Here is a 144,179-nt window from a genome sequence, read left to right as displayed (position 1 = left end):
CAGGAAAAGCTCATCAAGTCCCTTATATTTGGTGACCAGGTAGGAGAAGGCAGTTCATCCAGGTTCTTCCGTCAGCAGGATAATTCCCGGCCAGCATTTCCCCACAGTAATCCCCCCCACTGAAAAAAAACAGAAGCCCCAAAAAAAATGCTGTGTGTGTGCGCGCCAAGCGAGGCATTCGTAAGGACACCACATACCATTGTGAGGCGTGTCCCACAAATCCCGGCCTGTGCATGAAACAATGTTTCAAAATATATCATACCTCCTTGGATTTTTAATTTATTTATTCTTTATTCACCTTTTCTGTCTCCCATATTGGCCATGACCAATTATTCTTTTTTTTACTGACCAGCCCCATTTAAAAGTTGATCATTTAAAATTTTGTAAAAAACCACCTAAAACAAAACGAAAAATTCTCACTATACCAAGGACCCGAGGGAGTGTCGGTCTCATCCAGGTTGCAAATCTGGGTGAGAGGAATAAATCCAGATAAGATTGGTTGTCTCAGCAAATCTTTTTTTGCTGAGGCCTTTGATTTATTTTTTGGGCTGGATTTTATGGAATGGTGGGTAGGTTGGTAGTGGGACCTGCAATTCCCTCTCCCTCCATCGCGGGTTTTCCAGGTTGTCCTCCTTATTTACTAAAATTAAAGTATTTCTTATTATACCCCTAGATGAATATCTAGAGGGTTGTCACTTCACAATTTAAAAATTCTCACTATAGACCTGTACCACTATAGACCTGTACCACTATAGACCTGTACCAACATCTGGTCATCAAACACCATCCAGATACCAAACACGCAGCAGGACTATAAAATCACTGGCACGTTCTCCTGTACATCCTCCAATGTAGTGTACATGATCCTGTGTACAAGGTGCATCAATAAAGGAATCTACATTGGAGAAACAATACAAAAACTACAAACCAGGATGAATCTTCACAGACATACAATAAAACAGGAGGTGGATACACCCGTGGGAAAACACTTCTCTGGACCTGATCACAGTTTGGCAGATTTAAAGGTACTCATTCTGAAGGGTCATTTTAAAAACAACAGAGAAAGAAAAATTTGGGAATTCAAGATGATGATAAAATTCCAGTCATTGACACAAGGCCTCAATCTAACACCAGGATTTATGAGCCACTACATGGACACACTGTCAAGTCCCCCATCAGACTGACTCCAGATGCCTTAACTCCTAAGTCATCACCCCTATAACCTCAGTTTTATTGCCCCGGCTTATCTTAATGATATATCACTTCATGAACTAATTGTCTTTGTGTAACATCTAAATGTGCTTTTTTTCTAAGTCATTCATTTGTAAACTGCCTGAAGAAGGAGCTTTCTGCGCTCTGAAAGCCGCATATAGAACTTTTATGGTTAGCCAATAAAGGTATCATACCTTCTATACTTTTGTCTTTTTTGACACAAAAGTATTTAACATTTCACTATACCCCTAGATGAATACCTTGAAAGGTGTTACATTACAATCTAAATCTTCTCACTATACCACTAGATGAATTCTTTGAGGGGTTTAGTTTCCTAAATGGGCTCACTTTTCTGGGTTTCTAATGTTTTGACACCCCAGAGCCTCTGTTTTCATGACACAGGGCAATAAATGCCATCGTAGTAGGCCTCAGATGTTGCATGGTGCTCTTTACCTTCTGAGCCCCACCATGTGCTCAAACTGCAGTTTATCTCCACAAATGGGGTATTGCCGTATTCAGGAGAAGTTGCGTAACAAACTGTGGGTGCTGTTTCTCCTTTAACCCCTTGTGAAAGTTATGAATTTGGGGCTAAAGCAACATTTTCTTTGAAAAAAATCTACATTTTATTATTTTACTGCCCAGTGTATGAAACACCTGTGGGGTCAAACTGCTCACTACACCACTTGAAAAATTCCTTTGAAGGGTGTAGTTTCCCAAATGGAGTCACTTTTGGGGGGTTTCTGCTGCACTGGTACCTTTACAAATGCGACATGGTGCAGAGAAATCAATCCGGCACTCCAAAAGCTAAATGGCGTGCCTTCCCTTCCGAGTCCTGCCGCTTGCCCAAACAGACGTTTATGACCACATGTTGGGTATTTCCGTACTCTGGAGAAGTTGCTTTACAAATGTTGGGGTGCTTTTCCTCATTTATTTTTTGAAAAATTGTAAAATCTTGAGGTAAAGCTACATCTTATTGGAAAATAATGTAATTTTTCATTTTCACTGCTCAATTCTAATAAAATCTATGAAACACCTGTGGGGTCAAAATGCTCACTACACCCCTAAATTTTATTCCTCAAATGGAGTCACTTTTGTGGGGTTTCCTTTTGTTTCGGCACCACAAGACCCCTTCTAACCTGACATGGTGCCTGAAATATAATTTAAGAAAAGGAAGGCCCAAAAATGCACTAGGTGCTCCTTTGATTCTGGGGCTTTTGTTTCAGTCCAGTAGCGCACTAGGGCCACATGTGGGATATTTCTAAAAACTTCAGAATCGGCAATAAATATTCAGTTGTGTTTCTCTGGTAAAAACCTTAAGTATTACAGGAAAAATGGATTAACCGGTTAAGGACTAGGCTGTTTTACAGCTAAATGACCAGAGCAAATTTGACAATTTTGCTATGCGCTTCTTTAGATGACTATAACTCTGAAGGTGAATAAAGTTCATCTTTGAATTTTACACTCTTTTTAAAGGACAGATAGGGCTTTGTTTTAGTGGCATTTGTCAGTATATATCATTTTTATTTTTTTCTCTAAAGTGGGCAAAATTGGAAAAAAATTCAAGAATTTAGCAATTGCGTCAGTTTATGATAGCATTTTTCACACACGGTATGGACCACGGACAAAATTCATCTCCTTTCACATTCTTCCACTTCTCCCGTGCATGGGGATACCAAATATGTGTGCCTTATTCACTGTGCGGGCATGTGCCAGGGCTTGGCATAAAAGGAGGCTTTTTGGCCTTTTCGGTCCAGGAATTCTGCATTTGATTTTATAGCCGCATACTGTTTTCTGGGGGGCCTAATGCTGCTGAAAGATTAGAATCACCCCATAAATGACTTCATTCACACAAGTAGACCCCACAAGGTTTCCTTCAAGGGGTTTATCATATTTTTAGACAGTCCAGTTTTCTTCTGAAAGTTTCTTGAATAAGATGGAACAAAATAAAATCAGCACTTTTTTTTATCAAATGCGTTAGTTTATAGCAGCATTTTTCACACACGGTATAGACCACGGACAAAATTAATCTCCTTTCACATTCTGCCACTTCTCCTGTGCACGGGGATACCAAATATGTGGGCCTTATTATCACATAGAGATGTAGGAGGGCGGACGATAGAAGAAGCTTATTTCACAAATCGCTTTTTTTCAAAGCTGGTTTTACAAAACTCAACAGAGTTTCTATAACACTTCCAAAATATCTGCTCTTGAAGCAGAAATCCCAAAATATTCATCTAGGGGTATAATGGGAATTTATTTTTTGGGGTTTTCTAAAATAAGAAATTGCAGGTTTATGCAAATGGAGCTCTCCAGCAGATGAACTTTAGAAAACATGCAAACATGACATCCACCCCCCACCCATTCCCTCCCTCACCCTTGGAGTAAAATCAGGGAAAAATAAAAACGTAATGTAGGGCAAATATATTTTCAACGAATTAACTAAAATCTAATAATTCAGAACTGTGTGGTATTTTTTAAAACATGGCTCAATGCACAGGCCTGGTTGCGAGGGACATGAGGGACAGAAATATCGGGAATCTTTGCGGTGCCCGTCTTTTCTGCAGACGCGGCACTTTTTCTGGGGGTTGCTTCTGGTTGGTGTTGGGGGAATCCGACTGATGAAGTGTCTTTCAGTCAGTCGCGTGACATCCTCAGACTGGATGGCCACCTGTAACAAATAAATGGCCACTTTTTTGTACCAGGTTTTAGTTTTGCGTTTTACTAAATAGGGCTGTAAAACCTGGTCGCTTAAATCCACCCCCCATGTACTTGTTATATTCGGACACGCTCACTGGTTTGTGCTTGTCCGATGTTGCCCCTCTTTCCCTCACTGCCACTGTTCCTGCGGTATGTATTGTGCTTAGTACATACACATCTTTGCGATCCCTGAACTTGACCGCCAGCAATTCTTCAGATGCATAAGCACAGGAGTCCCCCTTTACCATGCGCTTCCCCACTAATTGCTGTCGAGAACCAATTCTGTTTTTGCGCATGGTACCACATGCCCCAGTCCTTGCAGCATGCAAATGCCTAAACAGGGGCACACTGGAATAAAAATTATCACAGTACAGGTGGTACCCCTTGTGAAGCAGAGGCTGCATTATCTCCCACACAATCTTACTGCTGGTGGAAAGATCAGGGGGGCATCCAGGAACATTTATTGAGCGGTCCTGCCCTTCATAAATCCTGAAGGCGGTGGTATATCCTGACCCGCTTTCACACAATTTATAAAGCTTAACGCCATATCTTGCCCTTTTGGAAGGTAGATATTGGCGAAAGCTAAGTCTGCCATGAAAGTTGAGGAGGGATTCGTCCACACTTACATTCTGCTCAGCGGTGTAGAGTTGCAGAAATAAATTATTCAGGGAATTTATTAGCGGTCTTATTTTGAACAACCGATCCCGGTTTGCATCGGTACTTGGGGGGGGCCTGTGCGTTGTCATTGAAGAGGAGGAACCTCATTATTGTCTCATAACGAGACCTGGGCATTACCGCAGAATATACTGGGGTGGCTTGGGCGGGTCTTGTTGACCAGTAAGACCTAATGGAGGGCTTTTTGACAATACCCATATTTAGGGTGAGCCCCAAATTTTTTTTTAATTCCTGCAAATTGGTGGGCGTCCAATCTCTGGCATGGGTGGATGAAGGTTTCTGCCTTATATATTGAGTGGCATATAAATTTGTTTTGTGGACAATCTGATTTAGGATGTCGTCCGTTATAAATAAATGGAAGTAATCCATTTGGACAAAATTTGTATTGTCCACGGTTATGCCAGGAGTGGCAGTAAATCCGTGGATTCTAGGCCCAAAAGATGGGGCAGGTGCCCATACAAGAGCCTGGACTGGAGGGACCAGGCTGTCCCGTGCTACAGCGCTACTTGGCCCTGCGCTTTCATGTTCTGCAGTTTCAGCTGCATCAGGGACAACGTCCCCTGAAGATGAACCTGAAGTGACGCTGTCATCGTCACTACCCAAAACAGGTTCCATCTCGGACGCCATCTCTGATGCGGTCTCCGACTCAGACCACAGCATGGCGTATGCTTCCTCGGCGCTAAACAACTTCCTCGCCATAATGTAACTAACACTAACTAAACACATTTTTTTGTTATTTTTATAAAACACACAAACTAACTGGTATATATATCTACACTACCGCTAACAAAAAAAAATAAACCGCTATTGCTATATATATTATATATATGTGGATATATATATAATTATATACTCCCTACCTGCCTATTCTAATAGAATGAAAGAAAGAAAGGTAGATAGATAGAAAAAAAGATAGATGGATAGATAGATTGTATAGATAGATAGAAATCTATGTATACAGAGAATGTTTTATGAGTGTAACTGTATTTTTTTTCACTGTATTCTTCTGGCAGCAATTCTCACGAGTCTCTTCTTCTCCTCACACTGAAACAATGTTTGAGGAGAAGAAAAGAGGCAGGAGATTTACTGCCAGAAAAGTCAAAATAAAACAAATGTGGTCGCTGTGATAGGTTTTCACAGCGACCACATGTTCAGGGACCATCAGATTGGTCCCTGATACTCTGCCCAGTGCCCAGAGCTGTTGGTAACAGCGTGGGCACAGGGCTGTGTGCACGCGATCGCATGCACACTGTTTTCTATGCAGAAATGCATGTGATCGCTGTGATTGGTTGTCACAGCGATCACATGTTCAGGGGCCAAAAGATTGGCCCCTGACATTCTGCCCAGTGCCCATGGCTGTTAGCAACAGCCAGGGCATAGAGCTGTGTGCACGCGATCGCGCGTGCACAGTCTCTGAAGTGCCGCCGTAATTAGTCTATATGGCGGACTTCAGAGACCCTCACCGCTGGCCGTATAAATACGGCCAGCGGTCGGGAACCTGTTAAAATGGAATTTCTGCAAAAAAAAAAAAAAATGAAATTTGCAAATTTCCCTTCCACTTTGCTTTAATTCCTGTGAAATGCATAAAGGGTTAAGAAACTTTCTAAATGATGTTTTGAATACTTTAAGGGGTGCAGTTTTTAAAATGGGTGATGTATGGGGACTTTCTAATATATAAGGCCCTCAAAGCCACTTCAAAACTGAACTGGTCCCTAAAAAAAAATAGGCTTTTGAAATTTTCTTGAAAATTTGAGAAATTGCTGCTAAACTTATAAGCCTTGTAACGTCCTAAAAAAATAAAAGGATGTTCAAAAAACGATGCCAATCTAAAGTAGACATATGGGGAATGTTAGCTAGTGACTATTCTGTGTGGTATTACTATCTGTTTTACAAGCAGATACATTTGAATTTAGAAAATGCTAATTTTTTGCAAATTTTCTCTAAATTTTGGTGTTTTTCACACACAAATATTGAATTTATCGACCACATTTTTTCACTAACTTAAAGTCCAATGTGTCACGAGAAAACAATCTCAGAATCGCTTGGATAGGTAAAAGCATTCCCAAGTTATTACCACATATAGTAACACACGTCAGATTTAAAAAATGAGGCTGTGTCATTTGGTCCAAAAGTGGCTTGTTAAAGGGGTTAAAGTACTTGTTAAAGGGGTTATCCTGTGAAAGAAAATTGTTGGTGTATCCTCAGGATAGACCAACAATATCTGATTGGATAAAGACAAAGAACACGCACGGGTATGTATATGGCAAAATGTCTATAGACACCCAGAATATATACTAAAACGTATAAATTTATTAACAAAAAATACTCCACAAACACGATAAAAACATTTAAAAAAACAGATGGCTGCTATAACTGGTTCAACTTGGAGATACTGCCCTGATAAGCAGCCCAATACTAACTCTCCCAGAAAAGAACCTACCTCAAATAACCCTCACGTAATGATGACAAAGATATGGACACAGAAAAAAAGAATATTGCATCAGACCATGTGAATAAATGAGTCCTGAAGGCGTAGTGAAGTGTCCAAACAGAGGGGTTATGGAGGTATAAAGCGCCCCACGCGTATCGCCACAATGTGGCTTCCTCAGGGTACTATAACAATATCTGATTAGTGAGCACCCCCGCCAATCAACTGTTTGGAGGGGCCACGACGCTTCCGGCTCACGTTGCTTCCCCATTATACTGTAAAGCACCGACTCATTCATAGCAGCGGTTCACAGTATTATGCTCCTCCCATTCACCTAGACGGGAGGAATCTGTCATACCGTGATCTGCTGCTAAAACTGTGTTGGCTTTTTACGGTATAGAGCAGCATGAGTGATGAAGGCAAAGCAGTGCTCGCCAGGGAGCCGCGGCCTCTTCAAACAGATGATTGGCACGAGTAGGTACACCCCCGGTCAGATATTGATGGTCTATCCTGAGGAAAGGTCATCAATTTTCTTTCACCGGATAACTCCTTTAACACGACCTCTTTAAAGGGTATGTCCACCTTTGCAACCAAAATTTTTAGTGCTGCATCTAAAATTTAAAAAAACATACATACTCTTTTTAAAGGGGTTGGCCAGTCATAAGAAATTGATATCCTCAGGATAGGCCATCAATATCTGATCGGTGGGTGTCCGACTACAGGCACCCCCCACCGATCAGCTGTTTTGAAGGGGCCGCGGCGCTTATATGATGGCTGCTTCCCCTTCATTCCCTACTCTGAATAGTTTTTTGGCCGGAGTGTCCGCTGCGGAAATTCTACACGGGAAAAAATAAATGGATACTTACCATGGCGACACGTCCTGCAGCCCTGGGATGACGTTTCATCCCATGTGACCGCTGCATCCTGTGATTGGCTGCAGCAGTCACATGGGATGAAACGCCATCCCAGGAGGCCGGCCTGGCTGAAGAAAAACAGAATTCTGGGTAAGTATAAGATATTTTTTTCTGATCTGCGTTTAAAAAAAAAAAAAAAAAAAAAATGTCCCTGGCATAATTGCTGCTTTTCTGCCACAAGAAAATTCGACAGCTGCGGATTTTACCACCCAGTTGAATTTAATTGGGAAAACCCGCAACAAATAAGCAGGGTTTACGCAAATGCAATTGACCCGCACCGCAGGTCATTTTCTGAGTGTTTTTTCCGTTTACTATTTGCGCAGCGTGTGGATGAGATTTATTTAAATCCAATCCACTTTGCTGCTACTGTATTATGCTGCGGAAAATCCTAAGTATTTATATTACGTGTGAACTTACCATAATCCTCTGAACCGCCGCTACAAGTATGTCGGCGATTCACAGTATAAGCAGTGACCGTAATTAATGGGAAGCAGACGGCTTCTTTAAAAACGCTGATCGGCAGGGGGTCAGGTAAGATATTGAGGGTAGTCCATCAATTTTTTATGACTGGATAACCACTCTAAGGCTGAGTTCACACGGGGCGGATACGTTGCGTAAAAGCACACCGCGTATTTGCCCTGTGGGCCACAGGGAATTCCGGGCGAAAAACCACACCAAGCCTGCTAGCATGACGTTTCTTCTCAGAGACCGATGCAGCCTGTGATTGGCCGCGGCAGTTGTCATATGAAGTAAAACGTCATCCCAGAGCGGACTCTCCTAAACCCTGTTTTACCGCTCTGTGTTGCGGCTAAAGCGCGTGATTTCCGACCATGAAGAAAAAAAACAGCGTAGCTCGCTGAGCTATGCTGTTTTCGTAACTCCCATAGTAGTGAATGGCAGTTATGGAAGCAGCATAGCATGCGAGCTACGCTGTTTCCTATCATGGTCAGGAATCGCACGAGTCAGCCGGACCACAGAGAAAGGTGAGGGTCCCAGATGTGGGGCCCGCATCTATCTGGCATTTATGGCATATCCTGTGTGTATGTCATAATTGTCACTGATGGGGAAAACCCCTTTAAGGAGGCATTCTCTAAGGCCCCATGCACACGACCGTGCCCGCAATCGCGGCCCGCGATTGCGGGCACGGCCGGCCGCTGACTGACAGCCGCATTTTCGGGCCGTGCTCCCATACAAAGTATGGGAGCACGGCCCGCAAAATGCGAAAGAACGGACATGTTCCATAATTCCTGGAACATTTCCACGGCACTGACACCCTTCCGTAGTGCTACGGAAAGGTGTCAGTGTTCAATGAAAGTGAATGGCTCCTTTTTTGCGGACCGCAATTGCGGTCCGCAAAAACGGAGGTTTTTTGCTGTCGTGTGCATGGGGCCTTAGATAGAAGAAGTGGCATGTAATGTAGGCTTGTAGACCACGTGACCATGACCGGGCTGCAGGTCTACTGTAACATGACAGACAATGATACAAAACCTTCCTGTTTGTGAATTAGGAAGTAAGAGAGATCTGCAGCACTAACTCTCTGTGCTTTGAATGGAAATGCTCCACATAGGGACTGTACACGAGGATCTAAGAGCACTGAAGTTTTTTTTTTTTTCTTATTCAAAAATTTTTATTGAGTTTTAGAACACAAAATTACAAAACATATGGGAGAGAAGGCCTCCACCCATAACTAAAAGAACAAACAAGGTCAGTGGACCAAAGCAAAAACATACAGAAAAAAAAGGGAAAAATCAATAATGTGCATCACATCTTGACATGAAACAGAATTATCAGTGTACAACAGTAGCATGAATAATCATAAAGGCATAATCATCAAAAGGTACAATGAGATCACTTAACTCAAACAGAGAAGGAGAGGCACTTAGCCCTAGTCAGGGGGAAAGAAAGTACAGAAAAAGGCCCCACGAGAGGGAAGGATAGGGGGGAGGGGAGAGGACAGGAGGGATCCTGGACTCCAGTTCCAGCGTATTATGAGTAAAAAATCAGCAGCGAGCAAGAGCCGTAGTATGTTTCACAGGGGCATAGGCCGACTCAGGCTACAACCGTGAGGTAGGAAGGCGAAGAAAGAAACACTATCCAAGGAGACCATGTAGACGTGTATTTTACCACAGCTGCCGGGGAGTGAGCCACCAAGTGTTCCATTCGCTGTATCAAGGCAACTTCCCGAAACCACTCATCTAATGTTGGGGGCATTGCCGTTTTCCACCTGCGCGGGATCACTGACTTTGCCGCCTGAAGCAGATGTCTAGTTAGGGAGCTTTTATAAATGTGTAATGGCATCGGGAACATGAATAAGAGAGCTGCCTCCGGAGAGTTGGGGACAGAGACTCCAGTAACCTCCAATATCAATTTAAGTACCGCATCCCAAAAACTCCTCAACAAGGGGCAACTCCACCAAACATGAGACATGGAACCTCCCACAGCACCACAGCGCCAACAATTATCAGGCACAGACGGATACCATTTATGAAGCACAGCCGGGACCCGATACCATCTAGAGACAATTTTATAACTAGTTTCCTGGGCCCTAACGGCTATAGAGGCTTTTTGTGAGAGGGAGAAACACCGCTTCCATTGTGTATCAGTAAATGTAGTATGTAATTCTCTCTCCCAGGCCCCGCAGAAGGAGGGGAGTTGTTGGGAACGCAGCGAAAGGAGTAATTTATATATTGTGGATATGGTATGTGTAGGGGGCTGGGAGGAGACACATAGGCGCTCAAAGTCCGTCAACGACCTGTGAAGATGTGCGCGTCGGTTTACCACTCCATAAAAATGTTTTAACTGGGCATACTCATATATATGGCGAGTGAGGGGCACGGCATCGGGGCAGATGGAGGTTAGAGGGAGAAGAGAGGAAGCGGAGAGGACCTGGGCAAAATACATGGGGTTGGTGGACTGCCTGCCTAGGAAGGAGCGACCAGCCTTACCAGCAGGAAAGGCTGGATTATCTGTGATAGGAGTTAAAGGACCCAGGGGGTCTACAAGCGTACTTCCAGGCCCTAAGGACCTCAACGCCCTGAGAGTATGGTAAACAACAAAGGAGGCTTGAGTCGGTCTATTCCCGGGCAGGATCCACGGCAGGGATGATAGGGTACTGGGACATAGTTGTTGAGCTAAACGAACCCATAGTTTTGATTCACGGTTATGAAAGAAATCTAAAACCCGTGCGTGATTTGATGCCAAATAGTAGAGCCGACAATCCGGCAGACCAACCCCACCCGTACCCCTGGAACGAGTCAGAAGAGCCCGGCTCAGACGTGGGCGACCAGTCGGCCAAATGAAGGAGCCGAAGCATCGCTGAAGCCGCAACCAATAGGAAGATGGGATAGAGATGGGGATCGTCTGCAGGAGATAAAGCAAGCGGGGGAGGAGGGACATCTTAATAATATTGATACGGCCAAACCAGGAAAACTCAGTCTTATGCCAGGAATTAAGGTCAGTACGAAACTTGGCCAGTAGGGGGATAAAATTATTTGTAAACAATTGTGTAAGGTCCCCACTTATACGGGCACCCAAATATGTAATACCTCTAGAGGGCCATGAAAAGGGGAAATTACTTTGGAGAAGCGACACTAATGGGCCCGGGAGAGAAACATTTAGCGCCTCAGACTTAGAGAAATTGATTTTGAAATTAGACCATGTTCCAAAACGAGACAGCTCGGACATCAGTGAAGGGAGAGAGACATGAGGGTCTGTGAGATAGACCAATAGGTCATCAGCGAATGCCGAGCACTTGTATTCCTTCCCTCCAATGTTAATACCCTTAATATCTGAGTTGTTCCGAATGGAGGCCATGAGATGTTCCATAACCAGGACATACAACAGGGGGGATAGGGGACAGCCCTGTCGTGTGCCATTGTAAATAGGGAAAGGTGCCGAAAGGGAGCCATTTATTTTTATTTGGGCCGAGGGTGTACGATACAATGCCATAATTTTTGCCAAAAAAGATGGTCCTATTCCCACATGTCGAAGGGTTTGGTAAAGGGCAGACCACGATATTCTGTCGAACGCCTTTTCAGCATCCAGGGACAGGATCATGAGCGGGATTCGGTTAGCCTGGGCGTGGTGAATGATATCAAAAGTTTTAAGGGTGTTGTCACGGGCCTCCCGACCAGGCACAAACCCCACCTGATCCGGGTGAATTAGATCTGGCAGGTATTTATTCAGTCTATTGGCGAGCAATTTGGCGTAAATTTTTAAGTCTACATTGAGCAGGGAGATGGGACGATAACTGGAGCAGAGTTGAGGGTCTTTACCCGGCTTAGGGATAACCGCGACATGAGCCAAGGTGGAGCTAGGGGGAAACAGGACCTCCGGGGAAATAGAGTTGAAAGCTGACAACAGAAGCGGTAGCAACCGGTCCGCCAACACCTTATAAAACTTGACAGTGTAACCATCCGGGCCAGGACTCTTTCCCCCAGGAAGATCAGATATAACCATGAGGAGCTCCGCGGGAGTGAAGTCCGTATCAAGTTCCTCAGCCATCTCCCCAGACAACGGTGTGAAGGGAGATGAGAAAGAGTCCCGTCCCGGCGGATGGGAGGGGGCGGGGGTGGGAGGGTTAAGGTTGTAAAGCTCAGAGAAAAAGCTATGGAAGCACTCCGCTATCTCTGGGGTCGTGTGAACAACTTGGCCAGAAGGGGCCTTAGTATTTGGGATGTGTGACTGGGCAATTCTGGTTTTTAAAGCTCTGGCCAACATACGTCCGCTCTTGTTGCCAAACTCGTAGAATTTACTGCGACAGACTTGAAGAGCGCGCTGCTGGGCAGAGTCCAACAGCCGTCTGGCGTCCTGTCGGGCAATCTGTAACTCACGTAAAATCGGGAGAGACAGCGCACGTTTGTGAGCCAGTTCAAGAGCACTAATTTTTTGGAGAGCAATTTTAAGGGAGTGGGCCCTTTCCCTCTTAAGGCGCGCCCCGTGTTTTATGAGGACCCCCCTGAGAACACATTTAAGAGCTTCCCAACGAACCAAGGGGGATGTGTCGTCCTGGGCATGATCAATAGTGAAATTTTCCACCGTTTGAAGCAAATCAGCATGGCACACCCCATCCAGGAGCAGGGACTCATTCAGTCTCCAAGTCCAGGGGCCTTTAGTGATGAAGGGGAGATGTAAGGTACAATATACCGGGGCATGGTCAGACCACAGGATACTGCCAATGGACGTAGATGCCACCCAGGGGAGAGCATGTTGCTGAAGGAAAATGTAATCCAGGCGACTGTAGGTGCCATGCGGATGGGAGTAAAAACTATAATCCTTATCCGTGGGGTGTTGAATGCGCCATGCATCACACAGTTGAAGCTGTAGGAGAGCACGCCTCACCCGCCTAATAGCACCGTATGCAACACTAGAGCGACCAGTAGAATTATCCACCGTCGGATCTAGAGTAAGGTTAAGGTCTCCGCACAGCACCACAGTCCCTCGGACCACTGGAAGGGCGGTTTCTATTAGTTGAAGAATGAAGGGCACCTGACCCTGGTTAGGGGCATAAGCGTTAATCACCGTAAATTCCCTCCCACCAATATTAAGCACTAAGATGAGGTATCTCGCATCGGGATCCGCAACAAGATTGACAACCTGATGGGGGAGAGACTTGTGGAGGGCTATGGCAACTCCACACGATCTGGAAAGGGGATTATTACTGAAATGCCACGTAGTGTAGTGTTTGTGCCTGATAGTAGGGGTATGTCCCTCCTTAAAGTGTGTTTCCTGGAAGCATGCGATGTGTACCTTACGTTTGTGTAGATGGTGTAAAATTTGCGCCCGCTTTTCAGGAACATTCAGCCCCTTCACGTTGAAGGAGGCAATATTAAGGTCAGCCATGGATGCATACTAAACGACTCGCTGAGGAATTCCGGCTAACGCACGAAGGATCGGAGTCCAGGATCGCCAGGAGGGAAGTAGAGGAGGGAAACAAGCTAGGAGTAAAGAACAGAGCATTAGAAAAAAACACAGACATAAAATCAAACAGAAAAGGCAGTAGAAAAACAACTGCCGCACAAGCTAATCGCACTATTGCGGAAGACCGAAAATTCGGTCCAAAACCTACAGGGGGAAGGTGACAACTACGCATAAGAGTTATCCGCACTCCCTAGCGTACAATAATATAGGTATTAACAGCTTTAACATCATTTGCACACTTTAAATAATAAGAGAGGAAGACATTGGAAGGCATCTGAAGGTAACGGTAAAAAAGCAACAAGCAATCTTGAAAACAGACAGCAGCAAGTAAATAAAAGGAGGAATTCCAAGAACGGCCGTCCGGGTCATCACGCCGAACGGGCGGTCTCCATGGGTGGAATAGGGTCATGTTCTTGTCGGCGTCTAGATCGTCTCCGGGGTCCACGCGGAGGGCGTCCCTCCACCACCGCTAGGGGCCCAGAGATTGGGCGTCTCCCCCGTGATCCCCCGCCAGCAGAGGATAACAACGAGGGCCACTCCGGTAATGCAACATGAGGAAGATTCAAGTCCCGCAAGAAACCAGGCAGGTCGGTCGGGGATCGCACAGTGTAGGTACGGCCCTCCTGTCGGACCATCAGGGCAAACGGGAAGCCCCACCTGTAGATGATGTCCCGGCTTCGGAGTACCTCCAGCAGGGGTTTGAGAGCAGCTCTTTGCGCCAGCGTATGTCGAGATAAATCCGGTAAAATACGTAACTGCGTGCCTTGATGGAGAATGATGGGTTGCCGTCTGATTTTTTGGAGGATAGAGTCCTTGATTGCGTAGAAATGTATTCGGCAAATGACATCCCTCGGCCGAGGATCGTCAATACTTACAGGGCGGAGAGCTCTATGTGCCCGGTCGATCTCTATATGGGTATTCGGCGGACGGCCTAGTAAAGTATTGAAGATGGTGGATAGAGTCGAAAACAGATCAGACGCAGGAACAGATTCGGGCAATCCTCGAACACGTAGGTTGTTCCTCCTATTACGGTTTTCAATATCATCAAGATGCTGCTGCAAGGTGAACAACTGAGCTGAGTGCTGCTGGATAGTGGATTGGATATCTGCAATAGTGGCACTTTCAGCAACCCGATCCTGCGTAAGAGTGTCCACCCTCGTAGAAAGTGAGGAAAGTTCCGCACGAAACTGTGTAAACTCCAGCTTGCATTCTTCCACGATCTGTCTGGCAAAGGAAGTCATATCAGCCCTAGTAGGCAACAATTGAACAAGCTGGCGGATATCTGAGAGAGTCGCCGGCCGATTTTCACACATAGATCCAGACAACGGGTCGGTAAAACTTAATCCACTACTGGCTGGCGTGTCCACTTCAGGAGACGGGAGTGGATGCAATTGAGGACCTTGGCCACTTGCAGGTAGTGCAGGCATAGTCCCGGGGTGCTGGGGAGATCCCATAAGCAGGGTCGAGGTTAATATCATTGGGGCATTGGGGTATCCGTGCCGTGCGGAGCTGGAGGGCCGAGAGGGAGAGGTTCCCACCAGCCCCGGATCCCTGGATGGAAGGGGGAGAGTTGGGGCTATCCGTCCCATGGGGTGTGAGGTGACCTGGATGATGGGAGGCTCAGGGCCTCGGTACTCACTGTGCCTCCTCGCTAACTCCTCCAACTGCAGAACTGCAGGCAGGGCAGATGCGGTGTCTCTCACTCCAGGGGCTGGTAGTAGGCCGCAGTCGGATCCCGGAAGAAGAGGGCCCGCAGGCCATGAAAGCAGAGACGATGGAGGATGGCAGCCATCTTGAGAGGCCACATGTTCTTGTGACCGGGGAACGGCATCCGCCGCTACAGTGGTCTCCGAAGTCTCCCAGCAAGACCGGGGATCCAATGCCTCTGGGTCCTGTGCTGGCACGCTCTCTATCGGAGCAGCTGAAGGGAGGGCCGTGCTCTCCAGAGCAGGCCTGCATCCGCCAGCCTCGTGGTCCCGGCGGCCATCTTGGGAAGCTGGAGGCGTTGTCGCACGGGCCGCACGATCCATCGCAGCCCGGGAAGGAGACAGAGGATCGGTGAACTCCAGGGTCTGCACCTCAGAGGGTGAGTGGATATGTCCTGCCGTCATCTCCGGGCCCTGGTCCGTTGGAGATGGAGAGGTCGGGCGGCCATTTTGACCTCCAGCCTCGGCCCGCGCCGCAGCCCGCAGCTGCATCTGGGGCTGTCGCCCAAAATAATCCCCGATATCGCGCTGGGGCGATGAGGGACATGTAGGGGCTGCTGCCCTTGCTTTTTTAGAATTTTTCCCCATATCTGGGAGTGGATGTAAGCCAATTTAGTAGCGCTAGTTGAGGAGCTGGAGAGAGCACGTCTTCACTCTCCCATAGCTGGCCACGCCCCCCCCACTGAAGTTTTTTTACTGGATGTATCCTTTGAGTTTAAATAAACTCCATCTGTAAATTTTACCACAACCTTTAGTCATGGGATAGCAACTTTCTTGAGTTTTTCTAGATTTTCTGATGTCTTTTGACTAGTTATTATTTGATTAATATTTCACCTTCATTTTGCAGAAAAATTCCCATAGAAACCAACCATCAAAGCTTTGTCAGTGGCTTTGTCGGGTCTCTTATGCTATTCTGCCTGAGGGTAGCATATGATAGATGGGGGGAGATGCCGAACTAAGGCATATATCGTTTTTAATCTTAAAGAGAAACTGTTATTTTATAAAACTTTTGACATGTCAGAAATTTTGATCGGTAGGGTCTGGGAGCTGAGACCCGCACCGATCGCTGAAACGGAGGGGCAGAAGTGCTCAGCTGAGCACATCGCCCTTTCGTCTGTAATGGTAGAACTCCGGCTCCGCTCTTCTCAGAGTGGATGGGTTAGCGGAAGACTGGCTCATAGAAGTCTACGAGACGGTTTTCAGCTCACTCAGTTTCCAAAAAGAGCCGTTCTAACATTACAGCCAAAGGGGCACTGCACTCGGCTGAGCGTCTCTGCCACTTAGTTTTAACAACTGTGGGGGTCTTAGTAACCGGACCCCCACCGATCAAAACTTTTGGCGTGTCATTATGACATGAAAGTTACTTGTTAAGTAATGCAATGTAATTACAATATATTATAACCTTTCTTTGTTTTAGAGATCTTATAAGGAGCCATGTCCTCAGTGTTCAGAAATTAACTGGGGGATCAGTGATGAAGGCCAATACTACTGCAGAAGCTGCCACACTGTCATAGAGGTAAATCAATCAAACACCTGTTTATTTTTTCAGCGGAAATCTTCTAATGACCCAACCTTGGTCTAGTTGCGTTTACGTAATGTTTTCCCATTAGGTATGGGCAAAGCGACAATCTTGAGGCCGGTCACACTGTGTTAAAGTCGGCTAAAAAGTCATATGATAAGTTGTTCCAGGGCAACTTACAACATTGCTGCTTGTCAATATGGGTGTCATTAAAGCCATAAAAGATGCGATCACCCAGCACAAAATCTCCAGAGCTGTAAATCTGCCTGGTAATGCCGTATTAGAAGTCGTATCACTTAGGCTTCATTCACATCTGCGTCGGGCTTCCGTCCATGGGTTCCATCAGACCTTTCCGTCAGTGGAACCTACGAACGGAAGCCAAACGAAAACCATAGCTTCTGTTAGCATTGCTATTGATTTCAATGGTAATGCTTCCGTTGCAAATGGTTTTCGTTTGTCTCCGTTCCCTAAGGTTTCAGCTTTTTTGGAAATCAATAGCGCAGTCGACTGTGCTATTTATTCCGCCCAAAAAACTGAACCCTCACGGAATTGAGACAAACTGAAGCATTACCATTGAAATCAATAGTAATGCTAATGGAAGCTATTGTTTTCGTTTGGTTTCCGTTCATGGGTTCCCCTGACGGAAAGGTCTGACTGAACCGATGGACGGAACCCCGACGAAGATGTGAACGAAGCCTTAAAAGGGTTCTCCAGCTTCTGACAACTGATGACCTATCCTCCGGATAGGTCATCAGTACATGTTCTGGGGGGCGCCCGACACTCGTGCCCCGCGCAGATCAGCTGGTCCGGTGCCTCCGTGCACCGGACGTATAAGCCGGAAGCAGTTCGCTCCAGCCACGGAATAGCGGCCGAGCTGCAGTACTACAGCTCTGCTCCTATTCAATGCTATGTACGGAGCCAAACTGCTTCCGGGCTCTGTACATAGCATTATGTGCCACAACATCCGGTGCCTGCAGGCCACCGGAACGGCTTATCGGTGCGGGGTCCAGGTGTCAAACCTGCACCGATGACCTACCGGTGGATAGGTCATCAGTTGTCAGAAGGTTGACAACCCCTGTAATTACTAGGCAGAAAAACCTTCAAGAATTAAGAGACCACCCCTATGGGAATGTTATGGCTGCACAGGTATGGCAATTTGTCGCAAAGCTTTTCCTGCAATAGATCTGAAACATTGGACTTTTAACCCCATCACGACATCCGCCGTATATATACAGCGCATGCCAGGTGGGGGAATATGTAGTGGGCCTCCGGCAGGGCTTCATAGCAGAGGTCAGTATCACGATATGCTGCAATACATTACGATCGCTGGTTCAAGTGCCCTAGGGAGATATGTGAAAAAAGTAAAAAACAATAAAATAACGTTTTTGTTTTTTTTAAATCTAAAATAAAATTAAGGGCTCAAATAAAAACCTTTTCCCAGTTTCCCTGAAGCACAATGTAAAAAAAAATTACAAAATTAACATAACTAGTATCGACACGTCCGTAAATGTCTGAACTATTACAATATATCATTATTTAGTCTGCACGGTGAACGCCATAAAAAAATTAAACCCGCCAGAAGCACTGTTTTTTGGTCACTTCACCTCCCACAAAAAAATTTAATAAAAAGTCTCATGTTCCCCAAAATGGTACCCACAGAAACTACAGCTCCCCGTGCAAAAAGTAAGCCCTCACACCGCTCAATCGAGAGAAAAATAAAAAAGTTATGGCTCTCAGAATATGTAGACAAAACTCAAATTATATTTTTAACAATCAGTTTTTTCCTTGTAAAACATAAAAAAAAACGTTCTAAATTTGGTATCGCTATAATCGAATTGACCCGTAGAATAGAGTTAACATGCCGTTTTAAGCGCACGGTGAATGCCGTCAAAACAAAACCCTTCAAAACATTGAGAAATCGCTGTTTTTTTCCTATTCCACACCACAAATATATTTTTTCCAGTTTCCCATTACATTATATGGTACAATAAATAGTGCCGTGAAAACCTACAGCTCGTCCCGCAAAAATCAAGCCCTCCTACGGCAATTTTGATGGAAAAATAAAAAAGTGATGGCTTTTGAAAGGTGGGGAGGAAAAAGCGAAAGTGAAAATCCGAAAAATGGCTGCGGCGGGAAAGTGTTAAAACAAGGGTTTATTTTTACTTTTGACCTGATTTTTGCCACACATTTTAGAGGCAAATTAATTTTGGCTCCCATTCAAACTGATTGACTTCACCTGAAATACATGGGTATTTGAGGTACTCCAGAGCTGGATCCGTACTTTGCAGTGTCTCTTCTTTCTGGCTAATATGGACATCATAGAGGGGTCCACTCAGGACCCATCACTGTGACCTCTATATACCCTAATAAATCATTGGAAAAAAATCCTTTTTGGTTCACCTCTGTGTTTTATTGGGAAACTCTACACCTAAAGGATTGCAGTTTCATAGTTGTCCAAACCAAGGTCTAGAGTGCCCGGTATACTGATAAAGTGGGGCTCTGCAGCGTTGTACTGATTTCACTATATTTGTTTTTTGTAATTGTTGCAGAAAACCAAAGAGGTTGCAGAAGCCGACATTTTCTACCAAAATGCAAAAGTCCAGTCGGTATCCAGGGGATTAAGGAAACCGAAACATGGTAAGAGCTGTGTCGAGCGTGACTTTGTTCAATACCCACACATTAGATTTATAACTGGAGGAACTGTCTTAGTGTATTATGTCAATGCTGCGATCCCTGAATGCTTGGCCACATACATTTACTGCCGGAAAATAAAACACTATTGCACAGTTACACACAGGACTGTACTGCATAGATTAGAAGTGTCATTTGCATTCACTTTACGATTTACAGAACTTCTTGAGTGCCACCTGTTGGTCATTACTGTTACAGTTCGTACACCACGGGCAACACTATATAGCCTAACCTTTGTTTATAAACTATAGAAATATACAGATCTGTGTGTCTGCACATTATATGTCTAAGGCTTCATCCACATCTGCGTCAGGGTTCCGTTGGAGCTTTCCGTCAGAACGGGATCCTGACTGTAACAAACGGAAACCATAGGTTTCCGTTTGCATCACCATCAATTTCAATGGTGACGGATCCGGTGCCAATGGTTTCCGTTTGTCTCATTTGTGCAAGGGTTCCGTCGTTTTGACGGAATCAGTAGCGTAGTCGACTACGCTATTCATTCCGTCAAAACGACGGCACCCTTGGACAACGGAGACAAACGGAAACCATTGCTATCGGATCCATCACTATTGAAAACAATGGTGATGGAATCGAAAACCTATGGTTTCCGTTTGTGTCGCAGATGTGAACGAAGCCTAAAATTCAAAGTTTAGTCATTTTAAACCCTTCGCTCTTTAGCCACTTTTGACCTTCCTGACCGAGCCTCATTTTTCAAATCTGACATGTTTCACTTTATGTGGTAATAACTCCGGAATGCTTTCACCTATCCAAGCGATTCTGAGATTGTTTTCTCGTGACACATTGGACTTTAAGTTACTGGCAAAATTTGCTCGATATGTTCAGTATTTAATTGTGAAAAACACCAAAATTTAGCAAAAAATTGCAAAAATTGGCATTTTTCTCAATTTAAATGTATCTGCTTGTAAGACAGGCAGTTATAACACACAAAATTGTTGCTAATTAACATCCCCCATATGTCTACTTTAGATTGCCATTGTTTTTTGAACATCCTTTTATTTTTCTATGACATCACAAGGCTTAGAACTTTAGCAGCAATTTCTCACATTTTCAAGAAAATTTAAAAAGGCTATTTTTATAGGGGCCAGTTCAGTTGTGAAGTGGCTTTGAGGGCCTTATATATTAGAAACCCCCAAAAAGTCACCCAATTTTAAAAACGTCACCCCTCAAAGTATTCAAAACAGCATTTAGAAAATGTCTTAACCCTTTACACATTTCACAGGAATTAAAGCAAAGTAGAGGTGAAATTTACAAATTTCATATTTTTTTTGCAGAAATAAATTTTTAATACAATTTTTTTTTTTTATAACACAATATTTGTTCCCCAGATTCTGCAGTTTTAGGAAATATCTCACATGTGGCCGTAGCGTGCTACTGGAATGAAGCACCGGCCTCAGAAGCAAAGGAGCACCTAGTGGATTTTGGGGCCTTATTTTTGTTAGAATAAATTTTAGGCACCATGTCAGGTTTGAAGGGCTCTTGCGGTGCCAAAACAGTCAAAATCCCCCAAAAGTGACCCCATCTGGGAAACTACACACCTCAAGGAAATTATCTAGGGGTGTAGTGAGTATTTTGACCGCACAGGTTTTTTACAGAAATTATTGGAAATAGGCCGTGAAAATAAAAATCTACATTTTTTCAAAGAAAATGTAGGTTTAGCTTATTTTTTCTCATTTCCACAAGAACTGAAGGAGAAAAAGCACCACAAAATTTGTAAAGCAATTTCTCCCGAGTAAAACAATGCCCCACATGTGGTAATAAACGGCTTTTTGGAGACACGGCGTGGCTTAGAAGGAAATGAGCGCTATTTGGCTTTTGGAGATCACATTGAGCAGGAATGGTTTGCGGAGGCCATGTCACATTTGCAAAGCCCCTGAGGAGAAAAAACAATGAAAACGCCCAAAAAGTGACACCATTTAGGAAACTACACCTCTTGAGGAATTCATCTAGGGGTGTAGTGAGCATTTTGACCCCACAGAGATGTTTCATAGAATTTATTAGAATTGGGCAGTGAAAATAAAAACAATCCTTTTTCTTCAATAAGACATAGCTTTAGCGCAAATTTTTTCATTTTCGCAACAAATAAAGGAAAAAAAAAGAACCCAACATTTGTAAAGCAATTTCTCCCGAGTACGGCAATACCCCATATGTTGTCATAAACTGCTGTTTGGGCACACGGCAGGGCTCAGAAGGGAAGGACCGCCATTTGGAGTGCAGATGTTGCTGGATTGGTTTCTGGGCGCCTGTGGGCCCAAAACGGTGGAAACCCCCCAGAAGTGACCCAATTTTGGAAACTACACCCCTCAATGCATTTACCTAGTGGTGTAGTAAGCATTTTAACCCTGCAGGTGTTTTGTAGAAATTAGTGTGAACTCGATGTTGCAGAGTGAAAATGGTATTTTTTCCATAGATATGCCAATATGTGGTGCCCAGCTTGTGCCACCATAACAAGACAGCTCTCTAATTATTACGCTGGGTTTCCTGGTTTTAGAAACCCCCTACATGGGGCACTTATCTTTTGCCTGGACATTCGACCAGGCTCAGGAGTGAGAGAGTACCATGTCAAATTGAGGCCTAATTTGGCGATTTACAAAGTATTTGTTCACAACTGCAGAGGCTCAGATGTGAAATAATAAAAAGAAACCCCTGAGAAGTGACCCCATTTGGAAACTACACCCCTCAAGGCATTTGTTAAGGGGTGTAGTGAGCATTTCACCCCACAAGTCTTTTCCATAAATGAATGCACTGCGGATGGTGCAAATTAAAAATGTATATTTTTCCCTAGATATTCCATTTCAGTGGCAAATATGTGGTGCCCAGCTTATGCCACTGGAGACACACCCCAAAAATTGCTAAAAGGGTTCCCCCGGGTATGACAGTGCCATATATGTGGAAGGAAACTGCTGTTTGGGGACGCTGTAGGGTTCAGATGGGAGGAAACGCCATTTGGCTTTTGGAGAGCGGATTTTGCTTGGTAGTAGATTTGTTTGAGTATTACTGGTGTTTCCGTTTATAATGTGGCGGTACATGTAAGCCGGGCGGAGTATATAAGGGGCATAGTCAGGTGGTATAATAATGGGGTAAAAAAAAAACAATAAAATGATCCATAGATGTGTGTTACGCTGTGCTCAATCCTTTCTGCACAGGCCGGTGTCGCACTGATAAATGGTGTCATTTCTTATCCCCCTTTTGGTTCACACTCCGCGCCTTTGCAGTTTGGGGAATTTTGCTGGGAAGTGTTGTCCTGGTATAATACGGGCACCGTCTCTTCCAGCGGATATGTTTGGGCCCTCCCTTTCCTGGTTCCCTAATTTTAGGTCCTTGATAAATCGCCTCTTGAAACAGAAGAAATGTTCCCCTCGGGCACAACTGCATATTTTTTATTTCCTGACTTATTGGAGCCATAACTAATTTTATTTTTTCATAGATGTAGTGGTATGAGGGCTGTTTTTTGCGGGACGAGCTGTAGTTATTATTGGTACCATTTTGGGGTACATGCGACTTTTTGATCACCTTTTATCCTATTTTTTGGGAGGTCAGGTAAACAAAAAAAAATGCAATTCTGGCATAGTTTTATTTCGGTTTTTTTATACAGCGTTCACCATACGTTATAAACTACATGTTAACTTTATTCTGCGGGTCAGTACGATTCTGGCGATACCTAATTTATAGCACTTTTTTATGTTTTACAACTTTTTGCACAATAAATCTACTTTTGTAAAAATAATGTATTTTTTTCTGTCGCCAAGTTGTGAGAACCGTAACTTTTTTATTTTTTTTGTCGACGGAGTTGTATGAGGGCTTGTTTTTTGCGAGACAAGCTATAGTTTTTATAGGTACCATTTTTGGATACATGCGACTTTTTGATCACTTTTTATTCCTATATTTATAGAGCAAAGTGACCAAAAAACAAACTCTGAACTCTTTTTTTACTGTTTTTTTTTACGCTGTTCACCGCGTGCAATAAATAATATAATATTTTGATACCTCAGGTCGTTACGGTCGCGGCGACACCAAATACGTATGATTTATATTTTTTTTCAATAATAAAGGACTTGATAAGAGTAAAAGGGGGATTGTGTTTTATTTTATTACTTGAAACTTTTTTTTTTTTCTTTATCAAAGATTTTTATTTTGAAAATATAACAATACATAAACATTTCACGGTTTGTGCAAAAAATAGAAATTTGCACGCAGTGCAATACATTTCAATGAAATATCATAGTATAACAACAGTATGCATATATATACATGTATAAGAACAACAGTAGAAGGTAGCCTCCCACCTATCAGAATTGAGTGATAAGAGAGATATAACGGCAATAACTACCATGTTCGCATCAAATCAGTGCAATAGTCAGGGAGACCGCCCCCCCAGTAAAGTGAGAAGTGACACATATAAGAGCACTTTTGAATATATGGACACACAACACATAACACCAGACAACAAAGGGACACATACAGACAAAGCGCCTCAGGTAGGTAATATGATTTGTTCAGAACATTCCATCCAGCCAGAGAGGTAGATCAGCACCATCCCGGAATCCAGACCACACCATCCAAGTTTGGACGAAGAGCCCTGATTTGCCCCTATCAGCGGACAGCAACTCCTCCATACTCATAATCCCGTTCACCTCCGTTACCCATTCCGCCAGGGACGGTACAGTATGCGACTTCCAGTGACGAGGTATCACCGTTCTCGCTGCGGTCAAGAAATGTCGAAAGATCCCCTTTTTGAGGTGTGGGAGTGATCCAGGAACCATAGAAAGCAAGCCTATGGAAGCCGAGGTCGGAACCTCAGTATGGAAAAGCTTGTTGCCTAGATCAAAAATCTTTCCCCAAAAGGGATGTAGCATGGGACAGTCCCACCAAATATGCAACATAGTTCCAGGAGCCCCCCCACACCTCCAACAATCAGCAGACACATCAGGGTATAGCCTATGTAACAAGGTCGGACAACGGTACCACCTGGTAAGTATTTTGTAATTCTTTTCCTGGGCAAAAACAAGACATCGGTAACTTATGGGCTAAAAAGAAAGCGGTACCCCACTCCTCTTCAGAGTGTCTAACCCCCATTTCCTCGTCCCATGCGGCAGTGAAGGATAATTGAGAAAAAGAAAATTTTGGCAGAAGGATCCCATGTAGGTGGGACAACACATGAGAAGGGGCTGTGGGCAAGGACAAGTAGAGTTCCAGAGGAGTCTTATCCTGTAGTAATACCAGACAGTCACCCATGGAAGAGAGATAGGACCGCAACTGCAAATAGGACCACCAAATTGGCCGCCTCCCCGGGCAGGCAGCAGATACATCAGTCATTGGCAACATGGCACCGTCTGGAGTAAGGGTCTCAGACAAACATCCACCATTTCCTCTCTCCCAACAGAGGAATGTATCAACACCCTCCGCCGGAGGGAAAGAAGGATTATCAAATAGAGGAGTCAAGGAACCCGGGCGATGAACAAGGCCCGTAGTACCCAGGATCCGTTCCCATACCATGAGAAACTGACGTGTGAGGAAAGGTAGAGAGAGGGCTTGTCTCTGAAGGACTGACAGCCACGGCAGAGAGGATAATGTAAGAGGAGATATAGCCTTTTCAATGCGCACCCATTGCTTACCTGTTTCCGAACGGAACCAATTCACTACTCTCATAATTATCGCTGCTTGATGGTATAGTTTAAAGTCTGGGAGACCCGCGCCCCCGTCTACTTTTGGCCGGCTAAGGACAGCAAACCGGATACGAGGCTTAGAGGAGCCCCACACAAACTTGTTTATGGCCCTATGTAAAACCTGGAAAAAACTGGATGGTACGGCAATAGGGACGGTCTGGAAGATATATAGAAATTTGGGCAAGATATCCATTTTAACCGCATTGATACACCCAAACCACGACATGCGGTTCCCGCCGTATTCCGCCAAGTCCTTCATGGTACGCTGTAGAATGGGCGTATAATTCAGAGCATACAAATCCGACTGTTGTGTGGGGACATGTACCCCTAGGTATTTTAAAGATGTAGGTTGCCACCTGAACGGAAAAACCTGAGCGAGATGGGCAGCTAGAGGGTGATCCAAAGAGATATTCAAGGCCTCCGATTTAGAGTAATTGACTTTAAAGTTACTTAAATGACCAAAGCGCTCAAACTCCTCCGTCAAAGATGGCAAAGAAATCATGAATAATCCCGTAATTCACCCAGAATTTTGCCTATTGTAGTACATAAAAGTCAGGGCAGTGTATTTCTGGGATGTAAATCTAGCGTACAGGAAGTGTCTGATGGTTTTTATCAATGAGTCTTCTCTCTCATTGTGTGTTGTATCAAGCTGAATGTAACAATAGTCCGTATACAATGTTATTAAGAATCTGTTCCATATATTTCCATTAATCTGCGTTCTTCCTTTGTATAGAGTGGGGCTGGGAGTGGTATATCTGTGAAGGTTTTCAGTACATTCTGCTCAAGCAAGCTGAAGCGCTAGAAGCTTTGGGAGTCAGTCCTGACATTAAGGTAATTCTGAGACTTCAGTAGTGTTTTTCTAGTATATGTCCCTTGTATAGAAACCATAAAAGTTCAGACCAACAGCACTCCGTTTAAATCCAAGATGGGTGTACGTCTCCTTAGAACCTGATATCAACAGAACAAAGATTTAGAACAGCACTCTTAACCCCTTAACGCCGAAGGACGGACATATCTGTCCTCTGCAGCTGCTAGTTCGCGCAGGAGGACGGATATATGCGTCCTGTGATGGCGCGGGTACTGTCACTGTACCCACGCGATCAGCGGCAGGAGCACGGCTGTTATACACAGCCTGGCTCCTGCCGCAACTGCCGGAATCGAAGTGTGCTCCGATTCCGGCAGTTTAACCCATTATATGCTGCTGTCAAAAGCGACAGCAAAAACTAATGTGTTTGACAGAGGGAGTGAGCTCCCTCTGTCACCCCATCTGCGCCCCCGCAAGGAAATAGCGGGTCGCCGTCGGGTTTCCATGGCAGCCGGGGGCCTAACAAAGACCCCCAGGTCTGTCTTCAGCATTTGCCTGTTAGGCGATGCCGGAGGCATGACCTAATAGATTGCCTGTCGGTTTTACACTGACAGGCAATAATGCTTTGATATACTAAGTATACCAAAGCATTATATATGCGATCAGCAGATCGCATAGTGAAGTCCCCTAGTGGGACTAAAAAAAAAAAAGTAAAGCAGTTAAATAAAGTTGTGAAAAAAAGTGTCAAAACAAATAACACATACACATATATGGTATCCCCACGATCGTACTAACTTGAACAATAAAATGAACACGTTAATTAAACCGCCAGATGAACGGCGTCCAAAAAAACCACAAAAAACAACGGCAAATTTCTCTCTTTTCTTCCATTCCCCCTATTAAAAATTAAATAAAAGTTAATCTATAAGTGCTATGTACCCCAAAATAGTACTAATGAAAACTACACCTCGGCCTGCAAAAATCAAGCTCACATACGACCACATTGACGGAAAAATAAAAAAATTACGTCTCTTGGAATGCGGCGATGCAAAAACAAGTATTTTTTTCTAAAAGGGTTTTTATTGTGCAAACGTAGGAAAAACATATAAAACCTTTACATATTTGGTATCCCCGTAATCGTGCCGACCCATAGAATAAAGGTAACATTTTATTTACGCTGCATAGCAAACGCCGTAAATTTCTAACGCGAAAATCAATGCTGGAATAGCTGCTTATTTTCAATTCTCTCCTAAAATAAAGTTAATAAAAGTTAATCGATATATAAGCATCTACAAATGGTGCAAATACAAAATAACAACTCGTCCCGCAAAAAACAAGCCCTTCCACGGCTATGTCGACGGAATAAAAAAAAAGTTACGACTCATGGAATGCGACCGTCAAAAAACAAAACAAAATCCTTGGTCATTAATGTGCAAAATGGCCCGGTCATTAAGGGGTTAAGGATAAAGATGAAAACAAGCTGCATGGGTGAATAAACGCCCTGTTTTCATCTTTATCCCTTGGAGTGCTGTCTTAAACGGTAACTAAACTTGGTGGGTGTCCGAGCACTGAGATCCTCGCCCATCACTAAAACGAAGCATCAGGAGCACTCTGGTGAGCGATGTGCCGCTTAGTGTCTGATCGGCTTTCTTCGGAGCAGAGTACGGGCTCAATAGAAAACCTGAGTCCATACACTGCTTGCTCGGCTTCCTGAGAAGCTGATAAGAAATGAAGCGACACAGGGCTCACCTGAGCTTCTGTCACTTTATTTTAGTGATCTGTGGGAGTCTCAGTGCTCAGACCCCCACCGATCAAAACTTCTGACATGCTACTATGACATGTGAAAAGTTTTTTTTTCAAGGTTTAGTTACCTGTTATTTAGTTTATAGCAAGCTTTCACCCTAGTGTGTGTGTGTGTGTGTGTGTGTATACAGATATATATACACACACACACACACACACACACACACACACACACACACACACACACACACATATATATAAAATCATAGCAGCTAGTCTCCACCCCAATTTGCTATGGAGCCTGCTGAGGGGCAAACTGCTGAGAACTGCAGCCACGAGTCAAATAATGGTCAGGAATAGTGTTATTACTCATGTACATACACGTGGCGGCTGATTCCGAAAATTAAAAAAGAAAAAAAGAACAATATAATGATAATGTTTTCAGGACAGAGCATTTATTTGATGTTATTTGTGTACAACAGGATAATGTTATGTGTAATCTGTGGAGGCGATACCTTCAGAAGACCAAACAGGCTTACTGCAGAAGACCCGTGAGTCGGACGATGCAGTTGGTACGTGCAGAGTTGAAACTTTGACGGAATATATCCATGGGTTATTGTGCCAACCTATTAATAATCTTGTTTGGTTTTTTTTGTACCATAGGGTACTGACAGCAGCGTGGCCTCCTCAGAACTGGACGAAGAGTCTCAGATTTTTAGTACAGGTGTCACATCTGAATCTGATATGGAACAACTTTCTGAAAGCAGCATTGGTCGTCCTTCCTCAGTAGTACGCACCGAGACTTCAGGTACATTTTCTAATTCTTACAGACAGGTCTGGACTGATAGTCCCAGTTGCTTGTCCACATTGATTAAGGCTATAGTCCAAGCTGTGCATACAGTCCATCAGTTGGGATGGACTATAAGGCTATGTTCACACGTTTAACAAAAAACAGCTGAAAATACAGAGTTGTTTTCAAGGGGAAACGGCTCTTGATTTTCAGCCGTTTTTTAAGCAACTTGCGTTTTTCACAGTCGTTTTTGGAGCTGTTTTGAAAAACCGCTCCAAAAATGGCTCAAGAAGTGACATGCAGTTCTTTTTACGAGACGATTTTTTACACGGCCATGAAATCAATGGGCAGATGTTTGGAGGCGTTTAGCCCCCACATCTTTACCCGTTTTTCGTGGCGTTTACGGCCCGAAAAACGGCTGAAAATAGGCCGTGTGAACATACCCTAAGGCTATAAGACTGTTTCTGCTGTGGATTTCGCAGAAAATCTGTGACTAAATCAATATGTGTTAAATGTGGATTTTGGTGTGGGTTTTCCCCTGTGCATTTCGCCCTAGGATCAAAATGTCACCAGTTAATATAAGATCTTCGGTCGTCCTCTTCTGACGTCAAAAATACTGTTTTTAGTCATTTCTTAGTTCTGTCATTTCTAGGAAAGTTGGGTGACAACAATATGTCCACCATTACGACAGTTGTTACCCTTTAACATACTCCTGAGCGCCAAGTCTACTTTACGCAAATCTTATGCATTGACACATCCCAACTCCAACATTGCCACATAACTAGATTTGCCAATGAGGAGTCTAGAAACACTGGGTGACGACCCCTAAAGAAACTGTGATAGGAGCATTTTGATAGCCACCCAGTCTCAGAAACTAATAGTAAGAACGCTTAAAATAAAAAAAAAATATATCTATCCCAAACTTTAACTGCTTTAACCACTGGAACTTTTTGCCTATATTACTTGTCATTAAAGGGGTATTCCAGCGTAAAATATTTATTACCTGTCCATTTGGATTGGTGATAATTGTTAGGTCAATGGGTTCTACTACTGATTGCAAGAACATGGGACTCCAGTGCCCTCTCACCCTCATGATCGCGGTGATAAGGCGTTTGTATAGCGCGGTGGTGATACAGGCTTGCCAGTCCATACAACTCTAATGGGGTTACGCAAACAGTCAGGGCTCTCCTCTTCACAGCTGTAGTGTGGGTGGAGCGGGGACTATAGTCCCCCCGTTTTAATGATGTGTTGGACCCCTACCCATCTAATGTTTATCAGCTATTCAGTGGATAAGTGATACAAGTTTTCTGCTGTAATACCCATTTAAGTTTCCTCTTACATTCAATGTATACATATTGTGTACGTTTTATCTGTAGTAGACCCCGCCTGATTTTAACACTAGTTTATTTGTATTTCAATCGGTCTTCAGATGCAGAAAGTTCAATTTCTGTCATGTCAGGGTCTGTAGATGGAGATGTGTACAGAAAAAATAAATCCCGGGAGATAATATTGTCCATGCCGATGACCCTGGCGTTCTGCTTCCTCTCGTTACTATGGGTTAGGGCGCCGATTACACTGTCTGACTTATTAAGGTAAGAGGCAAACCTGATTCATCATCAGTTCATTTTATTTTCTCGTTTACACATGCCCCAAAATATTTCACTATTGGCTTTGTTATCCTACTCTACACGTCACACCAACCACCAATACAGTTCTTCCAGTTTTTAATTAATATATTTTCCTTTGAACTTTCTACACATGCTCATCTTCTGTCTATCTCAGATGTAGAATGGTTGTAGGTTAAACTAAGCTGATATGGGCAGCAAAATCCGCAACAAAAAGTGGTGGTAATTACTTTATTTTACCACCCAACTTCTTTTGTAAAGCTGACTCATTTTTTATATATTATTATTTCTAGAAGATCAATCTAAATCCATAATAAATAGGTGGGTAACCGTTTTTCTAATTGATAGGATAGATTTTGCCTGTGTTTGCATTACTTGTCATGTTGTCAAGCCTAAAGACTTTATTCGATGTTTAGGGGTGCCCAGCAGAACAATGACGTCTATGCTGCCGGGCCAACCTGCCCATCCACGGCTGACTTAGTCTTGTACCTGTCTGACAGCCCCGAGCAGCTCCTTACAAAGACGCTGTCAAAGACACAGGAGCCTGTTCATTTTCTTACACATGGAGCAGCCTCTTGACAGCCTGCCTTCATGGAAGGATCTGCAGGCACACAGTCAGACAGTACAAGAGTGACATGTTGAGCATAGGTGATATTCTGTATCCGCAGCATGGAGATCTCTCTCAGCAATGTCTGTCCCCTAAGGCCCTGTTCACACAGTAGAAAAATCGGTCTCAAAATTCATTCAGGAATTTCGGGGCAGATTTTGACCTATCTGCAAATCCTTGCAGCGTTTTTTTGCCCACGGCCGTTGAGTGCCGCGGGTGAAAAGTGCTTTCTCTGCCTCCCATTGATTTTAATGGGAGGTTTGAGGCGGAACCGCGGCAAGAAAGAGCATGCCGCTTTTTTTTATCACGAGCGGCTAAAAGTCGCCGCAGAAAAACATGCTTCCGCCTCCTATTGAAATCAGAGGGAGGCGGTTTCGGACGTTTTTTTGCCACTGATTCAGACTCTGTTTCCGCGTCAAAATCTGCATTAAAAAAAAACTAAACTCAAAAGAGTTGCTGGTTGGAGGGAGCCCTAATCTGGCAAATAAATAGACAGCTTTGTATGTGTCCCTATCCGTGATCTGGTGTACAATAGCTACTATACATGGGAGAGTGCTTGGATTATTTTGTGGAATTAATTTTTCTAATTAAATGCATTATATCAAATTATAAAATGAAAAAAAAAAAATGCATTTTTAGGTTTTATTTTTCCCTTTTTATTTTTTCTCCATTTTCATTTAAATAAAATTATACTGGTTCTGCTTTGGTACAACATTAAAACCCAATCTGTGCCACAAAAAATAAAAATATTTGCCCAAAGTACAAAAAAAAAATTCACCCCTTTTTAGATTGTGTTATTCCAAAAATGGGAAATTTTGCTGTGGAAATACCATAAAGGGGAAATTAAGAAAGTCATAGTTTCTCTTGAAATCAGTGGGCTGTAATGAAAATGCTCGGCCCTCCAGAGACGCTCTTTGTAATTTCTCTCCACTTTGGTTAATTGATGAAGGACCACCCCCCCCCCCCTTTTCCTATTTACTTCGGATGTCTTAACAGAATATTTGAAGAAAGAAAAATGAATATATTATTTTTTCTAAACCAAATAATCCATTGAAGATGAGCGCAAACCATCGCCGTAGCTCCTTGTACATACATTCATGAGGCAGTAGTATTACAGCCAGAATGATTTCATTGTGGATTAAGATTTTACTGTTCATTTGTCAGGTTGGTTTTCTACCGTCACATCCCATACTACAGTCCAGAACAGTACTTTCCAGAGAAAACGAGGATGTATGGACCAGATATCCATATCTTTGAAGTTCTGGTATGTATTGTATAACTTTCATTTCTTGTATAGGCTTTTGTCTGATGATTATGACTCTAAAAATCCATTGATATGATGTTGGTATAACTGTACAATTTTGAGCTCAGCCCACTACATTCGAGAGCTTATGCTCCCTCCAGATTAAAAAGCAATGTGCACGTTTGAAAGCATTTTCTTATTTCAATTGATCTAAAATAAAAAATTAAGCAAATTTGCCGATCGTATTGATTACAGATCTCCTACCGTTTAGTGTCTACAGCTCTTATTCAGACCCATGTGTCACTATGTAAACCAACTACAAACATGTCCTGTGTGTAGTCTGATGTGGGACTCCTATGTCACTCCACTCCCTTATGTGTGGTATATGTCGTTTATAATCTTTTTGTACTTTATAGGACAAGGTAGTCCGCTGCGCTTTCCTATATAGTTGAATGCTGCAAAAAACGTTTGGCGCGTGATGGTTTTTTTTTTTCCCCTTACAATGGTTGGCTATGGGCAACGTATGCTACTACAGTGAAACCTCTTTGAGCCAATCACCCAAAATTGTACAGAAAAATAATCCTTTATGGGGGTGGTCCTCTCAAAGAAATAAGTACTTTTGAAGGCAGGTTAAAGTGTGTAATGCAGTCAACAAACATGTACAGCACACAAATAAATAGCCCTCTCGTTCTTAGTCCCCAGAATAGCTCCCCCTTTCCTTCCTAGTCCTGAGCATGGACCCCATCATGGCCCCCTTCTAAATCTTGTTCCCGAGCATGGGGTCCCCCTCTTAGTCCCCAGCTTGGCCAGCCCCCTCTCATTCTTGTACAGTACGCCAGCACGGCTCCCTTCTCATCTCACTAAGGCTCCTCTTATTCTTGGACCCCAGTCAGGATCCTCTCTCCATATCCCCCTCCCTGCTAACCTTGACACCCCAGTGGCAGTCTGCAGGCACCCTTGCTCAGCAATCCTGTGGGCTGTTCAGTTCAGCATGACGTATGTTACGCGCTTCATTCCCATGACACCCCGTGGTGCTGGAAATGCTCCTCCTCCTTCTGTCTCTGCCCCAATAATAGGGCGTGATGCTGGCAGCTTCTCTCCCCTTATGTGCCAAGCAAGTGTCCTGCTCTCTCCGGTCCAGTGATGCGGCGCGCATCCGCATCTAGATAAATGTAAGTCCATAATGTGCTCTCCTCAAAGGTGTTCGTTCTATAGACTTCTCAAAGGGGCAGCTTCCATAGACTATAATGGTGGGGAAAATCCCTCACAGAAATATTCGGTCTGGATGGGGAGAGGTCTCAAAGGGGTGGTCTTCTGGGGAGGTTTCACTCCGTATGACATACAGTTGCATACATCTGGGCTTTACCTTCGACACATACAATACGATATGAACGGAGCCTAAAATGTACCACATGGATTCACCATCGTGAGTACTATATTTCTAGTATAACAGGAAACACAATACTTGATAAAGATATTATTACTGTAAATATTTGCTACATTGTTGCTGTCAGCGACTGTTTTGTGGCTTTTGACATTTTGTAACCAAACTTTGATTACTTTGTGTAGATCCATGTTGAATTTTTGTCTTCTATGTGAGTGACTAGCGCTTTATGGAATGTTCTGCTCTTTTGTTTTATGGCTATTTTTTTTTTTTGTCTTTATTCACTGCGCCCACTCGTGTTCCTCAGTAGAATGCAAATGTCAAATGTAAGATCTAGACAACTGTGACAGGTGCAAAATAAACAGAAAATAACGATCTGTACTTTATTATTTATGTTGCTTTTATTGCACCAACATATTCCACAGCGCTGTACAAAAGTTATCAACATTCACTGTCCCCAATGGGGCTCTCAATCAAAATCCTATATTTGTATGTTTTTTCGGAGTGTGGGAGAAAACCGTAGTACCTGGAGGAAACCAATGCAGACAGACCATACAAGCTTCATGTAGATGTTTCTCTTTAGCGTCTGTGTTAAATGATGGGTCCCGTTGCGTTCTGTCGTGGTGTCCATTGCATTGATGGGAAAAATAGCACTGCATGTAGCGCTATTTTTCCCAACATAGATGACGAAATCTGCCTCAGAGGCTCTGAACGTCCGAGTTGCACCCATGCGGCTCCCGTTTTCACGATCCCCATGGACTTGAGTCTATCGAGGGATCCGTGAGAACGGAATAAAATAGGGCATGTTCTATTTTTCAACTGACCCTTCACACGGTCCATTGAAACAACGGCCGTGTGAACAGCCCCATTGAAATACGTGTCCATGTGACAGCCGTTGTTTTAACAGCCATCTTACGGATGTATACTGCGGTCGTCTGAATTCGTTTGGGTTGTGGAGTCAATAAACGGCCTACTTAGACGCAGAGGGGTGATTAGATGAGCCACTGCTCACCTTCTCACTCCGGTAAAGAAATTTTTTTTTTACTACTTAATGTTCAGGGCATTTCAGGCCAGGAGATTATAATGTAAATAGTTCCTATGAGCCATTTATAGAATAATCTTTAGTTGAAACTTGCTAAGCTCTATTACAGCATGCCTTACACTGGCCTTAATTTTGAGCTAATGCAGGACTTGGGGAGGAAAGTGTTTAAAGGTTATGTACACCTTTTGGAGACTTTGAAAAAAAAAAAAAAAAAGTGCATCAGTGTGTTTGGTGCAATTTTTTGAGATACAGCTGCTTTATATCCTGTATACAGAGCAGCTGTATCTTGCACTTAGGACTGGGCAATTTTGGAAAAAATCTAGATTCTATTTTTTTGCAACACTTTGGGCGATTTTTCGATTTGAATCGTGTTTTTTTTTTTGTTTAACAGTAATACCAAGAGATAATTTAATACATTTTCTTTATATAAATAACTTTAACATATATTGCTATAACTATTGTACGTAACTTCACAATTTTTAACCTCTGCAAATACTTTTTTTTTTTTTATATCATAAATACAATTGAAAAAATGTCTATCTGATTGATTATAACTTCTGTGTTCCCCGGCAGGGAACAGGTTAACAGAATCTATAATCAGTGATGCACTGCGTGCACCAACATCCCTCTCTGCCCGTCACCCCCTCAGCCGGTCTCCGACATTGCAGGTGAGAGCGGTGTAAATTGCAATAGGGCCAGGCAGATAGTGCCGAGCGGGCACTCTGAGGTGAGATTACATCAGAGGCCCCAGGCACACAAACGTTCTTTTGCGGCCGCAATTCCCTCGAAAATACACAGGAGAATTGCGGCCCCATTCATTCCAGGAGCCTGGACCGCAGAAAGAACGGACATGTCTTATTACGGCCGTGTTCTGCGGTCCAGGCTCATTGGAAATAATGGACGCGGCCATCTGCACGGCCCGCGATTTGCGGGCGGCTTGCGGGTGACACTCCGCGGCCGTCCGTCTGAAAATCACGGCCGTGCACATGGCTACGGTCGTGTGCATGAGGCCTTAGTGTCTGAAGTCTGAGCAGGACCCTGTGCAGTACCGGCCCCACGATGGGGTGTTAAATAAATTATATTAAGGATGGAACCGTGATTGGACCTTGAAAAATAATCCGTGTGTCCGCTGGATTTCCCAGCCCAACCACGGTACATTTGAACGGGACTCCTGGCATCATAGACATTTCGGCGACAGCCACACGACCGTGAAAAAAAATGGCCATTAAAAACTGATCATTTGTCCGTTTTTATTTCCATTTTGCATCCGTGTCTCCAAATTCTCATCCATTTCCAGTCCGTCTGTCCCTTTTTAATGGCCATTTGTCATCCATTTGCCATGCCCAAAAAAATAAAAAATGGATTTCATTTGTCAGGTTTTTAACCCCCTGAAAACACCACAGTGGCCATGTAGATAGTGCCGCAATGTCCCTGTAGATAGTGCCCACATATAGTGACATAGTGCTCACATATAGTGCAACAGTGCCCATGTAGATTGTGCCACGGTGCCCACATATTACCACAGTGCCCACATCTAATGCCAGTGCCATCCCCTAGCAGATGGCACCCCACCCTCCCAGTAGATCGCAGCACCTCCTTCCTTGTAGAGCGCAACCCGCCCTTCTAGATTGCGCCGCTGTAGCTGCCACTAGGAGCTGAATCGCTGGCCAGAGGTTGCCGACGCTTTGGCCGAGGATTCAGATCCTAGTGGGAGTTACTGTGGTGCGATTCACAAGGCGGAGGCGAGTGGTGGGATATGCAAGGGGGGGTGCTATCTACAGCGGGGCGGTGTGGCTATATATACCAGGAGTCTCTGCTTCCCCATGTAACTGCTTTTCCGTACTGTATAACTTTGTTAAGTACAGAACAGCAGTTCCATGGGGAAGCAGAGACAGGACGGGGCGGACCAGGCAGTGACGGGGCGGAGCTTCCCCATGCAGCACGGCGCCGCTACAGAATCGACTCCACGATTCTGTTAAACAACAGAATCGTGAGAGCCCTTGAGGGCGAATTAATCAAATTAATTTGATGAATCGCAGAGCCCTACTTGTGCTTAATCCTGTATCCGTCAGGTCAGCGGGACTGATGGGTTTAGTCAGTGGCGGATTAAGTAGGCCCTGGGCTGTTACCCATAGTTGGGCCCCCCTTCTCCACTGCCGCCCTGTAAGTATTGTTAACACTTCCTTTTTGTCCAGACATTAACAAATGTTTGTTACTACTCCCCTTGTCAAAAGGCTGTGTCCCCACATACTGACAGTCTCCAACCATCGCTGACCGTATCGCACCGTGTAGGGACACATTCTCCTGACCAGGGGAATAGTAACACTTATTTGTCTCAGTCCTGGACTGCACAAAGACTCTGTGAAATACAAGGATTTCCTATAATAAACATGTCAGTAGAGATGACAGATTGTCTATAAATCTAGTGACTCACAGGTGACGACGTCGTTTTTTTCCTCTTTTCTTCTCCATCCAGTCCAGACTTCATGACGACTTTTCCCGGCCATGACCCATTTCTGCAGAATTTGCCACTCAGATGTCTTTGGCTCCTCACTTTTCCAACATTTCCACACCTATAAACAAAGATAATATTATCATGGTGCCAAACACTGTGCCCCTAAATATAATAGCACCAAACACTTTGCCCCTGAATAAAATAGTACAAACACTGTGCCCCTAAATATTATAGCACCATAGACTGCGCCCCTGAATATAATTGTCAAACACTGTAGATAGCACCACACACAGCCCCCTGTAAATAGTGCTACACAGTCCTCCCCTTCTGTAAATAGCATCACATAGCCCTCCCCCTCTTGTATATAGTGCTACACAGCAATCCCCCTTAGATATAGTGATACACAGCGCTCCCTTCTATATAGTGCTATACAACAATCCCCCCTTGTATATTGTGCTACACAGCGTTTCCCCCCTTGGACCTGCAGCTCTTGTAATTGCTCAGTAAATTGTCCCCCGTAGCTGCCCCCACAGTATAATGCCGTTCATAGCTGCCTCTACACAGTATAATGCCCCCATAGCTGCGACACAGTATAATGTCTCCATAGCTGCAACACAGTATAATGTCCCCACAGCTGCGACACAGTATAATGTCTGCATAGCTGCGACACAGTATAATGTCCCCATAGCTGCGACACAGTATAATGCCTCCACAGCTGCGACACAGTATAATGCCCCCATAGCTGCGACACAGTATAATGCCCTCGTAGCTGCGACACAGTATAATGCCTCCATAGCTGCGACACAGTATAATGCCTCCATAGCTGCGACACAGTATAATGCCTCCATAGCTGCGACACAGTATAATGCCTCCATAGCTGCGACACAGTATAATGCCTCCATAGCTGCGACACAGTATAATGCCTCCATAGCTGCGACACAGTATAATGCCTCCATTGCTGCGACACAGAATAATGCCTCCATAGCTGCGACACAGTATAATGCCTCCATAGCTGCGACACAGTATAATGCCCCCATAGATGCGACACAGTATAATGCCCCATAGATGTGACACCGTATAATGCCCCATAGATGTGACACCGTATAATGCCCCATAGATGTGACAGTATAATGCCCCATAGCTGTGACACAGTATATTGCCTCCATAGCTGCTACACAGTATAATGCCTCCATAGCTGCTACACAGTATAATGCCTCCATAGCTGCTACACAGTATAATGCCTCCATAGCTGCGACACAGTATAATGCCTCCATAGCTGCTACACAGTATAATACCTCCATAGCTGCTACACAGTATAATGCCTCCATAGCTGCTACACAGTATAATGCCTCCATAGCTGCTACACAGTATAATGCCTCCATAGCTGCGACACAGTATAATGCCTCCATAGCTGCGACACAGTATAATGCCTCCATAGCTGCGACACAGTATAATGTCCCCATAGCTGCGACACAGTATAATGTCCCCATAGCTGCGACACAGTATAATGCCCCATAGATGTGAGTGACACCGTATAATGCCTCCATATGTACGTACCTAATAAATAAAAAAAAAACATAATTACTTGCCTATCCCTGTTCCCACGACGGTGGGGGATGCTTCTCCTCCTCTGCACTGTGCTGTGAGTGACTCCGTGCAGACAGGCGCGATGACGTCACTACATCGCGCCTGCCTGCCTGCACTGAGCCGCTCACAGCAGAGTGAATGCGGACGCAGATTCAGTTGGAAGCGGGCAGCGCGGCAGCTAGCAGCGCTGCATAGTTTTTTTTAAGGTTGTGTGCGGGGGCGATGGGCCCCCTGGCAGCCTCGGGCCCCGGGCGGCCGCCCGAAACGCCCATATTATAATCCGCCATTGGGTTTGGTTACAGCCTGTCACTGGATCCACCTGTTGTCAGTCACATCTAAATTATGATCTTAGATGTGATCGGTAACAGCTTGATCCTGCATGTCAGCGGGTCCTGCGTGTCGGACACTGAACTCGTCAGTGCCTCTGACCTGACGGATACAGGTTTAAGCACTAGATACAGCTACTCTGTATGCAGGATACAAAGCAGCTGTATCTCAAAAAGTAAAAATTATTTTTAATAAAAAGTATTTAGAAAGTTGCAGCAAACACACACATTGTGTACATAGCATTCAAAACCTGATTTTTGGTCTCTTCAATTCTGGTGATTTTTATTAAGATTTGTTCATGTAGACATATGCATAAGTGATATGTATGAACTCTTCACATATTGAACTATTTTTAGAATGTGTGGTGCATCTAATTTTCTGCTTTGGTCACACTTATAAATTTGTATGCATTTTCTATGAAAATTGCAATTTGACCCAAATTGCATGACGGTGGCTGTGTGTATAATGTGCTGAGCAGCGTTTTGACAATATGCCAGGTGTCTACTTTCAGAAATATATGGGTATGGGGGTTTAGTGTGATATTTTAGATTTTATTTTTACATGTTAAAAGTGTTGTCCTGGCCACCAGAGGTGCAAAATGAATAGCTGAATAGCTTTTATGCTTCACCCCGAGGACCCTACAAAGATAAACTGTGGATAGGACCAATATCTGAATGTCTCTTGTTGCAGAGTTTTCTATCTTTGCTGTTTGTAGTTAATGTGTATAATTAATTTGTTTTATTACCTTAGATACGCCTATTTTGGTTATTAGTCGTTCTTTACGTTCTGCACAACAAGCAAACTGCTTTTGACCCATAAACCTTTCTTATTTAAAGCGCCACAAGCCTAGTCCTGTAGGCTGCCTTACATGTCCTGTCTTCTAACATGAAGCACACTTTTCATCTTCTCTGTAGTACCACTTCTATACACACCCTCAGACTGGGAGATGGACTTTTAACTTCACCCCGGTCCCTTTGGAGATTATTCGGCTTTAAATTAAACCTTGTGCTTTTATCCACACGTGTCTTATGTGTCTTTATTACTTAGGGGAAGCAAGTGGTTCAAGCAAACCCAGGGTGGCGGCACCTTTTAGTTATGATGCATAGTGGCCTCTGATGACAACCATTACATGAAACACTCAGATTTTGATTACGGGCCGGTGTATGCTGACATTGTGGCATTAGGGCAAGTAAATTAATTTCGTTCTCATATTTCTGGCCTGGTATTCGCTGCAGGAGCTTTAGTGACATAGGCCCTCATTGAAATTTGTGGGCATCTCCTGAATTTATTTACTTATTATGAGCCTTGTGGTCTTCTAGCCCCAGAGTTGTAAGGAAAGATTGAAAGGGGGCAGTGGAAATTTAAATGCATACCACTGAGAGACCAAGCAAAGGAAATAGGACTAAGTAGAGACCCCCCTTGTCCAGACCTAAATGCTGGTAAAAAAAGTTTGTCTTGGAGTTGGGCTGCATTCCAATTTTTGCCATGGAGCCCAATGGTTCATTGCATCCCTGGGCCCCCACTTAGTTAATAAACAGGAGTCAAGGACTAAACCTTCAAAGCTAAAAATTTGCCCATGGTTGCTGCCCAAAAAAATACCTTTGGAAGAAAACTTGTTTTTCTGAAGCTTCACTATAGCCAAGCAGCACGATCTAGTTAGTTGGATCCCTGCCATTAACCCCTTAGATGCCGCGATCGAGGCATCTTAGTTGTTTGTAGCAATCAGCATCGATCGTATTTGATCGGGAAGATGCCGATCGTTACTATGGATACCGTCGGACTAACAATGGCCTCCTTGTCTGCCACGTAATATAGCCTATTCGGCCCCATCCAGAGATGGAACCTAATAGGCTTGCTGTCAGTGAATGATTGACAGCTCTAATGCATTGCACTATTACAGTAAAGATCAGAGATGCAGGCCCTCAAGTCCTCTAGTGGGACAAAAAAAAAAGCGGAAAAATTTGAATAAAAGTGTAAGGCTGGATTCACACGAGCATGTTCGGTCCGTAAAGGACAGAACGTATTTCGGCCACAAGTCACGGACCGAACACCGTGCAGGGAGCCGGGCTCCTAGCGTCGTACATAACTATGATGCTAGGAGTCCCTGCCTCTCCGTGGAACTACTGTCCCGTACTGAAAACCTGATTACAGTACGGGACAGTTGCGAGGCAGGGACTCCTAGCATCATACATAACTATGATGCTAGGAGCCCGGCTCCCTGCAGTGTGTTCGGTCCGGGACTTGCAGCCTAAATACGTTCCGTCCTTTACGGACCGAACCTGCTCGTGTGAATCCAGCCTTAAAATAAAAGCTTCAAGTTAATAAAAACAAACGCTGCCTTTTCTCCTATAGTAAGCCTTTTATTATAGGAAAAAAATGAAACCGTTAAAAAAAGTACACGTATCTGGTATCGCTGCGTCCGTAACGACCCAAACTATTCTGTTATTTTTCCCGCACGGCGAACGCCGCAAAAAATAGCGATTTCTGGCATTTATTTTTTATCACCACCCCTCCCAAAACATGGAATAGAAAGTGATCAAAATGTTGCATGTGCCCATCCACGGCTGACTTAGTCTTGTACCTGTCTGACAGCCCCGAGCAGCTCCTTACAAAGACGCTGTCAAAGACACAGGAGCCTGTTCATTTTCTTACACATGGAGCAGCCTCTTGACAGCCTGCCTTCATGGAAGGATCTGCAGGCACACAGTCAGACAGTACAAGAGTGACATGTTGAGCATAGGTGATATTCTGTATCCGCAGCATGGAGATCTCTCTCAGCAATGTCTGTCCCCTAAGGCCCTGTTCACACAGTAGAAAAATCGGTCTCAAAATTCATTCAGGAATTTCGGGGCAGATTTTGACCTATCTGCAAATCCTTGCAGCGTTTTTTTGCCCACGGCCGTTGAGTGCCGCGGGTGAAAAGTGCTTTCTCTGCCTCCCATTGATTTTAATGGGAGGTTTGAGGCGGAACCGCGGCAAGAAAGAGCATGCCGCTTTTTTTTATCACGAGCGGCTAAAAGTCGCCGCAGAAAAACATGCTTCCGCCTCCTATTGAAATCAGAGGGAGGCGGTTTCGGACGTTTTTTTGCCACTGATTCAGACTCTGTTTCCGCGTCAAAATCTGCATTAAAAAAAAACTAAACTCAAAAGAGTTGCTGGTTGGAGGGAGCCCTAATCTGGCAAATAAATAGACAGCTTTGTATGTGTCCCTATCCGTGATCTGGTGTACAATAGCTACTATACATGGGAGAGTGCTTGGATTATTTTGTGGAATTAATTTTTCTAATTAAATGCATTATATCAAATTATAAAATGAAAAAAAAAAAATGCATTTTTAGGTTTTATTTTTCCCTTTTTATTTTTTCTCCATTTTCATTTAAATAAAATTATACTGGTTCTGCTTTGGTACAACATTAAAACCCAATCTGTGCCACAAAAAATAAAAATATTTGCCCAAAGTACAAAAAAAAAATTCACCCCTTTTTAGATTGTGTTATTCCAAAAATGGGAAATTTTGCTGTGGAAATACCATAAAGGGGAAATTAAGAAAGTCATAGTTTCTCTTGAAATCAGTGGGCTGTAATGAAAATGCTCGGCCCTCCAGAGACGCTCTTTGTAATTTCTCTCCACTTTGGTTAATTGATGAAGGACCACCCCCCCCCCCCTTTTCCTATTTACTTCGGATGTCTTAACAGAATATTTGAAGAAAGAAAAATGAATATATTATTTTTTCTAAACCAAATAATCCATTGAAGATGAGCGCAAACCATCGCCGTAGCTCCTTGTACATACATTCATGAGGCAGTAGTATTACAGCCAGAATGATTTCATTGTGGATTAAGATTTTACTGTTCATTTGTCAGGTTGGTTTTCTACCGTCACATCCCATACTACAGTCCAGAACAGTACTTTCCAGAGAAAACGAGGATGTATGGACCAGATATCCATATCTTTGAAGTTCTGGTATGTATTGTATAACTTTCATTTCTTGTATAGGCTTTTGTCTGATGATTATGACTCTAAAAATCCATTGATATGATGTTGGTATAACTGTACAATTTTGAGCTCAGCCCACTACATTCGAGAGCTTATGCTCCCTCCAGATTAAAAAGCAATGTGCACGTTTGAAAGCATTTTCTTATTTCAATTGATCTAAAATAAAAAATTAAGCAAATTTGCCGATCGTATTGATTACAGATCTCCTACCGTTTAGTGTCTACAGCTCTTATTCAGACCCATGTGTCACTATGTAAACCAACTACAAACATGTCCTGTGTGTAGTCTGATGTGGGACTCCTATGTCACTCCACTCCCTTATGTGTGGTATATGTCGTTTATAATCTTTTTGTACTTTATAGGACAAGGTAGTCCGCTGCGCTTTCCTATATAGTTGAATGCTGCAAAAAACGTTTGGCGCGTGATGGTTTTTTTTTTTCCCCTTACAATGGTTGGCTATGGGCAACGTATGCTACTACAGTGAAACCTCTTTGAGCCAATCACCCAAAATTGTACAGAAAAATAATCCTTTATGGGGGTGGTCCTCTCAAAGAAATAAGTACTTTTGAAGGCAGGTTAAAGTGTGTAATGCAGTCAACAAACATGTACAGCACACAAATAAATAGCCCTCTCGTTCTTAGTCCCCAGAATAGCTCCCCCTTTCCTTCCTAGTCCTGAGCATGGACCCCATCATGGCCCCCTTCTAAATCTTGTTCCCGAGCATGGGGTCCCCCTCTTAGTCCCCAGCTTGGCCAGCCCCCTCTCATTCTTGTACAGTACGCCAGCACGGCTCCCTTCTCATCTCACTAAGGCTCCTCTTATTCTTGGACCCCAGTCAGGATCCTCTCTCCATATCCCCCTCCCTGCTAACCTTGACACCCCAGTGGCAGTCTGCAGGCACCCTTGCTCAGCAATCCTGTGGGCTGTTCAGTTCAGCATGACGTATGTTACGCGCTTCATTCCCATGACACCCCGTGGTGCTGGAAATGCTCCTCCTCCTTCTGTCTCTGCCCCAATAATAGGGCGTGATGCTGGCAGCTTCTCTCCCCTTATGTGCCAAGCAAGTGTCCTGCTCTCTCCGGTCCAGTGATGCGGCGCGCATCCGCATCTAGATAAATGTAAGTCCATAATGTGCTCTCCTCAAAGGTGTTCGTTCTATAGACTTCTCAAAGGGGCAGCTTCCATAGACTATAATGGTGGGGAAAATCCCTCACAGAAATATTCGGTCTGGATGGGGAGAGGTCTCAAAGGGGTGGTCTTCTGGGGAGGTTTCACTCCGTATGACATACAGTTGCATACATCTGGGCTTTACCTTCGACACATACAATACGATATGAACGGAGCCTAAAATGTACCACATGGATTCACCATCGTGAGTACTATATTTCTAGTATAACAGGAAACACAATACTTGATAAAGATATTATTACTGTAAATATTTGCTACATTGTTGCTGTCAGCGACTGTTTTGTGGCTTTTGACATTTTGTAACCAAACTTTGATTACTTTGTGTAGATCCATGTTGAATTTTTGTCTTCTATGTGAGTGACTAGCGCTTTATGGAATGTTCTGCTCTTTTGTTTTATGGCTATTTTTTTTTTTTGTCTTTATTCACTGCGCCCACTCGTGTTCCTCAGTAGAATGCAAATGTCAAATGTAAGATCTAGACAACTGTGACAGGTGCAAAATAAACAGAAAATAACGATCTGTACTTTATTATTTATGTTGCTTTTATTGCACCAACATATTCCACAGCGCTGTACAAAAGTTATCAACATTCACTGTCCCCAATGGGGCTCTCAATCAAAATCCTATATTTGTATGTTTTTTCGGAGTGTGGGAGAAAACCGTAGTACCTGGAGGAAACCAATGCAGACAGACCATACAAGCTTCATGTAGATGTTTCTCTTTAGCGTCTGTGTTAAATGATGGGTCCCGTTGCGTTCTGTCGTGGTGTCCATTGCATTGATGGGAAAAATAGCACTGCATGTAGCGCTATTTTTCCCAACATAGATGACGAAATCTGCCTCAGAGGCTCTGAACGTCCGAGTTGCACCCATGCGGCTCCCGTTTTCACGATCCCCATGGACTTGAGTCTATCGAGGGATCCGTGAGAACGGAATAAAATAGGGCATGTTCTATTTTTCAACTGACCCTTCACACGGTCCATTGAAACAACGGCCGTGTGAACAGCCCCATTGAAATACGTGTCCATGTGACAGCCGTTGTTTTAACAGCCATCTTACGGATGTATACTGCGGTCGTCTGAATTCGTTTGGGTTGTGGAGTCAATAAACGGCCTACTTAGACGCAGAGGGGTGATTAGATGAGCCACTGCTCACCTTCTCACTCCGGTAAAGAAATTTTTTTTTTACTACTTAATGTTCAGGGCATTTCAGGCCAGGAGATTATAATGTAAATAGTTCCTATGAGCCATTTATAGAATAATCTTTAGTTGAAACTTGCTAAGCTCTATTACAGCATGCCTTACACTGGCCTTAATTTTGAGCTAATGCAGGACTTGGGGAGGAAAGTGTTTAAAGGTTATGTACACCTTTTGGAGACTTTGAAAAAAAAAAAAAAAAAGTGCATCAGTGTGTTTGGTGCAATTTTTTGAGATACAGCTGCTTTATATCCTGTATACAGAGCAGCTGTATCTTGCACTTAGGACTGGGCAATTTTGGAAAAAATCTAGATTCTATTTTTTTGCAACACTTTGGGCGATTTTTCGATTTGAATCGTGTTTTTTTTTTTGTTTAACAGTAATACCAAGAGATAATTTAATACATTTTCTTTATATAAATAACTTTAACATATATTGCTATAACTATTGTACGTAACTTCACAATTTTTAACCTCTGCAAATACTTTTTTTTTTTTTATATCATAAATACAATTGAAAAAATGTCTATCTGATTGATTATAACTTCTGTGTTCCCCGGCAGGGAACAGGTTAACAGAATCTATAATCAGTGATGCACTGCGTGCACCAACATCCCTCTCTGCCCGTCACCCCCTCAGCCGGTCTCCGACATTGCAGGTGAGAGCGGTGTAAATTGCAATAGGGCCAGGCAGATAGTGCCGAGCGGGCACTCTGAGGTGAGATTACATCAGAGGCCCCAGGCACACAAACGTTCTTTTGCGGCCGCAATTCCCTCGAAAATACACAGGAGAATTGCGGCCCCATTCATTCCAGGAGCCTGGACCGCAGAAAGAACGGACATGTCTTATTACGGCCGTGTTCTGCGGTCCAGGCTCATTGGAAATAATGGACGCGGCCATCTGCACGGCCCGCGATTTGCGGGCGGCTTGCGGGTGACACTCCGCGGCCGTCCGTCTGAAAATCACGGCCGTGCACATGGCTACGGTCGTGTGCATGAGGCCTTAGTGTCTGAAGTCTGAGCAGGACCCTGTGCAGTACCGGCCCCACGATGGGGTGTTAAATAAATTATATTAAGGATGGAACCGTGATTGGACCTTGAAAAATAATCCGTGTGTCCGCTGGATTTCCCAGCCCAACCACGGTACATTTGAACGGGACTCCTGGCATCATAGACATTTCGGCGACAGCCACACGACCGTGAAAAAAAATGGCCATTAAAAACTGATCATTTGTCCGTTTTTATTTCCATTTTGCATCCGTGTCTCCAAATTCTCATCCATTTCCAGTCCGTCTGTCCCTTTTTAATGGCCATTTGTCATCCATTTGCCATGCCCAAAAAAATAAAAAATGGATTTCATTTGTCAGGTTTTTAACCCCCTGAAAACACCACAGTGGCCATGTAGATAGTGCCGCAATGTCCCTGTAGATAGTGCCCACATATAGTGACATAGTGCTCACATATAGTGCAACAGTGCCCATGTAGATTGTGCCACGGTGCCCACATATTACCACAGTGCCCACATCTAATGCCAGTGCCATCCCCTAGCAGATGGCACCCCACCCTCCCAGTAGATCGCAGCACCTCCTTCCTTGTAGAGCGCAACCCGCCCTTCTAGATTGCGCCGCTGTAGCTGCCACTAGGAGCTGAATCGCTGGCCAGAGGTTGCCGACGCTTTGGCCGAGGATTCAGATCCTAGTGGGAGTTACTGTGGTGCGATTCACAAGGCGGAGGCGAGTGGTGGGATATGCAAGGGGGGGTGCTATCTACAGCGGGGCGGTGTGGCTATATATACCAGGAGTCTCTGCTTCCCCATGTAACTGCTTTTCCGTACTGTATAACTTTGTTAAGTACAGAACAGCAGTTCCATGGGGAAGCAGAGACAGGACGGGGCGGACCAGGCAGTGACGGGGCGGAGCTTCCCCATGCAGCACGGCGCCGCTACAGAATCGACTCCACGATTCTGTTAAACAACAGAATCGTGAGAGCCCTTGAGGGCGAATTAATCAAATTAATTTGATGAATCGCAGAGCCCTACTTGTGCTTAATCCTGTATCCGTCAGGTCAGCGGGACTGATGGGTTTAGTCAGTGGCGGATTAAGTAGGCCCTGGGCTGTTACCCATAGTTGGGCCCCCCTTCTCCACTGCCGCCCTGTAAGTATTGTTAACACTTCCTTTTTGTCCAGACATTAACAAATGTTTGTTACTACTCCCCTTGTCAAAAGGCTGTGTCCCCACATACTGACAGTCTCCAACCATCGCTGACCGTATCGCACCGTGTAGGGACACATTCTCCTGACCAGGGGAATAGTAACACTTATTTGTCTCAGTCCTGGACTGCACAAAGACTCTGTGAAATACAAGGATTTCCTATAATAAACATGTCAGTAGAGATGACAGATTGTCTATAAATCTAGTGACTCACAGGTGACGACGTCGTTTTTTTCCTCTTTTCTTCTCCATCCAGTCCAGACTTCATGACGACTTTTCCCGGCCATGACCCATTTCTGCAGAATTTGCCACTCAGATGTCTTTGGCTCCTCACTTTTCCAACATTTCCACACCTATAAACAAAGATAATATTATCATGGTGCCAAACACTGTGCCCCTAAATATAATAGCACCAAACACTTTGCCCCTGAATAAAATAGTACAAACACTGTGCCCCTAAATATTATAGCACCATAGACTGCGCCCCTGAATATAATTGTCAAACACTGTAGATAGCACCACACACAGCCCCCTGTAAATAGTGCTACACAGTCCTCCCCTTCTGTAAATAGCATCACATAGCCCTCCCCCTCTTGTATATAGTGCTACACAGCAATCCCCCTTAGATATAGTGATACACAGCGCTCCCTTCTATATAGTGCTATACAACAATCCCCCCTTGTATATTGTGCTACACAGCGTTTCCCCCCTTGGACCTGCAGCTCTTGTAATTGCTCAGTAAATTGTCCCCCGTAGCTGCCCCCACAGTATAATGCCGTTCATAGCTGCCTCTACACAGTATAATGCCCCCATAGCTGCGACACAGTATAATGTCTCCATAGCTGCAACACAGTATAATGTCCCCACAGCTGCGACACAGTATAATGTCTGCATAGCTGCGACACAGTATAATGTCCCCATAGCTGCGACACAGTATAATGCCTCCACAGCTGCGACACAGTATAATGCCCCCATAGCTGCGACACAGTATAATGCCCTCGTAGCTGCGACACAGTATAATGCCTCCATAGCTGCGACACAGTATAATGCCTCCATAGCTGCGACACAGTATAATGCCTCCATAGCTGCGACACAGTATAATGCCTCCATAGCTGCGACACAGTATAATGCCTCCATAGCTGCGACACAGTATAATGCCTCCATAGCTGCGACACAGTATAATGCCTCCATTGCTGCGACACAGAATAATGCCTCCATAGCTGCGACACAGTATAATGCCTCCATAGCTGCGACACAGTATAATGCCCCCATAGATGCGACACAGTATAATGCCCCATAGATGTGACACCGTATAATGCCCCATAGATGTGACACCGTATAATGCCCCATAGATGTGACAGTATAATGCCCCATAGCTGTGACACAGTATATTGCCTCCATAGCTGCTACACAGTATAATGCCTCCATAGCTGCTACACAGTATAATGCCTCCATAGCTGCTACACAGTATAATGCCTCCATAGCTGCGACACAGTATAATGCCTCCATAGCTGCTACACAGTATAATACCTCCATAGCTGCTACACAGTATAATGCCTCCATAGCTGCTACACAGTATAATGCCTCCATAGCTGCTACACAGTATAATGCCTCCATAGCTGCGACACAGTATAATGCCTCCATAGCTGCGACACAGTATAATGCCTCCATAGCTGCGACACAGTATAATGTCCCCATAGCTGCGACACAGTATAATGTCCCCATAGCTGCGACACAGTATAATGCCCCATAGATGTGAGTGACACCGTATAATGCCTCCATATGTACGTACCTAATAAATAAAAAAAAAACATAATTACTTGCCTATCCCTGTTCCCACGACGGTGGGGGATGCTTCTCCTCCTCTGCACTGTGCTGTGAGTGACTCCGTGCAGACAGGCGCGATGACGTCACTACATCGCGCCTGCCTGCCTGCACTGAGCCGCTCACAGCAGAGTGAATGCGGACGCAGATTCAGTTGGAAGCGGGCAGCGCGGCAGCTAGCAGCGCTGCATAGTTTTTTTTAAGGTTGTGTGCGGGGGCGATGGGCCCCCTGGCAGCCTCGGGCCCCGGGCGGCCGCCCGAAACGCCCATATTATAATCCGCCATTGGGTTTGGTTACAGCCTGTCACTGGATCCACCTGTTGTCAGTCACATCTAAATTATGATCTTAGATGTGATCGGTAACAGCTTGATCCTGCATGTCAGCGGGTCCTGCGTGTCGGACACTGAACTCGTCAGTGCCTCTGACCTGACGGATACAGGTTTAAGCACTAGATACAGCTACTCTGTATGCAGGATACAAAGCAGCTGTATCTCAAAAAGTAAAAATTATTTTTAATAAAAAGTATTTAGAAAGTTGCAGCAAACACACACATTGTGTACATAGCATTCAAAACCTGATTTTTGGTCTCTTCAATTCTGGTGATTTTTATTAAGATTTGTTCATGTAGACATATGCATAAGTGATATGTATGAACTCTTCACATATTGAACTATTTTTAGAATGTGTGGTGCATCTAATTTTCTGCTTTGGTCACACTTATAAATTTGTATGCATTTTCTATGAAAATTGCAATTTGACCCAAATTGCATGACGGTGGCTGTGTGTATAATGTGCTGAGCAGCGTTTTGACAATATGCCAGGTGTCTACTTTCAGAAATATATGGGTATGGGGGTTTAGTGTGATATTTTAGATTTTATTTTTACATGTTAAAAGTGTTGTCCTGGCCACCAGAGGTGCAAAATGAATAGCTGAATAGCTTTTATGCTTCACCCCGAGGACCCTACAAAGATAAACTGTGGATAGGACCAATATCTGAATGTCTCTTGTTGCAGAGTTTTCTATCTTTGCTGTTTGTAGTTAATGTGTATAATTAATTTGTTTTATTACCTTAGATACGCCTATTTTGGTTATTAGTCGTTCTTTACGTTCTGCACAACAAGCAAACTGCTTTTGACCCATAAACCTTTCTTATTTAAAGCGCCACAAGCCTAGTCCTGTAGGCTGCCTTACATGTCCTGTCTTCTAACATGAAGCACACTTTTCATCTTCTCTGTAGTACCACTTCTATACACACCCTCAGACTGGGAGATGGACTTTTAACTTCACCCCGGTCCCTTTGGAGATTATTCGGCTTTAAATTAAACCTTGTGCTTTTATCCACACGTGTCTTATGTGTCTTTATTACTTAGGGGAAGCAAGTGGTTCAAGCAAACCCAGGGTGGCGGCACCTTTTAGTTATGATGCATAGTGGCCTCTGATGACAACCATTACATGAAACACTCAGATTTTGATTACGGGCCGGTGTATGCTGACATTGTGGCATTAGGGCAAGTAAATTAATTTCGTTCTCATATTTCTGGCCTGGTATTCGCTGCAGGAGCTTTAGTGACATAGGCCCTCATTGAAATTTGTGGGCATCTCCTGAATTTATTTACTTATTATGAGCCTTGTGGTCTTCTAGCCCCAGAGTTGTAAGGAAAGATTGAAAGGGGGCAGTGGAAATTTAAATGCATACCACTGAGAGACCAAGCAAAGGAAATAGGACTAAGTAGAGACCCCCCTTGTCCAGACCTAAATGCTGGTAAAAAAAGTTTGTCTTGGAGTTGGGCTGCATTCCAATTTTTGCCATGGAGCCCAATGGTTCATTGCATCCCTGGGCCCCCACTTAGTTAATAAACAGGAGTCAAGGACTAAACCTTCAAAGCTAAAAATTTGCCCATGGTTGCTGCCCAAAAAAATACCTTTGGAAGAAAACTTGTTTTTCTGAAGCTTCACTATAGCCAAGCAGCACGATCTAGTTAGTTGGATCCCTGCCATTAACCCCTTAGATGCCGCGATCGAGGCATCTTAGTTGTTTGTAGCAATCAGCATCGATCGTATTTGATCGGGAAGATGCCGATCGTTACTATGGATACCGTCGGACTAACAATGGCCTCCTTGTCTGCCACGTAATATAGCCTATTCGGCCCCATCCAGAGATGGAACCTAATAGGCTTGCTGTCAGTGAATGATTGACAGCTCTAATGCATTGCACTATTACAGTAAAGATCAGAGATGCAGGCCCTCAAGTCCTCTAGTGGGACAAAAAAAAAAGCGGAAAAATTTGAATAAAAGTGTAAGGCTGGATTCACACGAGCATGTTCGGTCCGTAAAGGACAGAACGTATTTCGGCCACAAGTCACGGACCGAACACCGTGCAGGGAGCCGGGCTCCTAGCGTCGTACATAACTATGATGCTAGGAGTCCCTGCCTCTCCGTGGAACTACTGTCCCGTACTGAAAACCTGATTACAGTACGGGACAGTTGCGAGGCAGGGACTCCTAGCATCATACATAACTATGATGCTAGGAGCCCGGCTCCCTGCAGTGTGTTCGGTCCGGGACTTGCAGCCTAAATACGTTCCGTCCTTTACGGACCGAACCTGCTCGTGTGAATCCAGCCTTAAAATAAAAGCTTCAAGTTAATAAAAACAAACGCTGCCTTTTCTCCTATAGTAAGCCTTTTATTATAGGAAAAAAATGAAACCGTTAAAAAAAGTACACGTATCTGGTATCGCTGCGTCCGTAACGACCCAAACTATTCTGTTATTTTTCCCGCACGGCGAACGCCGCAAAAAATAGCGATTTCTGGCATTTATTTTTTATCACCACCCCTCCCAAAACATGGAATAGAAAGTGATCAAAATGTTGCATGTGCCCCAAAACAGTACCAATAAAAACTACAACCGGTCATGTAAAAAACAAGCCCTTACACAGCTTTTTTGACTGAAAAATAAAAAAGTTATGGCTCTCAGAATGTGGTGGACACAAAAAATTAATAAAAAAAAAAAGTGATTTTATTGTGCAGACGCTGCAAAACTTAAAAAAACTATACATTTGGTATTGCCGTAATCGTATCAACCCGCAAAATAAAGTAAAATTGTCATTTATAGCCTACGGTTGACACTGTAAAAAAGAAAACATTGTCAGAATTGCTGGTTTTTGGTCACCCCGCTTGCTAAAAAATGGAATAAAAGGTGATAAAAAAATTGCATGTACCCCAAAATGGTACCAATGAAAAGTACAGATTGTCCCGCAACAAATAATCCCTCGCACGGCTCTGGTGGATAAAAAAATAACAAAGTTCTGGCTCTCAGAATATGGCGATGCAAAATGTGCAGAGCGTTCCAAAAGCGGATAAGATTGGGCGCCATTTATCAGTGCGACACCGGCCACATATCTGCGGATTATTATTCATTTACTGCATTATTATGCCCTGATGTACCCCGCCCAGCCTACATATGCCCCCACATTATAAACTGAAATACCAGCAGAATCCAAAACAGAATCTGTGCTACAAAAGCCAAATGGCGCTCCCTCCCTTCTGAGCTCTACAGTGTGCCCAAACAGCAGTTTACTTCCACATATATGGCATCGCCATACCCGGGAGAACCCGGTTAACATTTTATTAGGTATTTGTCTTCGGTGGCACAAACTGGGCACAACATATTGTGCACTAAAATGGCATATCAGTGGAAAATTGCAATTTCCGCTTTGCACCATCTGCTGCAAATTAATTTCTAATGAAGACACCTGTGGAGTCAAAATGCTCACTACACCCATTAAAAAGCCTTAAGGGGTGTAGTTTCCAGAATAGGGGGTCACTACTTGGAGGTTTGTTTTACTATTTGACCTCAGAGCCCTGCAATTGTGGGCCAATGCTGTGAAAATGACCAAAATAGAACTCAAATGTGCATCTGTTCTTCACTTCTGAGCCCTGTCATATGTCCAGGCAAATGATAAATGCCCTGAGGGGTATAGTTTCAAAATGGGGTCACTACTTCGGGGACTTCCACTGTACTCTGGTACCTCAGGGTTTTGCAAATGCAACATGGCCCCCAAAAACCAAGCCAGCAAAACCTGCATGACAAATAGTGCTCCTGTCTTTCTGAGCCCTGCCGTGTGTCCAAACAGCAGTTTATGACCACGTGTGGCAGGGGCGTAGCTAGGGGGGGGGCAAGCGGGGCATGTGCCCCGGGCGCAGTTCAGAGGGGGGCACCAGCGCCCCCTCCTCCTGCACTATAATTGTACCTGTGTCGCAAGGACACAGGTACAATTAGAAGCAATGAATGACCGGGCACGTTCCGTGCCCGGCCATTCAGCGCCTTTCCATGAATGAAGCGACTGGTACCTTTTGTACCAGTGATGCTTCCATCGATGAAAGGCGCTGACTGACTGACAGGGAAAGTCATCCTGCCCAGCCAATCAGCGCCTTTCATAGACGCTGTGTTCAACCCCCTGGAGACCTGCGCAGAAGAGAGCAGGTCTCCATGGCTGCCGGATGGCGTGGAAGCGGGAATAAGGTGAGTTTGAAATATTTTTGTTTTTTTTAATTGTAATAGGCGTGTGGCTGTATCTGCGGGGGGCACTTTGTCTACACGGGGGACTTTATCTACGGGGGGTGTCTATCTACAGGGGGACTATATCTACAGGGCTGGGCTATATACAGGGGGACTATATCTACAGGGCTGGGCTATATATAGGGGGACTATATCTGCTGGGCTATATACAGGGGGACTATATCTACAGGGGGACTATATCTACAGGGGGGCTATATACAGGGGGACTATATCTGCTGGGCTATATACAGGGGGACTATATCTACAGGGGGCTATATACAGGGGGACTATATCTACAGGGTGGCTATATACAGGGGGACTATATCTACAGGGGTCTATATACAGGGGGACTATATCTACAGGGGGGCTATATACAGGGGGACTATATCTACAGGGGGACTATATCTACAGGGGGGCTATATACAGGGGGACTATCTACAGGGGACTATATCTACAGGGGGGCTATATACTGGAGTGGGCTGTCTATAGAGCACCATATACAGGGGTGGGCTATATAGTATATAGCCCCCTGTAGATATAGCCCACCCCTGTATATGGTGCTCCATAGATAGCCCACCCCAGTATATAGCCCTCCTGTAGATATAGTCGCCCTGTAGATATAGCCCAGCCCTGTAGATCTAGCCCCCTGTAGATATATTCCCCCTATGTATAGCCCACCCCTGTAGATATAGCCCAGCCCTGTAGATATAGCCCCCCTGTGTATAGCCCAGCCCTGTAGATATGGTCCCCCTGTAGATATAGCCCACCCCTGTATATAGTCCCCCTGTAGATATAGCCCACCCCTGTATATAGTATCCCACAAATAGCTCCCCCTATAGTGCTCCACAGAAAGCCCACCCCTGTATATAGCCCCCTTGTACATATAGTCCACCCCTGTATATAGTGCTCCACAGATAGCCCACCCTTGTATATAGTATATACAGGGGTGGGCTATCTAGTGGAGCACTATATACAGGGGTGGACTATATGTACAGGGGGGCTACATACATGGTTGGGCTATCTGTAGAGCTCTATATACAGGGGTGGGCTATATCTACAGGGGGCTATATACAGGGGTGGGCTATCTGTAGAGCACTATAGGGGGAGTTATTTGTGGGACACTATATACAGGGGTGGTCTATATGGGGGCACTATCTACAGGGGCTCTATGGCGGGCACTATCTACAGGGGGCTCTATGGCAGGCACTATCTACAGGGGGCACAGTGTGCGTGTGTGTGTATGTGTGGGACATGGTGTATGGTGCTATTATAATTAGAGGTGCAGTGTATGGCGCTATTATATTTAGGGGCGTAGTGTGTGGTATAATGATAACTTTATATTTATTTATAGGTGCAGAAATGTTGGAAAAGTGAGAAGCTGAAGACATGTGAGCGGCAAACTGCAGAAATGGACCGGGAGAAGTCATCATAGAGGTCTGGACCGGATGGAGTAAAAGAACTAGAATCGGAGACTTCACCGGTGAGTCACTTAATGTAAATGTTTATTCTGCCTCTAATCAGCACTGTAGTCACTGTATGATCTGCAGCGAGATGATGGGTGGTGTGATTATGATATGATTTATTTTTTGTGAAACGGCATCTCCCAGCATATCCTTATCATTGTTCGGGCCATGCTGGGAGCTGTAGTTTTACGCCGTACACACCTATACGGCAGGGGTTGCACTAAATTGAGCTGTATTTGTGCTGGGGCTGTATATATGTACCGAGCTTGGTTCTGGTGTTGTGTATAGAACCATATTGCTTGTGAAATGTACTAATAATTTTATGCTCGCGTTACATAAAAAGAAATGACACATCGATTGGTAGAGAAAACAAACACGGCGAGGGGGAAGGAGATGTTGGGGTGGGGGCGCCAAACTGAATCTTTGCCCCGGGTGCTGGAGAACCTAGCTACGCCTCTGCGTGTGGGGTATCTCCGTAATCGGGAGAAATTGGTTTTCAAATGTAGGGTTGCTTTTTCTCCTTTATTCCTTGTAAAAATTTACAATTTTCCACGTTTTGTCAGGAAAAAAAAAACAATCAATTTCACAGCATAAATTCAGCAAAAAGATTGTAGGATCCAAACCCTCACTATACCCCTTGATAAATTCCTTCAGGGATGTAGTTTCCCAAATGGGGTCACTTTTGGGGGATTTCCACTGATTTGGTCAGACAGGGTTTTTGGAAATGCAACCTGGCACCCAAAAACCATTCCAGCAAAAGCTGCATGCCAAGTAGCTCTCCTGCCTTTCTGAGCCGTGACGTATATCCAGCCAGCACTTTATGACCATGTGTGGGATATTACTGTACTCGGGAGAGATTGGCTTACAAATATTGGTGTGCTTTTTCTCTTTTTAACCCTTGAAGAAATAAAATATATCAACATTTTAGTGGAAGAAATGTTGATATTCAATTTCACGGCCTGATTCCACAAAAAACCTTTTGGGGTATAAATGCTCACTATACCCCTCGATAAATTCCTTGAGGGCTTTAGTTTCCCAAATGAGGTCACTTTTGGGGGTTTCCATGGTTTTGGACCCTCAGGGACTTTGCAAATGCGACATGGCACCCAAAAACCATTCCAGCAAAACTTGAGCTCCGAAAGCCAAATGGCGCTTTTTCCCTTCTGAGCCCTGCCGTGTGTCCAAACAATTTATTACCACATGTTGGTTATTGCTATAATTGGGAGAAATTGCTTTTCAAATGCGCTTTTTCTCCTTTTTTCCATTGGAAAATTTCCACTTTTTGCCCGAAAAAAAAGAATTTGCAATTTCACAGCCTAATTCCACAAAAAACCTGTGGGGTCAAAATGCTCACTACACCCCCAAAGGAATTTATTGAGGGGTATAGTTTCCCAAATGGGGTCACTTTTGGGTGGTTTCAGCTGACTTGGTTCCGCAGGGGCTTTGCAAATGTGACATGGCGCCGCAAACCATTCCAGCAAAATTTGAGCTCAAATGGTGCCCCCTCCTTTCTAAGCCCTGCCGTAGGTCCAAACAGCAGTTTTTCACCACATATGGGGTATTGCCCTGCCCTGAAGAGTTCACGTTAGAAATGTTTTGGTGCTTTTTTTTTCTCCTTTTATCTATTATGAAAATGGAAAAATCAGAGCTAAACTTACATTTTATTAGAAAAAAAACTTCGATTTTCATTTTCACGGCCTAATTCCACTAAATTCAGCAAAAAAAACTGGGGTCAAAATGCTCACTACACCCCTCGATAAATTTCTTCAGTGGTGCAGTTTCCCAAATGGGATCAATTTTGGTAGGTTTCCACTGATTTGGTCCCGCAGGGGCTGTGCGAATGCAACATGGCACCCGAAAACCATTCCAGCAAAACTTGAGCTCCAAAAGCCAAATGGTGCTTCTTCCCTTCTGAGCCCTGCCGTTTATTACCACATATGGGGTATTGCCGTAATCTGATGAAATTTATTTTCAAATGTTGGGGTGCTTTTTATTCTTTATTCCTTGTAAATATTGAAGATTTCTAAATTTTATTGGAAAAAAATGTGATTTACATTTTTACATCCTAATTTCAATAAGTTCAGCAAAAAACCTGTGGGGTTAAAATTCTCACTATACCCCTTTATAAATTCCTTGAGGGGTGTTAGTTTGCCAAATATTGTCTTTTTGTGGAGGTTTCTACTGTTTTGGCACCACAAAACATCTTCAAACCTGACATAATGCCTAAAATATATTCTAATAAAATAGAGGCCCCAAAATCCACTAGGTGCTCCTTTGCTTTTGAGGCCTGAGTTTCAGTCCATTAGCACACTAGGGCCACATGTGTGATATTTCTAAAAACTGCAGAATCTGGGCAATAAATATAAAGTTGTGTTTCTCTGTTAAAACCTTCTGTGTTACACAAAAAAACGAATGAAAACAGATTTTCTGCAAAAAAATGTTAATTTGTAAATTTCACCTCCACTTTGCTTTAATTCCTGTGAAATACCAAAAGGGTTAAGAAACTTTCTAAATCTGAATACTTTGAGGGGTGCAGTTTTTAAAATGTGGGGTTTTATAGGGGGTTTCTAATCTATAAGGCCCTCAAAACCACTTCAGAACTGAACAGGTCCCTGAAGAAGTAGCCTTTTGAAAATGTGAGAAATTGCTGCTAAAGTTCTAAGCCTTGTTACGTCCGGGGAAAAATAAGTGTTCAAAAAACGTTGCAAAAATAAAGTAGACATATGGAAAATGTTAACTAGTAACTATTTTGTAAGGTATTACGATTTTTGTTTTACAAGTAAATACATTTAAATTTAGAAAGGCAAATTTTTGCAAATTTTCTAAACTAAACACTCAATGTATCGACTAAATTTTACCACTAACTTAAAGTACAATGTGTCACGAGAAAACAGTCTCAGAATCGCTTGAAAAAATAAAAGCATTTCAAAGTTATTATCATATCAAGTGACACATGTCAGATTTGGAAAAAAATGGCCTGGCCCATTAGGCGAAAACAGGCGGTGTCCTTAACCCCTTCCCGCATTTTCACGTGCATTCACATCCGGGAATGCAGTCTGTTCGCGCATTCCCACGTGCATGTACGTGACGGAGATCGTGTGGGCACAGAAGCTGTGCCCGCACGATCGCTGCGGGAGCCCGGCTGTGACTGACAGCCAGTCTCCCACTGCAACGGCCAAGATTGAAGAAACCTTCAATCTCAGCCGTTTTAACCCATTAAATGCCGTGGTCAATAGTGACCGCGGCATTTAAATCTATTTTCCGAGGGAGGGAGCTCCCTCTTTCAGCCATCGGCAGCCCGCGAATGCAATCGCTGGCCGTCTACGGGTTGCCATGGCAGCCGGGGGTCTAACAAAGACCCCCAGGCCTGCCCTGGCTGTATACCTATTAGGGTATGTTCACACGGCAGTGTCCGTTACGGCTGAAATTACGGTGCTGTTTTCAGGAGACAACAGCACCGTAATTTCAGCCGTAATGGCATGTGCAGGCATCTTTCGCTGCGTCCATTACGGACGTAATTGGAGCTGTTTTTCCATGGAGTCCATGGAAAACGGCTCCATTTACGTCTGAAGAAGTGACATGCACTTCTTTGACTCGGGCGTCTATTTTACGTCTGTCTTATTGAAAAATGACCGTCGGCACATAACATCGTAAGACCCATTCAAATGAATGGGCAGATGTTTGCCGACGCTTTTGAGCCGCATTTTCAGACGTAATTCGGGGCTAAAACGCCCGAATTACGTCCGTAAATAGTGTGTGTGAACCCAGCCTGAGGCCGTGCCAGAGGCATGGCCTAATAGATTGCCTGTCCGTTTTACACTGACAGGCAATAATACTTTGGTATACTAAGTATACCAAAGCATTATATCTGCGATCAGAAGATTGCATGGGGAAGTCCCCTAGTGGGACTTCAAAAAAATATTTAAATACAGATAAATACATTTTTTGTAAATATAAAATAAAAAAACGAACAGTAAAAATAAAACCATTTTTCCCCATAAAAACTGGTTTTAATAAAAGTATAAAAAGTACATATATATGGTATCTCTGAGATCGTTATGACACAAAGAATAAAGTTAATAAAACATTAATTCAATTGTCGTATACCATACAAAAAAAAGTCAATCGCTTTTTTTTTTCTTTCTCCATTCCCCCACCAAAAAAATATAATAAAAGTTAATCAAGTCCCATGCACCCCAAAATAGTAACAATGAAATTTACACCTTGTCCCGCAAAAAAACAAGCCCTCATATGGTGATCTCAACGGCTGTTGGAATGCGGTTATGCAAAAATTTATTTTTTGTTTAAAAGGTCTCTTATTGTGCAAACGTAGTAAAACATAAAAAACCTAGAAATATGTGGTATCGTCGTAATTGTACCGACCCATAGAATAAAGTTAACATGGAATTTATACCGCATAGTGAACGGCGTAAATTTAAAACTCGCAGGAATAGCGTTTTTTTGTTTTTCAATTTCCTTCCCACAAAAAAGTTGATATAATATATGCACCAAAAAATGGTGCCATTGAAAAACACAACTCGTCCCGCAAAAAACAAGCCCTCATACACCTATGTTGACGGAAAAATAAAAAAGTTATAACTCTTGGAATGTGAAGATGAGAAAAATAAAGAATGATGCTTGGTCATTAATGCCAAAATAGGCCTGGTCGTTAAGGGGAAAAAAACCTTTTCAAGCATTTTATTACAAATATAAGTTTATCTGGGTATTATGAAACAACAAAAAAAAAAATACTAAGCTATTTCCTGTCTAATGGGTGATAAAGTGGATCTGTTAACAAAAGAAACCTTTATGCCGGTTCTTTTGGCCAAAAGCAAATGGTTTTAAACCTATGTAAATGGTCTGGTTGTGAAGATATCCGGTTTTTAGCCAAGAGGGTCCGGTATAAACCAGAGAGCTCCATTAGGCTATGTTCACATGGAGTATTTTGCAGGAGGAATATCTGCCTCAAAATTCAGTTTGGAAGTTTGAGGCAGATTTTCCTCTCCCTGCACGCCGATTTTCGCGCCGTTTTTCGCCCGCGGCCATTGAGCGCCGCGGGCATAAAACACTGTGAAATACGCTTTCTCTGCCTCCCATTGAAGTCAATGGGAGGTCAGAGGCGTAAACGCCCGAAGATCGGGCATGTCGCTTCTTTTTCCCGCGAGGCAGTTTTACTGCTCGCGGGAAAATGACGCCGACGCCTCCCATTGAAATCCATGGGAGGTATTTTAGGGCCATTTTTGCTGAGTTTTGCGACGCGGTTTCCGCGTCAAAAAAATCGGCAAAATACTCCGTGTGAACTTAGCCTTAGACAGGTTTTTCCCATTTATCCCCCCCCCCCCCCCCAATCCACAACTACCGGCTCATAACTATACACAATATTCTATGTGCAATCTTGCTAGTCATTTGTATAGAGGTAAATCTATATTCTTCTCATGTGCAGCTATGCCTTTTTGTTGCGTCCCATAAATGTATTTGCCTTGGCAGCAGCTGCCTGGCACTAGTTGCTAAAGTTAAGTTTGCATGCAATTCTACAGATACAGCACTTCGCTCTTTGCGTTTTCCCTATAGAGCTGTATGGAGAGGCAAAACATATGGTCGCAGTTGTGCTGGTGAGACGTGAAGGACTCTGGATCATGTACTAGTAATCAATAGGGGCCCCAACAGATCTAACATCAATGACCTATCCTGTGAATAGGTGAGACATTTTTGTTTGTAGGGAAAACCTCTTTAAACTTGGTGAATAGTTTTACTATTTTTTATTTTTTTCCTGCATAGGGTAGGTAAAGGGAAAACATAAACAATTGCTGTGTTATGGTTTGTATTCACATGTTGTGGATAAATTGCATTTTTTTTTGCCTCAATTTTTCAACACTATTCACTCGCAACTTGTGAACATACCCTAAATAATGTAAGAGCTGTATTACGAGAACATAGCACGGAAAGGATAGGCTTGAATGTGGTTTTTAAAATGTCAAATGTTCAGTTTGAGTTTGCACGGTTCACAGTGGTGTTCACACTGTTTTTAAAATTGCGTTTGCATTAATGTTGGTGCTGCTGTGCGTTTTTTATTTTTTTTCTTGACGGCTAAAAAAAAAGTTAATGCGGCTGTAAACAAACTTCATGCGGCCAACCGCACAAACAGCTGCCTCAATCACTCAAAATACGAGCCTAAAAAGTTCACCTCCCCAGTTTGGAAAGCACAAAACCGCAGCTAGATACCACACACCGGCTATGTTCACACGGAGCATATAAACTGCAGCTTTTGCATCCGGATTTGCAGAAGGAAAATATGTACAGTAGCAGGAAACTGGATAATATTTTAACAAATCTCATCCACGCTACGGAAAAATTCTGCGAAGAACACGTGCATAAATTCACCTCCGGTGCAGATTATAAATCTGCAGCATGTCCGTTTATGCCTCGGATTCGCTGCCCATTTGTTGCAGAATTTCCCCATTGAGTTCAATGGGGAAGACAAGTTCCGCAACAAATGCCATTGCTGCTATGTCGTTGCGTGTTTGCAGCAAACGAGCCTATACTCTCCTCTCGCGGTGCTGCAATAGCACTGTGTCTCTGCTCTTCTGGCTGCTTTGTGTCTATGCCGCCCCTCGTGATGATGTTTCATATGTGACCCCTGCAGCAGGTCACGTGATGAAATGTGACCCCAGGAGGCCATTTTCCCCAGCAGTCAATGCAGCCGAATATACACAACAAATTAAACCACCAATCGGTGTAAATATTGTCCGGATTTCCCTGATTGTTTTGGGTCGGATACGCTGCAGAGTTTTCCCGCAGCGTATCCGAACCGTGTGAACATAGCCTTACGCTAAGGCTGACTACAGATATTTATTTTTTATTAACGATCCAAACAATTATCTGATTATTTATAATCGTATGATAATTAAACTAATCAGATCCAACCAAAGTAAATCTGCTTTATTGGTTACAACACTTAGGGTGCATTTTCATGGGGCAGTTTTGCCGTGTTTTTTTGCTGCGCGGTGAAAAACCCAATGAGTTCTTACTGCGCTTTCTGTACAAACTGCTAAAACCGTGGCAAATCGAAACGCATTGATGTTTGCAGTTCAGTTTTCAGCAGCACGGCTAAAAATGCGGCAAAACCCGTACTGTGTAAATACACTCTTAGACTAGGGCTGGACCTGGAGTAAATCAAATTTTAACACGTAATTTTGTAAGATATATTTTCATGTTACTCTATGGAGGAAAATAAAGTAATCGCAAGTGACTCGTTTGACTGAAGCAATTTTGAAGAGATTTTCAAGCTACCCTTTGCATTCAGCAATTTCAAAGTGTTTTTTTTTGGGGGGGGGGGGGGGGTTACCAGCAGGGAGTGATATAAAGCCCTTTTACATCGGCCGCTGATCGGCCGGTGCAGCAACCGCCAAACAACGAGACATCGTTGATCGGCGCTCATTTGCACCTGTCACACGGAGCTATAGATGGGGACGAGCGGTTGTTACTCCGATCGCTCGTCCCTATACATTATCATGTCGCACTGCGTCGGAGATATGCTGCCGACATTTTACTTTTTTTTTTAAATGATACCTCCAGCAGATGATTGCGCGTTTGCTCGTTCATCTGCTGATCGCCATCGAGCGTTCTTTGAATGCTCCTTTTCCCGATACGGGGGTTTTACACTGGGCGATTAAGTCTACGTGCAGCCATACACTCAGCAGACTTGCTGCATGGCAGAACCCATGTAGTTTGTTCAGATTTTGCATGCGCTTCATCAAGCTTTGCGGCCAAAAACTTCATTGCAAAACCGCAAATGCTTTGAATCGGGATCTCCCACTGTGCTGGGACCCCATTTCTCCTTCACACTGGAGGTCAGCATGACTATGCAGGCAGAATAGTAAGTAACTGCTGCCCATGAGGTTCAGGACAAGGAGGCCAATGCCTAAAAATACTGTAATCTGAATGATGTAGTTTTTGCATTAGCAGTGCATTGTACGTAGGATTTCATGCACTCACTCAATATACTGCATTGTTTTCGCTATGTTTGCGAAGTGGATGCACCTTGCATGTGGGTGCCATGGTTATGAGCTTTAATAGTTATGTGTGTTTTATCATATTTCTTCCCAGGAGTCTGGGTAGATCGTGTCCCTACTTATAAAGACAGAACTATAAGATTATTATCCTTGTTAAATATTTACACCAGTATAAACAGTGGAATGCTTGAGAAAACATGCCAGGTTGTTTGATGAAATGATATGCCAGCGTAAAACCTGAAAGCCTTAGATATTCCTGAATCACTGTCATTTGCTCAGTAACTAGACACCCATGCCCAGTGCCCACGACCAGACACCGCAGGTCAAATGACATAAGACTTCATGTTTGTTCTCCAGCGGTGGAAAATGTATGTGACCTCGGATCTGTCAGCGCTGGGAACACGGTCGCTGTTTGCTGGCGAACATCTAGCTTCTATGTGTAGTCCTGGATGACTGATGCTGCTTACTCCATGTTTTCATTTATTTGTCTTTAAACAAAACTTCTTCAAAAATTAGAAGTAAGAATTCTTTAGCGGATGAGTCCATTACTGAATCCGGCTACACTAGTCTCGCGACACGAAGGTCGTGTTACAACGTCGCAGGCAATCTTATCGCATTCACCTGCTATCCTTCTATAGTTTATGATCAGGAGCACTCCTATCAGTGCAGAGCTGCAATGGGGAGATCAAGGTCGTGATAGCGGTAGATGAGGGTATGCTCTTGGCTTGCTTTGAACAATTTATTGCAAAAGCTCAATCGATCAAATTATTTCCTCTTTTACAGGGTAACTAAACTTTCAGAAAACTTCTGACAAGTCATAGTGTCATGTCAGAAATTTTGATCGGTGGGGGTCCAAGCACGGAGACCCCCATCGATTGCTAAAACTAAGCCGCAGAAGCGCTCGGGCAAGCGCTGAGCCGAATGGTTTCTGATTGGCTTTTCTCGGAAAGCCGATGTAACCATGTACGGACTCAATAGGAGGTCTATGAGCCCATACATCATTACATCAGCTCTCCGAGAAAAGTAGTTTCGAAACTAATCGGCTCATATATATATATATATATATATATATATATATATATATATATATATATATATATATATATATATATATATATATATATATATATATATATATATAATATACATTTGTGGTATTATTTCGCAAGTGCACCATAAATTAAGCTGTCGGTCAGGGGCGTTGCTAAAGGCTCATGAATCCTGGTGCAAAAGTTTCCAGACCATTTTAAGAAAATTTAATATGAGATGTGATTTTCAATTGCCAGCGTTTTGTCATGCTTCTGCCCATGTGACCACTGCAGCCTGTGATTTGCTTTAGCAGTCACATGGGATGAAACATCATCCAGGGAGGCCGGCCTGGATGGAGAACAAAAGAAAGCGTCACTATGAAAACATACGTACGTATTAACTTTTTTAGTTATACCAAAAAGTTTTTTTTTTCTGAGTTGCTATTTTTTTCTGTAGCAAAAAATCGCATCATTTGCTATCATTGAATTTAATAGGGAAAAACCCGCAACAGAAAAGCAGCGATTCCGAAGCATAAATTGACATGTTGCAGATTCAAAAAATCGCACATAAGTCAATTGATGAACAGTTATTTATTTTTTGATTTTATTTTTTTTATATTTTTTTTCGCTGTGTGTGTGTGGTTGAGATTTGTTCAAATCTTATCCACTCTGCTGCTACTGTACTATGCTGCAAGTTTACTGCGATGAAATCCGTTGCGGAAAATCTTCAGTGTTTACGCTACGTGTGAACATACCCTATAAGAAACCCAGCAAAATAGCAGCAAGGTATTTAGCTCTAGTGTGGTGCTGGGGCCTTCCCTGGCTTCTAGGCCTATTCGTAGTTGCGATCCATACAGCCAGGGCTGGCATCCGCACCCGGTGAATCCGGGCAAGTTCTGGGGGTCCTCTCGGCTGCCTGGTGCTGACTCTGCCCTCCAGGCCGGTCCCTCCGTAAACTTTTAGGGCTGTTCTCCATATTTTTTTTTTTTTCCCCGCCGCGGCCGCGCTATGCCTTTTTTTAAGATCCCTTATCCAGCAAACGTGAGGCGATAGGCACATCTGCTAGAAAACTCTCCTCCCCTGACGCTGCCTGTGGCAACAGAGTGGAGAAGGAGCGCCAGAGAAGACGCCAAGGAGAGGCTGGCCGGGCTGAGACTGAGGTGAGCGCTGGCTAAAAATAACCGAGCGCCGCTCACTGTGCTCAGCCTCTTGCCCGTTTTTAACTTAAGTCATCGCCGGCCGACGCTAGGGATTTGGGGGGGTCTAAGCATGTTGGCTGTCTGCAAGGGGGGTGGTCTAAGCATCTCACTGCCTGCAAAGGGCTCTATGGGGTATGGATTATCTACGACTGCTCAGGGCTCAGAGCCCTCAGCAGTCAGTCAGACCCCCACCCTTGCAGTATAATTCTTCCCCATATAGCCCTCAGCAGTCAGTCAGATGCTCAGACTGAGGGCTGGCATCAGCACCTGCTGCCCTTTGTGTGGGCTCACTTGCCGATGCTCTTGCCAGATATTCCGCTCCTAGAGGGAGCCCCAGTCTAGAAGCGGAATCCCCCTAGAGCGTTGCCGACGCTCTGGCCAGGAATTCCTCTCCTAGAGGAGCCCCTGACATCACTGTCCATATATGAACAGTGACGTCAAGTGCTCATCCGTGACCGGAATCCCCAGCCAGAGCATTGGCAACACTCTGGCTGGGGATTCCACTGCTAGAGGGAGCCCCAATGGTGTTATCTACAGGGAGGGGGCTCTAGTTCTATCTACAGGGTGGGGTGGGTGTGGCACTATTTATAAGTGTGTGTGTGTGTGTGTGTGTGGCATTAACTACAGAGGAGGCTGTGTGGCATTATCTACAGAGGGGACTGTGTGGCACTATCTACATGGGGTGTTTGGCAATATCGACAAAGGGCATAGTGGCATTATCTACAGAGGGCATAGTGGCATTATCTACAGAGGGCACTGTATATATGGGGGCACAAACTGGGGGCCTACATTTTATATGGGGGCACAAACTGGAGCCCTAACTTCTATATGGGGGCATAAACAGGGCCTAACGTCTATATGGGGGCACAAGGTGCCGTTTTACTGCAAGCAGAAGTGAGTTCCCCCGTAAAGTGGCCCACTAAGTCTGTGTTGCCCAAGGGCACACATAAGCCTGGAGCCGGCCCTGCATACAGCTACGCCACTGCAGTCAGCTGAAGGCTTCTTTGGCCAGCAGTTTTTTCTCCCGGCTCCATCATTACCATGCAGGCTCGGTTGGGCAGTGGAGATAAAGGAATAAGTCCTTGCTAGACTCTCCTGGCAGCGGTTCATCTCCGTGGGAACAAAGCAATGGGCAAGTTGAAGTCCAACATGCCGTTGCTTCATTCCCACGGCATCTGCCGTCGGAAGAGTTTGAAAACCCCCATACGCTTTATCTAGTCGGCCCAACCAACAAAGATTGGAGGGGTTGGATGACCTTTATATAATACAGGTCCTTAATGAATTAGAATATCATCAAAAAGTTTATTTCAGTAATTTAATTAAAAAAGAAACTCCTATATTATATAGATTCCTTACACACCGCATTTATTTCCAGCATTTTTTTTCTTTTAATGTTGAAGATTATGGCTAACAGTTAATGAAAACCCATATTTAGTCTCTCAGGAATTTAGAATATTGGGTAAAAGTTGAGGCTTGTAGACTCACTGTGTCACACTCTAATCGGGCTAATTAACAACACAAAACGCCTGCAAAGGTTTCCTAAGCCTTTAAATGGTCCAACAGTCTGGTTCGGTAGGCTACACAGTCATTGGGAAGACTGCTGACTTGAGAGTTGTCCAGAAGACAGTCATTGACACCCTCCACAAGGAGGGGAAGCCACAAAAGGACATTGAAGAGCAGCTTCTTTAGCAGAGTGCTGTATCCAAGCATATTAATGGACGGTTGAGGTGGAAGGAAAAAGTGTGGTAGAAAAAGGTGCACACTTTTACCTGATTTGGTCAGTGTGCAATATTTAAAATGATTATTTTACCACAGATTTTGTACCTCTTCCAAACTCTGCCAGTTCACATCCCCCGCCCTTTCTTTCAAGCCCTTCTGTCCTTACTCCATAGAGTCATATGGGTGGGGAAACCAGCCCATATTGCCCGCTCCATGCTTTTTCGTGTGAGGGTGGTGTTGGCCTCCCGTATTTTGACTCCCACCATCAGGCCTCACATTTATCACGAATTTTGGACTGGTTTAGACATACTGAGGTTAAACAGTGGGTGTCTATGGAACAGACCTTCCTTGCTGTCCCACTGCAGTCGCTGCCTTGGTTGGGCAAACACATACCCCTATTGGCGTGGATACATCCGGCTATTGGGCCCACCTTGGCAGTTGCGTCCCGGCTCTTTCCCGGGAAGTTTCCTATTCTGGGCAATCCGGCGTCCCCCGTCCCCCCCCCCTGGACAAGAATGGGGTCCCTACCAGCACTGGTTGAAGGCAGGTAGGGGACATGCTGCTCATTTTATACAGGGTGGGAATTGGATGTCTAGCCCACAGTTAGCGTCTGTCAGACCCTCACTCCTTTACCTTGTGGCTGGTTACTCAGTTGAGACATTTCCTCTCGTCCTTCCCTAACCCGTCGGCATACTCTCGAGACCGTTCCCCTTTTCAGCTTCTTTGCACGGGCACAGTGCGTCATTCGCTGTCCCGACTTTATGCTCTTCTGATTTCTCCATCCAATCTTTCCACACCTTCTTATTTGCTTAGTTGGGAGAGGGACTTGGGTCTAACATTTACTGCAGATTTCAGGTGGTGGTATTTAAGATTTAGTCGCGCTGGTATGGAGTGCCTTCCAGATTGCATGCATTAATCCCTGCGGTCTTACCGTTGTGTTGGAGATGTGGAGATCATGTGGGCACAATTTTACACATCTTTTGGGACTACCCGAAGTTGACAGACTTCTGGTCGGAGGTGTGGTGAATCTCCTCCAAATTTACGGATTTCCCTCTTCCGTGTTCTCCGGCCTTCTTCTTGCTCCATCTGTGTGATGTTCCATTCTCTACGTACAGACGCTCAGTAGTTCGTCACCTGGTGAATGCAGCTAGAGCATGCGTTCCTGCGCTGTGGAGACAATCTTGTCCTCCGTCGGTTGGTATGTGGTTCGGCATGATCCAGGAGATTATGAGACTGGAGGATCTCACGGCATCCATGAGAGGGACCCATGCTAAATTCCTCAAAACTTGGCATCATTGGATTAGATTTCAATCTTCTGTGGAGTTTAGGACCATTATTGCCTCTTGGGTTTAATTCTTTGGTCTGGTGTGTTATGTCAGTTCTCTACCCTTCCTCTTTTCCCTCAGCTTCCCTTTGCTTGTGTCTCTCCCTCTCCTCTCTCCCCTCTCTCTCCCCTCTCTCTCCCCTCTCTCTCCCCTCTCTCTCCCCTCTCTCTCCCCTCTCTCTCCCCTCTCTCTCCCCTCTCTCTCCCCTCTCTCTCCCCTCTCTCTCCCCTCTCTCTCCCCTCTCTCTCCCCTCTCTCTCCCCTCTCTCTCCCCTCTCTCTCCCCTCTCTCTCCCCTCTCTCTCCCCTCTCTCTCCCCTCTCTCTCCCCTCTCTCTCTCCCCTCTCTCTCTCCCCTCTCTCTCTCCCCTCTCTCTCTCCCCTCTCTCTCTCCCCTCTCTCTCTCCCCTCTCTCTCTCCCCTCTCTCCCCTCTCTCTCCCCTCTCTCTCCCTCTCTCTCCCCTCTCTCCCCTCTCTCCCCTCTCTCCCCTCTCTCCCCTCTCTCCCCTCTCTCCCCTCTCTCCCCTCTCTCCCCTCTCTCCCCTCTCTCCCCTCTCTCTCCTCTCCTCTTTTTTTTTTTCTCTCTGTCCTCTCCTCTTTTTTTTTTTTCTCTCTCTCCTCTCCTCTTTTTTTTTTCTCTCTCTCTCCTCTCCTCTTTTTTTTTTCTCTCTCTCTCTCCTCTCCTCTTTTTTTTTTCTCTCTCTCTCTCCTCTCCTCTTTTTTTTTTTCTCTCTCTCTCCTCTCCTCTTTTTTTTTTCTCTCTCTCTCCTCTCCTCTTTTTTTTTTTTCTCTCTCTCTCCTCTCCTCTTTTTTTTTTTTCTCTCTCTATCGTCCTGTTTTCTTACAAGTCGCTATGCACGGCTGCGGGTTCAGGATGCATAGGTTGGTTTTTCTTGGCAATGTTTTCCGGTGTTCGATGCTGTTTTTTTGCATTTACTGTATCTGCATATACTGGCCTGTGTGCTGATGTCTGCTACTCATATCTGCACTATATTATCTTTTATGTGTTTATGAAAATGGAAAATAAGAGAATTAAAAAGAAATAAATAGGTGCACAAGCAACAGGAATAACCGCAGCCTTGATACGATTGTCAAGAAAAGGCTATTCAAGAATCTGGGGAAGATTCACAAGGAGTGGACTGCGGATAGAGTCAGTGCTTCAAGAGCCACCGCACACAGACGTATCCAGGACATGGGCTACAACTGGCGCGTTTAAAGAAAATTTCAACGGCCATTTTTTCAGGGACCAGTTCAGTTCTGAGGTGGCTTTGAGGGCCTTATTTATTAGAAAATCCCCAGAAGTCACCCCATTTTGAAAACTGCACCCCCTCAAGGTATTCGAATCAGCATTCACAAAGTGTTTGAACCCTTTAGGCGTTTCACAGGAATTAAAGCAAAGTAGAGGGGAAATTGACAAATGTTATTTTTTTAGCCAAAATTCATCTCTAATACATTTTTTTTTTTTTTTTGTAACACAGAAGGTTTTACCAGAGAAATGCAACTCAATATTTATTGCCCAGATTCTGCAGTTTTTAGAAATATCCCACATGTGGCTCTAGTGTAATAATGGACTGAAACTCCGACCTCCGAAGCAAAGGAGCACCCAGTGGATTTTGGGCCTCCTTTTTTTAGAATATATTTTAGGCACCTTGTCAGGTTTGAAGTGGTCTTGTGGTGCCAAAACGGTGGAAACACCCCAAAAGTTACCCCATTTTGGAAACTACACCCCTCAAGGAATTTATCTAGGTATATAGTTGGCATTTTGACCACACAGGTTTTTCGCTAAATTTATTAGAATTGGTCTGTAAAAATGAAAATCTACTTTTTTTTTCTGAAAAAAACATAGAAATTTTTAATATTTACAAGAAATAATAAAGAAAATGCACCACAACATTTGTAAAGCAATGTCTCTCGATTCCGGCAATATCCCATATGTGGTAATAAACTGCTGATTGGACCCACAGCAGGGCTCAGAATGGAAGGAGCGCCATTTGGATTTTGGAGCACGGATAATGCTGGATTGTTTTTCGGTGCCATGCCGCCTTTGCAACGCCCTGGTGGGACAAAAATAGTGGAAACCCCCCAAGTTACCCCATTTTGGAAATACCCCTCAAGGAATTTTTCTAGGGGTATAGTGAGCATTTAGACTCCACGGGTCTTTTGCAGAATTTATTAGAATTAGGCAGAGAAAATGAATATCACAATTTTTTTTCGACAAAATTTTTTTGAATTTTCTCATTTTTACAATGTATAAAGGAGAAAAAAAACAAAACAATTTTTGTAAAGCAAATTCTCCCGAGTACGGAAATACCCCACATGTGGTCATAAGTTTTTTTGTTTTTTTTTTTTCATTAGAAATGAATTAACCCTTTCAGGAATAATCAATTTTTTCTTTCTTTTTGTTTTTCATTCTCCGCCTTCCAAGAGCCATAACTTTTTTCTTTTTCCGTCAGTAGAGTGATGTGACGGCTTATTTCTTGCGGGAGGAATTGTAGTTTCTATTGACACCATTTAAAGTGCCATAAAAAGTACTGGGAAACAAAAAAAAAATAGGAAAATATAGTAATGTAGGAAAAAAATCTGATTCTATTTTTTGGGGTTTTCGTTTTTACAGCTTTCGCCTTGCGGTAAAAACGAAAACTACAGCGATTTTGGCGGTTTAAATTATTAACATTTTTTTTACGGTGTTCACCATGCGAGTTAAATAATGGTATATTGTAATAGGTCGGCCTTTTACGGACGTAGCGATATCAATTCTGTTTATTTTTTTACATTACTTTAGAAGAAAAATGGGAAAAGGTTTTTTTTTTTTAACTTTAAACTTTTTTTCTTTCTCACTACTAATAACTTTAATTCTTCTACACATTTTATTAGTCCCCTTAGGGGACTGTAACCAGCGATCATTGGATCGCGGGTACAATATGCTGCAATACTAATGTATTGCAGTATATTGTTATTTTTACAGGCGTCTGTAACCGCACGATCGTTGTTCTTGTCTGTTAGTCCTGGGTGTCAGCTGTAATACACAGCCGACACCCGCAGCGTATGGAGCGGGCTCAGCACGTGAGCCCGCTCCATACATCACCCCCGCACCATGACGTGCTATTAAGTCCTAGTGTGCAAACGGGTTAATGCACAGCGAATGGTGTGAATATTGCAATTTTCCGCTGATATGCCATTTTAGTGCATAATATGTTGTGCCCAGTTTGTGCCCCTGAAAACAAATACCTCCTAAAACGTTAAGAGGGTTCTCCTGGGTATGGCGATGCCATATATGTGGACGCAAACTGCTGCAGGGCTCCGAAGGGAGGGACGCCATTTTGCTTTTGAAGCGCAGGTTTTGCTTGGTAGTTTTTTTTGGTTTCGCTGGTATTTCAGTTTATAATGTGGGGGCATGTGTAATCTGTGCGGAGTACATCAGGGCATAATAAGAGGGTATAATAAAGCGGTAAATAAATAATAATTCATAGATATGTGGCCGGTGTCGCACTGATAAATGGTGTCGGATGTTACCCACTTTTAGAAAACACTGCACATTTTGCATCGCCATATTCTGAGAGCCAGAACGTCTTTATTTTTTCACCACCGGAGCTGCGTGAGGGCTTATTTGTTGCGAGACAATCTGTAGTTTTGGGGTACATGTGATTTTTTTATTTATTTATTTTTCATCACTTTTAATTACATTTTTTTGCAAGCCGGGTGACCAAAAACAAGCAATTCTGACAATTTTTTTTAGTTTATTTTTTGCAGCGTTCACCATGTGCTATAAATGACAATTTTACTTTATTCTGCGGGTTGGTACGATTACGGCGATACCATATGTATATAGGGTTTTTAATGTTCTGCAGCGTTTGCGCAATAAAATCACTTTTTTATAAAATAATTTATTTTCTGTCACCATATTCTGAGAGCTGTAACTTTTTTATTTTTGAGTAAAAAAAAGCTGTTTAAGGGCTTGCTTTTTGCAGGACGGGTTGCAGTTTTTATCGGTGCTATTTTCGGGTACATGCAACTTTTTGATCACTTTTTATTCTCTATTTTGGGAGGGGTGGTGACCAAAAAATAGCGATTCTGGTGTCGTTTTTTATTGGTGTGCATCGTGCGGGGAAAAATAACATGACCGTTTTATAGTTGGGGTCGTTACGAACGCGGTGATACCAAATATGTGTACTTTTTTTAACGTGTTCATTTTTTTTTTCCTATAATGAAAGTCTTATTATAGGAAAAAAATGCAGTGTTTGTTTATATAACTTTTATTTTTACACTTTTTTAAAACATTTTTATTACTTTTTTTTAAACTTTTTTCACTTGTCCCACTAGGGGACTCTTAGACTTGCAGCTCTGATCGCTGCTGAAATACATTACACTACACACGTAGTGTAATGTACTCTAACTGTCATTGTGACGTGATAGTCACACTGACAGGAAGCCTCGGAGGACCGCCAGGAGGCTGCTCCTCCGAGGCTTCCGTACATGGCAACCCGGAGGTCATTGTCTGACCTCTGATTGCCACGACAAGCATCGGCAGCCCCCACAATCACTTAGTGGGGGCTGCCGATGTGCTTTAAACCCCTTAAATGTGGCGAACGCAATAGTCGCCACATTTATGGGGTTAATTGACTAAATCAGCGGCGATGGTCCGCTGACCGGCAAGGCTGGAGTGTCAGCTGTCAGGGACAGCTGATCTCCCGGTTCCCGGACACTGTCCGTCAGGACAGTGTGCGCCGTGAACTACTCTGCAACTGTACGTCCTGATGCGGGAAGCAAGCCCCTCTGCAGGACGTACTATTGCGGAGCAGGGCGGGAAGAGGTTAATAACCACAGTATCATTGTGCTTGATTGGCGAGCAAACTCGCCTGACCTAAACCCCATAGAGAATCTATGGGGTATTGTCAAGAGGAAGATGAGACACCAGACCCAGCAATGCAGGCGAGCTGAAGGCCACGATCAAAGCAACCTGGGCTTCCATAACACCTCAGCAGTGCCACAGGCTGATCACCTCCATGCCACTCCGCATTGATAACACCTCAGCAGTGCCACAGGCTGATCGCCTCCATGCCACGCCGCATTGATACAGTAATACATGCAAAAGGAGCCCCAACCAAGTATTGAGGGAAGATACTGTACATATTTTTCAGTAGGCCAACATTTCAGTTTTAAAAATTATTTTTGAAATTGGGCTTACTTAACCCCGTAAATGACCGCCGATAAGCCTTTTCACAGCGGTCATTAATGGGCTTTATTCTACAGCGCCGCCATTCCACGGCTCTGCATTATAATAAAGTAAACAGAGCAGGGAGCCGTCAAATCTGGCAGAGGTAGCTGAGGGCTGGGGGCGTCCCTGCTCGACCGGGTGAGATCGATACTCGTATCGATCTCACCCGTTTAACTCCTCAGATGCGGTGCTGAATAGCGTGCGCCGCATCTGAGTGGTTTTGGAGAGAGGGAGCTCCCTCTTATCCCACTGACACCCGGCGATAAGATCGCCGAGTGTCTGTGTCTCCGATGGCAGCCGGGGGCCTAGTAAAGGCCCCCAGGTCTGCCTGTAGTGAATGCCTGCTAGGTCATGCCGGAGGCATGTCCTAGCAGATGCCTGTCCATTTTAAACGGACAGGCAGTAATACTCTGCAATACGAAGTATTGGAGTGTATTATAATAGCGATCGGAGGATAGTGAAGTCCCCTAGTGGGACTAGTATAAAAGTAAAAAAAGTTGAATAAAGTTAATAAAATAAAAAAGAGAAAATAAAAATTAAAAACCCACTTTTTCCTCTTACAAAATGCTTTACTATTAAAAAAAACACAATAAAGCAAAAAAGTTACATATTTGGTATCGCCGCTTCCGTAACGACCCGACTATAAAGCTGTTACATTCTTTAACCCGCACGGTGAACGCCGTAAAAAATAAAATAAAAAAACAATGGAAAAATTGTTGTTTTCTGTTAATCCTGACTTTAAAAAAATGTGATCAAAAAGTCGCATGTACTCCAAAATGGTACCAATAAAAACTACAAATTGACCCGCAAAAAAAAAGCCCTCATACAACTGCATCGGCGTAACAATAAAGTTATGACTCTTCAAATATGGAGACGCAAGAACAAATAATTTTGAAAAAGTGTTTTTACTGTGCAAGTAGTAAAACATACAAAATCTATACAAATTTGGTATCTTTGCAATCGTAACAACCTGCTGAATAAAGTTGTGTTGTTATTTATACAACATGGTAAACAACATAGATTTAGGGCGCAAAAAAAAGAGTGGTGAAATTTCAGGTTTTCTTCTATCCACCCTCCAAAAAAGTTAATAAAAGTTAATGAATAAATTATATGCACCCCAAAATGGTGCTATTAAAACGCACAAAAAAAAAGATCTTATACAGCTGTGTCGACGCAAAAATAAAAAAGTTATAGGTTCCTCAAATGTGACAATGGAAAAACGTAAAAAATGGCTTGGTCATTAGGGCCCAGAATGCAAGCAGGGGGAGGTGTTAATATTCTTGTTTTCTGAGAGACTAAATTTTGGGTTTTCATTAACTGTTACCATAATCAACAACATTACAAGAAAAAAATGCTGGAAATCACTCTAGAACAGAGATTGCGAGCCAGTCCCTCTCCTCCAACATCTGATCTCACAAATGTTCTTCTCGATGAATGGGCAAAAGTTTTAACAGACACATCCAAAATCTTGTAGAAAACCTTCCCAGAAGAGTGGAAGATGTTCTACTGCAAATGAAGGACCAACTCCATATTAATGTCTATGGATTTAGAATGGGATGTGATAAAAGCTCCTGTAGGTGTCACAATACTTTTCTCCATATAGTCTATATATCGATCTCTTAATAATTAGGCTTCTTCACCATTATTCTATGAACAGGCACCACTAGGGGGCTCCAGCTGGACTATCTATTTATTGCTTGTAAATGTGGGTGTATTATGCCATTGAACAACCTGTTGTTGTTTTTTTTTTGTTTTTGTTTATAACGAATAGTCCATAGTCATACATGCAGCCGCGTGATTAAAAAAAATAAAATCACACGATTAAAAAAAGAAGTGCGTCGCACGGACGATTTACACGTTCGGCTGAACAAGCCCTTAAAAAAAAATGCTGCTATACTTTTTAGTAAATACATGTACTTTCCATAAGGCTTGGATTCGTACTGGCTGTTTCGCAATAATAAATGCGAACGTGGCCACGATGCGACCCACAGCTTACCGCGATAGTAGTCGGAAGAAATCCAAACTCGAAGGTTTCTTGCAAGAGTAGTATCACGGCAACATGTAGGTCACGACACGGCCACATTCATTATTGTGATGCAGCCAGCGAGACACTACGACCTGCGTCACATCCAAAGTTGCCGTGCAGCCCTAGCTAAAAACAACAACTCTAGAGCATCTTTTCTTAGAACTCTACATTGGGTCATTCCTCCTACAGGTCTATTCACACGGACGTTGTTTTAACGGACCATGTGAAGGGCATGTGAAAAAATAGGACATGTCCTATTTTTGACCATTTTCACGGATTCCTCAATAGACTGAAGTCCTATGAGGGATCCGTGAAAACAAGTTCCGCAGGGGTGCAAATCGGCCGTGAATAATGGCCGATTTCACAGACGTTCGTCTGAAGTCCTAAGAAATATAAAATCTGACGGATACTCGCTCTCAAACTCTGTTTTGAGCTCCCACTGTCCAAGTCAAGTAGTATATTCAGGTAGCACTCCAATCTTTGTGGGGGGAAAAAGTGGTTTATTCACCTCAGCAGTTGTATTGCTTTTTTTCCTGAATATATTAAATGTCAGGATAGCTGAGATTTTTCCACTAATACACTTTGATCACCTCAAATAGACACGTAGTGGGAGATAATGAAGCTTTTTTGTTTTTTAAATTAGTGGAGGTCCCACAACCTGGACTTCACTTCTCTCCTCTCACGTGTGCTCTTCAAAGTGGCTGAAAGAGGTGGTCTGGTTTAGGGCACCCATTTTCAAATACCTCATTAGGGCATACTGATTTAATAGAGGAAGGTCCCCACATCAAGACTTTCATCAGTTCCCCGGGGAAGAGATCTTTTACAAAGCGTGTATATGTCACTCCTTCTCTGGAGGACCCAGCATGTTTGTGTATTATGTGGATGATTTATTAATTCTTTATGTAATGCTTCATTTCCCCTGTGGTGGCGCTGCAGGAGAATTAAACACTTGCTATTTGGTTTCACAGCAGATTAGAACTGATCTCTGGGGGTCCCAGAATGGGACAACCTGTGATCTGCTTATTTACCAAAAAGGAATTGTGAAATGTGGACTTCCCCTTTAATTTTGTATGATTTTAGTTTGTGTTCCTCTATGTATGACTATACAGCACTTTGTGTAGTTTTCTTATGTTTAGTGCTAATAATCTCAAGCCCTAGTCAGCAGGTTTTTCCTCTTCTCTTTCATACCCATATACATGCATGACCATAGAATAAGTGTTGTGCTGATTTTACTGATACCCTCTCTGTACAGCAGGTCCTGTTGATAGGTCTGGCTTTTCCAGTTCTTTCATAAACACCTTAGTCTTGAACGTTTTATTGAACCATGAACCCAGTAACTATTTTCCTAGCAGGGAACTATCCGGTCTTACACATTTCATGAGTTGGACTCGTGAAACCGGCACTGGAAGTTTTCCATTTACGATGTGCTCTGCTGGATTGAATAAATATTATTATGATTGAGGAATTTGACTATAGAACATCAGGGACATTCATTACATGTCCTTAAGGGGTTAAACGAACTCTGCACTGTGTACCCAGCAAATGCAGGTGGGAGTGGTGTGCATTCACCCTGCAATTTATGGGCACATTGTGGATGCCCATGGCTAATGGTGGCTATATACATTAGATGAATGTCGGCTGAACCTGCCGATTTTCAGCAGGACTGCCCAACTATCTAAGGTGTTTGGCGGTGTCCTGAATGTAAGGATCGGGTGGTTGGATTTCAAAATGCCCCATCCTGCAGCTTGTAAGGCGCTAAGCCTGGCAGCGGCTTACTCAATTCTCCCTGTTGGCCGAACCAAGCGTGCATGTGTATGGGACAGTTAGAAGAAATCGCTGTTGTCCAAACGAGCGTTTAGCCGACCACTATCTAAACTGTATGGCCTCTTGTCAGATGCACTGTGCCAAATGAACTGGTCAATACATCTCTAGACATACTTTAGATTTAAAGGGAACCTGTCATCCACTGAGGGCAACATAATGTAGTGACAGATGTGTGTATTTCAGCGGTCTGTCACTTATGTGCTAATGTGAACCCTATTATAAGAACTTACATTCGGAGCCCAGACTGGCACCACCAGAGATGAGTCCGACATATTTATGAGCTGCCGCTAAAACTCTGCTAATTTATAGATGTCTCCCTATTACTGTGCAGAGGGAGACATCGGTCAATCAGTGGAGAGTGGACGAGGCTAGCAGCAACTCGTGAATACACTGGGCACTGAATGTAAGCTTTCATAAAAAGGTTCACATTCGCACATAAGTGACAGACCACTGCAGTGAGGGCAGCAGGATGTGGATGACTGGTTCCCTTTTAAAAGAAAACATTCTGGTAGCCTGCAGCCACCACTAGGGGGCGCTTCCTGCATACTGTTTGTTATGACAGAGTTCAATGTATTCAGTATGCAGTAAGGTCTCTGCTTGAGGCATTTAGAAAGTTATGTTTGAATATTATGTCTGTGCAGAGAATTTGGAGCTCTGTATCAGAAAAACTATAAAGCTGTATTAGAAGGTGGACATTTACTTTAGTTGTCTGTCTATATTCAGAATCCACCTTACATTAAAGGTTACATTTGCTGTCAGGGCTCTGTAGGTATTTGGAATGTTTTTGAGACATGATAAAAATGTTGAAAAGCGTGTTCTGTATTCTTGTGATTGCAGTGAACTCTACGGTATTCATTGTACCTTTTAATTCCTTCTTTTAAGAACTGGGTTGTTCCTTTTGATAAATCTATTACTGGAAGACTTTCGTCAGTTGCTATATTGATGGCCTCCTTCTGCGTCCAGGATCTATTCTTTAGACACATTAGTAAAATAGCAACAAGTATAAAATGTGTAGAGCTCTTTCTATGAAGATTGCGTGCAATTCGATCCTACTGCTTGAGTAGGGATCAGTGTTTTGATTTTGTTTTTTTCTTATGATCCATGCAGACTATCCTATATATTTAAAGTGTTCACAGTTCCCCACATAACGAAACTTTCAAAAAGCTTCCGACATGTCGTAGTGACATGTCAGAAGTTTTGATCGGTGGGGGTCTGAGCACTGAGACCCCCAGCGATCGCTGAAACGAAGCAGCTGAAGCCTTCGGGTGATCGCTGAGCCACTTCGTTTCTGATCGGCTTTTCTCGCGAAGCCGATTTAACGGTGTACAGACTCCATAGAAAGTTTATGGGCCGTACACCGTTACATCGGCTTTCCTGAAAAAAGCTGATCACTAATGAAGCGGCTCAGCGCTCACCTGCGCTTCTGTCGCCTTGTTTCAGCTATTGGTGGGGGTCTCAGTGCTCGGACCCCTACCAATAAAAACATCTGACATGTCATTATGACAAGTCAGAAGTTTTTGAAAGTTTTGTTACCCTTTAAAAGGTTCACCTTTCTCCCGCCTCAAAGACCATGCTCCCTCGACTTCTATTTTAACAGTCACATAAGCTTTAGGCAATATAAATAATCCTATGCTTGATTCCTTTAGTGAAAAATAAAGGTCTTGCTAGTGAGGTGTCAGGTACATGGCCGTATTAAATTCCCGCGTTGTACAGATTTGTAGGTCTATGAATTTGTGAGAAAAAAATATGTGGCATGTTGTATCGCATTGTGTATTACGTAGGTATTCTCCCCTGGAAGCATTGCTTGTAGGGGAAAAAAACAGTACTTCACGGAGGCACCATATAGCGTCACACAAAGTACCTCTGGGTCTGTAATACAGAACCGTAGGGACATAGTGAACCGCTGTGCACACAGCTTTGTCATGTTAAAGAGGCTCTGTCACCACATTATAAGTGCCCTATCTCCTACATAAGGAGATCGGTGCTATAATGTAGATGACAGCAGTGCTTTTTATTTAGAAAAACTATCTATTTTTACCACGTTGGGAGCGATTTTAGTTTTATTCTAATTAGTTTCTTAATACCCAACTGGGCGTGTTTTTACTTTAGACCAAGTGGGCGTTATACAGAGGAGTGTATGACGCTGACCAATCAGTGACCAATCAGCGTCATGCACTTCTCTCCATTCATTTAGTCAGCGCATAGAGACACTGCGTTATTCACTATGTGCTGTCTTATACTGACACATTAACGTTACTGAAGTGTTTAGACAGTGAATAGACATTCCTTCTAGCCAGGACGCGATGTCTATTCACAATCCCGGCACTTTAACGTTTCTGTGGTACTTACAGCAGAGCAAAGCGTAACCTCACTGTAACCTGTCACTTACAGCGTGATCTCGCGAGATTACTCTTGCTCTGCAGTAAGTACCACAGAAACTTTAACGAAGTGCCGGGATTGTGAATAGACATCCCGTCCTAGCTGGAAGGAATGTCTATTCACTGTCTAAACACTTCAGTAACGTTAATATGTCAGATTAAGGCCTTATTCACACAAACGTGTCCGCTTTGTACGCGCAAAAAATGCTGCGTTTTTTTGTGCGTTGCAGTTCCGTGTGTCATCAGTGAATGGTGCGTGGCTGCGTGATTTTCGCGCATATGCCATCCTTATGACACGCGGTTTTGATGTTTAGAAAAATAAATGAAGTGCTTTTATTTTTTCCTTCATTTCTTTATCTACTGTTGCGCGAATAATGCGCGACACACGGACACGCATCACGCACACATTGACTTCAATGGGTGCGTGATGCCCGTTTTTCGCGCAAGTATAGGATATGTCGTGAGTTTTACGCAGCGGACACGCTGCATGAAAATCACGGAATGTCTGAACGGCCCCATTGACTAACATAGGTCTGTGCGTCGCTCGTGATTTTCACGCGCGTATCACGGATGTGAAACACGTTCGTGGGAATAAGGCCTAAGACAGCACATCGTGAATAACGCAGTGTCACTATGCGCTGACTAAATGAATGTAGAGAAGTGCATGATGCTGATTGGTCAGCTTCATACACTCCTCTGTACAACACCCACTTGGTCTAAAGTAAAAACACGCCCAGTTGGGCATTAAGAAACTAATTGGCATAAATCTAAAAATCGCTCCGAACGTGGTAAAAATAGATTGTTTTTCTAAATAAAAAGCACTACTGTCACCTACATTACAGCGCCGATCTCCTTATATAGGAGATAGGGCACTTATAATGTGGTGACAGAGCCTCTTTAATAAGATCTTAGTGTCATCCCACCACAAATATAATCCAGCCTTCTAATATGTTTTATAATCATTTGATGAACATAAATTCCACTAAGTCTCAGCAGAACTTCCGGAGAACCATTTTAATATATATTGTTTTTTGTTTTTTTTTATCTACGGAAGTCCAAATGTTGTGCAGTTTGATGTTATATTCACACAGCCATAGTTATATGCTAAAATTATTGTTGCCTACTGCTACTACTAGGAAGGAGTGTACTGAAGAGACATCCTCTACGTCAGGGGTCTCAAGCACGCGGCCCGCGGGCTGCATGCGGCCCCTGGGGCTGTCATCTGCGGCCCGCGGGACACACAGCCGCTAGTATCGGCTCTGTTCCGAGACTCTGGAATTCCCTGACATCGCTGTCCACATATGAACAGCGATGTCTGGGGCTTCCCCAGAGCCGGAGTCCCGGGCAGAGCGCTAGTACAGGCTCTGCTCCGGGATTCTGTGGAATTCCCTGACATTGCTGCCCATATGTGGACAGAGTGTCAGGGTCTTCCCCAGAGCGGAGTCCCGGGCAGAGCGCTATTATCGGCTCTGCTCCGGGACTCTGGGGAAGCCTCTGACATCGCTGTCCATACATCGACAATGATGTCGGGCTTCCCCAGGGCAGGAGTCCCAGTGATGTCAGGAGCACAGCTGGAGTCCCGGGAAGAGCCTACTAGCGCTCTGCCTGGGACTCCAGCTCTGGGGTTGCCCCTGACATCTCTGTCCATATATGGACAGTGATGTCAGGAGCAGAGCTGGAATCCCAGGCAGAGTGCCAGAAGCGGCTCTGCTCCGGGACTCCAGCTCTGGGCAAGCCCCTGACATCACTGTGGCCTTATCTACAGAGGGCACTGTGGCCTTATCCACAGAGGGCACTGTGGCCTTATCCACAGAGGGCACTGTGGCCTTATCCACAGAGGGCACTGTGGCCTTATCCACAGAGGGCACTGTGGCCTTATCCACAGAGGGCACTGTGGCCTTATCCACAGAGGGCACTGTGGCCTTATCCACAGAGGGCACTGTGGCCTTATCCACAGAGGGCACTGTGGCCTTATTCTAGTAAGATTGGCTAGTGAGGATAACATACCCGCGGTCACCAGCTGGCATCTTTCCAGGCACACATATACACTGAGTTTCTGTGCGATGCTGTGAAAATATACTTGGAAAGCCCACTGTCAGCATGGGTGAGGCTCTCCCTTTTCCATAGTAGCAGGAAGTAGGTGTTTGGAAAGCTCATTGTGCTCAGGTTTAGTTGGGAGTAATCTCTTGTGTAACAGAAACTCTAGCTTGTCCTTACCTGTCTCAGGTATGACCTAATCGAGAACACAAAACCCGGCTATATTTTGTGAGATTTCTATAAAACGTTTTTTCCCAGCATTTCAAGGGCCATTTTATTCTTTCAACTTCCCTCTAAATGAAGACGGGTGGGGGTTTCAATATGTAATTCCCAAAGTAAAGGTTCCCATATAGTTCCATAGGCTTATTTATCTACAATCAATAAGGATTGTCTGTTTGCTTTCCTTAAGCTTTTTGTCCTTCGATGTGGTTTTTGTTCTTTCAATTACAAACCAGAAATTGAGCAGGTTGCTTAATATCAAATTAAAATTATTGTTAATAAATTAGTTATTTGAACTGCTATAACACTATATTACTCTGTGGATGCTGCCGCAGTGCCCTCTGTGGATGCTGCCGCAGTGCCCTCTGTGGATGCTGCCGCAGTGCCCTCTGTGGATGCTGCCGCAGTGCCCTCTGTGGATGCTGCCGCAGAGTCCTCTGTAGATAATGCAACACACCCCTAGATAATGCCACAGTGCCCTCTGTAGATAATTCAGCACACCCCTAGATAGTGCCCTCTGTAGATAATGCAGCACACCCCTAGATGCTGCCACAGTGCCCTCTGTAGATGCTGCCACAGTGCCCTCTGTAGATGCTGCCACAGTGATGTCAGGGGCTTGCCGAGAGCTGGGGTCCCGGAGCAAAGCCACTTCTAACACTCTGCCTGGGATTCCAGCTCTGCTCCTGACATCACTGTCCATATATGGACAGAGATGTCGGGGGCAACACCAGAGCTGGAGTCCCGGGCAGAGCGCTAGTAGGCTCTTCCTGGGACTCCAGCTGTGCTCATGACATCACTGGGACTCCTGCTCTGGGGAAGCCCCTAACATCAATGTCGATGTATGGACAGCGATGTTAGAGGCTTCCCCAGAGTCCCAGAGCAGAGCCTATACTAGCGCTCTGCCTGGGACTCTGGCTCTGGTGAAGCCCCAGACATCGTGTGTCCAAACATGGACAGCGATGTCAGGGTCTTCCCCAGAGCAGAGTCCCAGAGCAGAAACTATACTAGCGCTCAGCCCGGGACTCCGCTCTGGGGAAGACCCTGACACACTGTCCATATATGGACACCGATGTCAGTGAATTCCACAGAGTCCCGGAGCAGAGCCTATACTAGCGCTCTGCTTCGGGACTGTGGCTCTGGGGAAGCTCCAGACATTGTGTGTCCAAACATGGACAGCGATGTCAGGGTCTTACCCAGAGCAGAGTCCCGGAGCAGAGCCGATACTAGCGCTCTGCCCGGGACTCTGTGGAATTCCCTGACATTGCTGTCCATATATGGACAGTGTGTCAGGGTCTTCCCCAGAGCAGAGTCCAGGGCAGAGCAATAGTATCTGCTCTGCTCTGGGGAAGACCCTGACATCGCTGTCCATGTTTGGACACACGATGTCTGGAGCTTCCCTAGAGCCACAGTCCCGTGCAGAGCGCTAGTATAGGCTCTGCTCCGGGACTCTGTGGAATTCACTGACATCGGTGTCCATATATGGACAGTGTGTCAGGGTATTCCCCAGAGCGGAGTCCCGGGCAGAGCGCTAGTATCGGTTCTGCTCCGGGACTCTGCTCTGGGGAAGACCCTGACACACTGTCCATATATGGACAGTGATGTCAGGGAATTCCACAGAGTCCCAGAACAGAGCCTTTACTAGCGCTCTGCATGGGACTCTGGCTCTGGGGAAGCCCCAGACATCGCTGTTCATATGTGGACATCAATGTCAGGGAATTCCAGAGTCTCGGAGCAGAGCCTATACTAGCGGGCCGCGTGCTTGAGACCCCTGATCTAGAACTATACACTGTCAGACTTTTCAAGGAACAGCTGTTTTTGTTTTTTGGGGACAAAGTCATTCCAATGCAGAAGAGTTGAATAGTGGCTCAAACACAAACATTTTCTGTCCAAGAGATCAATTATTACAAAAAAAATTGACAACTACCACAATATTTGCAAAACAAATGTGTCTAAAGTGTTCAGGTTTGTTGGTGAGAATGTCTTGCATTCAGAGCCTGTCCTGATCATGTACTCCTCACACAGACTGTAAGGAGCCCTGCAGCTATCAGAACCCTTTCTTGTAACAAGCTGTGCACCTGCGTCAGCAGGACATGATCCGCGTGGGTTTTCAGCCTCTGGATGTAAACAAGAATGTTTTCGTTCACGGACAGCAAGCAGCGATCTTGAAAAGTTAAGGAATTGATACACTAAAGAAAAGTTAAACTTTTTTTTAGTTTATAGTTTGACAGTGAATAAGCTTTTGAAGAAGTGTTCGGCACACAAAATGTAGTTTTTAAATTCTTTAGGTTTATTGTATTTGATGCCAGAGGCTTAGTGCGTGCGACGTTTCGGTCAGGAGACCTTAATCAGGCACTTGGTTCCATTGGTTCCTGGTGTATCCAGGTGTTCGGCGCTACTGTCTGTATGGTGGCTAACCGCTTGTTTTGGCGCCATAACAAGCGGTTAACCGCCATACAGACCGTAGCGCCGAACACCTGGATACGCCAGGAACCAGTGGAACTAAGTGCCTGATGAAGGTCTCCTGAGCGAAACGTCGCACGCACTAAGCCTCTGGCATCAAATACAATAAACCTAAAGAATTTAAAAACGACATTTTGTGTGCCGAATACTTCTTCAAATATGATTGGGTTGGGACCCTATTCGTGCACCTGCCTTGGTCCAGTGCATTTTGAACCACTACCTAGTGAATAAGCTTTGTTCACATAAAAGCAGAAAACCCCTGTAAGGCTTTGTTCACATCTGCGTCGGGACTCAGTTCATAGGTTCCGTCAGAGCTTTCAATCAGGGGAACCCATGAACGGAACCCTGACTGAAACAAACGGAAACCGTTTCCGTTTGCATCACCATTGATTTCAATGGTGACGGATCCGGTGCAAATGGTTTCCGTTTGTCACCGTTCTTTAGGGGTTCCATCGGTTTGACAGAATGAATAGCGCAACGATTTTCACCGGATCCGTCACCATTGAAATCAATCGTGATGCAAACGGAAACCTATGGTTTCAGTCAGGGTTCCGTTCATGGGTTCCCCCTGATGGAAAACTCAGACAGAACTCATGAATGGAGTCCCAACGCAGATGTGAACGAAGCCTAACCCTTTTGATTCCAGGACATTTTTCATACTGTTAACATAAACAAGTAAAGCATAAATTATAAAATAAAACAAATCATGTTGTTCTCCCGTGCCCATATATTTTGTGAAAGTAGACTCCTGGCACATTGTTAAGCTGCCACCCACCGCTTTTCACTCCTTGGCGCAGTGGCGGACACAGACTGCAAAAGGCCCCTGTGCAGATAATGTGCCAGGGCCCCCCCGCCCCCCCCCCCAATACCGACAAAGTTACCTAAACATATATATGCATATAAAAATAAACCTTACTAATAAAAATTATGAAGGAAGATTTATATTGTACATTTTATTACCAGTTTAGAACACAAGTAACACATTTTTTTCCGGGTTAAATTCTTATCTAAACTAAGTCCCTAAATGTGGGCAAAGAAAATGAAAAACCTATACTCACCTCCTCCGGCGCCTCCGTTCCCCCTCCGCAGCCCCTATCCCTTTCTGTGTTTACAAAGCTGCTGTGGTGACGCGCGGTCGATGGCACATGACCGCTGCAGCCAATCAATGCCCTCAACAGCGATTTGCTGTGGAACTACTGTCCTCAGCAGCACACCAATGAGGAGTTATTGGCAGCAGCGGTCACGTGCCATCGGCAGCGCGTCACCAGTGCAGCCTTGTACACTTGTAACACAGACCGAGACAGGAGGATGGGGGCTGCGGCGGGTGAACGGAGGCGAGGGAGGAGGTGAGTATAGTTTTTTTATTTTCTTTGCCCACATTTAGAGACTTAGGTTAAATTGAATCATTGAATATAACACAAAGCACTCATGCAACTGAGATGCAATAATTTAGATGATCTTATCATGCTTAGCTTACTGCACTGTTACCTATCAAGCAGGACTGAATCTCAAGATATCTACAGAGGGGGCTGTATGGCGCTATCAACAGAGGGGGCTGTATGGCGTTATCTACAGGGGGGACTGTATGGCGCGATCTACAGAGGGGTCTGTATGGCGCTATCTACAGGGGGGTCTGTATGGCGCTATCTACAGGGGGGTCTGTATGGCGCTATCTACAGGGGGGACTGTATGGCGCTATCTACAGGGGGGACTGTATGGCGCTATCTACAGGGGGGACTGTATGGCGCTATCTACAGGGGGGACTGTATGGCGCTATCTACAGGGGGGACTGTATGGCGTTATCTACAGGGGGCTGTATGGTGTTATCTACAGGGGGGACTTTATGGCGTTATCTACAGTGGGGTCTGTATGGCGTTATCTACAGGGGTTCTGTATGGCGTTCCCTACAGGGGGGGTCTGTAGGGAAAGTCATACAGCCCCCCCCTGTAGGGAACGCCATACAGACCCCCCTTTAGGGAACGCCATACAGACCCCCCTGTAGGGAACGCTATACAGCCCCCCCTGTAGGGAACGCTATACAGCCCCCCCTGTAGGGAACGCCTTACAGCCCCCCCCTGTAGGGAACGCTATACAGCCCCCCCCCTGTAGGGAACGCCATACACCCCCAATCACTCAAAAAAATGCGACCTACAGTGTGAAAAGACAAAAGACATGTATCCCCTATCCACAGGATAGGGGATACATGTGTGATCGCTGGCATTGATAGGGAGAGCGGGGGACCGAAAGTCCCCCGAAGTTCTCCATCACTCACCTCTGACTTCCGGTGTCTGCGCAGCTCAAGTGTGACCGGCGCTCCATTCATTTCTACGGAGCTGCCGACACAGACCCCGGAAGTCCGAGGTTTGTGATGGAGAACTTCAGGGGACTTTCGGTCCCCCGTTCTCCCTATCAATGCCAGCGATCACACACGTATCCCCTATCCTGTGGATAGGGGATACATGTCTTATGTTTAATGGCAGAGCGGGGAGATACTCCCTGCTCTGCCGTAGTGTTCCGTGGCATCGCGCTGTAGCAGCCATAGCGGCAGCTAGCGGAGATTCCGGCCAAGGTGGGGGCCCGTGCCGGCAGGTGACGCGGGCCCCCTCATGCCGCGGCCCCGTAGCAGCCGCTACGGCTGCTATAGCAGTAGTTACGCCCCTGTGTTAGGGGGAGTTCACACTGAGGTTTTTTTCGCGAAAAACGTCAGAAAGTGCCTCCCATTGAAATCCATGAAATTTTTCCTGCGAGCAGTAAAAACCGCATGCGGGAAAAAGAAGCGCAATGCCCTTTCTTCGGGCGTTTCTGTCTCTGACTTCCCATTGACAACAATGGCAGGCAGAAAATGCGTTTTTTGCTGCGTTTCCCTGCCCACGGCCCGATGGCCGAAAAACGCCACAAAAAAACGCAATGAAAAACGCGGGAAGTGTTCTACCGGCAGGTCAAAATATGCCTCAAAATTCCGGAAGGAATTATGAGGCAGATTTTTCTACATAAAAACTTCTCCCTTCTGACATGAACTTTTTAACTTCATCTACCTGTCCTCTGCAGTCTGCACGTCCTCCACTCGTCCTGTGTCTGTCCTCCGCTCATCCTATGAGTTCTCCGGCAGTCCTGACTGTACTGTCCAGCCGCCCGAAGTCTTACGTCGCACCGCCCCCTGTCCTCTCCCCTGCCTGAGCGCTCCTCCTACCACCAGCATCGCCGTCCTGTCCTATTCATCTGTGCCAGATTGGCAGTGCAGTGTAGCGGCTATCACCGGGCCCGGGCACCCGCCCCCTCCCTCCCGATTGGTAGTGCAGTGTGGCGGCTATCACCGGGCCCCCGCCCCCTCCCTCCCCTCATGCCTAGTGTTGTGATGCTACTAGGCATGAGGGGGCCCGTGCCGCCAGGCCTGGTACATAAAATGTAATGTGCCTGTCAGGGCGACACGGGCCCCCCCATGCCGCGGGCCCCGTAGCAGCTGCTACGGCTGCTACTGTGGTAGTTACGCCACTGAACGGGCCCCCTTCCCACGCGGGGCCCTTGTGCAGCTGCACCGGCTGCACATGCGGTATGTCCGCCCCTGCCTTGGCGCCTTCATGCAAGTTTGTGTTAAAGTATAGTGTTTTGTAAAAAATCACAAAAATTCATGTTTTTGGTTAAAAGTCCAACCCAAGCAGAGCCTGAGATGCAGAACACATAGAAGTTCAAGAAATGCACAGTTCATACGTGCCACTTTTCCTATGTCTACATGCATATATCTTCGTGCAATTACCAAAACTAAAGAGACTAAAAATTTCTGCCATGTAGATGCCGGTAAACGTCCGAGTCATAGAGCCAACAAATGAGCTGATTGAATTACAGAGTTTCCCTATGACGTGATCAATCAGGTTCTATACCTTGTATTGGCAGGGCTCATTGAAGGACCACCACGGCTGTCTGAATATACAGTATTCCCTGTTTTATTATTATAAAAATAAAACCCACAAACGTCATTTTATTTTTAAACAAATACGATTTATTAAATATAAGTTCCAAGTCATAAAATCAATTTTGGTATCCTCTCGACTGTGACTTAAATGTATGACATTTATGATTGGTGTTTGGCTTTAAAATAAACAAAACAAACTGCCACATAGACCCTCCCATCTTTGGCATCCAGAAGCCCTAATAGGGCATATGGAAAGCGGTTGTCTTTGGGAGACCAACCTTTCATTTTGCTCTAGGAGCAAAATAAATAAATAAAAATAATAAAAAAATATACATAACCAAATATTATTTAATTGATGTAAAACGAGTGATATTTAAAATAAATTTGTTTACAGAAATTCTTTCTGCACAGATTAGAATAGATAACTGGCCTAATAAAAGTTGTCCATAGAGTGCACTTGGCTCTGGCGGCATAGAGGCGAATTCTTGACTCCACCCGGTATCGACCTGTGTTTACATTGTTTCCAGAAGACACATTAGTCATAACTATCCACTCATTCTGGCAGATTGTCTCCCTAGTAAATGCTCTGCTTTTTAAGTATGCAAGTTTTTTTGTTTTGTTATTAACTGTACCGATCATTGAAAAGTTTAGGATTATGTGGCGTGGGTGTAGATTATAAATATAGGCACTAGGTGTAACGTGTTCTCTCAGCTCCTTACTTAACCGGTACATTCATTTGTGATAAAAAGTATCATCTTAGAATATAGAACTGATCTATCTGAGAGTCATGTCCTGGCAGTGCTGGATATAGTGCAGATATACTGTCTGTATATCTGCACTAGAACCGTATCAACCTGCACTTGGCATCTGCTTATTCTAGCATTGACCTCCAACCTGTGGCTCTCCAGCTGTTGTGAAATGTTGGGAGTAGTAGTTTCACCACAGCTACAGTCCACTGCCTTATCTTACGTTTGGGTGCACCAACTACTTAACTTTTTTTTTTATTTAGAAAATATCTAAAAAATAAATACGTAAACTGAATTTGGAAATACATTTCATGACTTCTTGAGTTCCATCTGGTATTAGAAACTTTTACCTTTAAAAAGTTTATCAGATGGCCTCAAACCCCCCCCCCCTCCCCCCAAAAAAAATCACACATACCACATGGCTCATTAATGGTAATACATAATTATCATATGGGAAAAAATATTTTACTGTCCGTAACATGACCCTAATAATATTGCTGCCCAAACGCTTCCAGACTTCCTGGTTGTAGGTGGGACTGGTCCTTCGCTATTTTACTACATGTCCCATCATGCATCGCTGCCTTCTTAGCAACCTTATAACCGCCCACCACTTCCCTCTGCCTGTCCTCCAGAATAGGTCCGTCACCAGTCCGCCTAAAACTACCCTCTTCACAGGCTTAGAAAGCAATCAGTAGCCATGCCAGACCCATTTTGTCACGTTTGATGGGATGACACAGTGGAGTAGGCGGCAGCCAGAAGTCACGTGTGACTGTCGGTCCATCATCATGAAGCTGTAAACTACAGAGTGGTTGGGATCACGTGACCCGAGTTTCCCGTCCCTTTTGGAGCAAAATTGACTATACAAGTAAATCAGAAAACATGTTTAAATGTATTTATAGGACTGCTAAGCAAATGTCAGTTTTCTCCGGATGACCCCTTTTAATATTTCAGGGTCTGACCACAATGTAGCACACACATAGGCATCTCCACATGTCCTTTCCATGTAGATCAGTCTCGTGCAGCAGAAGAATGTACTGTCACTGCTTGGAAAAAGAGAAGTATTTGTAAGGATATTGACATTGCAGAGCAATTTCTTCTTCTATTTACAGTTAGGTCCAGAATTATTTGGACAGTGACACAATCTTCATGATTTGGGCTCCGCTGCCACCGCATTGGATTTGAAATGAAACAACTGAGATACAATTGAAGTTTAGACTTTCAGGTTTAATTCAAGGGGTTGAACAAAAATATCCTGTGAAACATTTAGGAATTGCAACCATTCTTCTACACAGCCGCCTCATTTCAGGGGCTCAAAAGTAATTGGACAAATTAACATTACCATAAATAAAATGGCTCTTTTTAAATTCTTTGTGGAGAATCCTTTGCAGGCAATGACTGGCTGAAGTCTGGAACCCATGGACATCACCAAACGCTGGGTTTCCTCCTTTGTGATGCTTTGCCCGGTCTTTACTGCAGCTTCTTCAGTTGTTGCTTGTTTGTGGGTCTTTGTGCCTTAACCCCTTCCCACTCCTGGACTTACTATTAGGTCATGGCAGCTGTAGCATTCGCGCTCCATGACCTAATAGTACATGACGGGAGTAACGGCCATTTCGGCCGTCTTCCCGACACATACAGGAGCTGTGACACCTGCTGTCTCGTCCAGCAGTTGCCGCAGCTTCTATAGCGGCGGTGACCGATCGCTGTGTCCCCGCTGATTAACCCCTTAGAAGCCGCGTTCAATAGCGATCGAGGCTTTTTAGGGGTTAAACCACCATCGACGGCCCGCTGCATGATAGCGGGCAGCGATGGTTGCTGTGGCAACTGGACGCCTAATAATGGCGTACGGCTATGCCATCTACGGAAGCCTAGGGGGTCACAACAAAGTCAGGACCCACTATGCTTGCTGTCAGTGGGTAGCTGACATCTCTAATACACTGCACTACGCATGTAGTGCAGTGTATTAGAATTGCGATCAGGGCCTCCTGCCCTCAAGTCCCCTAGTGGGACAATGTAAAAAAGTTTTGTGTGAAAATAAAGTAAAAATCCCCCTTTTTCCCTTATTACTTTTAAAACTTTTATCAGTCCTTTATTATTAATAAAAATAAATAAACTATACATAATTGGTATCGCTGTGTCCGTAATGGCCTGAGCTACAAAATTATTTAGTTATTTATCCCGTGCGGTGAAGAAAATAATAGATTTTTAGACCATACCACAATCACAATTGTTTGGGCACTTCACCTCCCAAAAAATGGAATAAAAAGAAATCAAAAAGTCGCATGTACCTAAAAATGGTCCTGATCGAAACTACAGTTCGTTCCGCAAAAACAAGTCCTCGCACGGCTTTCTTAATGGAAAAATAAAAAAGTTATGGCTCTTAGAATAAGGTAACACAAAAAGTAAATGATTTTTTACAAAAAGTTTTTTATTGTGCAAACGCCATAAGACATAAAAAAAACTATAAACATCTGGTATCGCCGTAATCGTATCGCCCCGCAGAATAAAGTGAATATGTCATTTATAGCGCACGGTGAACGCTGTAAAAAAAACAGTAGTAGAATTGCTGTTTTTTAGTCACCACGCCGATTAAAAATAGAATATAAACTGATCAAAAAGCCGCATGCACCCCAAGAAAACTACAATGAATTCCTCAAGGGGTCTAGTTTCTAAAATGGGGTCACTTTTGGGAGGTTTCCACTGTTTTGGCACCGCAAGACCTCTTCAAACCGGACAAGGATTTGCTGACCAAAAAAAAAATTTATTTCACCTCTACTTTGCTTTAAATTCCGGTGAAACACCTAAAGGGTTAATAAACTTTCTAAATGCTGTTGTGAATAGTTTGAGGGGTCTAGTTTCTAAAATGGGGTGTTTGATGGGGGTGTCTAATATATAGGCCCCTCAAAGCAACTTCAGAACTGAACTGGAGCCTAAAAAAAAAAAAAATTTAGGCAATACTTCGCTTCTTACATTATACTGATAATGAGCAGCGCCCACCCCGAGATGACCCCAGGTTTGACCGTTTGTATAAACGGAGACCCCTATTAGACCGCTTCAGTGCCCGGTTTTCGCAAGCATACACCCCCGAGAAGTGTATTTCTGTTGATGAGTCCTTGGTACATTTTAAAGGGAGGCTTCAATTCCGCCAGTACCTGCCGGGTAAGAGGGCAAGGTATGGCGTGAAGATGTATAAGCTGTGCGAGAGTGCATCAGGGTATACCTACAAATTTAAGATATATGAAGGGAAGGACACCAGTATTCAGCCCCCAGAATGCCCCCCCTTACTGGGAGTTAATGCAAAAATAGCATGTGATTTGGTGCACCCACTGCTGACCAGGGTTACCACCTCTACCTGGATAATTTTTATACCAGCGTCCCACTCTTCAAGTGCCTCGCTTCCAGAAGTACTGCGGCATGCGGCACTGCTAGAAGAAATCTGAGAGGCCTCCCTAAGACTCTGCTTGGGCAAACACTCAGAAGGGGTGAGAGCAGGGCACATTCTAGCAGCAACATATTGTGTGTCACGTACAAGGACGAGAGATGCAACACCAGTACCCATGTACCTGTACGAGGTACCAGTACAGAGAACCCAAACCAGACTGCATCCAGGACTACAATAGGTACATGAGAGGGGTGGACTTGTCAGATCAAGTCCTGAAGCCCTACAGTGCCATGCGGTGTGATATAAGAAGCTGGCCGTGTACATCATACAGATGGCTTTGTACAATGCGTACGTGCTACGTCGATGTGCAGGCCAGACGGGAACTTTCCTGGAATTTCAAGAGGTGATTATCAAGAACCTAATCTTCAGGGACCAAGAAGGGGGGGGCACCCAGTACTTCTGGAAGCGAGGCCACACGCATCGTACCAGGGCAACACTTTCCAGGAGAAGTTCCCCAAACTGGCAAGAAAGGAAAAAGTCAAAAGAGGTACAAAGTCTGCTATAAGAGGGGGATAAGGAAGGACACAATATATCAATGTGACACGTGTCCCGAAAAACCAGGGCTCTGTATGAAAGAGTTTTAACATTTATCATACATCCCTTGATTTTTAATTTACCCCAGTTTTACTTACCCTAATGCACTCCGCACAGCTTATCCCCCCTCGTCTTTCCCTTCTGAGCCCTGCTATGTGCCCAGGCAGCTGATAACAGTCACATGTAGGGTATTGCCGTACCCAGGAGAACCCACATTACAATTTATAGGCTGTATATCTCCGGTGGTGCATGCTGGGCACAATATATTGGACACTGAAATGGCATACATATATAGAAAATTGCAAATCTCACACTGCACCATCTGATGCGCATTACCTTTTAGACCATACCTGTGGGGTCAAAATGCTCACTACATCTCTAGATGAATGCCTTAAGGGGTGTAGATTTTAAAATGGGGTCGCTTCTTGGGGTTTCCATTCCTTTGATACCTCTGGGGCTCCGCAATGATACATGGCACTCGAAAACCAATCCAGCAAAATCCGAACTCCAAAGAACACATAGCGCTCCTTTCCTTCTGAGCCCTGCCATGTGCCCAAACGGCAGTTTATCACCACAAATGGGGTATTGCCGCACTCAGGAGAAATTGGGCAACAAAATTGGGTATTTTGTTCCCTGTGAAAATAAGAAATTTTGATCAAAAATGTTTTTAATTTCACAGCTCAATTCAAATACGTGCTGTGAAAAAACGGTGTGGTCAAAATAGTAACAACAACCATAAATTTCTTGAGGGGTGTAGTTTCCAAAATGGAGTCACTTTTTGGGGATTCCTACTGTTTTGGCACCTCAACACCTCTTCAAACCTGGCATGCTGCCTAAAATATGTTCTAAGAAAGAAGAGGCCCCAAAATGCACAAGGTGCTTCTTTGCTTCTGGGGCTTGTGTTTTTAGTCCACGAGAACACTAGAGCCACATGTGGGACATTTCTAAAAACTGCAGAATCTGGACAATACATATTTAGCAGTGTTTCTGTGCTAAAACCTTCTGAGTTACAGAAAAAAAAATGGAATATAATTGAAATTCAGCAAGAAATATGACATTTGCAAATTTCACCTCCACTTTGCTTTAATTCCTGTGAAATGCCTAAAGGGTTAAAAAAACACTTTCTAAATGCTGTTTTGAATACCTTGATGGGTCTAGTTTTTAAAATGGGGTGTTTTTATCGGGGTTTCTAATACATAGGCCCCTCAAAGCCACTTCGGAACCGAACAGGTACCTTAAAAAAAAAGGCTTTTGACATTTTCTAAAAAAATATGAGAAATTGCTGTTTATGTTCTAAGCCTTGTAACATCCAAGAAAAATAAAAGAATATTTAAAAAACGATTCCAATATAAAGTAGACATATGGGAAATGTGAACTAGTAACTATTTTGGGTGGTATAACTGTCTGTTTTACAAGCAGATGCATTTAAATTCGGAAAAATTCTACTTTTTTCTAAATTTTGCAATTTTTCACAAATAAACACTGAATATATCAACCAAATTTTACCACTAAAATAAAGCCCAATGTCTCACGAGAAAACATTCTCAGAATCGCTTGGATAGGTTTAATCATTCCGAAGTTATATTTCACTTTATGTGGTAATGTCAGATTTCAAAAATGGGCTCTGAGCCTTAAGGCCAAAACAAGGCTGCGGCTAAGTTTGGTCTTAAGCAAGTGAAATGCAGCTCGATTGGGTTGAGATCTTCTGACTGACTTGGCCATTGCTGAATATTTCACTTCTGTGCCTTAAACTCCTGGGTTGCTTTCGCAGAATGTTTTGGGTCATTGTCCATCTGTACTGTGAAGCAACGTCCAATCAACCTTGCTGCATTTGGTTGAATCTGAGCAGAAAGTAAATCCCTGAACACTTCAGAATTCATCCGGCTGCTTCTGTCTTCAGTCACATCATCAATAAACACTAGTGACCCAGTGCCTTTGGCAGCCATTTATGCCCATGCCATCACACTGCCTCCACCATGCCATCACACTGCCTCCACCATGTTTTACAGAGATTGTGGTGTGCTTTGGATCATGAGCCGTTCCAAGCCTTCTCCATACTTTCTTCCTCCCATCATTCAGGTACAGGTTGATCTTAGTTTCATGCTGTTCCAGAACTGGGCTGGCTTATTTTATTTTTTTTCAAGAATGTACCAAACTTGATTTGGCCACTCCTAACATTTGTACGCTCTCTATCTCTGATGGATTTCTTCATGTTTGTTCAGCCTAGCGATGGTCTGTTTCACTTGCATCGAGATCTCCTTTGACCTCATGTTGTGGGTTCACAGCAACAGCTTCCAAATGCAAATGCGACACCTGGAATCAACTCTAGACCTTTTACCTGCTTAATTGATGATGGATTAACGAGGGAATAGCCTATTAAATAGCACTTGAGATAATTGTCCAATTACCTTTTGGTCCCTTGAAAAAGAGGCAGCAACGTATTAAAGAGCTGTAATTCCTAAACCCTTCCTCAAATTAGGAAGTGAATACCCACAAATTAAAGCTGAGAGTCTGCACTTTTAAGCCCATACTGATTATATAACTGTATATTCAATATGTTTTGGTAAACTGCTAAAATGTCAAAACCTGTCACTGTCCAAATAATTCTGGACCTAACTGTATTTATACATGGATACAGATAGCATTTCTATGTAAAAATGCCAAAGGTGTGGTCTAAAAGAAAATAAACCTAAAATATAATTTTATTTATTTTTTACGGTCCTAAAATTAAACCCTAATGCATTTAATCAAAGTACCAAGACTACTCCTAGGTTTCCCTAACCAAAGCTAGGGGTAAAGTTACGGAAGGAGCGTGACTACCACTCTGGGATCTAGTTAAGGGGGTTCTCCGGTTTGGAATATCCCTGCTTGTTTGAAGGGTCTCTTGACAGTTAGCCAATCACAAATTTGCATTTTACCTGCAGTGCCACCACAGGGGAAATTAAGCATTACACAGTGCCCATTCATAGCTAAGGTTATCTATGTAATACAAGACAGGTCCTCCAGAGCAAGAGATTTAAACGCTCTCCTCTCTTACCAAGAGAAGAGAATCCTAAACAGGGGACCCCCTGTATTAACCCAGAATTCCCTAAAGGGTTTTCTAAACTGGACATCCCTTTTTAAACTGCCGTTATACATTAGATTAACCCCTTAACGCCGAAGGACGGATATATCCGTCCTCAGCAGCTGCTAGTTCGCGCAGGAGGACGGATATATCCGTCCTGTGATCGCGTGGGTACTGACAGTTTACCCACGCGATCAGCGGCAGGAGCACGGCTGTTATACACAGCCTGGCTCCTGCTGCAACTGCCGGAATCGAAGCACGCGCCGATTCCGGCAGTTTAACCCATTAAATGCCGCTGTCAACAGTGACAGCGGCATTTAATGTGTTTGACAGAGGGGGGAACTCCCTCTGTCTCCCGATCGGCGCCCCCGCAAACAAATCGCGGGTCGCCGTCGGGTTTCCATGACAGCCGGGGGTCTAACAAAGACCCCCAGGTCTGTCTTCAGCATTTGCCTGTTAGGCGATGCCGGAGGCATGACCTAATAGATTGCCTGTCGGTTTTACACTGACAGGCAATAATGCTTTGGTATACGAAGTATACCAAAGCATTATATATGCGATCGGCATATCGCATAGTGAAGTCCCCTGGTGGGACAAAAAAAAAAAAAGTAAAACCGTTAAATAAAGTTTGTGAAAAAAAAAATAAAAAAAATTACAGTCAAAGTCAAATAAAACTACTTTTTTGCCCCAAAAAGTGGTTTTATTTAATAAAACGGTCAAAACAAATCACACATACACATATATGGTATCCCCGCGATCGTAACAACTTGACCAATAAAATGAACACATTAATTAAACCGCCGGATGAACGGCGTCCAAAGAAAACGCAAAAAACAACGGCAAAATTCTCTCTTTTCTCCCATTCCCCCCATAAAAAATAAAATAAAAGTTAATCTATAAGTCCTATGTACCCCAAAATAGTACTAATGAAAACTACACATTGTCCCGCAAAAATCAATCCCACGTACGGCCACATCGACGGAAAAATAAAAAAATTACGCCTCTTGGAACGCGGCGATGCAAAAACAAGTAATTTTTTTCTAAAAGGGTTTTTATTGTGCAAACGTAGAAAAAACATATAAAACCTTTACACATTTGGTATCCCCGTAATCGTGCCGACCCATAGAATAAAGTTAACATGTTATTTACGCTGCATAGTAAACGGCGTAAATTTATAACGTGAAAATTAATGCTGGAATAGCTGCTTATTTTCAATTCTCTCCTAAAATAAAGTTAATAAAAGTTAATCAATATGTTATAAGCATCTAAAAATGGTACAATTACAAAATACAACTCGTCCCGCAAAAAACAAGCCCTTATACGGCTATGTCGACGGAATAAAAAAAGAGTTACGACTCTTGGAATGCGACCGTGGAAAAACAAAAAATAATCCTTGGTCATTAACGTGCAAAATGGCCCGGTCATTAAGGGGTTAATGTCGTCAAATCTTAACCGGTTTGGTATCCACTGACAATATTATTGTGTATGGAGAATTTCTTTGTTTGACAATTTCCTGTCGTCACGGCCTTAAACAAATGCGATTATTGTGCATGGCATGCTACGTTGCTATATATCACATGCAATGTTAGCCTATGGGATCGCTTGACATCGCATGTGTTCATGCAATGTCATGCGTCCACAATTTGTGATTGCAAAAAATCCCAACGTTGTTGTTTCTGTTGAGATTATCGCTGAAATCACGTTGAAGTCCCTCCCGCTACTGCCAGCGAACATATGTCACATATCGCAGCGCAGAACATCGCGGGCGATATATCGCTATCGAGTCGTGGACTTACTGACAAGATGAGATGAATAAGCCTGATCTCTTCATGTTCCTATATTTAACATATTTTATAAGGATGCTTCATTTATTTATTTCTTTACAGAACTTCCCTGTCTACCACAATATTCTGAAGATGTCACGTGACCTGGGAGCCTTATTGGATTTACCTGTATTTCCCCCAATAACAAAAACCTGCTATTACCATCCTAATGTGCTGTGTATGAAGTATCTGATGGAAGCCAATCTTCCAGGTATATATTATTTTTTTTATGATGGCTGTTGGCTATGGGTGTGTGCCATTTAATAACATCGAGCCGGTTCAACCTTTAAAATAAAACCCTCACTGCCTATCTAGGTATAGCTGATATTCAATAGTCTGGGAAAGCTATGTGACAACACCTATAGAGCTGTAAGGTGCAGCAAAATTGTTGTCGCCCAAAATAGTTATTTTTAGCTTTAGGAAGAAACGCTGTAAAACAAATCTACATGTGTGATGTAATCGACAGAGATTTCTGAGGCTTGTATCATGTGATCAGAAGTAAGCTGCGACCCCGGTTACACATGAACCTGTATACAATGCGATCCTGACAGATAGGCGTGGCCACCGTGCAAACGCCATAGCTGGGCCCTATGCTTAATCACCAATAAATCCACGTGCCACTGTATATTCTGATTGCGTGCCGCCATATAGAATCTATATACTTAATGTATATATTAATTATAAAATTGGGAGCACTCCACCTAGCATGATTCATTATTGTGTATTTAGAAGGTCATTGCACCAGCTGGTTATGTTAGATGTGTGGAGTTGTTGGGGCCCAGTTGCAATTGCTACATCTGAACCCCATATAACTAGGCCGCTGCTGACAGACCCACTCGTTTCATGTGAGTAGCCTGGCCAGAAGTCCGGTTTGCATACAACCCCCTTTAAATTACAGAATATAGAAGAAAAATATTTTTGGCAGCTTAGCCGGTACACGTCTCCTTTAAACAGAACCTGTCTCCTTTCCGGACATGTCTGTTTTAGTAAATACTTTTATTCCCAATAAAATAACACCTCTGCGATGTGCTGTCCCTCTGTTATTCCTCCTAATAAACTTTTTGTCTGACACTGCAATCAGTACTGATAGTCTGTGTATGGACATGTCCCATTGACATTGAGTCATCTAGTTATCAACCTAATATATTTCCAGGAGGAATAACCGAGAAATCACACAATGTAAGAGTTCTAAGAAAAAATACTCAAGAATTTTTATGTTAAGGGAATACATGTATTTACCTCTTAACCCCTTGTAGTCACAGCCATTTTTCGTTCATTTTCGTTTTTCATACTCTGCCTTCCAAGAGCCATAACTTTTACATTTTTCCGTCAATGGAGTGGTGTGAAGGCTTATTTTTTTTGCGGGAGGAGTTGTAGTTTTCTTTTGCCACTATTTGGGACATTTTTTTTAAATTTATTTGTGAGGTGAAATAGGGAAAAACTGGGGTTTTTTTGTTTTTACGTCTTTCACCTAGCAGTAAAAATGACAACTTAACTTTATTTTGCGGGTCAATGTGATTACGTCGATACCAAATTTATATAGGTTGTGTTTTGGTAAAAAAAAAATAGTTTTGTGTCACCACATTCTGAAAGCCATAACTTGTTTTGTTTTTTCATCAATTGAGCGTGTGAGGGTTTAACCCCTTAAGGACACGGCCAATTTTGGCCTTGAGGACAGGGCAATTTTTTTACATTTTTTTACATTTCCCTCTTTTATTTTTTGTACGACGTAGTTGTATGAGACTTTGTTTTTTTTCGGGACGAGTTGTACTTTATGTAGGTACCATTTTTTGGACAAATATATTATCGTTTAATTTCTATAAATTTTTATTTTGGCGAAAATGCAGAAAAAAAGCAGTTCCGCTGCAGTTTTTTAATATTTTTTTTTTTTTTTTACACCATACACCGCTCATCATAAATAATGTTATACATTTGTTGTACAGGTTGTTACGGTCGTGGCGATACAAATATGTCTATTATTTCATGTTTTGGAACTTATATTTTAAAAAGTTTATTTATTATAAAAAATTTGTTTCTGTGTTTTTTTTTTTTTCTTTTTATTTATCATTAATATTTTTACATTCATTTAACTTTTTTTTTTAATCCCATAAAGGGATTTATCATTTTGATTTTGTAACTGTAATGTACTGGCATAGATCTATATGCCAGTACATTAGCCTGTGCACTGATCGTACACAGGAAGTTGTTAGGGCATACCTCAGTATGCCCTAACAGGAAATCTGTTCAGACAGCCGTGTGGTCCTTCACTGGACCCTGGGCTGTTTGGCCATACGAGTTGCGGGCTTTGATCGCGTCACAGTTATTTTCTGTGACGCGATCAATGTGCAGTCCCACCTCTTTGAACGCCGCGATCAGTTTTCATCGCGGCGTTCAAAGGGTTAACGGCGGAGAGAAGAGGTTTCTCTCCTCTCCGCTGTCAGAGCGGGGCCGTGGCTGTGTATTACAGCCGTTGCCCCGCTCTCGATCGCGCGCACAGACGGCTATCACACAGGACGAGTATGCTCGTCCTAATGCGCGAAGTGCTCGCCGCTCAGGACGAGCATACTCCTTCCGGTGTCGGCAACCAGTTAATCTTTTGCACGGCAAGCTGTAGTTTTTATTGGTACCATCTTTTGGTAAATACGGCTTTTGATCACTATTACATTTTTTTTGAGCGGTAAGGCAACTAAAAACACTACTTTTACATATTGTAAAAGTACTGTTATAAATAATTATAAATAGTAATATTAGACGCTTACAGGCCCAGCGATACTAATTTTGTTTATTTCTTTTTGTTTTTTACATTACTTTTTAAATGGGAAAAGTTTTGTTTTTTTCTAATGTATCGCAGTGTATTGTCATTTTTACAGGCTCCTGTTAAGCCCTGGAGATGAAAGAAGGCAGACCTGGGGACCTTCATTATGCCCCTCGGGCTGCCAACCAACTGCGTCGTGGGGTCTATGGGCTGTTGGAGTGGACTGGCATCTTCTTTCCAACGGCTTAGACGCCATGGTCGCTGTTGAGCACGTCATCTAAGTGGTTTTAACTGTCAGGATGAAAGCGATCTCTGTTCCTGGCCATTAGTGTGACGTGTCAGTTCTAACTAGACCCGCCGCGCATGGAGCGGGCTTGCGCGTGAGCGCGCTCTATATTTCAGCCCCCACACCAGGACATGCCGGCACGTCCCGGTGGGTCAAGGGGTTAATTCACTGGCAGAAGAAACATTACTGAGGTAGTTGTAAGGACACATTCAGATGTGCCAATTTTGCTGCTGATTTCCACTGCAGACTTTTTTTTACTTTTTGGTTTCTATAGATTTTTCGTTAACTTAGTGCAGCCGTTGCGGAAAACAACGGCGCAGAAACTAGCTTGCAGAATTCATGCTCAGTCTGTTGCAGAGAAACAGCAGATTTCCACTGCAGATTTCAGCCTCTGCAATGCAGGTCCGCTGCAAAATCCGCCACGTTTAGGCGTACCCTCAAATATGCAAAATTTGAAGCAGATTCGTTTCGTAATTGGCCCGAATTTGTAGCAAAATCCGCAACTGAAAATTTCTGCCAAGTCTGAACGTGCCCAAAGTTGGGACACATCGTTATGTGATCTGTAACTTCTTAACCATTTACGACGAGGGGTCGTTGTGTATTACTTTGCAAAGTAATTAACACTACTATTTAATTAACTGCAGTGCAAACTCGCTCTTCCGCATGGAGGTCCATGGGAAATTCCATCCTTCGAGCACTTTAGGCAGGTTGGTTCTTCCCTCCAGCAGAAAATTGTTAGTGGTATTTCTTGTTTTTAGCACCATCTATTTTGTGACAATGAATATTGCTGAGTGTGTAGATGTCTAGTAAATCTGAAGTAGAGTTTCTTGTTAGACTGGAAATGTAGGATCTGAAGATTTTTCTTCGTGTAAGGAGTAGATAAGTGATCGCCTGCATGTTCCGCGTGTTTACAGCGCACACAGGTCAGCTTGTGGCACTATGTTCCTTGAATGACAAACAGGTTGTTCAGCTTCTGATATGTCATTAATTATCACCTTGAATCATTACCCCAATGTGGCTGACGTTCAAATGGGGTTTCCATGGGTGTCGGACACGTGTTGGCAACACGACTGCTTCCTTGGAGAGCATATTACCATTACTACAATCGCTTCTTAAAAGGATGACGTTTAAGATTCTGCCAGTTCGACTAATATGTCTAAATTATCGAAGCATAATTTAGTAGATCTGCTTCTAATATCAACCATACACATAATATAGGTGTTATATTATCTCTCCCAACTTCCCCATAAACATGCATGTTTGGATCGACATTGCACAGATTTTTATTGAGTCCGACAAATTATTTATAGTTCAGGTCAGAAACTGGTGTAAACTATAGTGGAAATCTACTCCAGCTCATAGCCAGCATAGATTTTCCCTTTCTGGTGCACGGACAGCCAGAGATGCTCCTAATTTATTAAGAGACGTGCCCCTCTTATATTTTATTAGCATTTTGCTCTAGTGCTCTTTATATTAAGACTGGTTTATGAGACTTACTAAATCTGCCCCTATGGTTGTTAGGCAGTGTATGCTTAGTAACTGGTCTGTCAGACATGACTCGACTGTATAGCTCAAAGTACCAATGACACCGTGTCGAGCGGAGAAGGGGAAAATCATATAGACCGCAGTCCAATCTATACTGGAAAGCAGCCTTCACTACAGGCTCAGGTGCCAGTCTGGAGATAAAATCTGCCGGCCCTTTTGGCATTTCGTATCCAAACCATCAGTGGCAGAAATAGACAGAAAAAGGCCCCCCCATGCAAGAACAGTATGTGGGCACCTTACTGCCCAATCATCATGGATCTTTTTCATGAATCCAACAATATTTGTAAGCTGAAGGTTTTCTGGGATATATCCATTCATAGCCTGTCCTTGGGATAGGCCATCATTATGTCATTAGCTTCGGCATACATGCGCCTATGCGTGCATATGAAGTTGGTGTTGGCACAGGCACCAGACACCACATTTGTTGGGTGCACAGTCCCCAGATATGCACCGGCTTCTGCAGGGAATTGTCGTATCTGATATAGACCATGTACGTATAATCCTCCAACTCTTGGTTCACTTCAGCCCTAATGTAAAGGAAAGTATTTGGGTCGATTTACATGCGGCAGATTTTCCATCTTCTGAATGGAGTTGTTTCTGCAGCGAGCACATAGATTTTTGCAAGATCTATTTAGATGAATGAAACAGATTTTCCATCGTAGAAATTTCTGCAACAAAATCTACATAGGTGCATCCACACAGTAATTTAAGCAGCTAGTACCACTGCAATAACCCAACAATGCACATGGTTTAATCCTGCAAAGGAAGTCACCAAACATAAATTTTCCTGTAGTAAAGCCACGAGCAATATTCAGAACCTGAGGCTATTTCATAGTTATTACTTCATATGTAATGCCGGTTTTACTTGCTTCAATATTCTTAGGTTTTTGGATTCTTGCAGCGTAATTTTTTTTACATTTACTTAGATTTAGTTTTTCTTTTTTTCCATTAATCAGACGAGCTGCATTATTGGACTTGCAAAGTGGCAAAGAAGACCAGACTGGACCAAGTCACTGTTTTAACCTATGATCCTGCAAAGAGGAAAAAAAGAATTATCCCATACGACATACAAGCTGTAGCCATAATAGTAGTTGCTCTCAAGTTGGTATTTGCCCTTGATGATGACTTGGAATGGTAAGTCATTGGAATGATCATTAAATCTCATTTTTAGGTGGTTGTCTGCTTCAGAAAATCAATTTTCAAATGCTTAAAGGTACATCTTGAGTTAATAGAGGAGAGTAGGGACGGCCGTCAATTAGCTGCAGTGGAGAGTGGCTACAAAAATTCTCTAGAGGACCCAGCACGTCTGTGCATTACATGGAAAGCCCATTTATTTCACTGGGCAACATGTAATACTTCATTTCTCCTGTGGTGGCACTGCAGTAGAATTGAACACTTACTGCCAGGTTTCGCCCACAGATTACAGCTGATCGCTGGTGGTGCTTCAACAGGACACTCTATGATTAGCTTATTGTCCAGGAACCCTACTAACAAAACGGATTGTCCAAATAAGAAAGAAAAAAACATTCAGTTGTTTAAAGGTGATGGGACAGACGTTATCCTTTCCTGGCATCTCTAGTCTTGAATTCAAGTAAGTCCAAGGCAAGGTGCCCCATCCTAATTGGTCATACCTTGGCTAATGTAAGAAAAAAACTTGACTTGAATCATAGAAAAATATGAATAAAAACATTTTCCTTACGTATTGATCAGTACTGGTAAGACGATTATCAGTAATAATAAGTACCGTCAACTCCTATGAATAATAGGGGAGATTTAAAAAAAAACATGATACAAACAAAAAGTGGAACAATTGTTTATAGCAACCAATGAGGTTGAAGCTTTGATTTAAATAGGAACCTCAGAAAAATTAGACCTGAAATCTGATTGGTTGATATGGGCATCTGCTCCTTTGCAACCGTTTTGATGAATTTCCCCACTGTCTTGTCTAAAAGACCTTCTGTGTTTGCGTCCTCATGCTTCTTAATGACATGTTCAAATTTTTTTTTTCTATCATGTTTATGCAGTTCCTCCTCTTCCTCTTTTCCTTTTAAAGAGGAACTAAACTTTCAACAAACTTCTGAGATGTCCTAGTGACTTGTCAGAAGATTTGATCAGTGGGGGTCCGAGCACTGAGACCCCCACCAATCGCTAGAACAAATCTGCAGAAGTGCTTGGGTGAGCGCTGAGCTGCTTGATTTCTGATAGTCTTTTCTCGGAATACCAATATAGCGGTGTATGGACTCAATAGAAAGTCTCTGAGCCCGTACACCGCTACATCGGCTTTTCGAAAAAAGCCAATCAGAATCTAAGCGGCTGAGCGTTCACCCAAGCACTTCTGCCGCTTCGTTTTAGCGATCGTTGGGGTCTCAGTCCTCGGAGCCCACCGATCAAAACTTCCGACAAATCACTATGACATCTCAGAAGTTTGTTGAAGGTTTAGTTACATTTTAACTTTTCCAAGCATAAAAGGAGACCCAGCTTCTTGGAAAAGACCATTATATAAAAAATAGGAGTCAGGTAATTTGTGCATCAAGTGGGCGGTTAGTCGTTCTTTGATCATGGATCCACTGCTTGGTTTTCTTTCTCATCCATTCCCAATACTTCACTAACTCCAAGACCCATACACCTCCATTATTTTTTATATCCAACTTTCACAGTCATTGAGCCACAAGGTGCTATGGTTTTGATATTTACTATGGGTGTACTCATAATAACCTGTATTGGCAAGCTGTCTATGGCGAGCTTATGGAGCAGGTTACAAAAAAAAGAATGTTTAACGTGTCCCTTCAATAAGCCGTACCTCCTGCTAGACGTTTAAGGCCAAATGCACACGATGCATATTACGTGTGGATTTGCCGCACACATTTTCCTGCAGAAAATCCGCAGCGTAATACAGTACCAGCAAAGTAATCTCATCTACACGTTGCAGAATTAAATTAAATTGACCTGCGGTTCGTATTTTAAAATCCACAGCATGTAAATTTATCTTGTTTCCACCTCAGAATTGTATCTGACAAGTTTCTAAAAACAAAAACTCATCACAATCTGCAGCATTAAACCGCATCTATTTCCTCATCAAAATGTAAAAAAAAGCATTTAAAAAGCATAAAGAAACTAACCGTTAAGTGCAGATTTTACTTGCGGAATTACATGTGTTTATCCGCAGTTTTAATGTGCATTTTTTGCACTAAATTACGCAATCTGTGCATGTAGCCTAAAACTGTCGGCCGAGACGCAGCAGCAAGGTCGGGCGGTCCGGTTACCTAGGCAATTGTATGACGCCAATATTCCTCCTGGATTGGGACAGTTTTCTAATCTAGTCTACCGGACCACCCGCTCTCCAGCCTGTGTCTCCTGCCATCAGTTACAGACTTTGCTTGTCGTGCATAGGCAACCAGATCGCTTGTTCGCCAGGTTGCGTCTGTGACAGTCATTGGTGGTATACTTGGGGTTATTTTATTTGTTCTCTTTATTTCTTCCATAATTTCTAATCTTCATTCTAATATTTTCCAGGCAATTAGCAAAGTTGGCTCAAAAAAAAAATCAAGGGGAGAACGGTAAGGATCTGTGTCCTGTTTGTGATGCTTAGGCCTCGTTCACATCTGCGTTGGAGGCTCCGTTATTTCAGAGTCAGCGCAGCGTCTACCAGGTAATTTTCGAGCACTTCAGGCTTCCCTCTGCTGACAAGCTTTATGGAGATGCTGATTTCATTTTCCAGCAGGACTTGGCACCTGCCCACACTGCCAAAAGTACCAATACCTGGTGTAATAACCACAGTATCACTGTGCTTGATTGGCCAGCAAACTCGCCTGACCTAAACCCCATAGAGAATCTATAGGGTACTGTCAAGAGGAAGGAGAGACACCAGACCCAACAATGCAGATGAGCTGAAGGCCGCTATCCTACAACCTGGGCTTCCATAACACCTCAGCAGTGCCACAGGCTGATCGCCTCCATGCCACGCCGCATTTATAACCCCTCAGCAGTGCCACAGGCTGATCGCCTCCATGCCACGCCGCATTGATAACACCTCAGCAGTGCCACAGTCTGATCGCCTCCATGCCACGCCGCATTGATAACACCTCAGCAGTGCCACCGGGTGATCGCCTCCATGCCACGCCGCATTGATGCAGTAATTCATGTCAAAGGCGCCCCGACCAAGATTTATTACACACTCTGTGTGTAATGAATCTATATGAGTTTTTCACTTTTTGCATTGGATTACTTAAATAAATTAACTTTTTGATGATATTCTAATTCATTGAGAAGGACCAGTATATTTATATTTTTTCAACAGTACTATGTAACAAAGTAACAGAAAGCCAAACGCAGGTGTGAACGAGGCCTTAGACAAAAAGAGAAATCTGAATGTATAATCAGCCGGCATTTCTGATGATTTCTATTGATGTCGGGTGTCTAGAGAATGATAATTGAGCTGGCCACTGCTAAATACTAAATAAACTACTTGTCTGTGATTCATTCTGCCAAGAATATTCAGATCATAGAGCACGCTGAGACTTGTAGTTTCACAACACTTGGATAGCGACAGTTTGCAGGTCGCTGATCTCTTACCCCATAGTAATTTGGTGAGTGTCACCGTTACCAAGCTTGGAGATGGGATTACATGAGTCATATATGGGTGCACAGCATTGTTTCTTGATTAATTTCTCTGCTTTCAATGGGTAAAACAATATTTACCTTGCCTCAAACAGTTTGTTTGTCAGTGTGAGGTCTCTCTCCATCCCTTATAGGGAATATATGTAATCCGTATTAATACCTGCTGGTTTATCATTTCAGATATCACAATATTTGATTTCCAAAAGTGGCACATGACCATGAGACCATGTATGGATGAAGCTCGCGTGAAACTAGAAGAAGAACAGGCCAGGTATTCATGGTTTGTTGTAACCTGGAGTAAAATGACCAGAAAGTGTAACAATTTCTTTCTTCCTTCAATATCGCCAGCATATACCATAGCGCTGTTCATAGATCATCACCATTCACATCCGCGTTGCAGTATATTGCGCAAGCGATCCAATGATCGCTGGTTCAAGTCCACTAGGGGGACTAATAAAAAATTAAAGAAGTTGTAAAACTTTTAAAAACTATATAAATTTGGTGTCAACGTAATCGTATTGACCTACAAAATAGTTAAATGGGGTTTTGTAGTGGTAAAAATTGATGGCCTATACTCCGGATAGGCCGTCAATAGCTGATGGGTCGGCTCTGACTCACAGCTGTTTGACGATCAGCTGTTTTGAAGGGGCCGCAGCGCTCGTTTGCACGCTGCTTCCCCTTCATTTCTTCTTGCTCACTGTGAATCTTCGAAACACATTTAGTGGTGATTCACAGGTATTGCAACCATTTCTCTCATTCACTTTAATGGGAGAAAAGGCTACAATACCTGTGAATCGCTGCTAAATGCATGTCGAAGATTCGCAGTGAGCAAGTAGACTGGTAGGGGCAGCAGGGGTCCCGGGAGTCGGACTCCGACCCGTCAATTTTTATTGGCTGGCGAAACCCCTTTAATATGTACTTTTTACTGCAAACTGAGATCTCGACGATGGTCAGGGATTGAAGATCACGTTTTTGGAAAGTTGCAGAACTTTTCATTATGCAATGATTATGGTTTATTTACATAAAACGTAAAAGCATAAAGCCTCCACAGTGCTGCCGTTAGCTCGGGTTTGTGCTGAGTTTCTACAAGTTGCAGCCTAATTGTCACTTGTAGTGTCTATAATTCCAGCAGTCGTCCTTTGTTTAAATGTCCCTTATTTGCCCAGATTACTTCAGTTTATTTGTATTTTCCTTCTAATTGCAGATTTTCTTGGAATAGTGAAAGGATTCGGTCTTATACCCGGAAGGCCAAATCAAGGATTGTGAAAAGAAAACGTAAGTACAGATTGTTTATAGTCAATACGGTTTTATGAAGGGCAGTGATCATACAATGTGCACGGCTCGCTCCGGGCTGCTTCCATTCAATGATGGTAATTTGCAGAATATTTATCCATCAACATTTACTAATATAGAGTAGATATTGTTTGTTTGTTCTGAGGCAATTTGATGACTGGCAAATGCTGGGAGGTTTTCCAAAAATTGACATTATGACGTGCCATATAGGTCAGATATTTGGGGGTTTGGCACCTAGGATTATCCAGTGCTGGTCCCATCTGTCAGATGCTCTGTTTCGGGCACTGATGTACTTGACACCATCTGTGGGGCTTTGTTTGGTACTGAAGCTCAACCCTTTTTAATAAATGAGGCGGAGTTGTAGTATCAGACACAGCTGTGAGGTCAAGGGTGGCGCTGTACTATAGGGTCTATGTTGGCACATGCTGAATCCCCTGATTATAGGGTTGGACCGCTACCATTTACAAACTTAAGATAGACCATCAAGGTTAAAACCTGGACAAAGTATCCATTAAAACTAATGGATGTCCATTCCATCCTTGTCATAAAGATGGATGCCACAAAAAAAGTATCCTTTTTATTTTTACAGTGGGAGTCTATTACAGATATATGCATGATGTGAGCCGAGTACCACCTACTCAAATAAATTGCATCAAGGTACCCACAAGGCTATAATAATACACTGTACTATATATTGAAAAGCACAGCATAAAAATAGTGGGAATACCCCCTGGAGCCATGCTTTGTGCCACATGTTAAGGACATGGGTTCTAGATCTGTGGTCTTCAACCTGTGCCTAACTACAACTCCCAGCAAGCCTTGTTTGCAGCTGTCAGGGCATGCGGTGAACCACTAGCCTTGAAACCACTGCAGAGCCTTAAACCACTGTTCTAGATGATAAAACAGCGCCACTCTTGTTCATGGACAGTAACTGGTATTGCAGCACTGTGTAGACTTGTGTGTCTCGTGACTTTTAGCACTCTATATAATAGAGTATGGTTTCAATGTTGGTGTGCAGGTAATTTTTCACACATCCTGACTTTCCATCTGGAAAATACCGATAACTGTCACCTGGGCGAAACAAGAATCTGGATATCTGTAGTAATTAGCCTGCGATCTAATGAATGGCGTCTTTTGTTTGTGTCCACACAGGGATGGAAGCGAACCTGCAGAATCAGTTTTGTAAGCTGGCTGCTGCTGCACCTGATGCTGGGAATCAGGGCCCATCAAGTTTCTTGTTTAACTGGGAAGAGCAGAACACAGGCAAGATCTGTTTTCATGGTCACAGCCTGAAGGGAATTACGCAAAGAGGCAATAAACTGCACTACATCCTAAGGAAGAAATACTGGTTGAACACCCTGAAGAAATGCACAAACAAGTAAGCCAATTATAGAATGAATACCTATTAAAGGGAACCTGTCACCAGCATTTCACCTATTAAACCAGCAATACCTGGTGGAAGTGGGTGAAAAATCATTTCTATATAACCTATAATTATCTTCTAAGTAGCTCTGTAACTTTTAGTATTCCGGTGCCGTATGCTAATGAGCATAAAAGAGTCATATCTTCATTCCTCAAGCCTTTCTGAGTTAACCCCGCCTCCTTACTTTTGATTGACCGCTCCTCGCCTCCCCCAGCACACGCGAAATCCCGCGCTTTCGGCTTTCAGGGCGGGCCACTTTTCAGCGGTGGGTGGGCATAAGAAGAGGCAAGAACAAGACTGCCGGATTATTACCATAAAAGGCGCAAAATGTCTGCAGACCGTTAATTACGGTCGGAGGAGGAGTTTAGGAGAGGGGATAACGGCAGTAAATGTTTGACAGCAGCGGCCAGAGAGGGGTGAGGCGAGTCCAATAGGTGAAATGCTGGTGACCGGTTCCCTTTATTGTTATAATCGGCAGATTGTCCTGCAGCAGATAGCATTCCAAACTCAAGTGAGGGCAGTTATTAGCGTTGGTCCCCAGAAGAATGGTTCATCTGTGATTTATTAGGTAGTCAAGATGTGGGTCTATAGCTGTGGGACTACAAGTCTTGGTATGACATACCATATTGGACTGAGCGGGTTGAATCATCCAAACCAGGCGAAGAATCAAAGATTAATTGTTTTACGTAATACAAATCCCCTTTTGGGGCATATGAACATTAGTGCGGGGTCCCTCATGTGGTATTCCCCTCTATAAGCCAGAGTAGAGCGCCAGTAACAAACAGCGTCTCTTACACTGGCGGACTCGAGCCATCCGTGTATTACATGGGCAGCCATTCATTTGAATGGTTGCATGTAATACTGCTTACGGTGGCTACTGTAGGGTAATTATATAGCCATGGTGGCTTCAATCTGAAAATAGGTTGTCTTCAAGAGACACCCACTTTAAAAATACTGGATGAGATGGGTCTAAATTAGGTCCCATATTTATGTATGTCAAATTCACCCAAAAAAAGTGCAGTAAGTGCATACGCATGCTGGAATTAAATTATGCTTCTGTCAAGGTATGTAATATTCTCTGCTTTTGTAGCTTAGGGCCTGTTCACATCAGTGTTGTCTTTCCGTTGAGGGGTTCTAGCGGAGGTTTCGGTCAGGTTAACTCCTCAACGGATAGGCAAACGGAAACCATAGCTTCCGTTTGCATCGCCATTGATCTCGATGGTGACGGATACTTTGCTAATGGTTTCCGTTTGTCATCGTTGTGAAAGGGTTCAGGTTTTTTTTTATGGAATCGATAGCGCAGTCAACTGATGTGATGTAAACAGGCCCTTATTTGCTTTGCTTTTGGATTTGGTACCTTGGGCTGCCTAACAACCACTTGCCTTCTGTCTCCGTGTCCATTCTTTGAATACATGTAAAGTAGTGGTCACAGGAAGTTCTTTATTTTGTGTAGTTGAATTATTTTCCATTCTACATAGACTTAGTTTGGTTCCTCCCACTCAAGCAATGGGAAGCCCAAAAAATCATTCCGTTTTAAAAGATATTATAATCAAAATAAGAGGGAAAAAGTGCAGGAACAAGAGTTTTAAAGGTGGGCCTAGATTAGAAAATGCCTCTGCTTAGAAAATGCCTCCTCCAAAACAGAACCACTCTTGTTCATGGACTGTGTCTGGTATTGCAGCTCAACCCCATTCACTTCACTGCTGCTGAGCTGCAATACCAGACACAGCCTCCGAACAAGAGTGGTGCTCTTTCTGGAAAAAACGCAGAACCATTTTCTAATCCTACTTTAACCTATGAGCCATCTCTATAATGACAAAGGAGACGTTGGGCATCTGCCATTCTTGTAAATACACACAGAGCATTAAGCTTGAGTCAACTCCTTGCTGTACATTCCTACAATGTGCTATTATGACCTAAGACTCCAGCAATGCTGTACTTTAATAATGACAAGTATAGCAGTAATGTGATTGCATACAGGATTTTTATCACCAGTCCCCTCTTATATTACATCCGTCTCTACCATTATCTAATGACCTGTGCAACGTATTATTAACGGCAATGAGTTTGTTCGCTGCCATTGTGTTGATTTTATGCATCAATTCTTTAAGAAAATTAAGATATTCATACGTTCCTGCTGTTCTCAGGCTCCTGCGTCAGGGGGACTTTAGTCATGTATTGTAATCCGGACCAGTTTCTTTCTGGGGCATCATTTTCTCCTTTTTTTGACACGAAACACCCCTGTGTATGGGTTACATTACAGTTTGAGCCCTATCTAAGAATGGCATTGAGTTGCGGGATTAAAACGAGAATGAGGAGGCCTCGGTGCCGTGTATCACAATGGAAGCCCAGACACTGTTACAGGCTGCAGATTAATTTCCATCTTCAGGACAAGCCACAGACGGAATATTTTTTTTTTTTCTCTTACAAAGGCAAAGTTTGTGCCGTGCAAACGGGTAGCTAAGTTATGAAGAATAAACAAAGCCTCAGCCGCTGATGGTCGCCAAGACAAATAAGGAAAATGAAAAAGTATCGCTATTCCAGATTTTTTTATGCTGCATGTCATTTATGCTTAAAAAATATACAGGCTCCTTTTTTCCCCGCTAACAAAAGGTGTTGTGTTCAGGTTCAGCACTTGTTTTGATTTCCTGACCCTCCAACAGACATTTCACACCCATTCCTGTTGGATTTGCAGGTAAGCTCAGTGTCAGGTGCATATGGATAATGGCGCGAGCCTTGAGAACAGCGAGGGAATAATTATTTTTTTTTTGTATATTTATGTAAGAATGAAGATGAAGCTTTTGTTAATGGTGCACCTTATGCCAGAGGAAAGGGCTATAAAAACAACACATAATGCTTTGTGCTTTTAGAGTAGTTCATTTATGTTTAGTTAAATTATGTTGTTATGTTTAAGTAATTGATGTTCACACAAGCATTTTTTTAAAAAATTTTTAATGAAACTCACCGAGATAGTAGAACCTCTATGCTGCAGCGGGTTTTTCGCTGGCTAAACTAAGGTGCAGAGTCAAAGGAACCCTCCTATTTTTCACCCCCCTCTTGATGGTATGGACTTATCCAGTTGGATTCCCGAGTTGCGGCTTCTAGAGTCCTCAATGATTGATGGCAGGTGCACTGCAGAGGACTTCGGGCAGAGTCATGGTGTAGAGTAGATGTGTAGGTCAGTACAGCCAAGGGTCAGCATCGGGTCCGAATCGGGAAGAATTACCAGAGAAACACAAGCAAGTCAGATATGGCTCATAGAGGGGGGGTCCTGGGTTGGACACCCCTCTTTGGTGTTCATATGTCCTGATCGATCAAATGAAATGTGATTGTCTTCAGAGAGCAGAGATGGTCATGGTGGTACTCCCCAATGACAATTAACTACGTTCAATGACAATATTTTTAAGGGAAATCAATTACTGGAAATCCTTCTTCTGAGGGTACAGCCTCTAATTTGGAGATTTGGACATTCAGATCTTTTTCCATGCATTGTGCTAATGTCATCTTAAAGGGAACCTGTCACATTAAACATGCTGTCCTAACTGGAGCATGTTATAGAGCAGGGTGAGCTGAGCAGATTGATATATAGTTTAGTGGAAAAAATATTCACTATAACCTGTAATTTATTCATTTAAATAACTGCTCATTCTTGGCTTAGAAGTCCAGTGGGCGGTCTCACTCATTGACCGCTATCTCTATGTGCACACTAAGACAGGATAGGCTGTCAGTCACGGAGTAGGACCGCCCACTAGACTCCTTAGCCAAGACTGAGCAGCATTTTAAATAAATAGAATACAAGAAATACTAAATATACTAATATATCCATCTTCTCAGCTCTTCCTGCTCTATATTATGATGCCCCCAGATTGGACAGCATGTTCAACATGACAGATTCCCTTTAATTTTGTCCTGTGGGGTGTCACTGATTTGCTCTAGTGTGTTTGTGCTGAAGGGGCTTGATATCTCGCACTACACGCCACAAGTTCTCTACCAGTTGATCAAATTGGGCTGTATACAATTAATTTATTTCTTTTGCTTTTATACATACATGAAAGAAAATGTAATATTTATTTTTTTTAACACATAATATTTAGCTCATCTCTAAAACTTCTGTATTTCTGTTGAGTGCAGCTAGATTGACATGCCAATTCAGGTTCTTGGGTTTTCAGAGTTTCTCATGGCTTGTAAAGTTGGGCTGCAGACTAGTCTGTCTGTACGGTTTACAAGTTTAGACGACCAAGGAATAAGGTTTATCTCAGGACACGCGTTTCTTCTACACTTGTTTAAACTTCTACTTTTACTTGATAATGCAGAGAATGAACCTGCTAACTGGAAATGCAGCTTAAACCAGAACTTCTGGACTGATGACCGATGGGTTATTATGACTTAGTGGAAGTAGTAAAGAATTCATGTAACATCTTTATTTTATTTATATATATACATATATATATATATATATATATATATATATATATATATATATATATAATAAAAAAAAATTCAATTTATCCGGGAAGTGCTACAAATTCACAAAGATATTGCACAGATGGACATATGCGGATTTGGTGCAAGTCCTGCCCTTTAGGAATCCTCTCTGCAACGATCAGTTGGTATTACCTGGCATCTGGCATATACTATACTATACTATACTATACTAATATAAGATTTGAACTATAAATGCAGACTTAGTGTTGTTCACCGACACATCCCATAGGAATGCATTGTGGGGGAGAATGAGTAGAAGTAGACTCCATTCACACTGGCGGCAAGGCTTCCATTTCTTAACTTTAAAGGGATCTATCAGATTCTTCTTTTATTGGATAGCATAGCGTATGTATTTTACGATTTTTATTATTAGGACTTTTCATTTTTACTAGGACAAACCCAAACCTATATACAAAAAATTAATTCCAAAATCTCTATAAAAAAATGATCTTTGTTAATTATATTATGATAAACCAATAAATGTTAATACATGAGGATTAAGTAACACAACACGAAACCGGATGACCTTGCTGGTTATGTAGTATATGTTGGGGTATATAGTAACAACCTATCACTACCCCATAAAGGCCCAGGGCAGAACTTTTATGCACCAATTGGTACAATTTCTAAGCTTACCTGGCAATATAACATGCTACTCTTAACTGTGAAATTACGATCAATAGTGCCCATAAAATATAGTGCCATGTGTAGTACCAACTGCAGTTCTACAGCATAGGGTCAATCGAATAGTACCACGTATCTCCCTACTTCTATTGTAAAGAACCTGTTATCATGGAAGACGAGCTCATTGACCTGGTGCCACAGGGCAGTTCTCTCTAAAGCCAGCTCCGTGTATGTGGATCTGATAAAGAACCTACAGGTATATAAAATAAAAGAAATCGGACGCATATTTTTGTTCCATATACAACAAATGTTGTTTAAGAGTCCGCTGTTTTTAGAAGCTGTCTGTGAATTTTTGAACAATTGACAACCCTGAGCCAATACCCTCTGGGATTGTTTTACATAAGGTTCTTGGTACTGAAGACATTAAACGTCTCCACAATAAGGCCTCATGCACACGACCGTAGCCATGTGCACGGCCGTGATTTTCGGGTCAGCCGCGAGCCGACCGCAAATCACGGGACATGCACATGGCCACGGCCATTATTCTCAATGAGCCCGGACCGCAGAAGACGGCCGTAATAAGACATGTCCATTCTTTCTGCGGTGCGGGCTCCCGGGCCATTAATGGACCGTAAAAACTACGGTCGTGTGCATGGCCCCATAGAAATGAATGGGGACGCAAAAGCACGTTCGTTTGCATGGGGCCTAATAGTTACCATTGCTTATTTTGTACTAGCAGAGTTACCCGACTTTGCACAGGTCTATTTGTTTGTGTGTGCGTGGTTAAAAACTTTGTTTCCTTCTGATGCAGCACGGGCAGCAGCCATGCGGTTTGCTGCATGAGTCTTTTGTCCAAGGGCAGGATTCCTTTTTGAAGGGGTTCAATTTTATGAGAATGCTGGAAATCCAGTATAGGTACAAGTCTGTTCACGGTGATTAAAGTAAGATGCCTGGATTGTTATGGAAACAGAAATGACTGGGTTATGGGAACCTGGTGTAAAACTGTGTGTAGGTCAGTGAGGCTAAGGCTGGGTTCACATGACCACATTAACGTCCGTAATGGACAGACGTATTTCGGCCGGAAGTCCCGGACTGAACTCAGTTCAGGGAGCCGGGCTCCTAGCATCATAGTTATGTACGATGCTAGGAGTCCCTGCCTCTCCGTGGAACTACTGTCCCGTACTGAAAACATGATTACAGTACGGGATAGTTGTCCTGCAGAGAGGCAGGGACTCCTAGCATCGTACATAACTATGATGCTAGGAGCCCGGCTCCCTGCACTGAGTTCGGTCCGGGACTTCCGGCCGAAATACGTCCGTCCATTACGGACGTTAATGCCCTCGTGTGAACATACCCTAAGAATGAAGGACCTGCGAGCTTCTATTGACTAATACAGGTCATCTGATGTGATATGGAGGAGGACCCTTAATTTCGAAGCCAGTGCATGTTTGCTTTTGTAGTGCAATTCTTTTGTGACTATGTTGTGGTAGACCATAGAGAGCTGAAACCGCCTGATTTACTTATGTGCCAAATTTGGTGCAGATTGGTCCAGTCGTTTGGCCGTGCAAAAAGAACAGACAACAGAAATTCCTATTCGACTGGTATCCCGCTGTTATTGAGAGATGTTCAGCATGCCTGTAGGGTGTTATTGGTGCAACACTGTGTGTCAATCTTTACCTGTTTTTCTAAATTCTTTAGCGATCATCAAAGTTAAAAGTTCATAGATATTACATGATGTTCTACCCTTCCAAACCTTCACTTCCACGTGATTTACTGCTATGGGCAACACCTTGTTTTTACACTCCAGTTTTTACCCCTAAGACATTATGAGGGTATGCTAAAAAGAGTATACATAATCAAGATGTAAGCTGCCATATAGAATCATCCGTGGGATCGTCCGTACGATGTATTTTCAGCTGACCATTCAAACGAAAAAAAACAATCTGACAGACCACATTTTTGGCAGAAAATAGTCTACGGCCGGCCATCGCGAAAGATCATTCACTTAGATTTCAGCCGAACATATTTTGGGAATTGTATCATTTAACAAGGGATTTGGTGATCTGTAACAAGAAAAATGAACTCCTGCCACTATAAAGACCTAGTAAAAAAAATTATCGATACAGAATTTTAGACATATTTAGATAGAATTTAAACAAAAAGCTGTTCATATTCGACATTCTCTATTCTTGTAAAGGATCTGCCAGGCACAGCTTCGGGGTTAACTTCCATAGGTAATCAGTCTTCACCTGAGTCTATCTCTCTGAGACTGACTCCAGCTTCCACCACTCAGGCTGGCAGGCTTAGGAGTGGGAAAGCCTATCGCAGCCTGGCCAGACTCAGCTAGCTCCCGCCCTCTGTCTATTTATACCTGCCTTTCCTGTTCCTCCTTGCTTGTGATTCTTTCCGTGTGGTTTCCTGGCCCAGCTACAGCTCCTAACAATTTGATCCTGCTCCATTCTGACAATGGCTTTCTGACTACTCTTCTGCTCTGCGTTTGGTACCTCGTGCTCTCCTGGTTTGACTTGGCTCGTTCACCACTCTGTTACTCACGGTGTTGCCGTGGGCAACTGCCCCTTTCCCTTTGCTTTATATTCCCTTGTATGTTTGTCTTGTGCACTTACTGAGCGTAGGAACCGCCGCCCAGTTGTATCCCGTCTCCTAGGGCGGGTCGTTGCAAGTAGGCAGGGACAGAGTGGCGGGTAGATTAGGGCTCACTTGTCCGTTTCCCTACCCCTATCATTACATAATCACAAGCCCATATACCTAGTCTACCCTGGTCCCTGACACTACTATAGACCCCCTTGAGACCCTGGCTCAGCAAATGCAGGGTCTCTCCCTACAGGTCCAGGCCCTGGCTCAGAATGTCAACCAGCCTGATGCTACCTTGGTAGTTCTCCTCACCTCAACTCCTGAACCCCACCTCAAGTTGCCCGAACGGTTCTCAGGGGACCGGAGGGCTTTTCTCTCCTTTCGGGAGAGTTGCAGGCTTTACTTTCGCTTAAAGCCCCACTCCTCAGGTTCTGAGAGCCAGCGAGTGGGTATAATTATGTCCCGGCTCCAGGACGGGCCCCAAGAATGGGCCTTCTCCTTGGCTCCTGACGCCCCTGAACTTTCCTCCGTTGATCTTTTCTTTTCTGCTCTCGGACTCATTTATGACGAGACTGACAAGACTGCCTTTGCCGAGAGTCAGCTGGTGACCTTACGTCAGGGTAAGAGACCTGTTGAGGAGTATTGTTCTGACTTTAGGAAGTGGTGCGTAGCTTCTCGGTGGAATGACCCTGCCTTAAGGTGCCAGTTTAGGTTGGGTCTGTCGAATGCCCTGAAAGACCTGCTAGTTAGCTATCCCTCTTCTGACTCCCTAGACCAGATTATGGCTTTAGCGGTACGACTTGACCGACGTCTCAGGGAACGACAACGCAAACGTTTGTGTTTTCTCCTCCGACTCCCCCATGATGCCTCCCGAGGTTCCGTAGCTTCGTTCTTCCCCGGAAGACTCAGAGGTACCTACGCAACTCGGGGCCTTCGTGTCCCCCCAACAACGTAGAGATTTCCGCAGGAAGAATGGTCTCTGCTTCTACTGTGGGGATGACAAGCATCAAGTGAACAACTGTCCTAAGCGTAAGAATGTAGCCGGAGAACTTCCGCGCCTAAGTGATCATCGGGGAGGTCACTTGGGCGCACAGGTATTTCCCGTAAATATGAAACGTAATAAGATCTTGCTTCCCTTTCAGGTCTCTTTTGGTGGTAGGTCTGCTACCGGCAGCGCCTTCGTGGATTCAGGGTCGTCTGCTAATATCATGTCTGTGGAATTTGCTATGTCTCTAGCTATACCTTTGATTGATTTGCCTAAACCTGTCCCGGTAGTGGGTATCGACTCCACTCCTCTTGCTAATGGTTATTTTACACAGCATACCCCTGTTTTTGAACTCCTTGTTGGCTCCATGTATTTGGAGCAGTGCTCTGTACTGTTGATGCAGGGATTATCGTCCGATTTGGTTTTAGGCCTTCCCTGGTTGCAGTTGCATAATCCCACGTTTGACTGGAATACTGGGGAGCTTACCAAATGGGGTAATGAATGTTTGACGTCATGTTTTTCTGTTAATTCCATTTCTCCCCCTGAGGATGTGAACACGCTACCTGAGTTTGTTCTGGACTTCGCTGATGTTTTCTCTAAGGAGGCCTCCGAAGTGTTACCTCCTCATAGAGAATACGATTGCGCTATCGAATTGGTACCAGGAGCTAAGCTTCCTAAGGGTAGGATATTTAATCTTTCTTGTCCCGAACGTGAAGCCATGAGAGAGTATATCCAGGAATGCCTGGCCAAGGGTTACATTCGCCCCTCTACTTCTCCGGTAGGTGCTGGCTTCTTCTTCGTAGGGAAGAAGGATGGTGGTCTTAGGCCATGCATTGACTACCGTAACCTGAATAAGGTCACTGTAAGGAACCAGTATCCCCTTCCTTTGATTCCTGATCTCTTTAATCAGGTTCAGGGGGCCCAATGGTTCTCTAAGTTTGATCTACGGGGGGCGTATAACCTTATCCGCATCAAAGAGGGGGATGAGTGGAAGACTGCGTTTAACATGCCCGAAGGTCATTTCGAATACCTCGTCATGCCCTTTGGGTTGTGTAATGCGCCGGCGGTCTTCCAGAATTTCATAAATGAGATTTTGAGAGATTACCTGGGGATATTTCTTGTAGTGTACCTTGATGACATACTGGTGTTTTCCAAGGACTGGCCCTCCCACATTGAGCATGTCAGGAAGGTGCTCCAGGTCCTTCGGGAAAACAAACTGTTTGCAAAAACCGAAAAATGTGTGTTTGGGGTACAGGAGATACCATTTTTGGGTCAAATCCTCACTCCTCATGAATTCCGCATGGACCCCGCCAAGGTTCAGGCTGTGGTGGAATGGGTCCAACCTGCCTCCCTGAAGGCGTTACAGTGTTTTTTGGGGTTCGCTAATTATTACAGGAGATTCATTGCTAACTTCTCGGTCATCGCTAAACCTCTTACGGACCTCACTCGCAAAGGTGCTGATCTCCTCCACTGGTCTCCAGAGGCTGTCCAGGCTTTTGAGGTCCTTAAGAAGTGCTTTATTTCGGCCCCGGTGCTGGTTCAGCCCAACCAAATGGAGCCATTTATCGTGGAAGTTGACGCATCCGAGGTGGGAGTGGGGGCTGTCTTGTCCCAGGGTACCAGGTCCCTCACCCATCTCCGCCCCTGTGCCTACTTCTCCAGGAAGTTTTCGCCCACTGAGAGTAACTATGATATTGGCAACCGCGAACTCTTAGCCATTAAATGGGCATTTGAAGAGTGGCGCCACTTCCTGGAGGGGGCTAGGCACCAGGTAACGGTCCTTACCGACCACAAGAATCTGGTTTTCCTAGAATCTGCCCGGAGGCTAAACCCGAGACAAGCTTGATGGGCGCTATTTTTTACCAGATTCAACTTTTTGGTTACCTATAGGGCTGGGTCTAAAAATATTAAGGCCGATGCACTGTCGCGTAGCTTCATGGCCAGCCCTCCTTCGGAGGAAGATCCTGCTTGTATTTTGCCTCCCGGTATAATCATTTCTTCTATTGATTCTTATTTAGTCTCTGAAATTGCAGCTGATCAAGGTTCAGCTCCTGGGAACCTTCCTGAGGACAAGCTGTTTGTTCCCCTGCAATACCGGCTAAGGGTACCTAGGGAAAATCATGACTCTGCACTATCTGGTCATCCAGGCATCCTGGGTACCAAACACCTCATTGCCAGAAACTATTGGTGGCCTGGGTTGCCTAAAGACGTTAAGGCCTACGTCGCCGCTTGTGAGGTTTGTGCTAGGTCCAAGACTCCCAGGTCCCGACCAGCGGGCTTACTACGTTCGTTGCACATTCCCCAGAGAAAGAACGATTAAAATGTAAAGTTTATTGATAGTATTTATAAAAATTGTGGCTCAACCAGCCACTGATACCAGACCAGGCATAAGCAAGCGATTAGCGACAGGAGAAATTGGTTCAGAGTGATTGATGTATCTCACACCTAAATAACACTTCCCCTGCTAATAGTATAAATTCCGCTGTATCCTTGCCAAAAATCACTATCTATATAGATCCTACGCGTTTCCTCATCACACTAAAGTGATGTTTCCTCAGGGATTCATAGATATAAATTGTAAGTTAAATTCTAAAGTGTTTCAATGATTACAATGTTACAGCACTGGATAGCACTGTTCCTGTGCTGATTATTAGCCTCCAGGCGTATGCACGGCTCTAATGCACTGTCCGTGCATACGCCTGGAGGCTAATAATCAGCACAGGAACAGTGCTATCCAGTGCTGTAACATTGTAATCATTGAAACACTTTAGAATTTAACTTACAATTTATATCTATGAATCCCTGAGGAAACATCACTTTAGTGTGATGAGGAAACGCGTAGGATCTATATAGATAGTGATTTTTGGCAAGGATACAGCGGAATTTATACTATTAGCAGGGGAAGTGTTATTTAGGTGTGAGATACATCAATCACTCTGAACCAATTTCTCCTGTCGCTAATCGCTTGCTTATGCCTGGTCTGGTATCAGTGGCTGGTTGAGCCACAATTTTTATAAATACTATCAATAAACTTTACATTTTAATCGTTCTTTCAGGCGGTGAACTATATTCTATAATATTAGAACGACATTTATTATCAATTTTTCAGTGAATCTACATTCCCCAGAGACCTTGAACACATATCTCCATGGATTTTATCACCGATTTGCCTCCATCCCAAGGCAAGTCGGTGGTGTGGGTGTTAGTAGACCACTTCAGTAAGATGTGCCACTTTGTGCCCCTCAAGAAACTACCCAACGCCAAGACGTTAGCTACCTTGTTTGTCAAACACATCCTGCGTCTCCATGGGGTTCCTGTCAATATTGTTTCGGACAGAGGGGTACAATTTGTTTCTTTGTTTTGGAGAGCCTTCTGTAAGAAGTTGGAGATTGATCTGTCCTTCTCCTCTGCTTTCCATCCTGAAACCAATGGCCAAACTGAGAGGACTAATCAATCTCTAGAACAATATTTAAGGTGTTTTATCTCTGACTGTTAATATGATTGGGTCTCATTCATTCCCCTCGCTGAATTTTCCCTTAATAACCGGGTCAGTAACTTGTCAGGGGTCTCCCCCTTTTTCTGTAATTTTGGGTTTAATCCACGGTTCTCCTCAGTTTCACCTGGTAGTTCCAACAATCCCGAGGTAGAGGTCGTTCATCGGGAACTGTGCACAGTCTGTGCCCAGGTTCAGAAGAACCTAGAGGCGTCCCAGAGCGTACAAAAAACTCAGGCTGATAGAAAACGTTCTGCTAACCCCTTGTTTATGGTCGGGGATCTGGTGTGGTTATCATCTAGGAACTTGCGTCTTAAGGTCCCGTCCAAGAAGTTTGCTCCCCGGTTTATTGGGCCGTATAAGGTCATTGAAGTCCTCAATCCTGTCTCCTTCCGGCTGGAGTTACCCCCATCTTTTCGTATACACGACGTGTTTCATGCCTCCCTCCTTAAACGCTGCTCCCCATCCTTGGCTCCCTCGAGGAAACCTCCTGTTCCCGTTCTCACCCCTGAGGGGGTGGAATTCGAGGTGGCCAAGATTGTGGACAGCAAGATGGTCCAAGGCTCCCTCCAGTACCTGGTCCATTGGAGAGGATACGGGCCTGAGGAGAGGACTTGGGTACCCGCCCGGGATGTTCACGCTGGGGTATTGGTCAGGAAGTTCCACCTTCGTTTCCCCAGTAAACCAGGTCCACTTAGAAAGGGTCCGGTGGCCCCTCATAAAAGGGGGGGTACTGTAAAGGATCTGCCAGGCACAGCTTCGGGGTTAACTTCCATAGGTAATCAGTCTTCATCTGAGTCTATCTCTCTGAGACTGACTGACTCCAGCTTCCACCACTCAGTCTGGCAGGCTTAGGAGTGGGAGAGCCTATCGCAGCCTGGCCAGACTCAGCTAGCTCCCGCCCTCTGTCTATTTATACCTGCTTTTCCTGTTCCTCCTTGCTTGTGATTCTTTCCGTGTGGTTTCCTGGCCCAGCTACAGCTCCTAACAATTTGATCCTGCTCCATTCTGACCCTGGCTTTCTGACTACTCTTCTGCTCTGCGTTTGGTTCCTCGTGCTCTCCTGGTTTGACTTGGCTCGTTCACCACTCTGTTGCTCACGGTGTTGCCGTGGGCAACTGCCCCTTTCCCTTTGCTTTATATTCCCTTGTATGTTTGTCTTGTGCACTTACTGAGCGTAGGGACCGCCGCCCAGTTGTACCCCGTCTCCTAGGGCGGGTCGTTGCAAGTAGGCAGGGACAGAGTGGCGTGTAGATTAGGGCTCACTTGTCCGTTTCCCTACCCCTATCATTACAATTCTGTTTTGTTGTCTTCTCCTGGAGTTCGAGGACATATCTATAGCTAAAAGAGGATCTGTCACTAGTTTATTAATTCCCTATCTCCTAACTAATCTAGTAGGCGCTATGATGCTATGATACAGTGTGATTTTATTTTATTTTTTTAAATTTAAAACCGTTTATTTGCAGAATTATGAGCATTTTTCTAAATATGCTAATTTGGCTATACTTGCCAAATAGGAGGGTAACTTTTTTCTTTTCACTCTGGGCGGTGTAATGTTTTCTGTATGACGCTGTCCAATTAGCACACAGTTCTCCTCTTCCCAGCCCAGTACAACAGTGAGATCATATAGTATACAGCTTCCATTCCCGACTGTATTCAACTGGCGATACCACCGTTGCTATATGAAAGATTAGAATCTCATCTTTCATATGGTCCACAGCTGGAGATATGGCTGTTTTGAAGTGATCCCCATCCTTCCAGTCTCAGTCTCTCACACTGTGTGAAGCAGCTTCATGCTGATAGGACAGCGTCAGAGGCTGTGAGGAGGCTCCACCTCAGGAGAATCGCTGGCGTTGATGCCTATTTGTCAGTACAGGCTCATTTGCATATTTATAAAACACAATTTTCACTAGCATTATCCGTCTGACCGCGCCTATTATATTAGTTAGGTCATAGAGTGTTTACTAAACTTATGACAGATCCTCTTTAACTTACTCTCTCTGATGTTTCAAAAGAGCGGTCTAGTGATTGTATGAGATATATTCCAAATATACTCCAAAGCACCACTCATAACCCTCTACCATTATCGACTATTGTGAATCATAATAACGTTCAAGTGGCTTAGATTGCAGAACCAGAGAGAAAATGCATCAAAAATAAAACTGAAAGATCCAAGCATGTACGAACAGGTCACTGATGCAATCACATCCTCGGCATTTAATGGCACAGATAACTAAATATATGTTACTCATATGTTCTGTGTAGACGTAAACCAACCAGCTAATGCCGAAAATGTTTGTGAATTCTACAAACTCGCTTGTGAATAGTTACTAGCTTTTCCTTGTTTTTTTTCCCCTTTGTGTCATTACACATCTACCGTGACACTGGTGGTTGGAGATATGTAAACACAGTGTTCTGTTACAGCAGCTTTGTTGTACAGGTAAATTCTTCTGCATGAGCAGGAACCTTCGAGCTCTTGGTGAAAGCTGATGCCTTCAAGGATCAAGTCTTGTGTATGGTGCACACCCACTGCTCTCTGGCAGCTTAATCCCATCTTGATTTCTCTACCAGTATAAGAGATCTTGGCTTTGCCGGAGACGTGTAATATTAAAGAGTTTCCTACAATAGGGTTTTGGTGTAAGTTAGTGACTGCTGGGCACCCCCATCGATCTTGAGGATAAATCCGTTTTGGTCCCAGTCCGTTGTTGAGAGTTCTTCATAGTAACAAACGGTCATGTACTATTGACCTATCGGAAAGCACTTTGCAGGGAAAAACTCTCTATGCCCTAAACTATCCAACTATGTGTTCTATTTTACCAACTGTTGTAGACTAGAGGGATATATATTTGTGTTCTGCTTATTTTCAGACCTGTACACATATAAGACCACCTCTGCGTATTCCTTTATGACTTAAACCCAGGTGATGCTGTTATGTGCTGCATTGTAGTGCTCATATATACCCACACAATGCGCACATAGCTCCCATACAGTTCTTATTCTCTGTAGTATTGTATTTTCTATACATTGAGCATCATTTGGCCTTGAATTTTATTTTTTTATTTTTTTTATACACTTGTTTTTCCTGCCATTGTCTTATCTAAAGTCTTAACTACACAAGGAACGGGACACCTAATAAAAAAGAATGTATCTGTATAACAACCAATAGGAGCCCAGAATAGGACCTGAAATTTGTCATCTTTCTCCTGACGTATTTTAGTATATACTTTTTGGTAGTAAAACTAATTGTTTTCATACAGGCTTTGTAATCGTTTTTGATTTTTGCTTCTCCTGTTTTTTTTATGGTTCATCTCGTAGTTGGTATTAATAGTCCGGCAACTACTGTTCAGACTATGTTGCGCAATCAAACATTTTTCTATAAAAGCAAAAATATTTTCACTAGGAATCAAAGTTTTATGTTTCTGAAACATTCATTTATATGTATTTTCTTATGCAAATCTCCCCTTCACTGCCTGAGGAGGTAAGACAATGTCTATTTTAAAGTACACAATACAGTTATATTTACTGTTCTATTATGAAAATGAGTACTTTTCCTTCCCCAATGACCTTGGGCATTATTTTTTTTTCATTTTGCTTAAATGTATATTAGTAAAGGATGTTAGTTTGATGTTCGTTAGCCAATTGATTAATCCAGAATAGACTAATGGTCTAGACCGATGGTCTCCAACTAGTTGCTTTCCTGCTGTTGCGAAACGACAACACCCGCAGGCTGGAGACTGCTGGTCTAGACTATGGGTGCTTTTGACTCTCTTGGATCTCACTGAGAACACCCCATAGCTTGTGACTATGTACATAATGTCTGTTTGTTTAAAAAAAACAAGAGGTTTGTGCTCATCTTTTCACCTGAGCAGAAAGCTGCCACAAAGAGGTGCCGTTACCCTGGAGGACCCAGCACATCCATTCATTACATGGACACCATGTTGTTTAAAAAAACTGTGTAATGCTTAATTTCTCCTGTGGTGGCACTACAGAGGGATTGAACAACTGCTGCCATTTCCTACACAGCTTATATCTGATCGCTATGGGTCTCAATGAGACTCGCTCTCTATTATTCGCTTATCAGGGAACTGAAATGCTGTGTATGACATCAATAGTTTCCTAATGAGATTCCGGCTTTAGTTGTAGGTCATTCTATAGTCTACTGACAGCTAGGAAGGGAAGCTACAAGGATTTATTTGTAATATCCCAGAGGAACCCTTGCTGTCATAGTCCCTTCTTCAATTGGTGGGGAGGAATTCCAATAATAACCTCAAATAAAATTATTTATAGCTAACTAATTCACACATACTCAACTTTGCACCGTTTGATAGTTTGTGGGGAGTTTTTTGTTGGGTAGACCCAAAGAAATACAAATGCACTCGGTGTACCAGACACTTCTCAGTATAGTGTGGGCCGTGGCCAGGAAAGCCATTTTGCAGACTTGGATTGACTGTTCTTAGACAAGTTTGCCTTCCCGATTCAAATGGTGATCTATAGGGGAAAGATTTTTGTTTGAAGAGTTAGAAAGCTTCATAGATCCCCTCCCCCTCACATCAGAGAAGATCAGACGTCGCTTTCACTTTACCTCCTGGTATCTGCTACGGGACATGCAGAACGATCCCCCTATACTGGGGACTCTATGCCCCTTTCAATGAATACTCTATACCGGACCCATGGGCACATTTTCTCCACTCGCCTTCTTACCCCCCTTTTCTTTGTTCGCAATTGTTATTGAAGAATGTAGATTATTATATAGATCGCAACACATTTATTCCCTTCCTAAATTATCGGGAACGCCTGGCATTACTTTGCATTGCTTGCCCTGCTTTTATTTCAAAACCAAATCGCTATGTACACATGGCCTGATGCTTTTCCTAGTGCTTTGGTTTTTAAATATAAGAAATGTGAGCAATGTAGTGTAATCCTGACATGGGCGCTGCACGGCAGTGTTTGTTCGCTGGTGACTCCTCGGCATGACCGTGGATTAGCTGGTGAGGCCCGAGTAGAAAAAGTTTGAAAACCGCCTGGTGTAGGGCAACCAATGGTTTTCTTAGGTCCCTAACTTTATTTTAAATTAGCACAATTTCCTTCACTATGTTTGATTACTCTGTTTCCCGTTTTTAGTTACCCTTCTGTCTAAATTGTAAATAATACAAGCACAAAATGGTCTCTCTGTCAAGGAAATCCAATGTATCATGTTTTATGTTTACATAATTCATATATAGTCATAAGGGGTCAATCACTGCTGATAGTTACATATCGGACAGTTGCTTTTGTTGACTGTCCTGCTTTAGAATAGACTGATGAATGATAATGATGAATGGTTTGGTTGCTATGGATAACTGTGTTAGTAAATATCCCTCGCTGAGTTGCTCATATGTCACATGGAGATGAGGGAGACAGTTGAATTGTCAGGTACAATTTATAGCCGCACTTGAGCCGGGCTATTATTTCACTGGAGTCTCGTGTCCCGCCTTCATCTCTATCTCAATGACTTAGGCCTTATTCAGACGACCGTATTTTACATCCATGTGCTGTCCGTTGAAATATCTGACAGCACACTGACCCATGCAAATCAATGGGGCTATTCACACATTCGTGTTTTTTCACAGAACGTTTGTTCGTTGCGTGAAACTCACTGCGTTTCCTATTGGTCCGTTTTTGCGGACCATGTTGCCCATTGAAGTCTATGGGTGTGGGAAAAACACGGACAACATCCGGGTGCTGTCCGTGTTTTATGCGTCTGTTGCTAAAGAAATGCTGAGGGGGAAAAAAAACAGGAAGTTCTTGCAGAGGAGAAACACAGACTGAAAAGACTGATGCCACGCCGGACTGAAACGCAAGAAATATGGTCCATTTTTTGCGGATACAAAACTGACACGCTTGTCTGCATAAGGCCTAACACGTATTGCTTCTCCAGGGCTAACTGTTCCAACAAGGATTACAGAATAGCCATTCACATTGTCAAGATTGGCATATGTGGTAATGCCCAGTGGGGTTACTTGCCTCCAATAGGCATCTTTATGGTATGAGTAAATACAGCCCTTGAGTTCCTGTAAAAAACAATTAATAGTGGAAACTCGAATGTTGCGCTTAACAACCAGTTGGTGTCTATTCCGTGGTGTCCAGTGGTTGGGGATTGTTCAAGGGTAACTAAACCTTCAGAAAACTTTTGACATGTCATAGTGACATGTGAGAAGTTTTGATCAGTGGGGGTCCGAGCACGGAAACTCCTACCGATCGCTAAAACGAAGCGACAGAAGTGCTCGGGTGAGCGCAGAGCCGCTTATGTTTGTGAGCGGTTGGTGTACGGACTAATAGAAAGTTTATGAGCCCGTACACCAAGTCCTCAGCTTTTCTAGAAAAGCCAATCAGAAACTAAGCCACACAGCTCTCATCCGAGCGTTTTTGCCGCTTTGTTTTAGCGATCGGTGGGGTTCTAAGTGCTCGGACCCCCAACGATCGAAACTTCTGACATGTCACTATGAAATGGCAGAAGTTTTCTGAAAGTTTTGTTACCCTTTAAGAATTCCTACATACACCAAATGTGTAACCCAAACAAAGTGTACCCTGCCTTACCTGTGTCCTTTGGTTGCAGGCAGGTAATGTTTCTTTGTAATCTGGGCTGGGAAGTAGTATACGGTTGGTAAGGGTTGAGGAAATAATTTATGCCTTTGTGTCTAGAGTGTGGAGGGCGACTATTATGTGTTGACACACTGTAATATTTCTATAAATATGATTTTTGGAATCGTACTTAAACACTTCTAACATTTAAAACAATTGTACAATCATGTTAACACATAACCATTGTTTAATCGAACAGAAAACATTTTTAGTACCGTATGTGCTATCACTTTTAGTCGTCATCACACCATTACTCCCTCCGTTTCACACTACAATGATCCTAGAATGTGACCAAACAAACGTAGCATTGTATGAGAAATCACTACCTGCAAAGGCACCCTAAGTGAAAGACGGTAGGTTTTATTATCTGTTAAGTTGGAGAGAAATGCAGGGACTGATGATGTCACTGCATGAGAGGTGATGTCACTTCCAACTTCTGCAGCACCGCCTTTACTGAGCAGCCAGTCAGACTTTCTGTCCATATGTGATTTTACATGATCTACATTTGCTGCACAGTTAAATTCAATCTATTGTTGCCTTTTATTAGACATTTTGTTGGAGAGAATCTGAATGTAGGGTTCTTCAATGGGATTACTGATTAGAAGTCCCGAAACTTGACTGTCCCAATGATAACCATTTCATATGACCTCTTAAGATCTCAGAACCTCCAGAAATATTTACATACTGTATGTGATTGATATTAGCAGCTGAATTTTATGAGATATCCAAGCGTGTGAATGATCTCCATGCCAGACAAACATTAAAGTGATCGGCCTCCATGATAAGCTGATCTGTGCACAATGACGTGAAGTTCTGATTATTCTCAACCTGGTTTTCTTCATTTCTTGTTTTCTGACAGGTTTTGTAAACACTGGAAACTATATAACAAGTCTCAATTCCCGAGTAGCTATCGCTTTGTCATATCACTCTTCGCCGTGGTCTTGGGAGTGAAACCCAGTGCCATCCATTACGAAGTCGGCCTGGTGGAGGAAAAACTTCTCCGCGCGATCCCTAAAAAGAAGCCTGTTAAAAGACTCCGGAAAAAGATTTGACTTGGAGATATCATCATGTTGTATAAGTAAATGTAAATAAAGGGAAGCTGTTTTCTAGACTGTTAGCATCTTATAATGTGGAAATGATTGCCCTGTCCTTCTATCCGTCAGTGATGATCATATAAGGAGCAACAACAGAGCAAACTTTTGTTTACAATACCTCTATTCATTGGGATTTTAACATGTTAAAAGTAGGACCCAACATTATTCTTGTTAAAGTGGAGCTCCAGCTGTAAAGATTAAGAACGGCTGGCCAAATTTTTGTGCTGCCCACAGGTTTTAAAATAAATCAAGGGCGTACGTACCACAGTCGCAGCCAACGTGGTTGTTATGTGACCCAGGTTGGCTGAATAACTTAGTTTTTTGGGTGGTGATACACTGGTCCTGCAATGTAAGCAAACAAGGGTGTTGTGAATTAACCCACGGCTCATGGAAAGGAGATGGGCAGGGGCAAACAAGCATTGATCATTCATGTAGGGGTGTGATCGTATTAACCGGGACAAAAACTGGGATCCCTTTTCATTTTTAGTATGGGTCCTCATCACCTCTATGTATGTCCGTGCTACACATCCATTCATTCAATAAATTGTATTCAGATAAAAATAGAATTTGTCACAGTCCACTTAATATTTAATTTGATCCAAATATATGTAGAAAATGATCGGTAATCTACTGCTAAATTAACACTATGTTATGCTGCTTTTTAGCAAGTTAACTTTGCCTCTAGGGCTATGGCCCTTTCCACGGCTAGGAGACTAGTTCCATGGCTTTTAGCACCATTTAACAGGATTTCTGATTCCAGAAGTCCACCTGTAAGAGGGCATCTGTCATGGTTTCTCCCTGTATGACTGTCCCACATCACAGCTTCTTCTCTCAAGCATCTGAAACCTGACCTTTTGGAGCGCTCCATTCTAGATTGGATCTGTCAGTTCTGGAGTATCCGCCACCTACAGACAAAAAACAAGCCGTCATATGGCTCAGTCAATGGAAAAAAACGAAAGGTTACGGCTTTTGAAATGCGGGGAGGAAATAACGTAAATTAAAAGACATTAAATGGCTGCAGCACCAACTGAGCTTTCCTGAGAGGTCATCTCTCCTAACTTGTTTGTTTTAGTAAATAATTGTATTTCCCATTAAATTAACAATTGTGGAGCGTCCTTTTTTTTTTTTTGTGCTGTTCCTCTGTTATACTTCCTGGAAATGCATTAATACATTGACAACCAAGGCTCTCATTTTTTTATGTGGTTTACGTCACTTTAGTGGCAGAAAGATGTTGCAAATTTCTGTGCACAGCTGTGTTGTTCAAAAATGTCATGACTTATCAAAAGGGGAGGATCAGATTTCCTATAATTGACACCAGAAAATTGCATAAATTATAGCGGAAATCTACAGGAGCACCGTTGATAGGTCATCAGTATATCATAGGTGCGAGTTCGACACCTGAACCCCGCACCGATCAGCTACATCGTGGCCTGCGGACACCAAATGTTATGGCACATTATGTAATGTACTGTGCCGGAAGTAGTTGTCTCCATACATTCCATAGCGGCCAAGCTGCAGTACTGCAGCTCAGATGCTATTCCATGACCAGAGAAATCTGCTTCCGCCATGGACGTCCGGTGCCCGGACCCCCACAGATTACGTCCGGTAGTGGGCAATCCCTTTAAGAGGTGTGCACCTCGCATCTTACTCCTACGGGCTTCTGACTAAGACTGGCCTATGAAACACCACTCTTCGTACATCTGGCCCTGGGTGTTGACCGTGTCAGACTGTGTATGGACACACCTTATTGACAAGGGGAATGGTAGAGCCCTCTTGTCAACTTATTCATGCATTTCCAGGAGGAATTTCAGATGAGCTACACAGAGTTCTAAGTAAAAGAAGCTCCAGCATTGCTATTTAATAGGGAATACAGGTATTTAATAAAACAGACATATCTGGAAAGGTCCTTATTAAACCCTTGCCGACCTTTCCTGTAACTGCAAGTTTTCGTACAGTTATGACAAGCTGATGGCACTAGCTTTGATCCTGACCCATTAACCCCTTAGGTGCCGCGGTCAATATCGATTGAGTGTCCTGATGGTTGCTATGGCAACTGGAGGGCTAACGATGGTCTCGAGGGCTGCATGTACGTTAGGCTATTCAGCCATGCCAGTGGCAGAGCCTCATAGGCTTCCTGTCAGTGTAAAACTGACCGTTCTAATAAATTGCATTACATCGGTAGTGCAATGTATTAGAATAGGGATCAGGCCTTCAGATCCCCCCCATAACTGCCCTCCACACAGTATAATGCCCCCCATAACTGCCCTTCACACAGTATAATGCCCCTATAGCTGCCCTCCCCATTGTATAATTCCCCTATGATGGCTCTCCACACAGTATAATACCCCATAGAGCTGCCCTCCACATAGTATAATGCGCCCCATAGCTACCCCAACTCAGTATAATGCGCCCAATAGCTGCCCCCACTCAGTATAATCCCCCATAACTGCCCCCACACAGTATAATGCCCCACAGCTGCCCCCACACAGTATAATGTCCCCATAGCTACCCCTTCGCACAGCCCCAATGGTGCCTAATAAAATACATACTCCCCTAACCCCGTTCCAACGACGAGGGAAGGAGATTTCTCTGCTCCTCTGGTCTGTGTGGCTCGTTGCAGACAGGTGTGTGTGATAACATCACTGCCTCGTGCCTGCCTGCCTCGAGCCGTGAGTGTCTGATGGTACAAAGTGAATGGTAGGGCAGGGATCTTATTGCTTCCTGCACTACCATTGGAATCAACTGTGTCGGCATCCTGAAAACACAGATACAGTTGAAACTGGGAGAAAAAAAAATGAAGAAACCGAAATGCGCAAGATCACGTCTGTTAATTTTTCTGAATTTCGGTTTCTTTTTTTTTTTCTTAGATAAATTGCCCAGCCCTAGCTTGTCCGACAAAAAACAAGCCCTCACAGAGCTCTGGTAATGTAAAAGCAAAAAGTTATGTCTCTCAGGATACAGCGGCACAGACATGATTCTTAAAAAAAACAAAAATGTTTTATTGTGTAAAAGTAGTAAAACGTAAAAAATATATATATACTTTGCCATAATTGTATTGACCCGCAGAATAAAGTTAAGATGTTGTTTATACAGACGGTGAACGCTGCATTAAAAAAACTATGCCAGAATTGCTGGTTTTTTAACACCAACACCATGCCTCCCAAAACATGGAATAAAAAGTGATCAAAAAGTTGCATATGCCGCAAAATGGTACAAATAGAAACTACAGATTGTCCTGCAAAAACATCCCTTACACTGCTACGTCTAGGAAAAAAATAAAAAAAAGTTATGGCTCCCGTAATTAGGACCTGATTTGCAGGTCCGAGGAGAACATTTCTTCTGCTTCAAGACGTGACCTTAATGTTTGGGAACTAGGAAGGGAAGGGCCTAAGCACATTTGCTGGGAGCGGGGGTGACCGTATTATACCAGGATAACACTTTCCCAGCGAAATTCCTCACTGCAAAGGTTCAGAGTGTGGACTAAAACGGAGATAAGAAAGGGCACCATTTATCAGTGCGACACTGGCCTGTGCATGAAGGATTTCTTTAAAGCGTATAAAACATCTATGGTTTATTGATTTGATGATTCATACCATTATTATACCACCGTATTATGCCCTGATATACTCCGCACAGATTACATGTACCCCCACATTATAAACGGAAATACCAGTAAAACTCCAAACAAAATGACTATCAAGCAAAATCTGCACTCCAAAAGCCAAATGGTGCTCCTTCCCTTCTGAGCCCTACAGCGTTCCCAAACTGCAGTTTACTTACACATATATGGCATTGCCATACCCGGGAGAACCCTCCTAACCATTTAAGGGCTGTGTCTCCAGTGGCACAAGCTGGGCACAACATATTGGGCACTTAAATGGCATTTGTTTAAAAATGTAAATTTTTATTTGCATCATCAGCAGAAAGTGTATTTACTACACCGTTAGATAAATGCCTTGAGAGGTGCAGTTTCCAAAATGGGGTCACTTATTGGGGGTTTCTTTTATAATTTCACATCAGAGCCTCTGCAATTGTGAACCAATGCTGTGTAATCGCCTAATTAGATCTCAAATGGGCATGGTGCTCTTTCACTCCTGAGCCCTGTCGTGTGTCAATGCAAAAGATTAGGGTCACATGTAGGGTGTTTCTAAAATCAGGCAACACAGCATATTAATTAAAGAGCCGTCTTTTCACAGGGGCACAGAATATTGGGCGCTGAAATCGTATCAATGGAAAAATTGCCATTTTTACTCTGCAAAATCCACTGCATGTTATTTTCTGGAAACCGCTTGTGGGGTCAACATGCTCACTGCACCCCTAGGTGAATGATGTGGGGTATAATTTCCAAAATTAGGTAATTTTGTGGGGGTTTCCACTGTTTTGGTCCCTCAGGGGCTTTGCAAATGCGACATGGCGCCCAGAAACCAATCCAACAAAATCTGCACTCTAAAAGTCAAATGGCGCTTCTTTCCTTCTGAGTCCTACTGTGTGCGCCCAAACAGCAGTTTATGACCACATATGGGGTATTACCGTACTTGGTAGAAATTGCTTTACAAATATTGAGATTCTATTTCTCCTTTAATCCTTATGGAAATGGGAAAAAAATTAACTAAAACGACATCTTATTGGAAAAAAGAAATAATTTTGTCTTCATGGCCCGATTCTAATACAATCTATAAAACACCTGTGGGGTCAAAATGCTCACTTCACCAAAATTCCATTTGTGGTATAATCTCCAAAATGAGGTATTTTGGGGGGTGTTTCGGCACCTCAAGGCCTCTGCAAACCTATAGTGGTGCCTGTAAAACATTGTAATAAAATGGAGGCCTCAAAATGAACAAGGTGCTCCTTCATTTCTGAGTCCTGTGTTTGAGTCAAATCACATGCTAAGACCACATATGGGATATTTTGAAAAACTTCAGAATCAGCGTAATAAATATTGAGTTGTGTTTCTCTGTTAACACCTGCTGTGCTACAGAAATAAAGGATAAAAATGCAGTATCTGCGAAAAAATAATTAAATGTTAAAATTTCACTTTGCTTTAATTCCCATGAAACGCCTAAAGGGTTAAGACTTTCAAAATGCTGTTTTGAATACTTTGAGGGGTGATTTAACAAATAGACTCCTCAAAGCCTGTAACAGTGGTGGCGAGTCCCGCTCCTGCCAGCGGTTCCCGCCGCCATGTCTTGTACCTCCTTCGGCGGTCTGGTCCTGCCTCTCTCCCAGGCCGACGGCATCTGCTGGATTCCTCCGCTCGTGGCCGCAATGGCCCTAGTGCTCCAAATTCAAAATTACCTTATCCAATCCCTGTTGCTCCTAGGAATATTAAAGGCACCTCCACTATCCACCTGGAGCCTGAGCATCCTTGGAACAACCTTGTATCCTGTAAATGTTTCCTGTGTGCATCTGATTCCATCTGTTGTCAGTCTGTATCCAGTTATCCACTACTAGCCTGTATCCAGTCCACTATTGCTGTCTGTTGTCAGTCTGTATCCAGTTATATGCTGTCTACCCTACCTGTGTCCAGCTGCCTGTCATCAGACAGCGTTCAGCTGTACGCTGTTAGTCTGCCTCCTACTGTCGGTGACAAGCAAGAAAGCTTCCATACATAAAGGTTCCATCTGCCAGGGCCGGAAGCTACTCCGCTGGGATCCCCTCAAGAGGTAGCGAACTGGTCGTCTCCCCACAGCGAAGACCAGATCCAAGTACAGGGGTTAAAGGGTGAAGATCGGGGAGGCTACTTAGATAACGCTCTTAGAGGCGGCCCGAAGCCAAACCGGTGGAGTACACCAGTGGGTCCACAAACTTGGTCGTAACAAAGCCACTTAAGAACTGAATTCGTCCCTAAAAAAATAGGTTTTGGAAATTTTCTTAAATGCTAAAAATTGCTGCTAAAGTTAAAAGCCTTTTAGCGTCCTAAAAAAAATAAGATGTTTAAAAAATGCCAGCACAAAGTAGACCTATGGGAAATGTTCATTAGATCTATTTTGTGTGGTATCACTATTTGTCGTACAAACCGATACATTTTGGTGTTTTTTATGAATAAACAATGAATGTATTGACCAAAATTTACCACTAACATAAAGAACAATGTGTCCCAAGAAAGCAATCTCAGAATCGCTTGGATAAGTAAAAGCATTTCAAAGTTATAAATAAAAGTGAGATTTGAAAAATGTGGCTCTGTCAGGAAGGTGAAAACTGTCTGCAGCGGCAAGTGGTTAATTTACTGCAATTTCCCTGACTATAACAGCTTATTGCCAGGGGGATCTGTCATACAAGGAAGTCCAGTATGGATAACTCCTTTAATGCTGGTTTTGCACTTTTTGCTATATATTTGTTTTACACGCATTTTATTAAAAACTTAAGCTCTATAGGATTTAAATGGATACCATGGAAAAGCAGAGGAAATATATTTTTTGCATTAATTGTCCACTTGCACCCAAAATACCCCTATGCCCATTGAGCTAAATGCACAGCTTTCAGTGTATATTTTCTGTAAGACCTCATTCAAACACAAAGAGCCTCCCCTGGTTTCTACTAAACAATGGTCATTATACATTACATAAAACCGAGCCGTTCGGCCCAGGTGTGCAGTCTGGAGGAGTTCAGTGTGATATAATCTTAGAATATGTTACTGGACTGTATTAACAATCATGAAATCTGAGCTCCAGCATTTGAATAAAGGGGAATTAGCAAACTGTTATGCAAATTGATGTAGTTTAGTGATTTCCTTACCTAAAATGCCATGATACATTCAGGCTACCAGACTACACTGCATGTTATATTAAAGGTTCACCCTTGATGAACTGTTACTTGTGTATTTCTATCCTTAAATTTGCCCAGACATGTTTGCCATCTGATATATGATTGTTTTAGCTTAACCACTTTTAAAGAACAAATTTTGCTGGTAAATTATAAATAAGGTCTTTTCTTCCAGGCAAATCACTAATGCTCTTTGTTCTATTAGGTATAGAGGAGACCTACCGAAGATTTCTATATTGTAATGATGATGAGCAAGAGGTTGCACAATTGAAAGACACAACATTACTATTAGAATAGGTTTTTGATGTTTATTTTTCCCCAATCTTATTCGTTGCCATCCTCTGTTTTCCCCTCCCCCATGGTTACCCCCACACTCACATCCCCTTCCCTAGCACTAAAACAGTTGGAAAAATTGAAGCTACATGTGGTCATGCTGTTGTCCTATAATTGGACAAACAATATATGAGTGCTACTTACTGACTATATATACTCCATTCTGCGATAACATTAAATGGGTTGTCCGGGCACAGGCAACTGATGATCTAACCACAGTATATGATCAGTGGGGGTCTGACACACGGACCCCGCACTGATCAGCTGCATCTGGGCATTTAATGTCCATACCGGAAGCAGATGGCTATGGTCCAGAATAACGGCCGAGCTGCAGTTCTGCTCCTATTCACTTGGAATTCTGCAGCACGGCCGCTATGCAGTGTACGGAGCCATCTGCATACACTGCGTAATATCTGGCGCCCGGAGGCAGCCAGAGCAGCTGATCTGTGCGGGGTCCGGGTATCGGATTCCCACCAGTCATAAACTAATATTCTGTTAATAGGTTATTAGTTGTCCGTGCCCGGACAACCCCTTTAACCCCTTAGTGACCAGCACATTTTAGGCCTTAATGACCAAGCTATTTTATTCGTTTTTCTATAGTCGCATTCAAAGAGCTATAACCTTTTTATTTTTTCGTCTACATAGCTGTATGAGGACTTGTTTTTTGCGGGATTAGTTGTGCTTTTTAATGGCACCATTTTTGGGTACATATAATTTTTATATTAACTTTTATTAACCTTTTTGGGGGGGATTATAAAAAAAACCTGAAATTCCGCCATTGTTCTATGCGTTTTTAAATTGACGCCGTTCACTATGCGACGTAAATAACATGTTACCTTTATTCTATGGGTCGGTACGATTACGGCGATACCACATATGTAGAGGTTTTTTTATGTTTTACGACTTTTGCACAATAAAAACACTTTTGAACTAAAATTATTTGTTTTTGCATCGTCGCTTTCCAAGAGCCGTAATTTTTTTATTTTTCCATCAATGTAGTGATTTTTTGGGCTTGTTTTCTGCGGGACGAGACGTAGTTTTGAATGGTACTGTTTTGGGGTGCATGGGACTTATTGATTCATTTTTATTATGACTTTTTTGGGGGCAATGGAAAAAAATGGCAATTTCGCCATGGTTTTTTGCGTTTTTTTTTTTTTACGGTGTTCACCTTGCGGTTTAAATGACATATTAACTTTATTAATGGAGTCATTACGGTCGCGGCGATACCACATATGTGTACTTTTTTTTTTTTTTTACACTTTTACTAAATAAAACCACTTTTTATGGAAAAAAATGGTTTTATTTTTTTTTTTACTGTACTTTTTATTAATAATCTTTATTTCACTTTGATGACTTATTTTATTAGTCCCACTAGGGGACTTTACTGTGCGATATTCCGATCGCTGCTATAATGCTTTGGTATACTTCGTATACCAGAGCATTATTGCCTGTCAGTGTAAATCTGACAGGCATCTGTTAGGACGTGCCTCCGGCGCGTCCTAACAGGGATATGTCCAGGGCAGACCTGGGGGCTTTTATCAGGCCCCCGGCTGCCATGACACCCCATCGGAGACCCGCGATTGCATTCGCGGGCCGCCGATGGGTGACAGAGGGAGCGCACTCCCTCTGTAAACAAAGTTAAATGCCGCGGTCGCTATTGACGGCGGCATTTAACGGGTTAAACGGCCGCGATCGAAGTAAACTTCGATCGCGGGCGTTGGAGCAGGAGCTCAGCTGTCATCAGACAGCAGAGCCCCGGCACCAGCCTGCACGGGAGACCCGTGCAGGACTTAGACTAGGCTGACGTGAAAAGGCGTCAGCCTAGCCTAAAGCCCATTAGTGAATCACGTGAAAAGGCGTATTAGTGGTCACTAAGGGGTTAAGGGTAAGGCCAAACTTAGCAGGTGCCGGGTGACTTGTAAATCCACACAGCCATTAAAAATCTATTTAAAAACATGCCGATTCGTTGTAAATCTGCATGTTTGTGCAGCGTCTGGCAGCTGCTACATGGCCTTACCCTAAAACCCCCTGCTTAATATTGTGTAGGTCTCCCTCGTGCCCCTAGCCCCATTATACTCCTGAGGACGCTATGTTTGTAGCGAAACATGTCGGGGGGGGCCCTATCTTGCTTTTAATCTCTTTGTCTACCAATTATATGAGAATCCTAACAGTCACTTGGTGCTAGTTCAGCATTCTGCATCCGCTGACTGATACAGCCATGCTGTCGTATACTATATGTATTCACTTCCAATATCTTAGAAACATATTCTGACTCACTACACATTGCTAGTCTACATTGGCTAATTTTAACCTTGTGTGTTTTGTGTCCTTTGTGGAAATGTTTAATTTATGTTAATAAAAGTTATATTTTAGTTTACTTTCTGTCACTATTTAGTAGTTGGAAATCAGTTTTTTTGTGCCTTTGGCATATTAGTTTTTTGAATGCCCTTGTGCCGCCAACACAGCTCTGACCTGTTGAGTCATGGACTCCACAACACCTCTGAAGGTACCTGTGGTTTCTGGCACCAAGACGTTAGCAGCAGATCCTTTAAGTCCTGTAAGTTGTGAGGTGGGATAGGACTTGTTTTTCTAGCAGATCCCACAGATGCTTGATCAGATTGAGACCTGGGGAATTGGTGGCAAAGTCAACACCTTGAACCATTTTGTCATGTTTCTCGAACCTTTCCTGAACAATTTTTGAAGTGTGGCAGGCCACAATATCCTACTGAAAGAGGCCACTGCCATTCGGAATAATGTCATGAAGAGGTATACTTGGTCTGCAACAATGTTTAGGTAGGTGGTACGTGTCAAAGTAACATTAACATAAATGGCAGGTCCCGAGGTTCCCCAACAGAACACATCACACTGCCTCCACGAGCTTGACTTCACCCTAGTGTATCCTGTTAGCATCTCTTCCCCATGTAATCGATGCACACGCACCCATCCGGCCTTATGATGTAAAAGAAAAATCAGACCAGGCCACCTTCCATTGCTCCATGGTCCAGTTCGCATGCCCATTGTAGGCCTCTTCAGCGGTGGACAGGGTTCATTATCTGACCAATCTGTGGCTGCGCAACCCCAAACGAAGCAGGCTACAATACAATGTGTGTTCTGACTGCTTTCGATCATAGCCATCAGTAACTGTTTCAGCAATTTGTGCTACAGTATCTCTTCTAAGGGATCGAACCAGACGGACTAGACTATGCTCCACTACATGCAACAATGAGCCTTGGGCATTCATGATCTCTCGCCGATTCCTTGGACCACTTTTCGTAGGTACTAATCACTGCATACCAGGAACACCCCACAAGACCTACCATAATTTATTCATCCCAATTTGTCCCTTGTCAAAATCGATCAGATCCTTACGCTTGCCATTTTTCCTGCTTCCATCACATCAACTTCAGGAACTGGCTGTTTATTTGCTGCCTAATATATCCCACACCTTAACACGTGCCATTGTAACCAAATAATAATTGCCAGATGGGCCGGTAAAAAGTGGTCCGATCGATAGAAGCGGGTCTCCTGCGTGGTCAAGGAAACACTGACTCTCAGTCTCTCAGTGATGCTGATCATGTAACAGTCTTAGGCTGGGTTCACACGACCTATTTTCAGGCGTAAACGAGGCGTATTATGTCTCGTTTTACGCCTGAAAATAGGGCTACAATACGTCGGCAAACCTCTGCTCATTCATTTGAATGGGTTTGCCGACGTATTGTGCAGACGACCTGTAATTTACGCGTCATCGTTTGACAGCTGTCAAACGACGACGCGTAAATTGACTGCCTCGGCAAAGAACTGCAGGACACTTCTTTGCAACGTAATTTGAGCCGTTCTTCATTGAACTCAATGAAGAGCAGCTCAAGATTTACGAGCGTCACAGACGCTTCGTATATTATGAGGAGGAGCATTTACGTGTGAAACGAGGCAGCTGTTTTCTCTTGAAAACAGTCTGCCTTTTCACACGTAAATGCCTCTCATCGTGTGAACATACCCTTACTGTCAGTAAGTATGAATCAATCACCTTTACTGTGAAACTCTGAATCAGTATTGCTGTCGGCTGCATAGCAGACCCACTCTCTCAGTATCCTCTCTTGTAACAAGTCCTGTTACAGGACACTGGGAGAGCGGGTCGCCAATGATAGTCATGACTCACAGTCTCACACCAGGCCCCGGTAGATTCTTTGTGGGCCACTATTCTAGAACTTATACAGTAGGTCACCCAGCCTGCTGCTGTTCTATCATTTAGTTTTTCAAACACTGTTGCAGCCTGCAGTCGGTCCTGAGCCACCCGGCCCAGCACACAAGCTGCTGAGGCTAGTCAGTATCACGACGTTCTATACAAAAATGGAGCTTAATGCTGGCTCTGCCTGCCTCTTCCTCTATTAACTGGGCTGTGTGCTTCTCCTGCTAGCTCCGGTATGGTTATTCCTGTGCAAGTTTCATTACTCAGTTGTAGGGAACACAGGGAAGGTCAGAAGACTGGTCTTGATTTTTTTGTTCTGTGTGACACTATCATTTTTGGGGGGCACTATGTGTGGCACTATCATGTTTAGGGGGCAACTTGTGTGACACAAATTTTTTTTGTAATACTCTCATTTTGTGAAGAACATGATGTGTGGCATTGATAATGGATCACTAAGTGTGTCACTGTTATTTTCAGGGGGCACAGCATGCGGTACTATTATCTCCAGGGGGCACAGTGTGTCCATGGCCGCGGGCCGTCAGGTTCACTCACCTCCTGATGGCCGCAGCCATGGGTCTGCGAGCGCTGGCCCCAGTCTCCTCAGTAGACGCCAGCGCTGACTTCTGCTTACCTTGGCTGGGTCCCGTAGGGTGCGCGCGCACGCTCGTGCCTGCTCTTAAAGGGCCAGCGTGCGCACTGGAGTTTAATGTCTAAATTAGCCCATGAGCCCCTTCCTTCCATGCCTGAGCGTTGTTGTCGTACCCTAAGTTTATCTAGCAAATGGTCTCCTAGTGTTTCCCAGTTCCCAGTGTTCCCTGTATCCAGAGCTACCTGGTCAAGTGCCGTGCTGAGCAGTAATCGTGCTGAGATGTAGTCGTGCTGTGCTGTATTCCACGCCTGTCCTGCTACACCACGCCTGACGTCTGCCTGTTGCCTAAGTCCCAGCCGAGCCTGTCATTGCTACTGTCCGAGCTGCCACAGGTGCACTATACCAACTATAGACTGTGACCTGCGTCCTTTTGGCCAGCTGCCATACCGTGAAGGCGGTACGGTCCAGTGGGTCCACGCACCCAACGTGACACAGTGTAATATATGGCAATATATTCAAAGGTGCAGTGTATGGCACTATTCTATTCAGGGCTACAGTGTGGGGCACTATTATATTCATGGGCACAGTGTATGGTACTTTTACATTCAACGTGTACAATGAGTGGCATATTCTGGGGGAAAGTGTATAGCACTACTACTATCAGGGGGCACAGTGTGCAGTACTATTATATTCAGGAGCACAGTGCATGCTCTATTATAGTCAGGGGGCACAGTGTGTTGCACTATTATAATCGGGCACAGTGTGTGGCACTATTATATTCAGGGGAAAAGTGTGTGGCATGATTATAATCAGGGGTAATGTGTAGCGCTAAAATATTCAGGGTGCACAGTGTGGTGCATTTATATTCAGGGGTGCAGTGTGTATCATTATTATATTCAGGGGCACAGTGTATGGCACTATTGCATTCAAGGTGTAAAATGTGTAGTATATTCTGGTGGGAAAGTGTGTAGCACTATTAATATCAGGGCGCACAGTGTGTGGCACTATTAGATTTCATGGGGAAAGTGTATGCTCTATTATATTCACGGGACAGTGTGCAGTATTAATCTAAGGGGCATAGAGTCTTGCACTATTATAATCATGGGCGCAGTGTATGGCACTATTATATTCAGTGTATGGCAATATTATGTTCATGTAGCACTAAAATATTCAGGGTGCACAATGTGTGGGGCATTTATATTCAGGGGTGCAGTGTGTAACATTATTATATTCAGGGGCACAGTGTATGGCACTATTACATTCAAGGTGTACAATGGGTGGTTTATATTCTGAGGGGAAAGTGTGTAGCACTTAATATTAGGGGGTACAGTATGTGGTAATATATTCAGGGGGCACAGTGTGCGGCATTAATCTTAAGGAGCACAGAGTCTTGCACTATTATAATCAGGGGCACAGTGTATGGCACTATTATATTAAGGGGAAAAGTGTGTCATTATAATCAGGGGTAATGTGATGCACTAAAATATTCAGGGTGCACAGTGTATGGCACTATTATATTCAGGGGCACAGTGTATGGCACTATTATATTCAGGGTGCACACTGTGGGGTTCTATAATAATCAGGAGCTCAGTGTATGTCAGTATTATATTCAGGAGGAAAGCGTGTGGCATTATAATCGGGGTCGGTAGCACTATAATATTTAGGATGCACAGTGTGTAGTGCTATTTTTTATCACGGGCACAGTGTAAGGCACTACAATATTCAGGTATGCAGGGTAAGGAACTATTATATTTATGGTGTACAGTGTATGTCACTATTAAATTCAGGGGGCACATTGTGTGTCCCCATTACATTCAGGGGCACAGTGAATGGTACAATTATATTCAGGGGGAACAGTGTGTGGCATATTCATGAGGAAAGTGGGGTCCTATTATATTCTAGCGGCACAGTGTGTGGTGCTATTATATTCAGGGCGCAGTGTATGATGTTCTTACATTCAACGTGCAGTGTGTGGCTCTATCAGGATTTTGTCTTTGCATAGGGAGTAAAGATATTCTGCAAAATGAGGAGTCGAAGGCATTGGCAGCAAACT

General features: G+C 43.6%; 2 protein-coding genes across 3 annotated transcripts in view; both read left to right on the top strand.

Moving 5' to 3' along the window:
* LOC142760413 (TATA box-binding protein-associated factor RNA polymerase I subunit B-like) overlaps nt 1-32,710 on the top strand; it is a 52,680-nt gene extending 19,970 nt beyond the window's left edge. Inside the window, exons 2-9 of the mRNA XM_075863598.1 lie at nt 16,969-17,067; nt 19,620-19,707; nt 26,179-26,276; nt 28,476-28,565; nt 28,657-28,801; nt 30,213-30,375; nt 32,180-32,279; nt 32,675-32,710. Of these exons, the coding sequence (XP_075719713.1) occupies nt 16,969-17,067; nt 19,620-19,707; nt 26,179-26,276; nt 28,476-28,565; nt 28,657-28,801; nt 30,213-30,375; nt 32,180-32,279; nt 32,675-32,710 (819 nt within the window). The remainder of the gene's footprint in view (nt 1-16,968; nt 17,068-19,619; nt 19,708-26,178; nt 26,277-28,475; nt 28,566-28,656; nt 28,802-30,212; nt 30,376-32,179; nt 32,280-32,674) is intronic.
* Nucleotides 32,711-42,920: 10,210 nt separating this feature from the next.
* TAF1B (TATA-box binding protein associated factor, RNA polymerase I subunit B) lies at nt 42,921-130,822 on the top strand. 2 transcript variants are annotated; one of them, XM_075861114.1, is made up of 8 exons: nt 42,921-43,016; nt 98,507-98,654; nt 103,986-104,163; nt 106,543-106,586; nt 107,827-107,917; nt 108,851-108,921; nt 110,092-110,317; nt 130,022-130,822. In XM_075861114.1, exons 1-8 carry the CDS (start codon nt 42,981-42,983, stop codon nt 130,212-130,214), a joined length of 987 nt encoding a protein of 328 aa, XP_075717229.1. In that variant the 5' UTR covers nt 42,921-42,980; the 3' UTR covers nt 130,215-130,822. The 2 variants fall into 2 exon arrangements, with proteins under 2 accessions (XP_075717229.1, XP_075717230.1); XM_075861115.1 differs by lacking the exon at nt 42,921-43,016 and adding an exon at nt 55,404-55,505.
* The last annotated feature ends 13,357 nt before the right edge of the window (nt 130,823-144,179 follow it).

This window comes from Rhinoderma darwinii, chromosome 4 (genome assembly GCF_050947455.1).
Source record: "Rhinoderma darwinii isolate aRhiDar2 chromosome 4, aRhiDar2.hap1, whole genome shotgun sequence".
Classification (NCBI taxonomy): domain Eukaryota; kingdom Metazoa; phylum Chordata; class Amphibia; order Anura; family Rhinodermatidae; genus Rhinoderma; species Rhinoderma darwinii.
Note: the sequence above shows the minus strand (reverse complement) of the source record. Positions and strands in the feature narration are given on the sequence as shown.

Coding starts and splice junctions, on each gene's coding strand:
- TAF1B (XM_075861114.1), top strand. CDS start 42,981: ATGTATGGACCAGATATCCATATCTTTGAAGTTCTG. Junction 98,655..103,985: donor GATGGAAGCCAATCTTCCAG/GTATATATTATT, acceptor TCCATTAATCAG/ACGAGCTGCATTATTGGACT. Junction 104,164..106,542: donor CTTGATGATGACTTGGAATG/GTAAGTCATTGG, acceptor AATATTTTCCAG/GCAATTAGCAAAGTTGGCTC.